General features: G+C 38.1%; 7 protein-coding genes across 25 annotated transcripts in view; 4 read left to right on the top strand and 3 right to left on the bottom strand.

Annotated features, from left to right (window-relative positions):
- The window catches only part of ppp1r13ba (protein phosphatase 1, regulatory subunit 13Ba), a 47,523-nt gene extending 3,749 nt beyond the window's left edge, over positions 1–43,774 (top strand). Inside the window, exons 1-18 of one of the 16 annotated variants that reach the window (XM_084096622.1) lie at positions 5,116–5,375; positions 13,201–13,348; positions 15,307–15,426; positions 17,724–17,794; positions 33,714–33,815; positions 35,505–35,679; positions 36,596–36,792; positions 37,342–37,482; positions 37,790–37,982; positions 38,671–38,802; positions 39,806–39,915; positions 40,009–40,441; positions 40,552–41,297; positions 41,587–41,724; positions 41,840–41,973; positions 42,104–42,270; positions 42,380–42,579; positions 42,744–43,774. In XM_084096622.1, coding sequence (XP_083952748.1) covers positions 5,244–5,375; positions 13,201–13,348; positions 15,307–15,426; positions 17,724–17,794; positions 33,714–33,815; positions 35,505–35,679; positions 36,596–36,792; positions 37,342–37,482; positions 37,790–37,982; positions 38,671–38,802; positions 39,806–39,915; positions 40,009–40,441; positions 40,552–41,297; positions 41,587–41,724; positions 41,840–41,973; positions 42,104–42,270; positions 42,380–42,579; positions 42,744–42,785 — 3,381 coding nt within the window. In that variant the 5' untranslated portion in view covers positions 5,116–5,243 and the 3' untranslated portion in view covers positions 42,786–43,774. Of the gene's footprint in view, positions 1–5,115; positions 5,528–13,200; positions 13,349–14,998; positions 15,155–15,306; positions 15,427–17,386; positions 17,538–17,723; positions 17,795–29,067; positions 29,583–33,713; positions 33,816–35,504; positions 35,680–36,595; positions 36,793–37,341; positions 37,483–37,789; positions 37,983–38,670; positions 38,803–39,805; positions 39,916–40,008; positions 40,442–40,551; positions 41,298–41,586; positions 41,725–41,839; positions 41,974–42,103; positions 42,271–42,379; positions 42,580–42,743 lie in introns of those variants that run through there. The other 15 variants (XM_084096632.1, XM_084096630.1, XM_084096631.1 and 12 more) reach the window with 15 other exon arrangements.
- A 393-nt stretch (positions 43,775–44,167) lies between these two features.
- sdsl (serine dehydratase-like) lies at positions 44,168–46,442 on the top strand. The gene is made up of 8 exons (XM_084097497.1): positions 44,168–44,305; positions 44,526–44,693; positions 44,940–44,982; positions 45,092–45,231; positions 45,352–45,440; positions 45,562–45,789; positions 45,879–46,003; positions 46,090–46,442. Exons 2-8 carry the CDS (start codon positions 44,532–44,534, stop codon positions 46,278–46,280), a joined length of 978 nt encoding a protein of 325 aa, XP_083953623.1. The 5' UTR covers positions 44,168–44,305; positions 44,526–44,531; the 3' UTR covers positions 46,281–46,442.
- Positions 46,443–55,263: 8,821 nt separating this feature from the next.
- Positions 55,264–108,820, top strand: daam1a (dishevelled associated activator of morphogenesis 1a). 4 transcript variants are annotated; one of them, XM_084097345.1, is made up of 26 exons: positions 55,264–55,370; positions 81,594–81,827; positions 84,430–84,519; positions 86,623–86,694; positions 87,036–87,130; positions 88,152–88,485; positions 88,728–88,838; positions 88,925–89,028; positions 89,119–89,185; positions 89,271–89,388; positions 90,183–90,321; positions 91,221–91,279; positions 91,456–91,643; positions 92,413–92,691; positions 92,864–92,971; positions 93,197–93,223; positions 94,771–94,868; positions 98,973–99,057; positions 99,915–100,021; positions 101,134–101,222; positions 101,862–102,030; positions 102,119–102,226; positions 103,701–103,761; positions 104,093–104,224; positions 106,324–106,494; positions 107,462–108,820. In XM_084097345.1, exons 2-26 carry the CDS (start codon positions 81,642–81,644, stop codon positions 107,669–107,671), a joined length of 3,207 nt encoding a protein of 1,068 aa, XP_083953471.1. In that variant the 5' UTR covers positions 55,264–55,370; positions 81,594–81,641; the 3' UTR covers positions 107,672–108,820. The 4 variants fall into 4 exon arrangements, with proteins under 4 accessions (XP_083953471.1, XP_083953473.1, XP_083953472.1 ...); XM_084097346.1 differs by lacking the exon at positions 55,264–55,370 and adding an exon at positions 65,400–65,739; XM_084097347.1 differs by lacking the exon at positions 93,197–93,223.
- Positions 108,821–109,691: 871 nt separating this feature from the next.
- gpr135 (G protein-coupled receptor 135) lies at positions 109,692–114,237 on the bottom strand. Its single transcript, XM_084097350.1, has one exon. The coding sequence runs from the start codon at positions 114,054–114,056 to the stop codon at positions 112,725–112,727; it is 1,332 nt and encodes a 443-aa protein (XP_083953476.1). The 5' UTR covers positions 114,057–114,237; the 3' UTR covers positions 109,692–112,724.
- Positions 114,238–116,747: 2,510 nt separating this feature from the next.
- jkamp (jnk1/mapk8 associated membrane protein) lies at positions 116,748–123,182 on the top strand. The gene is made up of 7 exons (XM_084097344.1): positions 116,748–116,881; positions 117,053–117,132; positions 118,512–118,666; positions 118,817–119,023; positions 121,578–121,759; positions 121,863–121,939; positions 122,044–123,182. Exons 1-7 carry the CDS (start codon positions 116,878–116,880, stop codon positions 122,260–122,262), a joined length of 924 nt encoding a protein of 307 aa, XP_083953470.1. The 5' UTR covers positions 116,748–116,877; the 3' UTR covers positions 122,263–123,182.
- A 389-nt stretch (positions 123,183–123,571) lies between these two features.
- LOC311071876 (uncharacterized protein) lies at positions 123,572–125,934 on the bottom strand. Its single transcript, XM_084096453.1, has 7 exons — positions 125,726–125,934; positions 125,456–125,594; positions 125,163–125,242; positions 124,445–124,597; positions 124,252–124,354; positions 124,117–124,160; positions 123,572–123,780 (listed from the first exon to the last, which is right to left on the bottom strand). The coding sequence occupies exons 1-7, from the start codon at positions 125,870–125,872 to the stop codon at positions 123,631–123,633; spliced, it is 816 nt and encodes a 271-aa protein (XP_083952579.1). The 5' UTR covers positions 125,873–125,934; the 3' UTR covers positions 123,572–123,630.
- Positions 125,935–126,869: 935 nt separating this feature from the next.
- On the bottom strand, positions 126,870–134,611 carry LOC311071758 (coiled-coil domain-containing protein 175-like; the record flags this gene model as incomplete). Its single annotated transcript, XM_084096297.1, has 10 exons — positions 126,870–127,052; positions 127,141–127,251; positions 127,341–127,477; positions 129,257–129,338; positions 129,423–129,532; positions 129,633–129,755; positions 129,834–130,062; positions 131,564–131,699; positions 131,827–131,938; positions 134,477–134,611. 10 exons carry the CDS (start codon positions 134,609–134,611, stop codon positions 126,971–126,973), a joined length of 1,257 nt encoding a protein of 418 aa, XP_083952423.1. The 3' UTR covers positions 126,870–126,970.
- Positions 134,612–144,179: the final 9,568 nt, after the last annotated feature.

The following is a 144,179-nucleotide window of genomic DNA, read 5'->3' as shown; positions in this document are numbered from 1 at the left end:
TTTTTGTTTACCTGTATGTCATGTGACCATTAACCGAACTTAATTGTATTATTATTATTATTATTTATGTAATTTTATTATTGACCTAACCCATCTTAAATTCTCAGGGGGCACTTCAAGTAAATACATTAGGTCAAAGAAAATCCCTTCACTGCATGTAAATAATTATGAAATGTCGTGAATCTGTAAATTTTAATGTGTTTGAAAAGCCTTTCAAAGACAGTAATACATGGTTAAATGACTCACCTGGTGATTATTCAATAATGAATGCATTCATCAGGAGCTGATTAGATGCAATCCTGAGAAAACACTTGTTAGAAGTGAAATGATTTCTGTAAATCTGCAGTGTTCAAATGCTGTGTGTGTGTCTCAGTTTTTCAGTGATAGGCATATGACTAGTGGCTGGTCTGTGTGTGCAATTCCACAAACCTTTAGTCTGATTACGAGTATTTTAAAACATAGTATAATCTTCTTATTACAAGTACTTCATTTTTGGGAATTTAATTACGTAATAACATGTAATCAGTTACTACCCCGCACTGAGAATATAGCATATAGTATTTATAAATATATAAGTATAAATTGGGTCCTTAAACATTAAAATATATAGCCTCCTTTTGAATTTTAGGATGGGGTCTGTCGCATGAGGATGATCATATTTGGGGGTCTGTGGCATCTAAAAGATTGAAAACCCCCTGCCCTAAGTGAATGCTAGCGAACACATCTCATCGTGTTTTGGCCTGTCCTTTGCACATTCAGGCTGTGAGATTACAACTTCATCTGCACTCAGAACAGAGAGTGTTGGCAGCTCAGGATCTTTAATACGCCCCACATCGCTGTTGTAGGAAGCTGAGCCAGAGTGTGCTTTAGTTATTAGAGTCCACGCTAGTGTCGCTCACATCTCCCCAGAGCCTCATTATTGAAATTGCGACCTCATGGCATTGCCACAGTATTGCTGAATCTCTAAGCCTGCTGAGGGAATCGACTCCTGCGCTTCACCTTTGCATTTATGGTTACTTTGAATATTTTGTGACTAGTTTTGTTCATTTAGTATATGGTGGTGCATTTATGATCTGAACATGTCTTATACGTCATAGCTGTTATATAGAGTACAACAGTTGGGTTCCAGAAGTAAAAACTCCATTCATTTTCTCCATAAGGAAACTGATTTTGAACCTTTAAAGATAGTTTTACTATGAGTTGTTAATCAATGGTATTTGCTTCAGCTGAAGCCGTCGGCCCGCATTCTGATTATTTTTTTAAATAATTGTGTTTAACAGTGTAATTCCTGGTGAAAAACTACATTACCCATGATGCTGTATACTAAAAAATTACACCAATCAGAGTCTTGAAAAAAGCAAAAAAGTTTTTGCTTCAAATCAAAGTTTGTAGTGTTGTGACCTCGTAGCTGATTGGCTTGGTTAATGGCTAATAACTCTTTAATGAAGACTATTTCAAAATCCCCAAGGAAAAAAAAAAAATAAAACAAAAAAAACAACAACTCCCGGAACCAGCGCTGCTGTGGGTCGGGCGCTAATGCACTCTATTGTGAATTTCAACATGGCTGAAACGCTGTATTGACCAATCAGAAGCCAGTACTGAAACTACATTTTATAATTGATATTATTAACAAACATTATTACATAATATAATTCTTGGCAGGACCATTAGTGAAATATTTATATGTCATATTTACAGTACAATTTAGCAAAAATATTATGAAATGTTAACTGTTTTCTATTTTAGTATACAGTATTTTAAAATGTATTACTCCAGTCTTCAGTGTCACATCGTGAATCATTCTAATATGCTGATTTGCTGCTCAAGAAACATTTCTTATTATTATCAATGTTGAAAACAGTTTTTAAACCATGATGCATTTTTTTCCAGGATTATTTGATGAATAGAAAGTTCAAAAGAACAGCAATTATTTGTAATACAAATCTTTTGCATCATTAATTATAAATGCTTTTTGTGCTACTTTTGATCAATTTAATGCATCTTTGCTGAATAAAAGTGTAAATGTCTTTCAAAAACACATTTGAACCATAGAGTAAATATAGAGTTATATAAAGTTATATGAATAAAATATTTTGTTCGTTGCCTCTTCCATTTTCACTCATTTCCAGCCTCCAAGTTCATAACCTCATAACGCCAACCAATGTTGTTTTCCAACATGAAAAAAAAAATAATATATATATATAAATAATATAATAAAACTGTTTATCGATTATGAGTAATAGGCTGGAGAGTGCTATGAACGCTCTCTGCAAACTTGGAGTTATTTATGAATTCTTTCTTGAATTTATGATGCTTTATTCTCATTTTTCCAGTTTCCTTTTAGTGCTTTTCCATGCCTTTAAATCTCAAACCGAAATGTAAAATCCGAACACACTCTCTCGTCTGTTTTTCAAGCTCACTGGGTCCAGGTGTCGGCTATGAGAGCGAGGAGCTGTCAGGGCCATTAAATGCTCAGAGATTGAGTGTGCTGTTTACTGCTGTTAACTGCACTTAACTATGCAAGTCTTCCAGCTGCAGTGTAGAGAGAGGAACTGACATGTTTCCGTGGATGCAGTCGTTGCTATGGACACCCTATTGATGGCACTGTACAGTAAATCAGGTGAGCGTTCACAGAGTCAACAATCCCACAATGCTTTAGTTTGGGCGCATGTCCCATCTGCATCAAATGAATAAAAAACGCTTATATGTTGAGAAATGTGGATATTTAGCTGATTGACAGTATATATTTAGCGTTTCACAAAAGTGTTTCGTTGTCTTTTTTTTTTTGGATTTTCCATACAGAAGCATCTTATTTAATGACATGTTGTTACAAACTAAAGCAAGCATTAACAGTTTTTACAGTGGAAACTGGGCAGCTATACCCAGTCAGAGCTCTATTTGTCAGGACCGCCCGACTCGAGACCCACAGTGACAAGGCCTGCCTGTGTCTTGAGATTTATTATTGGCAAAGCATTGAGTGCTGCGACTTCACCTCCTTCTTTGGAATCAGAAAACCTTCTTCCCTGACTTAGATACTGTACATTCGTCATGGAGAGAGATGAACAAGAATGCTCAGTGTTTCAGAGCAAGAGGTTGTTGGTTATTAGTGGTTATAATTATTACTCTCACATTTTTGGTTAGGATTTTTTTCCACAGCTTAGCTTTCTAAACTGGTAGATATTTGATTTTTTTTTTTAGAATATTCATCTAGCAGACAATAATAAAAAATCCCCTTTAAGGAGGGATTTAATTCATATCTAGAGACCGGAATATTATAGATATTTGGGGGTGAGCTCTTTTAATATGGGCTTGTCAGCAACCACATAGCAATGCCCTAGTAATCACCTAGAACATGCTAGCAAACACCTAGGCTGAATACGAAATCACCCTCTAAACCCTCATTCACTATTCCCTACGTTAGTCCACTAATACTGTTCACTTGAAGGAGTGAATGAAAACGAGTGAGCGAATTCGGACAGCTGTTGAGCGTGTACAATCTTTATTGCGGTGCATTGTGGGATTGAATGAGGGTACTCAATAACGTCCACTATGGTTTCGGACACCACTACAAATGGCTGTCCCCTCAAATAGCGCCCTATTTGAAGCTATAGGGGGCGATTTCGGATTTAGCCCTAGTCTCAGACTAGGCTAAATTTAGCCCATGGACCGCTAGCTGAACGTCTGATGCTTATGGTACACTTACCTAGAAACACTTCAGGAAACAAGTCGTCATCTGATTGGTTAAATTCTACAGGATGTCCGGGAGACGTGTGTGTCGTGTTCTTTAATGGTCCGCCTGGAAACAAAGATGCCGTGAAGCCAAACCCCCTCATGGAAGAAGAAAGCCGTCATGTTTACAACTGTGACAATGAGCGCTTATCCGGATCAACTAAATGCTGTTTTTTCAAAAGTATGTGAAGTATGTAAAATTCGAGGTATAGACTCTTTAAAAGACGTCCAAGGGTTTTACACACCGGTTTGTTATTGCAGGTAGTAACGCAACCACTTAGTAACACTCTGGCAACCATCCAGAACACCCTTAGCAATGCCAGAACACCCTTGGAACTATCTCTGATGAAAAACTACATTACCCATGATGCTCTACATAAAATTACACCAATCAGAGAGTCGCAAAAAGCTAAACACACCAAAATAGCTCTTTAGCACCGCCCACTCCCATGATGCACTGCGAATGACGTAATCAAGTCGATCTCTCTACGCTCTCAAAATACTGAAATGTTTGTATATATATGCATATTTTGCAGTAAACTTAAAATATATTGTTTTTATAAATGTAATCAACATTTGTAAATTAGTAGTTTTATGTTTCTCCATCGTTTTCAATTTGATTATGCTGTTCGCAATGCTTCATGGGATTGTAGTTTTTTCCCTCACTAAAACCGTTAAGTACACAGTTTTGTACCTTTGTCTTTTTGTCCCGATTTTCTAAAACTTTTTTGCTTCAAATCAAAGTTTGTAGTGTTGTGATATACCTCGTAGCTGATTGGCTTGGTTCATGGCTCTTTTTTTTTTTTTAATCCCTATGGGAAAAATGAATGTAAAAAATACTTCCGGAACCAGCGCCGCTGAAAAAGGGGCCGGGCGCTAATGCACTCTATTGAACACCCTAACAACTGCTTAGCAATGCTCTGGCAACCATCCAGAACATGCTAGAAACTGCTTCACAAAGCCCTAGTAACCACTTAGAACACCCTAGCAAAGATTTTCTACTAATCATTTAGGTTTGTCTATATTTTGAATGGATGATCAGCAAATTCTAAAGCTGATGTATACGCCAAGTTCACGCTGTCAGTCTGTTCCGCACGCTTCTTAGTTGGATAACGTAAGTGGCACAAGCATGACTTCCTATTGCGACCTCAGTTCATGGAAGTGTGTGTTTTACTCTGAGTGAGTTTGGTCCCCTCTATCAGTGACATGTCACAGGACAGTCTGTGTTTTGTCATCAGATACTTCTTATCTTCCCCTGGCACCTCTGCTTGTTCCAGGAGGGAATGCAATTTGGGAGAGAAAGCTTGCCCACCCTCCCCTTTTCCAAATGCCCCCAGAACCCCCCTCCCCTTCCTTGACCACTCTATAGTATCTACACTCACACACACTCAGTCAGACAGACAGTCAGGCACCCACAGAGAGAGAGAAAGAGAGAGAGAGAGAGAGAGAGACACAGTCCAGCTCCCCAGCGCCTGGGCTGCCCGGCTCCTCCAATCCATCAAGCTCAGGGCTTCATGAGGAGGTTCATCAGGATGGTTCTGCGCAGCCTGGTCAGCACCTCCAAGGGCAGGCCGTGGCTGCAGAAGAGAGCGCGGGCGCAGGAGAAGGAAGACCGGAAGCTGAAGGCCCCGCACGGGTTAACTAAGGTGAAGATCCGGAGGGCTTAAAGACGAGCAAGATATAGGGGAAGACAAGGAGACGCTGAGTATAGAAGTTCAGGCACTTGTGTACGGCTTAAAATAGCGAGACATGTCTGGGACATGGATTTCAGAAGACTGACATGTGTTCATGTGCATGTGTGAGTGAGTAGAGCTAAATGGAGTCTTGCTATAGTTGGAATGGATCGCGGATATGATAAATCAAAGGTTGCTATTTCACGCACATGATTGCGGCATGCTGGGATATGCTTGTTTGTTTATTGCACGCTAGCATTGGACAAGTTGTGGTAATTCTGTTGGTTATGACAGAATAATTATCTTCTCTCAGTTTGTAAAAACAAACAAGAAATATGTACGGAATGGAAGTCTAAGCATTTTGGGGTGCGTTGCCTCCTTCCATTGTAAGTACATATCTGTCAATGCTTTTTGTTTGTTTGTTTATACAAATTGAGGGATGAGTTGAAATTATTTTCTGTGTTAATAAAAATGCTATCATTGTATAGAATCTGGAACATTAATTTCTGTTACATGTGTTTCCCTACAAACACAATTTGTGAATATTAAACCTAACAATGAACTTAATGATTTTTACAGCATGTGTTAAACTTTGTTAATGTTAGTTGATAAAAAAAAAAAAATTATTTAATGTTTGTTCATGTTAGTTCGCAGTGCATTAACTAACTTTTGACTTTAAAAATGTATTGTTTAATGTTGAAATTAACATTAACTAAGACTTAGGCTGTAGAAGTATTGCTTTTAACTTTTTAACTTATGTTAACAAAAGAACCCTTAATGTAAAGTGTTACGTCAATCACCTTTTTTCATCATTTAAAGGGATAGTTCACCCCAAAATAAAAATTCTGTCACCATTCACTCACTGTCATGTCGTTCCAAACCTGTATGGCTTTTTTTTTATTCTGTGAAACACAAAAGAAGATATTTTGATAAGTGTGTTTTTTTATATTTTTGTCCATACAGTATAATCGAAGACATATTGATTTAGACTAAAAGTTCTTCGTTTGTGTTCCACAGAATAAAGAAAGTCATACAGGTTTTGATTGACATGAGGTCGACAAAATAATGAGAGAATTTACATTTTTGGAAAGGAACTTTACCTTCAATTCTGTTTGATTTACAATGTTTCCCTTTACTCATGGCTAGAGTCCAGTTATTGAATTGTTCATATGGAGTGTTAGCATGATTTGACTTTTTTTTTTTTTTTGGCCCTGGGCTATTTTAATATGAAACCATGTGACAATAAAATTCCAGGCAGCTGTCCAGGTCGGGATTATCCGCTGTCTTCACAGATCACAGCAGCATTTCCCTTTCTGGATTTGTTTGGCTTCAGCCAGCGAAACAGTTTCCTTAGCTCTCGGTAGCCACACGCTCGCATGTTTGCACCCCGTCCTAATCAGATTATTATAGCTCTGCCCTGTAATCCAACCCTCACAGAATTTCTCTTTCAATCTGGGTCTTGCTTGTTTGGAGGGATTGTGTTACACTTTAGAAGTAAAGCTTTCATTCCTGCCTGGGGTGGGAATTGAATTCAGAAGGATTTATAAGATGTACAGTATTTAAATGTTTGAGTGAAGTGAAGGGAAACTGGATGAAGGATGCATCAATGTGTTTACATTTTATTGGTGACCTGTGTAATAAAATACACACATTACCCAAAATGCCTGGTGTGCCTACAGAGGTTTATTTATTACAATCATTCTTACTGCACTGCAAAGTTTATCCAAAATATTTTACATATTAGATTTGTTTTAATTAATATTTTTATTTTATTTTAGGGGTGCTTTCTGTCTCTGTCTTTCTGTCTGTCTGTCTATCTATCTATCTAGTTATCTATCTATCTTTCTGTCTGTCCATCTAGCGTCTTTCTGTCTGTCTGTCTGTCTGTCTCTATCTCTATCTATCTATCTATCTATCTATCTATCTATCTATCTATCTATCTATCTATCTATCTATCTATCTATCTATCTATCTATCTCTCTCTCTCTCTCTCTCTCTCTCTGTCTGTCTGTCTGTCTGTCTGTCTATCTATCTATTTATCTATCTGTCTCTCTGTCTGTCCATCTATCGTCTGTCTATCTATCTATCTATCTATCTATCTATCTATCTATCTATCTATCTATCTATCTATCTATCTATCTATCTCTCTCTCTCTCTCTCTCTCTCTCTCTCTCTGTCTGTCTGTCTGTCTGTCTATCTATCTATCTATCTATCTATCTATCTATCTATCTATCTGTCTCTCTGTCTGTCCATCTATCGTCTGTCTGTCTGTCTGTGTCTATCTATCTCTCTCTCTCTCTCTCTCTCTCTCTCTCTCTCTATCTCTCTCTCTGTCTGTCTGTCTGTCTGTCTGTCTATCTATCTATTGTGGAAGAATCACGCGACAAGGAGAGCTCAAATTAATACCCCGGAGGGTGGATTTATTAACAAGTGGTTGGTGAAGAATGAAGAGTGAAGAGTGGCTTGCTGTGGTGGTGTGGTGCTCTCTGTGAGAGATTTCCTTGGTGCGGTGAGTCGGTGCTGTGCTCGTATCAGGTCTAGCTCGGTCACACACTGGTTTCTGGAAAGAACAAGAGACGACACGTTAGTTCTCAGCATTCAAGACGCCAGTCTTGCCATTATCCAGCCTCATGCTGCTTATATGGCCGTGGGGAAATTGGCGACAGGTGTGGCCGATCAAGCCATGATGAGCGAGTGCAGGTGTTTCGCGTCTTTCTCCAGGGCAACGCTGATGAGTGCTCGGGATGCTCGTCACACTCCCCCCCCCTAAGTGTTGTCCTGGTCCTGGTGGAAACATACGGAAGCAACAAGGGGGAAACTGGGGGTGGGTGGGGAGTGACCCCTGACAGACCTGCGAAGGCTGACCAGATCCGCGAGAGTCTGTCTGCATTGGCGTTGGAGGCTCCGGCTCGGTGGCGGACAATGAAGCAGAAGTCCTGGAGCGCGAGGAACCACCGCGTCACCCTGGCGTTGGTGTCCTTGGCCCTGGCCATCCATTGAAGGGGCGCGTGGTCCGTGAGGAGGGTGAACTTGCGGCCGAGCAGGTAATAACGCAGCTCCAGGACTGCCCACTTTATGGCCAGAGCCTCTTTCTCGACCGTGGCGTAGTTCCTCTCGGCTTTCGTCAGCTTCCTGCTAATAAACAAAACAGGATGTTCCTCACCCTCCGTGACTTGGGACAGGACGGCTCCCAACCCTGTCTCAGACGCATCCGTCTGCAGCAGAAAGGGGCAGCCGAAATCGGGGGCGTGCAGGACCGGTTCCTCCATAAGGGCACACTTGATTCGCTGGAATGCCTTTTCTGTCTCTGGACTCCAGGCGATGCGCTCAGGCTGCCCCTTTCTGGTTAGGTCTGTCAGGGGGACGGCTAAAGAGGAGAAGTTGGGGATGAAACAGCGATAATATCCCGCTAAGCCCAAGAAAGCCCGTACCCGAGTCTTCGTTCCGGGTCTTGGGGCGGCGCGGACGGCCTCCACCTTTTTCTCCTGCGGCTTAATGAGGCCCCGTCCAACCTGGAAGCCCAGGTACTTTGCCTCAAAGAGGGCCAGGTGACACTTGCGAGGGTTGGCGGTGAGTCCAGCCCTTCGAAGCTCTGTAAGCACCCTCCGCAGACGGTCTAGGTGGTCCTCCCAACGCTCCGAATGGATGACTACATCATCAATGTACACTGCTGCGTACTGTGCGGCCGAAGGATGATGTCCATAAGCCTCTGGAACGTGGCCGGTGCCCCGTGAAGGCCGAAGGGAAGGGTCCGATATTGCCAGTGGCCAGTTGGGGTCGAAAAGGCGGTCTTCGGTTTGGCACTTTCAGAGAGTGGTACCTGCCAATAGCCCTTCGTCAGGTCCAAAGTGGAAATATACCGGGCCCTTCCCAGGCGGTCTAGGAGTTCATCCACCGGGCTGGACCGGGCTGGACCATGGGCTGCATGATGGTTCGATCACCCCCAACTTCAGCATCTGCTGAATTTCCTCCTCGATAGCCTGCCGACGAGCCTCTGGAATACGGTAGGGCCATTGCTTTATGATGATCCGTGGTGGTGTTATAATGTCGTGTTGAACCAGACTGGTTTGCCCGGGGACTGTAGAGAACACATCCGAGAACTGACCAATCAGGTGTTGCAGCTCAGCCTTTTGTGCCGCCGACAGACCGGGGTTGGTATCCACCAGAACAGGCTCGACGGTGGCAAGGGCTACGGTCTGTTCTCTGGTCCCCACCCACCTCTTCAGCAGGTTTACGTGGTATAGCTGCTCAGGGCTCCGTCTCCCAGGTTGCCGTACTCGGTACGTTACAGGTCCCACTTTCTCTAACACTGTATACGGCCCCTGCCAAGTGGCCAGGAACTTACAGGCTGCGGTGGGGACTAACACCATAACCCGGTCGCCCGTTTGGAATTCTCGAGGCTGAGCTGTACGGTTATAGTGGCGCTGTTGAGCCTGCTGGGCTTTTGCCAGATGTTCCTGGACTAATGGCATGACGCGGTCGACCCGTTGTCTCATCTCTGCGACATGCTCGATTAGGGACCGATGTGGGGTGGGCTGCTGGTGTTCCCACGCCTCTTTCGCAACATCGAGCAGCCCTCGAGGATGTTGTCCGAAGAGGAGCTCGAAGGGCGTAAAGCCTGTGGACGCTTGGGGGACCTCCCGTATACCGAATAGGACGTAGGACAACATCTGGTCCGAGTCCCGTTTATCTTCGGCTGCCACCCGTCGCAGCATTTGCTTGAGGGTCTGGTTGAAACGTTCGACGAGTCCGTCCGTTTGAGGGTGGTACACAGTCGTCCGCAGTTGCTTTACCCGGAGTAGGCGGCAGAGATCAGCCATTAGCCGGGACATGAACGGTGTTCCCTGATCGGTCAAGATCTCCACCGGTATGCCGACTCGGCTGAACAGCAGAAAGAGCTCGTGGGTGATATTCTTCGCGGTGGCTTTCCGGAGAGGGATTGCTTCGGGGTAGCGAGTGGCGTAGTCGACCACGACGAGGATGTGTTCGTGTCCCCGGGCCGACTTTGGCAACGGCCCTACCAGATCCATCCCGATGCGCTCGAAGGGCACCTCTATGATGGGCAGCGGTATGAGTGGTGTGGGGGGAGGTGACTTGGGTGGTGTCTTCTGGCAGACCGGACAGGCTTGACAGAAGCGTTTCACTTCGGCCTCCAGGCCGGGCCAGTGGAACCGGTCTTGAATGTGCTGGGTGGTATTTGCTGCGCCGAGGTGTCCTGCCAATGGATGAGAGTGCACCAACTGCAGGATCATCTCCGTCTTCGAGCGCGGAACCACTAGAAGCTTTTTTTCCTCCCCCCTCCGCTGGGCGACACAATAGAGCAGGCCGTTCTCCACGACGAAGTGGGGGAAAGGATGGGGCTTTGGCCGTGTGTCTTTTCCGTTCATCACACAGACCTGTGTCCAGCAGTGTTTCAACCGCTCATCCTCCCGCTGAGCGCGGCCAAAGGAGCCCCCTCCCGAAACCTGTTGGTAGATATCATAGAAGAGATTAGTGGAATGGGAAGGGGACTCACCATCTCTCCCACTGTCGGAGGCCAGGAGAACGGGGCGGCGGCGGGACCTCTTCGCTGGGCGCCGCTCACGGCGACCCCCACGGGGTTTGACAGGTTGTGTGGCGTCGTTGAGCAGGGCGTCGTTGAGCAGGGCTTCGAAGCCCGGCCAGTCTCGGCCCAGCAAGACAGTTACGGGCAAATCTTTAATGAGCCCGACTTCCATGGGCCAGGATCCTGGAGCTGCGGAGATAGTGACGCGCCGAGCGGGCACCTGTCGTGTGTCCCCATGCACGCAGGTGATTGGCAGCACTGTCTTGGTCTCGCTGCGTGGGGGCAGAATCTCCGCCCTGACGAGGCTGACGGCGCTGCCCGAATCGAGGACCGCTTTGAATGGCCGGCCGTTGATCTTGATCTCGGCCTCTGGGGCTCCTCTGGGGAGTTCGTGGTGCACCGCACATCCTGCCAACCAAGGCCGAGCTTTGGGAGAAGAGGGCGCTGTTGGCATGGACTCATCTTGTGGCTCGGGGGGCGCCGTCCTGCTTATTGGCCGCGAGGTGCCCTCTGGCGCGCGCTGCTCTGGAGCCATCCTCCGGAGAAAAGGCGGTACTCGCTCCCCAGCCTCACGTCGGTGAGCCGCCTCCGCCAGCTCAATCGCCTCCACTAGCTCTGACGTGGTTGTGGGGTTTCGCATGCCGACGGCCTGGCGGTAGGAGCGGGGCAGGGCCCGAAGGAGGCGGTCAGTGACCGCGCGTTCCGTTACCTGGGCAGGTGTGGGTGCTCCATCCATCATCCAATGTTGCGCTATACGAGACAGTTCGGCCGCTTGAGTACTTGCGGGACGTCGGGGCTGATACGACCAGTCATAGAAGCACTGGGCCGCGCACACTGGAGATAGCCCCACTCCAGCAAAAATTTCCCTCGTTACATCCTCATACCTTTCTGCCATCGCTGTGGGGAGGCTGAAGAAGGCACGCTGGGCTTCGCCAGTGAGAAGAGGGGCGAGTGCGCGGGCCCAGTCATCCAGGTCCCACCCCTCCGTTGTAGCAGTATTCTTGAACATTTGTAAATATGCCTCGACGTCATCATGGGCAGTCATTTTGGGGAGTAGTTGGGCGGCCTGAACCCGTGGGTCAGGTAACGGAACGCGCTGGCGGGCGGCTGTGCGGAGGGCGGCGATTTCCTGGTCAGCCTGGCCCTGGCGTGTGGCAAAATGCTCCACGATCTGTTGCTGGCGCATGCTGACCTCCGTTAACTGCCGGAGAAGTTCTTCCATCCTGAGGGGAGGAGTACCGCCTATCTGGAAGAGAACAATGTGAGAATCCAGAGATCACTTGTCGACGGAAACTTCCTTTTAATCTGCCCGCATTCTCCACCACTGTGACGGGGTGGAAGAATCACGCGACAAGGAGAGCTCAAATTAATACCCCGGAGGGTGGATTTATTAACAAGTGGTTGGTGAAGAATGAAGAGTGAAGAGTGGCTTGCTGAGGTGGTGTGGTGCTCTCTGTGAGAGATTTCCTTGGTGCGGTGAGTCGGTGCTGTGCTCGTATCAGGTCTAGCTCGGTCACACACTGGTTTCTGGAAAGAACAAGAGACGACACGTTAGTTCTCAGCATTCAAGACGCCAGTCTTGCCATTATCCAGCCTCATGCTGCTTATATGGCCGTGGGGAAATTGGCGACAGGTGTGGCCGATCAAGCCATGATGAGCGAGTGCAGGTGTTTCGCGTCTTTCTCCAGGGCAACGCTGATGAGTGCTCGGGATGCTCGTCACACTATCTATCTATCTATCTATCTATCTATCTATCTATCTATCTATCTATCTATCTATCTATCTATCTATCTATCTATCTATCTGTCTCTCTGTCTGTCCATCTATCGTCTGTCTGTCTGTGTCTATCTGTCTATCTATCTATCTATCTATCTATCTATCTATCTATCTGTCTGTCTGTCTGTCTGTCTGTCTGTCTACTGGCTATGTTGTCCTTCCTGAAGGTTCTTTCAATATGTTTTGGTATGTGGGAGATAATAGAACTGGCATAATGATAATTGGCAGTGTATAGAATAAACATTCAATTCCCTTAATTTCAGCTCAAATTTTGAATGTCTTTTATTTAGCTCTCATCCGTCTTTGCAGCTGACACTCATTTGATGAGACGGTTGTGGTGCAGACCACTGGGAAAGTTAATGTAAACAGTTTGAGAATTATAGCAAGGCAAGGAAAGATTAAGGAGAAGCCCACACAGTCAAAAATGAGAGGCTACAAGTTTACTAAAAGACAGATGTTATTGTTTCCTCTTTACAGATGATTCTGACTGTATTTCTGAGTGATAATCAACAGTTGCTGACTGAGGTGCCCATTACTCCAGAGACGCTCTGTAAGGATGTGGTGGAGTTCTGTAAGGAGGCTGGGGAGAGCGGCTGCCACCTTGCCGAGGTCTGGAGAGGCAAAGGTACGAGTCTGCAGCACATAAACGCTTTTTAAATAAAGTTTTATTCAGCAAGGATGTATTAAATTGACCAAAAGTGACATAAGACATTTATAATGTTACAAAATATTTATATTTCAAATAAACACTGTTCTTTTGAATTTTCTATTCATCCAAGAATCCTGAGTGAAATAACGTATCACAGTTTCCACATTATTAATACAAATATTAAGCAGCACAGCTGTTTTCAATAATAAGAAATGTTCCTTGAGCAGCAAATCAGCATATTAGAATGATTTCTGAAGGATCATGTGACTGAAAACTGGAGTAATGATGCTGAAAATTCAGCTTTGATCACAGGAATTAAAATAGAAAACTGTTATTTTAAATTGTAAGAATATTTCACAGTTTACTGTATTTTTGATCAAATAAATGCAGCCTTGTTGAGCATAAGAGTTTTTCAAAAACAAAATCTTACTGACCCCAAAAGTTTGAACAGTAGGGTATTTTACCTCAAATACCAAGTTGAAATATAATTAGTCTATGTGGCTTTTGGTTGACTTTAGGCAATATAAAACAATTAGCATAAAGTCTGGTCCAATTTTCATCTTTTTCTGTCCAAGAACCACTTTATTAATGCAGAAAGAAGTCATCTGGACTAGTATATACTGTTTTGATTAGCTTGTAAGTGTTAGCATCTGGCTAAATGAATTACATTCAAATGCATTAATTCAATCCGAAAAGTCGAAAGAGAACCCCAACAAACTCCTCTTACAAAGCGCAATGCGTTGTGGCCTATATTAGCTGAAAGAGCATACATGAATGCATACTTCATTACTACAATGTAATGCTGTAAATTAAATATCAAGTGCCTAGTTCTTTATATTAATTGCTTATTTTTAGAAACATGGTTCAACTTTGTTTCCCTGATTTAAGAAGAATCTATGCACCCTGAATCCCATAAAAATGGCTGAAGACCATCCAATCAGATTGGAGCTTGCCATTTTGGACAACTATTTTTGTGTGAACTATGAACTAGTGTTATTTTAAATATTATTTATATGTAATTATAGTTTTGAATTAGCTTTCATTTTATATTTAGTTTTAGCAATTTTGTAATGTGTTCACTGTTATTAGTTTAAAAAAACTATTTAGCTTTAAATTGATTTTTATTTCAGTTAGTTGCCATGGCAACATTTATAACTTCTAAAAGTTTTTCGTCTTTATACTTTATTTACTTTTACTCTTCGTCTAATATTTGATTTAAGCTTTATTATCGTATAATGAGCGGTCTGTAGGCATGCCGTCTGAGACTAGTGTTGATTCAACATTACACAGTACTCTAAAATTATATAGTACTTTCTAGTCTAGTCTCATGAGTCACCACTCTTTTGAAAATCAAGGATTGTTCTTCAGTCAGTGGAAACAGACTCATGCCATATGTGCTGCGTAGGTTTTCTACATGCTCTGCTCAATATGGCTGACAGATACAGATGTATTGCTCAACTCTTTTACATCACTAAATAGCACTGAATGGAAACGTTCATGGACCAGATCCCACAGAGAAAGCAGCGCTGTCCATCACATAACAATGACACCCTTGTCAGAGTTTGTCCTAGACAGTGGGTGGTAGAATGTGGGACAGAACGTCTCAGGGTCTGGGCTGCAGCCTCTAGGTTTGTTTACATGGCTCTTGTGGGCCTGTTATTCCAGTGTCCTACAGATGGCACGCGGCCCGCACTGTCAAAGATAGGAAAGATAGCCTTCAGCAAGGATAGCCAGACCTTTTTCATCTGGACGCGACACCATGCTTTGCTATGGGGCTGTTGTGTAATTTTCCTTTTGAAGTTTTCATACCATGTGGACTAGATTAAAATGGAGGTGTATTGTAACAGTTTTGACATTGATGTCCTCTCTGCTAAGTGTAGTACAGGGTTTTACAGCCTGCCTGAGACAACGAGTGTCTGTGTTCTTATTCACAGAGAGAGCGATCCCTTTTGATCAGCTGATGTTCGAGCACCTCCACAAATGGGGTCAGAGGAGACAGGAAGTGAAGTTCTACCTGCGGCACGAGGAGTCTCTCATTGCAAACTTTTCTCAAGGTGCGTAAAAGTGACGCAAGCCTGGCCACGACCACGACAGGCTATTTTTGTTGAATGCATGGTTTCTATTACCATTCAAAACTTTGTGGTTCTTAACATGCTTTTATGGTTTCAAAATAAGTCTCTTATGCTCACTAAGGTTGCAATTATTTAATCAATATACAGTAATATTGTGAAATAATATTACGATTTAATATTATAGTTGTCTAAATGAATATATTCAGTGTCACATGATCCTTCAGAAATCATTCTAATATGCTGATTTGATGCTCAAGAAACATTTCTTATTATTATCAATCTTGAAAACAGTTGTGCTGCTTAATATTTTTGTGGAAATCGTGATGCATTTCTTTGAGGATTCTTTGATGAATAAAAGTTCAAAAGAACAGGATTTATTTGAAATAATAATCTTTTGTAATGTTATAAATATCATTACTGTCACTTTTAATTATTGTGTCATTGCAGAGTAAAATAATTAATTTGTTAAAAAAAATCTTACTGACCCAAAACTTTTAAACAGTAGTTTATACTAATATCAAACTATTATATCATATTATATCAAATATGGTCTAATTGGCTATGATTGTGTCAAGTTTCGCAGCATTATTGATTTCAGGACAGACAAGTTACATGTCGCCTGGCATAAATATCAGATTTAGCTTTAGAACCAGTTATCAGATACTTGTTCAATTATATTACTTATCTGTAGCTTAAGCAATTTATAAATGGGACTTGCTATGTGATCAGTGAATCATATATCAATCAAGTTTAGAGAGCATGTTTGCTTATTTCCTATTAAAGTTGCGATAGTCTTTTCTTCCCTATTGTGACGTATATTGGAGTGAAACGGCTTCTTGAACAAGAAAAAATGTAGGGTGGGACTTGATTTTGTCCATCGTGAATTGATTGGATGGTTGGTGGTTTGCTATTGGCTTATCTAATGTGAGCGACAGATTGTCCCGTCCTCACGCTAGTGAACACATCCTCAGAAAAGAGAAGAGAAGAGATGTTGTTGAAAGAGGGAGGGAAAGTTTTTTTGTTTAAAGATTATGAGATTACACATGAATAAAAAAAAAAGTATGTGCACGGGTAAATCATTTATAATAAATACTGCAATAAATACATTTACATTTTTAGTACATCATTGTTGTGTGAACGTACCCTCAAATACATGGCTAAATGAGGAACCAAACAGGACTCAATAATTGAACATATATTGAAATATTGAACATAATTAATTAACCATTGAGTAGCAATAGAAACCAACTAGCAACTGGAACAAAGGGAACAGGAACTAAACACTGGAACCAAAGAAAAAACAACATAAGAGTCCACACATAGAACATAACCTTTACAGTCTTTGCATCTGCATAGAAAACTGGAAAAACACTCAAAATGATAAAATGAAATTTAATCATTTTGAGTGCAAACCATCCTTAAAGACTGATTTTTTTTTGTTGAAAAAATTATTATGATTATAAATAAAATAAGAAATATATTGTAATAATGTTATTATACTGTAAAATAAAACGTTTAATAAAGTGTAATAAAATATTGTAATATTTTTTAGTACAACTGTAAAACTACAATACTAATATTTACATTCTAATTTCTTCATTCTCAAACCATCAAGCTTAATTATTTTTATTTTTTATAACAATGCATGAAAACCACACTTTAGCCACCTTGTAGTAATGCCCTGGCAACATTGTGGCAGCAAGTTTTGCATGGAAAGCAGCACTCGCATGTGAAAATTTATAAATCTAGTTCATCGTATCACGATATTCTAAATTAGTTTGTGAGAGCAGAGGGCGGTCAGTGGGATTGTGTACAGACCTATCAGAGGCGGCGCGGTCCAAGAAGGTCTAGGTATTTCCAGAGCCTCTGACAGGATTACACATAATAACACAGCCCTGGATTTAGAGAATTAAGCCCCTGCTTATTTATAGATGGCAGAGCTGAGAGTGCTGGTTAAACAAAGACTCACAAAAGAGAAATGGCTGGAGGTTGGTAAACGTTGTCAAACAACCTACAGTCTCGGCACAGAGTAATCAGGGTTAATATGCCAGCCAAAATCCCACTGCTGGATCACATGCTCATTAGATGGAAAGGTATCCTTTTCCTTCCTTTTTCAGCTATAGGGATGTTTTATTATTTTAATGTTTTGTTGATATAAAAATGCCCCCTGTCCAGTAGCACTGTATATGCTTGCTCACAGCTGGGAGTTTTTGCACTCTGTAACCGTTTCGACTTTGTTCAAGAGCACGGGTGATGATATAATCTTGTTTTATTCCCAGCAGGAAGTCAGACTTCAGATCAGGCCGAAAGGAAGAGCAGGGGGAACTCGGACAAGCCCTGCGAGAATGGGGTATGTTCACATTCACGCTGTGCTCAGTCACACGTCCCTTCTGCGCTGTTTAAGGCTCGAAATGAGGGCTCTACTCACTGATGCTTCCCATACTTACGGTGAAACTGTCTAGGCAAAACACAAGTTCGCCACTTAAGTGAGCAATGCTCTCAGAGGTCACTCTCTGTGCATAACATGTGTGTTTCTCTGTAGTGTTCATGTTTCAAGCCGTAAAAGCACTCTTTTGAGCTAATGGACCTTACGTCTGTTGCACTTTTTTGAGCAAATTATACACTAATTTGTGCATGTGCTTTCTTTGAACGTGTACAGTTGACAAGATAATGAATTTTGGATGCATTGTCTGTTGTCATATTGTCCTTGATGTTGAAAGCACAGGCATTTCACTGCATACTGTAATAGACTTTCACCCTTTACATAACATGGGCTCATTATAAAATGTAATTATGGAAAACTTTGAATACTAGTCTTTAATTTACATTTACTCAACACTAATACGACACTTTTCGATAAGTATGTGTGCGGCCACATCTCAAAGCTCTGGAGAAATACAGTTGTTTACAAGTTTTCTATCTCTTCAAATTTCATTTGCATATGTTGTTTGTACATATTTCAGTTGGACTGAAGACAAAATATTATTTAATCCAAATGGTCAAATTTGTCAAATGTACATTTACAAGTGCGAGTATAATAGCTAGAATAGTTAAAAAATAATTTTTAGTAAATGTTGGTCTTTTCCTCACATACAGATATGGCTTTAGAACAGTCTTATTTTAGTATTATTTATATACTATTATAGTTTTTATTAATATTTTGAATTAGCTTTTATTTTTCTATTTTCAGTTTTCATTTTAATTTTCTCAAATAAAATTGTATTCATGTTGTTATGGTCTTTGTCATTTTTATTAGTTTTTTTATATTTCTATATAGTTTTTTTGTGTAACTTTAGTACTTCAACCAGCCTATTTTATTTTATTTCTAATTTTCATTTAAGTTTTTTATTTAATATTTGTATCTAATATTTATATTTTAATGGTTCATAATCTGAAACATTTTCAATGGTTTTAGTTTTGGTTTCAGTTAAAGTCGTCATGAAATCAAAATTGACCCTATTTACTTTGTTAGCGCATATTACTAGTCTTAGTAGTAATGAGTATTCAAAGTATTAATCCGTGCAAGTTAATACACTGAAAAAAATTGTTTGTCGGGTTTAATCAAAATCCGAAAATTTGCTTCTGCTCTGAATGGCGGTCCCTCTTTGATGATGTCAGTTTGACGGCTTGGTTTGAATATCCTTAACCACTCCCCTCCAACCATCAGTATGAGCGAGGGATGGAGAGGAGGTGCGCTAAAATAAAACCCTGCCCTCTATTCAATATTCCGTTTCACTTGTAAATACATCACAACACTGAAATAAAGTCGGTTGCAACTTCCAGTTCATGAGGACTTTAACAATGCTTCAGTAGATTTGGAACATAGTGTATGAAATTGTAGGCTAAAGAAAGTTGTTCAGTTTTGGAACAGTTGAGTAAATGCTGACAGAATTTACATTTTTGGGTGAACCGTTCCTTTTAGGAATCAGTTCTGACTGTTGCCATTCAATTATGGTCCACATGAGAGGCTCCAGTTGGAAGTTAGAAGTTGAAAGCTTCGCAGCAGGGATCTTGTGTGCAATGTGCTGATAAGCTCCAGCCCCACACCGCAGTCATTTGCAGCGAAATGGTTCACATGGCGAACACAGGAAGTGTTAGAGAAACAGAATACATAGGTTTCCCTGTTTCCAAAAGATCACTCGACTACATAACGCTACCTAGTTTCCGTTTGCTTGCTATTCGACTCCATATATCTGTCTTTGATACTGATAATGCTTTTAAAAAAAGAGGTGTTCTTTTTTCCTGTGCTTAAAAACGCACATCTACATTCCTCTGTAAGTATCCATGTCAGTATTTTAAAGAGGCCGTATTATGCCCTTAAAGTCTTGATTTTGTTTTTTGGGTTTACTAGAATAGGTTTTCACACTTGAATGTTCAAAAAACACATTATTTTTCATACATTTTTTAAATTGTTGCAGCACCTCTCTTCCCCGTCTCTCTGTAACGCTTTGTTTAGTTCCTGCCTCTATGAAGCCCCACCTTCCAAAAAGTGCAATGTGCTCTGATTGGTCAGCTGGACCAGTGAGTTGTGATTGGTCAACTGCTTTGAGCGTGTTTTAGAAATGTCACGCCCCTTTCCATAACCATGACTTTCAGTTTCCCAGGTGTAAACACTAACACCTAAATATGCCGACAACACAACTTAACCATGCCTCAGTTTTTGTTTTCGTATGCCTTAAAGGGGAACTATGCAGTTTTTTTTATAGCTTAATTTACCTTAACTGAATAGCTTCGGAGTCATTGGAATGGTTATATGACTTTTTTCGGGTTGAATGGTGGCCGTCTCGCTTCCCCCTAGTGCCTTTGAGCAGAAAAACCATCCTTGCAACTTTGGGCCGGCGAGAGGAAGTATCGCGTGATATCAGGTCTCGCCATGTAACAAATTGCTTTACGGCACTCCACACATACATTTATATGCTAGTCTTCTGTGTATCATACATACCTTAGTGGACATGGCTCCGTGCGTTCGCTGGCTTCTTTGAAAACAAATGCACATGACCAGAAGGGGAAAATGGGAGGGGGGAGAGTCGCCAACGAGTTTTTACGACAGTGTTGTCAAATATATATTCCGAAGCTGTAGGGGGAGCTCTATAGAGAAACCTGCGAGCAAAAAGTGAGAAAACAGCGAAGAAATTGCCATTACATAGCGCCGCTTTAAGCGAATATTGTGATGTATATACGTTCAAGAATAAACGACTTCAATCGAAGCGTTTCCGGGAGTTCTGAAACAGTGCTTGTGCTTGTAACTTTGCAGACATATTTCATGCTCAAACTGCATCATTACACACTAAAGAAAATGCATGATAGTTCCTCTTTAAGAAAAATCATTATGGCTGTAATCATAAAACGCTTAAAGGCGCACAGCTATTAAACAGGTGGTCATTGGGAGCTTCCCAGCATCACCGGTTATGTTATAAATGAGTGACACACTCACTGCGGCATCCTGATATGCGGCCCTCCCCGCGTCCCATAATGCAGCTGTTATTAGAGATAATCTAGGCAGCGGGGCTTCTCTTTCAGGCAGTATCATATGATGATATTTTAATTACATCCGGCCAATAAACTTTAGGACTTCTGAACTCCTGCGCTGGCCTGATTGTATACTCTTACTCTAAAACTGTCAGCGTAATATGCAAGTCTGCAAGTGCGCTCCACTTTAAACCAGGTCAAAGGGCCAGAAGGCAAAATATATAGTTGCATGTTCAGCACACCAAAAATCTCTCCCTCCCCTTGATAATACAGGCGAGCAGCTGAGAATGACTGTGTACATTGTACATTTGACAGTCATGTACTATATTGATATAGTCTGATGCTGTTTTTTTCAGGGTCAGAATACATCAGACTTTATTCAGGATGTCTTAGATCATTATGCACATCAACAGCATGTAAACCACATATTTGGCATTGCTTGCATCTATTTGCAGAGAGCTAAGATGGATGTACACCACCGTTCAAATGTTTGGGATTGGTATGATTTATAAAGGGGTGGTTGAATATGATTTCACTTTTCTAACTTTAGTTAGTTTGTAATGTTGCTGTTTGAGCATAAACAACATCTGCAAAGTTACAACGCTCAAAGTTCAAAGCAAAGGGAGATGTTTTCTTTTAAAGAAATTGCTTTTTAAGGACTACAACAAACGGCTGGTAGGGACTACATGACATGCCTCCCCTAAAATTGACAAAAATTTATTCGTTTTATAGATTATCCAGACAGAATATGCTTATCAATGACTAGAAGATACATATAAGCTACATAAATTCACCAACTAACCATTCAGAAATGTTGTCACTTCTTCTTGAGTCTCTCCATCATTGTCTGACTTCGGTTTGAACATAAAAGGCTAAAAGTTTTTGAAATTTCCAGTGCATGTGTGTGTGAGGTAAAAGGACACAAACTGTTGAAGCTCCGCCCCCTGTGCCGGGAGCAGCAGCTCATTTGCATTTAAAAGAACACAAAACGGTGCGTTTTTGCTCACCCTCAAAAAGTGACAACTTTAACATGCTATATAAAAATATCTGTGGGGTATTTTGAGCTAAAACTTCACATACACACTCTGGGGACAACAAAGACTTATTTTACATCTTGTGAAAAGGGCATTATACCACCCCTTTAATGTTTTTTTTTTTTCAGGATTCTTTGATGAATATACATTTTTTATGCTTTTTAATTTTAGATAACTCATCCGCGAATGGCATCTAACAACAACATGAACTGTGGTTGGTCTCTTTTACATTTACTTGAAGTTAATCTCTGACTGACTAAGTGGGCGATTCTTGGCCAGAATAAGCTGCAATCTGGACAAGACTTTTATGCTGTTAGTTAAAAGTTTGGCAATGCAGGAATATAAAAATATCTTTCATCAGGCACATTGTTGGTTGTCAGGCTTGGTTTTAAGCTTTGTCTCTGAGCTCACAGACCTTGCCCCACTCTGATATCACTATCATTGACCTTCACTCTCTCCTTTTCCGCCTCTAGATGCTCCTGTAACGTTCCCTGTGATGATGCCATTTCGGTCGCGCTGTGCTTCCTGCACCCAGCAGATAAAACTTTATTAGATAATCAAAATTCACCGTAAAATGCGATTAGGAGTTCTGCGGGAATGCAAATGCTTCGTCCGTAGAGATGAATGCTTAGCCTTTGAAAGTTACCAAAGATCTGTGCATGTTGTCCCTAAGGGTGCTCTGCATAGTCTTGAAAGAGCAATGTGTTTCTGCCTAAATGCAGCAGAAAAAATAAACGAATGCTGTGAATCAAAGTGTCATTGCATTTGAAGACAGCATTAGGAACATGTTCTAAAGGTAGGGACACACCAAACCGACGCTAAAGAGCTAGTGCTGATGAAAGCCAACTGTGTTGTCGCCTCGCGTCGGGGCAAAAACACTGCACTTGAACGTCAACATGCGCCTTCTGCGCCTGCGTGTAAATGAGACCGTCAATTTCTGCATATACATTTGTAAAGAAAGCAGCGCGTGCTTACAGTTTTGAATATCAATCCTGCTGATCACTTTCTTTATTACACTCCGCTCATGTTAATATTAAAATGTTCACCAAGGAACACTCAGGTAAGATGACGTTAAATTAAAACAGCCTTCTATCTGTACCGTTTTGGTTTATTTGCTTGCTGTTTTGCTATTATTCTCGTGCACTGACTCATTCACTTAGCTGAACAGCCAATCAGAACAGTTCTCTGTTTCACTGACGGCCTGACACCAATTCTACAAGCTGAATCGGCCCAAAAAACCCTGATGGTGTCCGACTAGAGCCAATGGTGCGGAACACACCGGAAAAAAATACATCGACCAACGCTCAATAACGGCCCAACGGCCAATCGTGTGTTCCGGACTTAAGGGTGTGTTCAAACTTGGCAGGTTTGGTGTGATTGCTCTTTTAGTGCGATTCATTTGAATAAGTGTGAACGCTGCTATCCGAACACTGGTGTGCTCCAAACAAGTGGACCGAGACTCCAAAGTGAACCAGGATTAAGAGTGTGTTCACACTTGTAGTTCGATTCTCATGAGTCCTTTGGTCCGGACCAAAATAGATAAATTTAGTCCTGGTTATCTTAGTGTTCACAGCACACTGTCACTGACTGAACCTAAAGATACAAAACAAATTAGGCTTTTATGACGTATATTTTTAGGGTCGCATCTAGTGACATCATGTCCTGTTTTTGGTTCGTTTTGCGTTCTGCACCAGAGTTGGTTTGGAAGAGGACCGAGTCCTGTCTTTCAGGGTCTCAGTCCCCTTGTTTGATGTGCACCAGGGTTCGGATGGCAGCGTTCACACTTATTCAAATGAACCACACTAACAAAGCAACCACACTAACAGAGTTCGTTTTAATCGAACCAAACATGCCAAGTGTGAACACACCCTAAATGTAACATTTTTATTTTGGTTCATATAGAAAACCAAGAGAACCGTACTAAAAGTGTGAACACAACCTAAGTGTCATTTGGTGCTTGTCACGTAGTAAGTGCTGGTTTTCCTTTAGGACCTAGATTTTACATTGAGTTGTGACCCAAAACAGTTTGAACAAAAAGTCCTCAAATTTCAGTTGATTTATGTAATTATGCACAATTATATGCTTTGTTGCATTTTATGCTTGCATTCAAAATTACAGCTTTCCATGACCTATCAGAACAGACCCGCAACCCAATTTTTGTCATTACCCGCCAGATGATAACCACTTATTTAATGGACACTTTTATCTAGAACAAATCACAGTGCATCAACTGTAGGAACAGTCCCACTGCTGAAAGCTTCGATGCTTTGTCATCTTATGGATTGCACCTTATTTGTATGGTTGTTCTTTTTTCCGAACGTCTGTTTTGGCAGAAGAAAATCACTGCTCTAAAGAACGTGGTTCTCTGATGCATATTGTTCTGTGTGTATGCTGAAGTTGAGAGCACAGATTTTGGCCTGTGGCACTGGCTGTGTTTTTCAGCATATGGACATATGAAGGTCAGTCATGACGAGTGACTGTGGTCAGTACTAAGAGCTATTAAAATACTGAGGGAGCTAAATGACTAGCTCAGCGTTATTATAGCACTTATCGACTGTGCCCATTTCTGTCCAAGATACCTCATCCTACTGGCACAAAAACTGTCTTGTTAAATTGCTCATCGCTGTTGGAATACTAATATGGATTCGCCACATTGCCCACATCATCACATCTTGCCGAAAGACATGCATTTTAAAATTCTGCATTTTAACCCATTGTTGCTTTCTTATTGAGCTATTTCAGCATTATTTTAATGGAAATATATATAAAATATGCACCTTTATGATATGCATGACATTATATTGGATGTAGGGCCTATGGTATTTTTTTAAGTAAAAGTAGTACACCTCTTTTGAGGAGTGAAATGTAGCATGGTGTCAATGTAGGCTACTATGGCACTTTATTTAAGTTAAATTGACGTGTTTTCTTGTTAAATATCCATTTCATCAGCGTCCTCTTGTGCACTGTAATGCATGGCGTATTTTAAAGCACATGCATGCTGTAAAGTTGTGTCGCAAAGCTGCAAACATTATTGTCAGATTCTCTGGAGAGTCACGCATCTGGGAGCGAGTGAGTGCGGGGCAGCTGTGGCGCAGCACGGGCAGTCTGATAGCGGCGCTCCCGGGAGAGGAGGGGTCTCTCTCTCTGTGTGTGTGTGCGTGCGTGCGCGCGCTGACTGATGTCCGATTCGCGAACGAATCATTTTTTTGAACCGCCTGAATCGGATCATTTGAACCGAATCTCATTGCTCTGGTAAATTACCTGTAAAATAAATTATTGGCGGGGTAGAACATTGAAGTAGGCCTAGATGCCATGTTGAAATCATAAACTTAAATACAATGTATTTTTTTAAAGTTGCAGCGATTAGTTCAGAATTGAACTGAATCATTTAAGCAAAACGATTCACTGAAGTTTAATCAGAATTATTCTCCTTGTTTTTGCTTTTTGAACATGAACAACATCAGTTAATTTATTTTTTTTTTTTTATTTTTTTTTTTTTACAGTGACATGTTTTGGTTTTTACCTCTTACCCCAACTTAATCATCACCCCATACACCGCCAGCATAGTGCGGTACCGTATCTCTTAGTTTAAGTCTAGCCAATCTGCTTGGATCTGTTAAAATTAACATCCGTTGATGGTTCAAGACTATTTTTAAGAGTTGCATGGAGACAATGTCTTATTTGTAAGTAGGCTACACTGAAAAAAAAAAACAATAAGTAAAATTTACTTAATTTTTCTTTGGCAGGTTTTTGCACAAATTTTTTTTAAAGTAAATTTCACACGCATATTTTTTAAGTAAATTTCACATATGGAATAAGTAAACTCTACTTAACTAAGTTAAGTGAAAGTAACAAAGAAAATAAGTAATTTTTACTTGGCTAGTAAAAGATTGAGTAATATCTATTTAGTTGAAGTTTCCTTTGCAATATATTTCACTTAAACAATATAACATTGAATTAAACCACACTGTTAAAGTATATGATTTACTTAGAAATATCTAAGTAATTAATACAATATATATTGTGTGAGACAGACACCATGTCTACATATCAGGGCCCGTATTCATAAAGAATCTTAATTCAAAGAGTAGCTCCTAGTGACAAAATTCTAAGAAAATTCTAAGAAATGTGGGCGTTTACTCTTAAAATTAAAAAAAAAAACTTGGTAAAGAAAAAAGTAATTCAGAAAGCATCTTAACCCTTAAAAGAGGTCTTAAGGTCAAAATTGTTAGGAGCACGGATGAGGACTTTTAAGAGGCTTAAGAGTTTCTTTAGCAGAGGAGAAAATGGCAGAAAGACGAAGAGGGAGAAGAAATGTGTTGCAGACAATGGATGACAGTGAGTTAATAAGACGCTATAGATTAGATATTAATATAAGGCCCGAATTTTCCTTTAAGGAGAGTCTTCGGTCACTTCTGACCGAAAAAATTTCTGTTTTGAATTTTAAAAAATCACAGCTTCATCGGAAGGTTATCATACTTGGTGACTTTTATGGCATTAGGTATGTGTATGCAAAAAAAAATTGAGGTCATGATCCGAGCATGCTAAGTGGTCGTAAAAAAAATAGTCACACTCAGTGCCTTCGGTCAAAAATGACCGACCCATAGGAAATGAATGGGAAATTTACAAAAACACAAAAATTCTCTGAATTTTTGTCTGTACAATCTACAAATCGGCCACGATTCTAAAAAAAAGTACACCGCAGTAAAGGGGTGACACTCTACAACATCAAGAGTGCAAAAAATTCACACCCACCCACACACACACACATAGAAACACACTTTTATACACATACACACCAATAAATTCAGATTACAAAAAATCTGTTTTGAATTTTTAAAAATCACAGCTTCATTGGAATGTTACGAAACTTGGTGACTTTTCTTGCATTAGGTATGTGAACACAGAAAAAAATTGAGGTCATGATCCGAGCATGCTAAGTGGTCGTAAAAAAAATAGTCACACTCATGGTCTTCGGTCAAAAATGACCCCCATAGGAAATGAATGGGAAATTGACAAAAACACAAAAATTCGCTACAAATCGGCCACGATGCAGAAAAAAAGTGCTCAGCAATGAAGGGGTGAAACTCTAAAACATCAAGAGTGAAAAACATAACATAATTAATAATTATAATTAATATATATATATATATTATTAATATAATAATTATTAAAATTATTAAAATAATAATTAATAAAATGTTATAAACCTTGGCAAAAAGTATTATTTGAGAATTTCTAAAATAATACAATCAATCCACATCTTAAAAGTAAGTAATTTGGTCCAAAAACAACTAGAATTCACAAGCATCTCCATTTAGAGCTATACAGGCATCTAGTGGTAAACCCATGCAATAACATGATTTATTTAATTTTATGTTTAATAAATTGATTTATTTTTTTTATTTTTATTTTTTTTCTGAAAGCCTAGTCTCTATTTTAACCGAAAATACCGCATAGAAAAAAAATAATAAAAAAATAATAATTAAAAAAAAACAACATTATTTTCAATGGCAAAAAATGGACTATCAATATTGCATAAATATTAATAAGTTCAACCAAATTCTCTCAAAATACTAAATTAAAAAGAATAAATATTATAGAACAAAAATAAATTGCATTGGTTTTTACTGGGATGGAGGAAGTTTCATTTTTAGGTGTCCGGTCACTTCTGACCGGGAAGGCACTGAGTGTGACTGCTAAACGAAGACTCTCTGAGGGTTAAGAATGGCCTTGTGTTCATCCACTAACTGGGCTAACAGTAAACACTGTTCCTCTGTCCAGTTGGGCTTTCTCACCCTTCTTGGTTTTGATTCCATGTTTGATACATTAAAACCAACATTCAAACCACCACTTAAATAGACATGCCAGCAATCAGTGCAACTGGAAAGAGTGGAACAATTTTTATCATTATAAGCCAATCAAATACCTTATAGGAAATTAACAGCATGGTAAATAAAAAAAAAGGATTTATATACACATATATAATGTGTGTGTGTGTGTGAGAGAACAGTCAAATAGGAAAAATTACGCATTTAATTTCAAAGTGAAGGCTTAGAATAGACCCTATACTTAAAATCACTCTTTTTTTCCTTTTTGGACAACCAACCAATCACAGTCTTCAAAAGATAGTGTCATACATAGCAACGGGGTCAACCCCGCCTCCTCACTAAGATGAAAGTTTTTGTCTTTTCCTTACTCAGAGTTGCTCTCAGATCGGTCCCGAATCGCTCTTAAGCTAAGACTCCTATGTAAAAGTTTTTAAGCTAAATTAAGAGTTTTCTGAGAGGATTCTTAGAATCTTTATGAATAAAGTTTTGCCATGTGAACGCAGAGACCTCAATACTTGGTATACTTTTTCATTTAAATTAATTTATTTATTTTTTCCTGTAGTTACTTGACCACAAAATCATTTTATCAGTGTATTTCCAAAAGTAAGTGTTCGAATAGTTTAAGTTTGTTTCAAATAATTAAATGAGACCACATGTTCTCCCTCATAAAGGTTATCTAAGAACCATATTCCTTTATTAGCCCACTGTATCTAGCAGAAAGTCCTCTTATCTATTCGTAATTTAGTGTTGTGCCAAATTGAGGCTGTAGTTGTTAGTAATGGGGTTTGTTTTGAATGTTGGTGATATAATTTCCCTTGATAAATTGTTAAATTCAATTTAAAAATACAAAACAAGTAACCATAGAAAAAACATAGGCCTATACAATATATACTATATATATATATATATATATATATATATATATAGGCTATATATATATATATATATATATATATATATATATATATATATAGGCCTATATATATATATATATATATTGTTATAACAATGACATTATTAAAATAAGGTGATATTAAATAGACATGTATCAAGACAATATGAAGAAAAAAAAAACTAATATGTGATGGTCTTTGATTATATTGATCAAAGAAGTAGGCTAGTTTGTTTCTCAGCTGTAAACGTGATGTTTAGAATCGTTTAAATGAATCGCTTAGACCGGGTTTGTGAATTTGTTCAACCGATTCTTTGAAAAGATCCGACTCAAAAGAACGATTCATTCAGGAATCAGACATCACTACTGCAGTCTACTCCGGGCAGGAGAAACACGCACACACATTAAGAGCAAGAGAAGTGCTTGCACGTCAAAATTGAGCCTGAGGGGGGAAAAAACTTACGCAGTCTCCATCATCACAGATTCACGTTAACATTTTACAAAGGTCACGCCTTTCTTTCCAACATATTAGTGTTTAATGTACTGTAATTGCTCGTCAGAGTCACGAAATTAACTATGTATAGTAAGCAAAAACACGCAAAGTCAGTCGCGCGGAGTGGGGATGACAGCCTGACTCATCGCTAATGTGCTGGATGACTTCACTCCTGCTTTTTGGAGAGAGGATTGCGGCTGTGTTAGTGTGACTCTGGGGTCTCATAACGAGCACAACACCGCATACTACAGCTGCACTGCATCCGTCCACACAGTGCCTATATGCTTTTCTCGGAAACGCGCACCTGACTGCTAGAAATGGAGTGGAACCACGTCGAGACTGTGCAGGAATTCACTGCTGAAGGACAATGCAGCAAAATTAAGGTCCGATCATGCAGAATAACCTGGGACTCTCACCAGGTAATTTCCGCGCCCCCTTATTTTTAAGTGTATTCTTAAGCTTTGGTCTGTGTAGCGTTGATTTGGGAAGCACGGAACCGGTTTACTCAAATTTTCAGACTGTTAGTTTGTTGGAAGAAGGATTTACCAGTTGTGACAACTGTCAAAGTGTTGGATAATACTTTGTTGTAGTTATATGAGCTGATAGATCACATCAGCATGTAAAGGGAAGGGATGCTCTCACCTTCTTACCTGACGTAGGCTAATAATTGGGTATTATTTGACATGACATTTCATGACAGTGAGTGGCGAAAAGCTGTAGTTCATCAACAATTACTTTAAACGGCATTTTTCTATGTATAATTATTATAAGTGCATTTTTTGTGATTTCATATTAGTGGAGTGACTAAATTGAACGATTTCTGTAAGCTTCAAAAAGGTAAAAATGGCACAAAAAAGCAAAAAAAAAAAAAAAAAAAAAACTTAAAATATAGCCTACTCTTGGTCTTATACATATACATACATATATAAAGTACTAAAACTTGATGTTGGGAAAAAAGTTAATGTAGAGTAGTGCCACAGAAATGTGATAGAGATAAAACTTATATGGAAAATTATATTTTAGGATTTCTCTTATTACCTTATCAGGAAAAATATTTGAATATTGAATGTCATCGTTTTGCAATTGCAGCCATTTTGTAATATTTGTAATATCAAAGCTCATTATCACTATTTGTTGAAAAATCTTCACTTTTCCCTATAGTTACTATACTGGGGAAATGCTTCATATAATAATTTATGGTTTATAATTTGCATGGTTTTATATATCGGCAATGCACCAACATTGAATGTTAGATAAAATATAATATAATGTATATTTAGATAAAATATGTATTCTGAATAAATTTGCTTTGACAATAAATTCATATTAGAAATTTTTATTTGACATGACAAAATATGTTGCAAAACAAATAAATCTTTCTATATTTAACTTTTCTCTCGCATCTCTCAAGCATGCAGCTGATGATGGGCCCTTTGTGAATGTATGATTATGTGATAAAAATTGTGCTTAGTTTACAATCTGAAACTTATTAAATCACATGTTATTTGTCATCTATCCATTTACAGGTTTGCCATGATTCTCTCTCTGTAGTAATTGTGATGAACTAAGTGTGATGAATTGAAGCTTTTGGTACACACTGTCGTTTTCAGGAGTTGCCATGTCAGACCTCTAAAAGAGCATTTGTGAGAATGGTTCTTGTGACAGGAGGAACTAAAAGTACTCTAATTATGGCTCATTTGTCAGGCGAGATATGAATAGCCGTGGCTGCGGGCAGGCGATGACCTAATGGACTATGTCATATGTGAAAAAGGCTGAAAAGGAGAGGTAAAGAGAGAACAGATAATATTGTTGTAGATAAATGCAATTTAATATGCTTTAGTCACAAAATCACTCATTTTGCTGTAAGGTATTTTAAAACATTCCTCATGCTTCAGTTTATGCAGGGTGGTTTGATAATGTAATAGGTGAGTGTGTTTAATACTTTGTGAGCGATCTCATCCTAAAAAGAGGTCCTGTTCCATCAGAAGCACCAGGTGCTCACCAACACCAGAACGGCCCCAGGGGTGACCTCATTTTCTGTGGCTAGTACCACATTTCAGGCGAAATCCTTCCAAAGAGGGAAACATCCAAGATTCCAAAAACGTCACTCCCTGAAATAATTGCGCTTTTTCCATGAAAGAATGTTTCCCTGAGTGTTTAAATGGCAGAGAAAGCCTTTGTTTTTTTGATGGTAAATTATCTGTAATGTTGCCTGACTCTTTGCTAAGTGTTTCCCAGTATGTCCTTATAGGCTACATTTAATCAAGTAATTAATCACATGGTATTTACAGCTCAAGGTGATTGGCTTCAACTTGACTGCAGTACTGAGCGCCAATTTGCCAAAATGGCTAATTTCAAATCAGCTGCATTATTCAGTCAGTCAACGGCCATTGAGTTGAACGTGAATATTAACAGATAGCTTTTTCCTATTAGACACCAGTGCAGTTGACTATCAGAGTTGAGTATTTCTGCTTTATCTGACAACACAGAGACCTCTAAGAGGATATTTAGTGCCATTTCATGCCAGCCCTAATTTGATCATAGATTTGCCACATTGACTTTTCTTAAAAAAATCTCAGTGATGCCTCAGTGAGATCATTTACATAAATGAGGTTTTCGCAGTACTGCTCTGACTCACTGGGCTCTGTCAGATGTTTTAGTCATTATAAGTATAACATGTGTGCAGTGAGCCAGTTATGGGAATTGAGAGAAGCCAATGACTCAATTATTTTGAACGTGTGCAATACTGATATGTCAGACAGAAAGGAATATTTAGGAATATTTGAATAAATAGGCTCTTGTTAATTGTTCTTTTGAGTGTCCCTGTATACATTGTGTTTTGAGTGTGCCTATATTGTTAAGTATGAGTGAATGAATGTTTTGGTGTGTATATAGGTGAGTTTACACAATTGCAGGACGTGGCATAACTGTAAGCATCCTGTTCAGTCTCTAGACATTTCCTCATGGTTCTATGGTGATTATATTTTTGTTTGGTTGTACCTGTTGAGTTGTTGTCGTTTACTGCTGTTTACTGTTGTTTACTATATTTATTTTGCTCAATGCCACACAGCTGTCTACCCTGCTGAAATCAACAGCTTGGACCAGTTTCAATTCTAAACTTGTTTTAGATGGACAATGGTGGTCAGTTGCTGGTACAATCTAGTATGAAAAATGCAAAAAAACATATATGGTCATTTAAGGTCCCTACCAGCTGTACCTGCTCAGCTCGTCTGAGATGCTTTACACGACAACGATGTACTAAAAACAGGATTTTTTTGTGCGTTTTTTTGCATACAGAGAACAAAGTTGTCAAAACTATCCCTATTCACACGGATCCAGAAAATGAGTAAAAATGCTGTATTATGCATGCCAGGCCAGTAGTTGGCGATGTCACTTTGTAAAGAATCACTATGCGCCTACACTACTGAAAACTTAATACACATGCGCATAACATCACCGTTTCACAAATTAGCATTTTGTAGTTTACACAATACATTCATTTTCGAAAACTTGCACTTTGAAATCCGTTTCATAAGTTTGCATTCTCAGGCCGCCAAAATGCTGTCGTCTTTAAAGTCTGCGTGAACCGGAAGTTGCAAATTACTTTTCTCCAGTGTTGTGACGTATTTCCCAGTGAAAAGGAATATTGAACAGAGGGCAGGGTTTTACTCTAGCGCTCCTCTCCATCTCTCGCTCATTAGACTAACGATTTGAGGGGAGTGGTTAAGCGTTTGCCAAACCAAGCCGTCAAACCTACGTCATCAGAGAAGGAACGCCATTCCAGACCGGAAGTAACTTTTCAGACTTTGATTAAAGATTACGACGGCAAACAATTTTTTTCTGAGTATTAACTTGCACGAATTAATTGTTCACCACAAGACTAGTAATATGCGCTAACAAAGTAAATAGGGTCAATTTTGATTTCAGTTGGACTTTAAAAAGGACGACCACATTTTTTTTGTTTTTAGTTGAAAACGGTGTTGTGTAAACGGCCCCTAGGTCAGACATACAGAACAGCACCAGTATAACCAGTATAAAATGTATCTAAAAATAAATATAATTAAATTCTTCTTGTAACCCTTTGATTGAATTCATTTTAGATATTGCCTGTCTAGTTGACAATGAATACAAAATACCTAAGAAAAGATTGCATTTGATTTGAACTAGTTATAAACCAATATAATAATTAAGCAGACAATATTTGGCCTATTTAGATATTATTTTCTGTTTTCTTATATTTTTGAGGAAATCAAAGTAAATATTGGTTTATATTTTTATCTAATTTCACCTCATTTGTCACCATTAATTTGTATTACATATATTGTGAGATAAATATCAGCATTGGGTAATATAGTCTGTTGACTACTAATTTGAAACTAATTTGATTCTAAAGACGGCTGATCATTTTAATTTTATTGGAAAGATTTTATTAAAAAAACAAAATTTTGTTTTTGTTTTGTTTGAACAAGTGAAGTTCAGCCTGTTTGTTTGCAAAACTGATTTTACGTTACTTTGTGTGTGTGTGTGTGTGTGTGTATGTGTGTGTGTAGGTGGGGAATCCACGTGTGGAGTTAACACTGTCAGAGCTGCAGGAGATGGCAATGCGACAGCAACAGCAGATCGAAACACAGCAGCAGATGCTGATAGCTAAGGTAGGATCCACCATATGAAGCCTCTTATCTCTTTATTTATTCATACGTCTACGATCTTTTTCCTCTTCTTATGTCTGGACTGTTAAATTGAAAAGAAATGGCCTGTCCTATGCCAAAGTCCAGTTTTACTTAGGATAAGATATGCATCTTTTATTTTAGAGTCATTTTCAGATCTGCTAATGGTGCTCTGTTGGTCTGCTGACTTCTGCTTATTAAAACGAAGACCCCTGTGGTTCGCCATAAGCAGGTGTACACACATGCATAAGGGGCATATGTGAACACATGGTCTTATCATCTGGGGAGTGCATGAACTGTCATGTTTGATTAATTGTATTAGCCTGGTTCCATGCGGCCATGTCAGGAATTTTCTAAAAGCCTGAATGATTTGCATTTTAATTGTGCAGATAGTGCGCTTAAGCCTGATGTCATTCGGTTAATTCGGCTCTTTTGATATTGTGTTTTGAGAATTGTTTGTCTCTGTGATGGAGATATTGTCTTGAGGTCAGCGTGTGATGGTTGAATATCACACTTAGGTTAGCACTGGAGGGAATATGCGTGTTGCAAAGTTATTTTCCTTAAACAACAACAGGAAAGAGACTCCATTCACATAGGAAATGAGATCAGCATGGAACCGCAGCTGTCAGGAAGAGGGTGGACGTTAAGACCACTGGAGATTGAGTGTGGATGCCATGTACGTGTGCTCGTCAAAGTGTAGTCAGTTCCCGGGAAAAAAAAAACTACCAGAATGCTTGGGGCGCAGACAAGAGGGCTTAGCTATGATCTATGAAGTATATGGGACTGTGTATTTCATGAAAAAGTATCAAGATCAAGAAGCCATCAAGTTAACTCACCTGTTGTAAGGTAAACAAATGCATGTCTGTTTAAAACTTTTCAGGTAGAGGTGGTTGTTGAATTGCTCATTTATTTATTGCATTTTTATTGGTTTTATATTGCTAATACAAATTATTTGTGAATAGATAATGCAGATTTGAGGCAATTTTCATCATGTCATACAACTATAAACATTGTATAGAGATAAAAACAAAAATAAATGAAAGAATACAAAAAAAAGTGCATGAATATTTCAAACAAACATGTTGTATGTAACTAAAGGTATTAGCCCTGTGGTTAAAAACACGCTTTGTTTGTTTGTCCGTTCATTTAACACTGGATTGTGTTGAGTCAACACTCTGGGACTGTTAGGCCTGGCTTTGTATTTGTATTTCTGAAGCAGACCTGAAAGTGCTTGTCAGCACGAATGCCTGTGCTTCCCTCCACTTTCTATTTCAAGCTCATTCATCATACATTCACTTTTTGGGTGTGTTATGTTGTAATATCCCACATAACTGAATCTTTCATATTCAGTTGGAGTAATTACAGTATGATTCTCTTGCATTTTTTTTGTACGGTACATGTAATAGCTTCTCTGCTAACACTAAATCTGAAATGGCACTTAAGTTGATTAATTGTCTCTTTTCTCTCTCTATTTTACCATCTTACCTGGTCCTTCCTTACTGTTTCCATCCCATTCTCTCGCAGCTCTCCACTGTGCGTAGTGAGGTGTGAGAAAGGGCTTTTGTTGATCTGTTACGTGTCTGTATTAATGATATGTGGAGCATGTCCCCCCCCATTTTGAAATTGACCGTTACCCTCTCCTGTCCTTCCGTTTCCTCTCCTCTCCGCGTTTAGGAGCAACGATTGCGGTATCTGAAGCAACAGGACCCACGTCAGGGCCAGTCCGTGTCTGAGAGTGAGAAGCTCCAGAGGTTGAGGGAAAGGGTGGACAGTCAAGAAGCCAAACTCAAGAAGGTCCGTGCCATGAGGGGCCAAGTGGACTACAGCAAACTCATCAATGGCAACCTGTGTATGTACAGCCATGTTAACAGACTTGAAAACACTTTAGATTGCTCACTTTATAAACTGATTTTACTTATATATGTTCTCTGAAACATTAAAATGCTGTATGATGACCGACTATAATATTGAGTACAATATCTGTTTGTTATTGAAGTATCTGTCCTTTAGCCCAGGACTGTGTTTTTATGGTGATGTGGTACAGTGTTTAAAGTCAATATGAAATCAAAATTTACACGCTATCCAGTTTACATTGTTGAAATAAAACCTTTTACTTATGAATTGAAAAACCAGGAAAATCTCCAGGAAACCATTGGCCAATTAGACTTCTGGGTTTTGACGTCATCCCTGCACCACTCTATTGTGCCCTTGAGCAAGGCACTTAACCTCAGATTCCTCCAGGGTGATTGTCCCTGTAATACGTTCATATTGCCATTCTAAGGCAACTGTGCACAAAAAAAGTCTCTCTAAAGAAATCAAACTGCTAGGTCTGAAACTTACGCTTATTACTATTGTTAGAGCACACAGTGGAATTTCATCCCTTGCTCCAGTTGCTTTTGCCGTCCACTCCCTCTCTGTTCCTGGCAGTGGATCAGTCAATAACAGCATTTCTGAACTTTGAAACAGGGAGTTCTATTTGGGGTGTGGAAGAGCCTGGGGAAGATTTCACCCCCTCATGACATTCATGAGATAAAAACCAAGATCACAATACCATTCCTCTCTATTGAGAATTTGTCTTATGGCATGTGGACTTGGGGAGTGGACAACTGCACTGGACCTCACTCCCACACTTGTTCGAACACACCCACACTTAAAAAATCCACAGACACTAACTTATAGTATATGAAGCGTATCAACAATCGTGCATCCATTTGCACACTACGGTAGTGTATTTATAATTGGAATGCTTTGTGTGTGTCTTTCAGCTGCAGAAATTGAGCATGTTAGCAGCCTGTTCCAGGAAAAGCAGGCAGAGCTGCAGTCGGCCATGGTCAAGGTGGACCAGCTCACGCAGCAGCTAGACGATCTGCGACGGGGGCGTCTCAATGGACTGCAGCCTCTGGGGGGACCAGTGACCAGCAATGCTGCACTGGAACTCCGCAAACTCTACCAGGAACTGCAGGTAGGCTATATGATGTAGGCATTGTACTGTACAGAGACTACAGTATAGAACTTTTTTTTTTGTTAACTTTGATTGAATACACAAAGAAAGAGAGAAAGACTGAGACCATGTGTTGGTGGTTGTGATGCTGTTTGTTGTTTTTGTTCAAGTGCAGCAACTCATGACAACTCGAATGGCCATCGGCACCAAACTAGCCACCAAGTCAAACTGTTTATCTTAAATATATTGGACTCACTTGGGAAAAGTAATAGGAAATAGATTTTCTTTTAATCTGTTAATGCAGTTTGATCATCAAAAACTATTTTATTTGTGATTTAAAAAATATATATTTTAATGCGCTTTCCTGTTTTGCCACACTTGTTAATTCTTTCCTAAATCTTCTCTGAAGTGTTTTGTGGTACAGTTTGCGCCCCAGAGTGATATTGCATAAAATATTCAGATTATAGCGTGTGACATTTGATGAGATGGGGAAAATATTCAGATGCAGTAACATAATCATCAGTTCTGTATGCGTGTGTATGACGCATGTATGATTGTATTAACATTTAGATCCGGAACAAGCTAAATCAGGAACAGAACAGCAAGCTACAGCAACACAAGGATATGCTTAACAAGCGTAACATGGAGGTGACCATGATGGACAAGCGTATTGGGGACCTCAGAGAGCGTCTCTACAAGAAAAAAGCAGAGGCAAGTGATAAAGAACCAGCCTGCAACTGCAGAGCCACATGCAGATTAGTACACCAGATCTGTTATATATTACATTGAGCTGCATTGTAAATCATTACTTAATGGTTTTTAAAGAGACCCTTGAATTAGTTAAACCCAGCATTTTAAGCTCAAAGGATTTTGAAGCAAAGTGTTTGACCTCTCATATGCATACAAATTGCATTCAATGATGTTTGTTGATATAAACGCTGCATATTTTTAGGTGTAAACACTAGTACTGTATTGACTAGTAGTATGGGGTTCGATTAACCATTCTTCTTCTCTACAGCTTGGCCGAATGAGTGGTCCTCCCTCCCCTCAGCCCACCCCAGGCAGTTCTGGGCGGGTGGCAGCAGTCTGTCCCTACATCCAGATACCAGTACCCGGGCGACAGGAAGGAGGCTACACTTTACCTCCTGATCCCCTGAAGCCACAGTCTCTCGCCACTTCTGCTACAGTCAACCATGCTCGTTCCAAGTCAGGTCAGTCTTTCCTTTTATAACTTGACAGAATTTTGTAACCATAAACTGCTACAGGAATTCTGGAGATTTGTCCAGGGATTAATGCATCATTGAGAAAAGTCTCGGTGCTCTTACACAGAAATGTCCAAATAAAAGCTCCCTGTTGTAAAACGATGAGCATCATATGGGTATACATGGATCATGACCCCAATCAGCAAGATAGTACTACATAAATGATGATAGATATATCATCTCATTATGCTTGGCTCTTGAAGGCTGTGTGTATCAATCACTCAACAGCAGAACTCTGCTCACCGGCTTTCCTTGTGAAAATGAATCTTCTTTCTCACCACTACTGTAAAATCATTCATTCAGCTCAGTTCAGATTTCTTTCAATGCTTCACTTATTTTCCTGACATGTCACAGTAGCAAGTCTTTATCATTCTTGGCATCATTTTGCTAACAATACAGTTGGATGAAGAATTGCAGTATCTCTTTCCATCTAAAAGGGGAGCTCATAAGCACCAAAATTTCGAAATGTATCTTTATTCAGATATTCTCATCAATGTCATACTAAAACATCTTTATGTTTGTTTTTTCCAGCCTTTATTGCTAACATGCTTTTTCATTTTCTCATGTCTGTCACCTTTTATCTCCTCCCCTATTCGTTTGTCATGCTTGTGTGTCACATTTGGGGGCGGCGGGACAGAGGAAGAGAGGGTGAGGATGCCTGCAGGCCCATGGAAGGTCTCAGACTTAGACATCATAGTGGACCCTCTGGTGCAATCCTCAGAGCCTAGAGATGGGCCAGAGGCCCCCACAGACTCCGACTGTACTTCTAGTGAGTTTTTTGGGCATGATATCAAGAAGAAATCTTTGATAAGAGTGCATAAAACAGGATTGCACTTCTACTTACAAGACAGATATTTGCCTTTATAAGACATTTAAAAACCATGTTTGATTTTATGTTCTAGATAAATAATATATAAAGACATGGTGAATTGATTTGATTATAAATTATTCACACACACTGACATAATAAATATACAAAAAAACACTAGCTTGCACTTAGTTTGTCAGTACCCATGAGGCAAGTCCTTTGCATAATGTGTTACCTCGTGGGTACTGACAAACAAAGTTCATAAAATGGCAATGTAATCCCCAACCTTTATTGATCTTAAAAAGGACACTTAAAAGTACGCTTACTGTTCCATATCCCAGTAGTCACTAAAGTTAGATCCACATGACTCCTAAAACCCTGAACTGAACTAATGGAAAAAAAGTAGCTATTATGTAACAACTTTATTTTTGTAAGTAGTCATGAAGATGTCAGGCTGTCCTTAAGAATACATAACAAAGGATTGTATTCAACCTTTAGCATATTTAATTCCAGGAAGAATTTGACCTATTTCGAGAAAAGAAATCCCCATATGTGATAGAGTTTAGTCATTTGCTTCACTGCATTTCTCCTTTGTGGGACTTGGCAGTCGACTGCCAGTGAGGTTGATGGCGTATCTGTCAGACGGATGGGATAAACATGCGTCATCGCCCGTGGCTTTGACAAGCAGAGCAGTGGACTTGGACACATAGGCTTAGTAATCCATTTAACCCAAAGAGAGCTGGATCTGTGCAGAGGACAGGACAGAAATATACCCCACTCAAGCCACTGATTAGAAGTGTCCTGATGTCACAGGGGTCAGAGATGTGAGTGTAGTCCCATTTGAGACTCATCTCCTGCTTTAATGACCTGATGGTCAGTCTGTGTCATAATGAGGCTGACTGGAGAAAGAGCATACACGTCTTTGTCTGTTTCAGTCTAACTCATACTGCTGTGCTCCCTACAGCCAATGATGCAATCTGGCCCTCCTTCAGCAATAATAGGGTTCCTCTAAAACCTCCAGACTGGAAGGACACAAGTCAAGATCATAGCAGCAAGATGGGTACCTCAGACAAGGTGAGATTAAACAGTCCTCCGTAGAACTTAAGCACAAGTTCTACTGAAAGACATATTTTGAGTCTTGCTTAACTCGTGTTTTTTTTTTACTAGGAAGCCCCTAAGCTGTTAGGGACAGTAACAGCATTGTCTAAGCAGCCTCCACCCATCTATGGAACCTATCCCAGTGCAGGCCATCACTCCACAGTCTGTGCCACCAGCTCTTTGCCCCGCTCTGCTCCTGGCAACTTAGGCTGGCAGAGAACACCCCCTGCCTCTTGTTCCTCATCACAGCAGATCCAACAGCGGATAACAGTGCCTCCCAGTCCTACACCTCAGTCTGGATCAGCCCTCTTCCCTCAGGGTGAGAGGACAGAGCCTCCTCTTGCTGTGGCGGTGCGTCCCTTTATTCCAGACAGAGGGTCCCGGCCCCAGTCTCCAAGGAAGGGTCCTGCCACTATGAACTCCAGCTCAATATACAATATGTACCTGCAGCAGCCTACAGCCAAAAATTACTCCAGCAGCAGCAGAGCTGCTGTTAAAGCAGGTAAGAAGCAGTTGCATTGGTTCCACATACAGGTATGGAAATTAGCTTTCAATATTATAATTATGCATGTTCCCTTCTATTCAATATGCTTTCTTTTCATTTGCTTCCAGTATACGGAAAACCAGTTCTACCAGGCTCCACCTCTCCCTCTCCAGTTCCACTCTACCAGCAGTCCTTCACAGATGAGGTCGACAGAGAGGCCCAAGAGAGCACTCCCTTACCTCCACCCAATGTGGAGAACATCCCTCGCCCTCTCAGCCCTACCAAACTGACCCCTGTGGCCCACTCCCCTCTCCGTTACCAAAGTGATATTGACCTGGAGGTGCTGAGACGGAAATTATCCAATGCTCCCCGACCTTTGAAGAAGCGAAGCTCCATCACAGAACCAGAAGGACCCAGTGGGCCTAACATCCAGAAACTCTTATATCAGCGCTTCAACACCCTTGCAGGGGGCATTGAGAATGGAGTGGGTGGTACACCTTTCTACCAGCCTGACAGTCCTTTGAACTACATGGCCACAGCCCTGGGTGATGTGGACACTGCCAATGGGAACCTGATGGAGTCAAGCATGTTAGCTGAGCCTTCAGCAGAGCTGGCAATCTCAATTCCTCCTCCCACCTCTTCTGTGTCACCTACAGCTGATGACAATGAGAACCAGCTGACACATCTACGTAGTGACTCAGGGGGTGCCCAGGCGGATGGTGCCTCAGACCCTTCTCATAAGGACAACCATGAGGACAATCATAACAACAACCACACAAATGTGGACACACAATCTAGTCCAGTACCAGAAGCCCATTCCCCTGCAGAGCAGGACACCACAGCACAGTCAGGCACTCCTCCTGGTGCATCTATGGTGAGTTGGCTCTAGCTTGTTGGTTAGGGTCATGTCTAGATGCAGCCCTCATTCTGCAAAAAGTTTTGTGAGACTCACAAGCGACATTCATACATAGAGTCCTGCAGCAATCTTTTAACCCTAACCGTGGCAGCAGAATGAGTTTATCATACTGTTGGCTATATCAATTAGCATAGCTCTGATATATATTCATTTTGGTTGTTTTTTTTCTTCTGCAAAAGATGTGGGTCAAAAGACAAGATGTTAGTCTTTGAAATATGAAAACTAATAGATTTTTTTCACACTGCAGGTCAAGCGCACCAACTTGAAGAAGCCTGGCTCTGAGAGGACAGGTCATGGCTTGAGGGTCAAGTTCAATCCTCTTGCATTGCTTTTGGATGCATCTTTGGAGGGCGAGTTTGATTTGGTGCAAAGGATTATCTACGAGGTACTATCCAGTTGCCATACGCCCCTTACACCTATGTTGTATGCTTGAACTAGTCTCAGTAGTAGCTTGTCAACTGTTTCCTTCTCAAATTGTGTTTGTTTTACTACATCCTCAGGTGAACAATCCTAGCACTCCAAATGATGAGGGTATTACCCCTCTCCATAATGCGGTATGTGCAGGTCACCACCATATTGTAAAATTCCTGCTGGACTTTGGGGTCAATGTCAATGCAGCAGATAGTGATGGATGGTGAGGACTATCACTTTTGTCTGATATTGGAATATTGAACATCTGTTGTCATTTCATATTGTACAGATATGAAATTCTCACTCATAAAGTGATGTTAGCAGTTGCTAACTCTATCTCACTTTGTGATCAGGACGCCCCTGCACTGTGCAGCTTCATGCAACAATGTTCATCTTTGCAAGTTGCTGGTGGAGTCTGGAGCTGCCATTTTTGCCACTACTATCAGTGATGTGGAGACGGCAGCAGACAAGTGCGAAGAGATGGAGGAGGGTTATGTCCAATGCTCTCAGTTTCTATATGGTAATATCAGACACATTTTCTGGTGTTGTTATTTTTACTATTAAGTGAGTTTCTAGAGTAGGGGCTGTACATGATTTTGAAAGCAAATTCTTCTGTATATCCCTTCCAGGTGTACAGGAGAAGCTGGGCGTAATGAATAAAGGGATGGTTTATGCCCTGTGGGACTATGAAGCTCAGAGTGCAGATGAGGTTTCCTTCCACGAGGGCGATGCTCTTACCATCATGAGCCGTAGGGATGACAGCGAGACAGAGTGGTGGTGGGCCAGACTTAATGACAAGGAGGGTTACGTACCACGCAACTTGTTAGGGGTACGATATCTGTATAGGCATGCATTTATTTCTTAAATGGCACTGTTATGCATTACAGTATTTTGTTTCAATGTAAGGCATAGAATGAGAAAGAATCGACCCTGTAAATTTGTTTAAAAGGCAGATTCTCCATCAGTAATTGTTGTTCACTGTTGCCATTGTAGCTGTACCCAAGGATCAAACCCAGGCAACGTTCCTTGGCATAGGTGGCCAGAAGAGACAGCGCAAGCTCCTGTAACAGCAGTTGGCATGAAGCTGCGGGATGGCGCCCTGTCTTTGCCATCACCCCAACACAGAACTCGCAGATGATGGAGAACGTCTGATGCTGGACAAGAGGGAATAACCGAAGAGTGGGCAATTCAGTGGTCTTCCGTTTGCATCCCAGATTTTATTCGTCACTTTGATGTGTTGTTTTTGCAGTATCCCTCTTACCCATATATCTGTTGAGGAACATGTTAGCTTTTCTGACCTCTTCCACAGTGCAAACCTCCTGAGTATATGTGTGTGTGAGAGAGTTTAAGAATGGGATGTTACTGTCAGAACGGGACGTGGATGTGATGTTAAGAGTTGGTGACAGAGTATGCAGTCTTGGATTCCAGTGTTTTGTGCTCTGTGGTTATTATCAGGCGAAGAGGAAACTGAAGGGACTGATATTTCATTTCCCACGGTTAGGAAGTTGCTGATTCAGGGAAAAGGAAGGAAAGTGCTGGAAAGTGTTTAGATGAGACCTTGAGGCTGGTCAAGCTTCTGATGGATAATAAGGAAGTGGCCTGGTATGGAAACATGTATATTTTTATGTGTGGAGAATTATGTGGGCTGATGGAGGTGAAATTGTGTAGTCATCTATGAGGAACTGAGTTTTAAAAGGATGCTGAAAGAAAACGGATGCCATAAAAACTAATGCAGTGGCTGTTTTCCCATCAACCAGGGGATATTGACAACACATCACATAAAACCTATATTTCCATGCTTTATTTAAGTTGGGCTTGATTTTTTTATGCTACATGATCTTTCCCTTTTTAAAGGTTGTTTATTTAATTGAAATGGAAAAAAAACTCTTTAAACAGCTTGATATAGACTTTTATGGCTGTCAAAACAGGCAGGATCTGCCTTGTGTTTGTGCTGCCATACAAGATCCATTAATGCAATGTCATGTATATGTGCACAATAAAATTTCCACATTGGGACAAAGTCACATGTTGCATTGACTGGATTTTTTCACAGCCTGTATTCTATGCAGGAGTATGATGCTGTGTAGCCTACTCTTTGGGGTTTTGATCTTGAAATATCAACATAGATGCATTTGTTGTGAAGTTTGATATGTCTGAAGTTTTTTTTATATTTTTTTTTTACTTGCTTTATTTTACTTCATTACTTTTTTAGCTTTAAAATAAATGCTTATCGTATATTTAGAAAAATGGACCATTGGCAAGCAGTTGTGAAGTATCATACAATTTTTAATATAGGCTATTTAATACGTTTAGTTAAATATTGGATTTAGACATGTTTCTCAATTTCAGGAAATTATTGCAGGGTTCTCCCATGAATGAGTAACTTAGTTTAACCTGACATTACATAATTACGCAAGCTGTCATGGTTTATCTAGCGGTCTTGGACATTAGTTCATTAGTGCTCGATTACTTTATTGTCAGTAAACGAACTTTGAACTTCTAGACGTAGGCTAGCCTACTCATCTTCAAGAGAATACAACACCGCGACGCAATAGGTGAGTAGACCAGAGTGAAAATACTAAAATCTGTATATTGTATGTTTAAAACTTAACATAAGTGCAATGCATGACTTAAGAAAACCCAGGTTAACCTAGGCTACAACTGAAAACGCGGGAAATCTAAAATTTCTCAAAATGTTCGTCACAGTTTGTGCACTGAGGTAATTTACCCACCGTAACCGGTTGTCCACTTCCTCCCGTATTAACTGTATTTCAGAAAATTATGAGCAAAATGTCAAAGCAAAATGGATTTCATGTCGTCACCCCACTTCTCGAGAGCGCGGGCATGTCTAAGCGGATGGGGACTACCGTGTTTCTGAAGATGGAGAGCTCACAACCCACCGGTTCCTTCAAAATCCGTGGAATAGGACACATGTGTCAAAATGTGAGGAAATATATCGGTGCATTTCATAAAATCAAGCACCACAATATTTGTTTGACTAAACACATAAAGCTGTTAAATGTTAACGATGTTGCAATTACAAAATCATTCACTGAATCAAACGTTTACTTCCCGCACACGTAGTAGGCTATGCCTCTAGTGCACGTTCACACTGCCCTCTAGCGCTTATTAAAGGAACGATTGCATATAGCCTATTATTCTGATAAACATTTTTTATTCCTTTATAAGGTTGCAAGTTCAAACAAGTCGAGAGGTGTCATTTGTTCTTCTGGTGAGTGTAATGGTAAACATTGAATTGTATTTCCCAGTCATATGGGCACCATTAACATATAAAATCATGTAGGCCTATTCTATCTCTCTGTCTCTGTGCGTATATGTAGGTGGTAATGCTGGTATGGCCACAGCATATGCAGCAAGAAAACTCAACCTGCCAGCCACCATTGTTTTGCCCTCGTCGACACCCCAACTGGTAGCTCAAAAACTTAAGGACCAGGGAGCTACAGTCAAAGTTGTGGGCAAGGCAAGAGCAAAGTACCATCACAGTTATCTTAGATCCCTTTTATTCCCGATATGATGCAGTTACGTTAACTTATCCTATATTAAATCATTTACATGACAATATTTTTATGTGATGTTGTAGGTATGGGATGAAGCAAATGCTGAGGCCCTACGATTGGCGGAAAGTGAAGGTCTTACTGTAATACACCCGTTCAACCATCCTCTGGTCTGGTGAGTTTATATGTATAAATAAAATAAACTTAAGGAATCTGATCATGTACAGCCCTTCATTTATTTCATAGTTTAAGTTTTCACACAAATGAAAAGTTGTAAAAAACAACCTGTCTCTTAGGAAAGGTCATTCCAGCATTGTGCATGAACTCAAGGCCTCACTGCCATCCAAACCTGGAGCTATAGTGCTTTCCGTAGGGGGTGGTGGTCTGTTTTGCGGGGTGATGGAAGGGCTGGATGAGGTAGGCTGGAGCAATGTGCCTGTCCTATGCATGGAGACCGTGGGTGCCGATTGTCTAAATGTTGCTCTGAAAGCCAGAGATCTGGTTATGCTGCCTGACATTACAAGGTATAAATTAACAAATCATCTTCAATTCATGAACAATTTTTTTTTTTTTTTTGCATAACTGAATCTTTCTGTAATTGACTGCTTGCAAGTGAAGCAACGTGTTTGGGAGCAAAAATGGCATGCCAGCAGGCGTTTGAGTACAGCAAACGTCCCAATGTCATTTCAGAGGTGGTGACAGATCTACAGGCCCTGGAGGCAGTGGAACTGTTCCTGGGTAAGTTCATTGCTATGATTAAGGCCATCAAACAGCTCAATAACAACAAGCTTGCTTTGCTATCGATTACTGTATACTGTATGCAGATGAGGAGCGTGTGTTGGTTGAGTTAGCCTGCGGAGCATCATTGGCTGCTGTATACAGCGGACTCATTCAGAGGCTACAGGAAGAGGGACGCCTTCCTAAACTGCTCGACCCGCTAGTGATGATTGTGTGTGGGGGTAGCAGTGTGAACCTCCCTCAGCTTCGGCATCTACAGGCAGTTATACGGAAATGACCACCACATCTTTACATTCTCACACTGAGTAGCACTGACATGTTGTATTGCATAAATCAAAAGATAAGGATAATTTGCTGTATTTCAAACCAATATTCTTTGGATTTTCTGTAACCTTGCTTTTTGTGAAATGCTATTTGTGTGATAAAATCATTTAAAGGAGTTGAATGTTGTCATTTACCACCTGTAACCAGCAGGTGGTGCTAAAGTGTCGTTTTGATATGTGTTGCTTTAAGGCAAGACACTTAAGGCAAAAACTTTTTTTTTTAATGCTCTGATCAATTTTGAGATATTGGGCTATTGATAGAATGTTGTTTCAGACTAGTGGAAAGAAAACATCCAAAATATACATTTTAGTGTTTATTTTATAGCACTTTATCTATTTGCATGCACTTTCCAAAAATTGGGATTTTTTTTTTTTTCTGGCTGTTGACAGTATTTTATGATTTATGGAGTGATAAAAAAAGATATCCAAAATCTCCCTTGTAAAATCTTGGAATCTAAAATGTGAGCAAAATAAGTATTTCGAACCTGCCTTTATTCAGTAATCAGATTTCTGTTCTGCAAATGTATGCAAATGAGTGCAAATTAAATTATATAATGACTCATTTGCATATTTAAACAATATTTTAGAAAAGTTGTAATACAATTTTTTTTTTAGCAATTAATCAATCAACTGGGGATATATGTGGTTTTTAAATCATATTAACCTGTCTTGCCTTTGTTTTTCCCAGACAATTACCAGTGTTTTTTTGTTTGTTTTGGACAGTGTAAATGCAAATCTACAAATATGATAATGATAATAATAGAAGAGAAGAGAAGAGAAGCATTCTTAAGGTTTTAACAGTTTTCTTAATGTAAATTCTTTTAAATAGCCACTGTCTGTTTTCAGCTTAGTGATTTCAGAGATGAAAATCACTACTAAAGAAAAAAAAGAAGAATATCGTTTTATACACACTCACCAGCCACTTCATTACATTTTTACATTTATTTATTTATTCATTTAGCAGACGCTTTTATCCAAAGCGACTTACAAATGAGAACAACAGAAACAGTTAAACTAACAATAGGACAACAATATCCAGTACCCTTCCCAATTTAATGTAACGCAGTTCGTGTAGCCTACTTTTATTTTATTTTTTAAATTATAAAGATAATAGATATAGAATAGAAGACAAAATGTTAGTATTAATGGATCAAGTGTTGCCGAAAAATATGCGTCTTCAGCCATTTCTTGAAAATGGCCGCGGACTCAGAGCTCGGGTTGAGTTAGGCAGATAATTTCACCAGCAGGGAACAGACCAGAAAAAGGTCAGAGAAAGAGATTTTGTGCCTCTTTGAGATGGCGGTCACTTGCAGAGCGCAAGTTTCTGGATGGCACGTAAGTCTGAAGTAATGAGTTTAGGTAGGAGGGAGCAGAGCCAGTGGTGTTCTGTAGGCAAAAGTAAGTGACTTGAATTTGATGCCAGCGGCAACTGGCAACCAGTGCAATTTTGTGAGGAGAGGAGTGATGTGTGCTCTCTTCAGACCACTCTAGCTGCAGCATGTTGGATCAGTTGCAGAGGTTTGACAGTGCAAGCTGGAAGACCTGCTAGGAGAGCATTACAATAGTCCATTACAATAGTTATTACTGATGTAATCGAAATTATTCAACCCCCATTGCAAATCAGGTTTATTGGCCAAATATACAGAATTTCAGCTGTTTGCAATGAACAAATCAAACTAAAGTAACTGAATAACTCAACACAATAAATGATTCAAGTGGTTTCCCCAAATTCAACTGAAAATGCAACTTTTAGTGACTTCCGCAGTCTCAAAACTATTCAACCCCCTGAATAAAATCCCTCACAACAGCACAAATCTGCAAAACAGGTGTTGTCTCAAACACACCTGATGCAACTAATCAAGGGCTTTATTAGTTGCACTAGGTGTGCTTGAGCTAGAACATGTGAAATATATGCTAAGTTTGTCAAAAGAATGGTCCAAAAAGTTAAGAGAATATACTATCATCACCCTTCACAAACATGGAACAGACTACAAAAAGATAGCGGAGGCACAAAATCATATAAATAAGCCACAGAAGTTTCGGGATTCTGTTCTGTGGAGCGATTAAACTTTTTCTGCCCTATGGATCAGCGGTATGTCTAGAGGAAGAAGAATGAAGCACATGCTGAAAAGAACACATACAGTTAAGCATGGTGGTGGCTCGGAAACCTGCAGTGTGTGGAAGGCAAGATGGATTCATTGAAGTATCAGGAAATCCTAGGAGAAAACCAAGAATTTTACTGAACTGGAGGCCATTGCTCATGAGGAATGGGCTAAGATTCCTCAGAAACGCTGCCAGAAGCTGGTGTCTGGTTATACATCTTGTTTACAGCTGGTCATAACAGCAAAAGGGTGTTCTACAAAGTACTAAAGATGCTTGCCACGAAGGGGTTGAATAATTTTGAGACTGCAGAAGTCATTAAAAATAGCATTTTCAGTTGAATTTGGGGAAACCACTTGAAACATTAGTTGTGTTGAGCTATTTTAATTATTTTCGTTTGATTGGTTTATCGCAATAATCTCCAGTTCCACCTGTTGGAAACTTCAGAAGCGAAGACCAGGAGATTTTGTTGAATCTTCAGCAGGATTCTTTATTGAGAACATGAGCTGTTGATAGCTGCAGTCATCAAGTCTCACTAGTGTACATTAAAGTTTAGATTTTAGGGGCAGTGCTTAGAAATGGAGATAAAGTACCTGGCTGACGACCTTAACAAATCATGCAAATGAAGTATACAGTAATAGCAACCCACCCCCGACTCTAGAGTGTTGCAAGTCCTAATTCTATCAGCATAACTAATTCAAAGATTGGGACAGGGGCTCCAAGAGCCAATAAAGACAAGAGGTGAGACTCTCAGGAATCTGGCTCATTTGACTTTCAATAGAGAACAGGACTGGCAGGAATCTCTTGCAGGAAACTTTGCTTAGCAGAATCATTCTTCTGATGTCATCATCTTTACCTTAAAATGCTAAATACAATGTACTCCACCTTAGTTTTAGTTATGTTATGTAAGGATTAGATTAGCAGATCTTAAACAGATTCTTAAATTTGTAATCCCACCCACCAGATCTCAGAGATGCTCTATGAGATCTGGTGACTTTGGAGGCCATTTGAGTATTGTCAACTCATTGTCATGTTCAAGACTCATCAGACCAGGCAATGTTTTTCTGTTGTCTAATTTTGGTGAGCACACATTGTAGCCTCAGTTTCCTGAGGCACCAGGTATGTCTTCTACTGCTGTAGCCCATCTGATTCAAGTTTCGACGTGTTGTGTGTTCAGAGATGCTCTTCTGCAGACCTTGGTTGTAACAAGTGTTATTTGAGTTACTGTTGTCTTTCAATCAGCTCTAACCAGTCTGGTCATTTTCCTCTGACCCCTGGCAACAACAAGGCATTTTCACTCACAGAACTGCAGCTCACTGGATATTTCCTCCTTTTCAGACAATTATCAGTAAACCCTAGAGATGATTGTGCGTGAAAATCCCAGTAGATCAGCAGTTTCTGAAATACTCAGACCAGCCCGTCTGGCACCAACAACCACGCCATGTTCAAAGTCACTTAAATCACCTTTCTTCCCCATTCTGATGCTCAGTTTGAACGTCAGCAGATTGTCTGGACCATGTCCACATGCCTAAATGCATTGAGTTGCTGCCATGTGATTGGCTGAGATATTTGCATTAACAAGCAGTTGTATAGGTGTAATAAAGTGGCTGGTGAGTTTATATTTTCTCATTATATATATTTTCTTGTGCACACACAAAGTCTTCTGGTATTGGAACTAGGCCTACAGAAAAAAAAAAGTGAGAGTATAATGTAAACCACTTGGCTGTAACTCAGGAGCTGATTTGTTTCCTAAGGCTGTAATAAGTGGACTTCATGATCCATGTAAATAACGATGAAATTACCAAGTGCTTTGTCATGTGATTGGGAAAAGGCAGTTAATTGTGTTAGAACAGAGACTGTGGTTGTAGAACATTACAGGCTTTATGCTGCACTGAATGCCAGGCAGCATACAAGATACTTCACTGTGGTTAAGATATTGTCCTGCTTCTGACATGAGAAACGTTCTTTTTGCATTGATTGATGATTGTTTGAAATGACTGATACATGAGAATGTTTATCTAGTTATAAATTATTGAATAGCTTGAATAAGAGAACTTTTTAGGGAACCAGCTCTTTGTTGGTATTAAAGTTTCTGCCAAGATTGAAAAGACCTAAATGGCTTTACGATGAGAGTGCATTTAAGCTTCTCACAGTTTTCAGTCCTAAGGGTTAAATGCAGATCAAAGCCGAGAGATTGATTTTGAGCCCCACAGATAATCTACTCTACTTCTGGCCACTTTTATCTGTACTCTGGAGGTTGTTAAATACACAAGGCAATGATATGCAGGAAGTTAATAATAGTAAATAATATGTGTGCTATCTGATAGCGTTAAAGGAACAGCTACCCCAAAACTGAATGTCCTTCCAAAACCATATGACTTTATTTATTCTGTGGAAAAGCAGAAAGTCCTGATGGCTCATTTCCATAAGAAAGTGAACAGGGATAGAACCCCAGGTTTGATATCATCATGTCTCATTGATGACGTCAAACCTGGTTTAACTTGTCTTGATGTGCCTTTGTTCAATGTGGAAGGGCAAGCTGCAGAGGGGACGTTTTTGAGGAAATAATGCGTTTTTGTTTTACGCAAACCTATTGAATGGCTTCAGAAGACATGAAATATAACAATAAATGTATATTTCATTTAAATATTTTATTGTGCTTATTGTCATTTTTGGAGCTCAACAGTCCCCTTTCACTTTTATTCTATGGAAATTAACAGCTTGAACATTCTGCTAAATATTGCAAGGGTTTGAAACAACTCAAAAGTGAGTAATGTCAACTATTGCCTTAACTATCTAGTATCTTGATAGAAAAGTTTTATAATAGGTACTTTTAGAAAATGTTTCATATACCAAAATATTGAGGCTGCAAAGATAAAAACGAAGAAATGAATACTTTAATTTATCAAGGGCACATTAAATTAAGCAAAAGTGGCAGTAATAACCTTTAAAATGTTACAAAAGATTTCCATTTAAAATAAATGCTGTATTTAAAATTTTATATTCATTAAAGAACCCTGATAAAATATTAAGCCGTTTTCAACACTGATAATAATAAGAAAGGTTTCTTGAGTAACAAATCAGCATGATTTCTGAAGGATCATGTGACACTGAAGATTGGAGTAATAATGTTGAAAAATCAGCTTTACATCACAATAATAAATTACATTTTAAAATATATTAATATATCAAACAGTTATTTTAAATTGTAACAAATTTCACAATATTAGAGTTTTACTGCATTTGTATTCTGATCAAATAAATGTAGCCTTGGTGAGCATAAGAGAACATCTTCCAAAAACATTACTGATGCCAAATTTTTTGAACAATAGTGTATGTCATATATGCTGTATTTGCACTGACTTATGTCTCAGTGTAATTTGTTGTAATATACGGGATTTCCTAACGAATTATGCTCAGAATCAGTAATTACTGTGTTATTTTAAGGGTCGAGCAGGCGTTATGGATAAATCATGTAATCCAGATAGAATCCTTCTGGTTTAAGCAGTTTTAAAGAGCTGTTTTTTTAGCCGCTTATAGAGAGCACAGCCTCATTCCTATTAGTTCCTGTATAACAATATGCAGACCTGTTTAAATATTTACACACCTCTAAAACTCTCGGCCCAAGTCCTTAGAAGCCCTCTATACATTAAACAGACTTTCCTTCCAACCATGACGTCTCTAGTCTGGCATACTGACTCTGAGGATACAGCTTTGGCTTCTGAAAAGACATTTACAGACTGCCAAGACAATGAGGCATGTTGAAAGCCAAGTTGTCCTTAGTGAGTTTTCGGACTAAAGATCTGTTGCCAAAATAGCCGAAGGAGAGATGGTGATCATGTACAGTTGTAGCGGGGAGTGGAGACAGAAATAGTGAACTTTAAAAAAAAAAAAAATATATAAGTAAAAGATGTGGAAAGTGCATAGGAGAGTGATAACAGAGGGCAAAGTCGTCATAGTCATGCATGGCAGTAGCGGTGATGACACCGCAAAAGCGGTTCCTCTGAAAGGTTTCATAACCCTGGGTAAAAAGCGGTGCTAACCCTACTTAAATTACACGTGTGAAAAGTTCCTCAATTGGGTTTAAAACTGGGGTTAAAAATCACAATAATCTGGGGTTAACGGCCCACTGAAGTGCCTTGGAACAAAATACGCAGCTTTGTATGATGTGTTGCCGTATTTTCCACTGAAACAGGAAGCTAAGATTCTAGAGAGCATTTCATTGGATAGAAGATGTGATGAGAAGCTGAAGTCCGTGATGATGTCATAAAAATCTGTGATCTATTTTAGTGGAAGTGAGAGACTGTAAGTTTTGAATGCTTATATCTCCTAAATGCGAATTTTGTCATTGTTTTTGAACACAGCAGCTTATTCATAACCGTAAGGCTAACATATACATACTAAAAGCTAAAAAACTACAATTTTTGATTTCAGGGGGCCTTTAAACTCAGTGTGAAAAACCCTATATTGCAGTATTTGCCACAAAACACTAAAAATATATTATATAAAAAAATAACATAATAATATATAATAACATATGCACACACTGTGTGTTATATCAGTTACAGAGGTCAATAATAATAATAATAATAATAATAATAATAATAATAATAATAATAGCCTGTTCAAAATTCAAAATTCGGATTCATGTTCAGAGAGTCAGGAACTCTAGTGAGTCCAAATTTTTGGACTAACATTAATTTCTGGAAATAAATTAGAGCAGGCAGTATGCAGTTTTGGGAATTAAAATTCGATCATGGGTTAGTGTAGCCCCATGGCCCAATCTCCATCACCAGCTGCTGCCATGCCTGTAATTCCACCAGACAGCCCACCATGTACAATCATTCCCATAATCCCGTGTAAGTCTGTCTGTGGCCTGCTTTTGCCTTAATAAATCGTATGGATGTCTTCCTTGAGTGCTACGTTAAACATCACATGACTTACTGTATACAGAAGTATTTTGGGAAAGGCTGTTAATGGGACATCAATGTTCAATTGGTATTTCATATTAGTTCACAAAAAAAGGAAAATAAGTATTTTTCATCTTTTATGTGTTATGAACTTTACATATTGACTCATTGCACTGCCATGCTTCTGATAATTGCATCTGACTTTACATCTTACTGTAAAAATACTTTTAATAGCTGTCTAATAATAAGTCTTGTACAATAAAAAATAACTCAACTGTAATGAATAAATAAATAACTAATAAAATGCAGTTGGAGTGGGATATTTATCCAGCCCTGGCAAATTTGTCTAAAATTTCAGATTTGCTTTTCTAATTAGTGCCCATTTTATGTTAATTATCCCGTAAGCTAATTTGGTGTTTTTCTACTCAAATCAATCCTTAAAATTTGGCAAGAATTCCACCAATGAAGGGTTTTCATCTATTATAACAGAAATGATTGTAGTGATTCAGTGTTACAGAATGGAAAAGAAAGCTTTGTGACCACATTATTACTTTTTACACTTACATTTCTAAAAATAAGCACAGAAGGATTATGTTATTATTTCATTGATATTTGATTTAACATTTCAAATAGCAAAATAAGATATACTAATACTGTCTTTGAGAAGTGCTTTACATTTTTGTTAGTAAAATTAACAAATTATAGTTCATGTACAATAAAACATTTGTCTTAGTGTAATATTTAATTAATTATATTAACATGTATTAATAGGCCAGTAATAATTTACAGACTTGCAACCATCTATTTTTACCTGTTTATGAGCAATGCATGTCGTTAATTAATTTAAATTTTTAAGTGCGGTTTAAATGTCCACTGTTTTGGCACTTTTCCTATAGCACTCGTTTCTTAAAGGGATAGTTCACCTAAAAATGTCATAATTTACACATCCTTAAGTTGTTCCAAACCTTTATGAGTTTCTTTCTTCTGCTGAACACAAAAGAACACATTTTGAAGAATGTCGGTGACCAAACAGTTTCTGCTCCCCATTGACTTCCATAGTATTTCGTTCCCATACTACGGAAGTCAACTGTCTGGTTACTATGGAAGCTTGTTTCCGCCACTGAATAATAAATAAATAATAATAATTGCGACTTTTTATCTCACAATTGCGAGTTTACATCTCGCAATTCTGACTTTATTTCTCAGAATTGCGAGATATAAAGTCAGAATTGCGTGAAATAAAGTCGCAATTGCGTGTTATAAAGTCAGAATTGTGAGATATAAACTTTTTTTTTTACCTCAGAATAGTTTATATCTCACAATTCTGACTTTATAACACGCAATTGCGACTTTATATCATGCAATTCTGACTTTATATCTCCCAATTGCGACTTTATTTCTCAGAATTGCGACTTCATATCTCGCAATTGCGACTTTATTTATCAGAATTGTGACTTTATATCTCGCAATTGCAACTTTATTTCTCAGAATTGCGACTTTATTTCTCAGAATTGCGACTTTATTTCTCACAATTCTGACTTCATATCTCGCAATTCTGAGAAAAAAGTCACAATTCTGAGTTGATATCTCGCAATTCTGAGAAAAAAAGTCAGAATTGTGAGATAAAAAGTCGCAATTATTATTATTTATTTATTATTCGGTGGCGGAAACAAGCTTCCATAGGTTACCGATATTCTTCAAAAATATCTTATTTTGTGTTCAGCAGAAGAAAGAAACTCATACAGGTTTGTAACAACTTGAGGGTGAGTAAGTGATGACACGTTTTTTTCCCATCATTTTTGAGTGAACTTTCACTTTAAGACATAGCCTACTTAAGAAAATGAAGTATGCCTACTACATTTCCCGCATAAACATGCGCCCCTAACGGTTGCGCATGCGCACTAATTGTCAATCACAAAGCCAAAAGGGATGACGTCACCTGCCTGTCGGGTCGTTCTGTATTGTTGCACAGGGGAATGAGAGCGCAGCGCACGAGCTCAGAGCGTTCGCAGGGAGGATGGGACTGTTTACAAGGTAACGTTAAGTTCTCAATCTCAGACGTCAAACTGACAGCTACATGAGACGTTCAGAAAAAACAAATAGTGTAAATACAACCGACTTTGGACTTCTTTTTAAAGTGATTTGTCTTTAAAGGGTGGGACATAGAGATACATGCGAAATCGGCGGTTCAATGGACGAGTGATTCTCGTCAGATTTATAAATCAAATGAAACGCGTTTGTTTCCAGTTTCAATACATTTGTTTGCATTCAAACGCTACCTGTTTGTAATTATTTTACTTCTTTGATCTAGTTCACTTTAGAAACTGCACTTTATACAGTGTTTATCTCACTAACTCATGACAGTTTGATATATGTTGCCATTTAAAACTCCTTTACACGCAAGATTTACTTGAGAGTTTAATTCAGACAGTAGTTGTCACTGTTTTGCCAGCTGTTTTTTGCTACTTTTCTTGAAGGACAAAGGAAAGTTAATGATTAATCAAATGGAAATCTACTTTCACTGCAGTAGAGATGTTGGTATCAGAAAGTTTCTTTTGATGCGAGTTGTGTTTTGATAATGAAATGTTTTACGAAGTAAGTTACGATGAAATGTTTTACGATGAAATGTTTTACGAAGTACGAAGTAAAACCCCACAGATAAAATATTTACACTAAAAAAATGTTGCTGCCTTAAATTTTTAAGTACAGTCAACTTGGATGTTTAAGTCATTTCAACTTAGGCTATACTTTAAACTGATTTAAAAATTAGACGAATCTTGCATAACTTATAAAAAAGGTGTAAATTGCTTAACTTATTTTGATGAGTTAAAGCAATGTAAAAACGTTGTCATAACTTATTGATCATATAATATTTGAGAAAGATATTGTTAATTCACAACACAGCAGAATTGTTACTACACTAACTTATTAACTTACATTAACTTATGGTCTGGACAGAGTAGGCTATGCATTGGTTTTTACAGCACATTTGTTGTAGTTTTTCCTGTATAAGCTTTGATATGTTGTTGTGCCAGTAGCTTACTACATCCCTTCAATATGTCCTTCACAAACTGGCAAAGACTGCTTGTCAGGGGTCTTTCGCATTACATGCAGTAGCTTTACCAAAAAGATCTTGATAGGCTGCTGTGTGTGTGTGGTCTGTTTTCTTATTGTTTGGATGAATGAAATAATGCGCCTGGAACTATTATTTTCTCCTTTGTTGTTACTTTGACACAAAGTGGAATGATTATGTCTGCACGCGATCCACCTCATCATTTTGAATTATTGCAATAGCAAGCAGATATAGCGTTCTTCTGTGATCAAGCTCACAAGCACAGACTTGCAGTGACAATGTAAGCATTAAAGCAAAGAGTCTGATGCGACCGAAATTGCTGCTCGCTCATGGATGTAATGCAGGTTCGTTCACATCGAAAATCATTGCCACATTCCTTTACATCCGCGACTGCTCATCCAGGGCCGTCTGACCTTATTAATTTGTTGCACCGTGCAGTGTTCAGCGTCTCTCGTTTAGTCACATCTCTAGTACTTAACATGCTGGGCGATAAGCCAAATCCCTCCAGCAGGGCCCAGAATTCCTGCCTGCAGTCCCGGCACTTCGTCTTTTTTTTTTTTTTGGGAGAGGGTTGATGGTTTATGTGAAGGGTGTGTGTGCTTGTTCATGGTTGTGCACAGCAACAAGGGTTTGTTTTGGCCTAATTGGGGAGGTTGGTAGAGATGCTGACATTAGACGTGTGGGAGATGTCTTTAATTACAGAGGTGGGGTCACATTGAGACATCTTCACTATCTCAGGGCTAGAGAATGTCAAAATAATGCCAAGATACGACACCGGGACTTCTTTCAGAGTGCAACCGATACCAGACGAAAGACTCCACCCTCATGTGGGCTCTTCCTATGAGCTAATCTGGTTAAGTAGTTTTTTTTAGGTTTTAAGTGTTATGTGTAGTTTCTGTGTCTCTTGAATGCGTAATGTATGATGCAATATGTTGCAAATAGAAAGATGTGTAATATGTGTGCTTTTGTGGGATTTGGAGCTGGTTTACTTTTGCTGTGCAAGTGTGCATACTGAATTGAAAGTAAGAGAAGGACAAGTTGGTTTGGATATTCATGTCTCGTAATCACATTCTCGTGTTTCTTTGATAAGATAGGGAAATTGTAATCTAGTTTCAAGTTTAAAGACCTTCTGCTGTATCCATGGCCACAGAGATGTCTTTAAAGCACTGTGAGGGATGACATTCTTGACATTTGACATTCTTAGTTCACATCTACAGTAGATAACTTTAAAAGATAGAAAGATAAATCTGTCGAAAACATGCCGTCGGGTCATATTTCACCTCAAAATCAAAGGAAAAAGGTATTTTATTTAAAGAAAATATATCTTATTTTTAGGACCACTGTTTGCATTGTGACCTGCAAAACCTTGCAAAAAATATTTTTCTTAAAAATATAATATAATATATATGTATATTATAATTGAATATATCCATGATGTTCAATTTTCTAATTACAATTTTTACAATACAATGATTACAATATATTAATTAATTGATTAATTAAATTAATAAAGAAATTGGGCTTAATTTTCAATGTCACAATGGAAAAAAAGCAATGGTATCATTTTCTTTATACAACAAATAATGTATTATAGTTAGTTATAGTACAAAAGATAATGAAAATAATAATAGTAATAATAATACAAGAAAATAAAATAAAAATTATGCAATAGTTAAATAATGACAATGTAAAAAAATTATAATAAGGCAAAGAGTAGTTGGGATACCACAATCAAACGGTATAAAAAAAGTGTCACTTCCCTGTAATGAACAATAAACACATTTTGACATATGTAATGGTACCTAAGGATCAAACAAAACAAGATTAGCATAGAGAGGTGTGTGAAAAAGAACAAGTAACAGTAACAATGTAAATCCCATTACTCCACAGGACGTATTTATGCAAGAGAAATACGGTTTACTGGACATAAGACAATTTGCGAGAACCTCTAATTGAATATTTAATATTTTCCAAGTGTAGGTATAACATCAAATCCTAAAGCCAATGCAATGCTTTAGGCGGGTTTCTAGATTTCCAATCTAATAAAACCAAAAATTGAGCCAATAAGGATGTAGAGCCAATAATGTTTAGTTGTCTTTGAGTCAGACTCGATTCATCACCCAGGGAACCAAATATAGCAAACATAGCAAATTCAGTTTTTGTACTTAACACACTTTAGAAAGTGTATTGAATATGGTTGACCAGTAAACAGTAAGTGTGGCATCTTATACAGGTCTTTTCAAAAATAGGATTAAAAGAAGAAGCAGTCCGTTTTCTGCTTGGGTGCATACGGTGCAACCTTGAACTGTATTAAACTCAATAAGGAGTGAGAGGTACTACCATTCAGTTTCTCTTTTGATCTGTTTTTTTTTTTTTTTCAATGGTGTGATGCTTTGATGGTGCCAGCCTCTTCTTCATCAGGTTGTATTTGAATTGTACTGCACTGCACAAGCCTGCAGAAGGAGTCGTGTGAGTATGAGTATGAGTGCGAGTGTGTGTGTGTATGTGTGTGTGTGTTGATGTGCCTCAGGGTTTGTGTGCCTCAGATAAAGGAGGTGTTCTGGGAGGCCTATCCCAGCTCTGTCCAGTGTAGTGGAACAAAAGCCCAGTGTAGCTGTTTAAATTTGCCATTCTCTCCTGGATAAAGCTCGGACAATGCTCTGATCTCATGTTATTCATATTACGGTCTTGCTTGGCACCCCAGTGATCCAAAAAGCACTGTACCTCTAACCACCCAAATGTAGGAGGCTCTTAGCATGGGCAGGGGACACAAAAACCATTGAGCTAATCTGTCCTTCTACAGGTTCCTGTAGTATCCATCATTGCCACAGCCCATGGCATCCTGTTGCAACATACAACTGACACAAGAGCCCAAGTGGCATTCCTTAAGGGAGATCAACTAAAGGTTTGCTTCTTTGACTCCTCTTAAGGTGATGATACACAGGGCAACTTTTTGAGCAATGTTGCTGGGCAATCTTGCCGAGCGATTGTTTCTCGGGCACTTTCCCATTGAAAATGGGCAATACATTTCTATCTGGATAATTTAGATTGGTCGTGGGCCTTGTGTCTCATCTGGTTGCCCGTTGATGGCAACATTGCTCAAAAATTTGCCCTGTGTATCATCACCTTTAGTTTAACACCATTCTACTTTGACAGTGCAATTGTGTTTGACTGGTATTCATGAACGCTTCTTGCTGTATAAGTATTCCCAGATACAGTATCTAGATTTTACGCTTGACAGTGGGTGGAAACGTGCCAGTTTAGATAAACAAAATCCAAAGCCATTTCCAAATGAGGTAAAAATTGCAAGAGTTGATCTAATGTTTACGCGGGACAGGTGTGGAACATATGCTGTATGTGTTTTCAAGGCATGTAATATCTCATTATTTTATACAATCCAAGCCAAGCCATGAGAACATTCAAAGCATTTAGCCTTTGCAACCAATTAGTAGTCATTTAAAATTGATTTTTATCCTAAGCCAGGGGGTTTTCAAACTTGTTGATGCCACAAACCCTCAAATATGATGATCCCCTTCGGACGGACCCCCTAAAATATAGCCTACAGCTTTATATTTTATGTATAAAGGCCCATTGAGACCATTTATTTGATTTGATTTTTGATTATTTGATTTTTATTTTTAATCTTCTGTGGAAGCAGCTGAAAGTGAGAGATATTTTTCTTTTCTTTTTCTCTTCCTTTTCTTTTGTAAACCGTTTTGATAAGCCGAGTTTTTTTATTATTTTATTTTTAGTTTTTTCTCCAGCTTGAAACCCCCTATCCTCAGTGACACATGGTGTCACATGGCGTGACAGTGCTTCTACATGGATTGGGTTTTAAATGATGGATTCACCAGATGGAGAAGGTGGTGGCCAGCAGCCATTGTCCATTGAATCCACATCAGAGGCTCATATAATTTACAGAGGCGGCAGAAACGGCGTAGCCTTGAACTCTACTTGCACCAGGAAGACAGGCCGACAATTAATGCGCTTGGGGATTGAAACAAAGATGTTTTGGAGGTCATTGTATTCAAGAGCTGAGGGCACTAGCTAGCATTGCAGAACGGAATGCCTGCGACCTGCCAGCGTTAACTAAACATTTCAGTGGGCCATGAAATGTGTGCAAATGTGGGTTTAACTTAAGTGGAAATGCAAGTTCCCAACAAGACCGCTGAGGCTGAAAATGCAATCAAGTCTGAAGGTCTCTAATTGGCTCTGAATTGTTGCCGGCACATGCGGTAGGGTGTTTCCAAACAGTAGCCAGTGGCAATGTGATTCTCGGGGGGAATTTTATTGCCCTTTTTGTTACCAGGGTGAACCAGTATGCTTCTGGTTTGGCAACGACTAGAAGCCCTTCGGGCGCACATTAGTGCAATAATGGTGGGGAAAACTGACTACATTTATCCTGCGGCGTGGAAGAAAGGCCACAGAGCTCTCAGCTTCATCCCCTAGACTACGGGCAAAAGCAAGACTGTTTGTGCCACCAGTCTTGCCAGAACTATTTCTGAAAAAACGAACTATTTATTCACTTTCTGCTATATTTAATGAGGCCGATGATAGTTGCGGTCGGGTTAGGGAATGCAAGGTCATGTCTCGGACTTAATTATTTCCATGTTAGCTACCACTAGCTGTCAGACTTGATGGTTAATTGGTGCTTGTCGACACTGGCTGTCATATGCAGCTATATGTTTAAGTGCAGTTCAATCAGAGGTTGTTTCTTAAGGGCGAGTCTCTGAGTCGTCACACCTTGAATTCATCCGCCTGTGTATGACACACCTTTAATGGGGAAAAACATTCTTTCATGGACCCAAAACATTGACCGTTTTTTTCCGTTAAACATTAGACATAGACTTTTAATGTAAAGAAGGGCGGGATTTATTCGAACAGAAAGCTAAGATTGTTTTGAACTGTTGTGGATTAGATTTGGTTCCTATCAAATAAAGAGGAAAGGAGGACACTGTTCCCCGATTTGGACTGACTGCTGTGTTTTCAAGATCTTTCTGGCACATTTTACTATTACAATTTTGCTTTGTTTGGACAGTGACTTGAAGAAACAGGATTTCCCCTCTTTTATGGCCACAAAAGAGGCTTTTTTGCTGTGTAACGAGTGGGTGTGTTGCTGTGTTGATACGACTCTTGTGTAAATGAAATGAGTGATTTCTGCTGGCCTTTTGTAACCCCATACTTTTTCTATGCATCCAGTTCTGATTTATTAGAGCCAGGTTTTTGTCCATTCCATCGTAAGAGGATTTTGGCCAAAGGGAAAGTCTCAGTTTCTTCACTTTGTTATGGTATTTTGAAAAGAGCAGATTGTTCTGGGATAATCCGGGTGAAGGTCAGTGCTGGGTGGTGGAATAGCCCTCCGCAGATAGTGTGTGGTCATGCTATAAACACTTCCCCATAGGCCCATGGGTCTACATGATGCACATCCTGTCATCAGTTACACCCACTTCCCACACCCGTCTCTTTACCTGACAGTCTAAGGGTGTGAGAAATCCCTCAGAGAGGATTCGGCTGTATGTTCTGAATATATCTGTTTACTCGAGACACACCTTACAACCTGAAGAATCAGATCACGTTATTTCTCCCGTACTTGCGTTTGTATCTGATTAAATGATTTGCGTTTTTTGCTGTACTGATTGAAGAAACAAAGTGAAAATTTTGAAATCGTTTCACAGACGGGTGTTCAGATATTTTGAGGCGTAATTAAAAGCTGGTGCTGTAATGGACTAGGCTGTAAGCGATGGAAGTTCCCTGCTGTTTGCCTTTGATAAAAAAGACTTGGTTGACATCTTTCTTCCAATATAACTGCTCATCAGTGATTTTAATTTAGTCATAAGTAACTGAAAGTGCAAAAGTAATGTATTTTCTGTGGAATTAGCATCATTAAACAAGAATGTATTTCTACACTTTATGGGAGCAGTCAATGTTTTATTTTATTAAAATTGTATTTTATTATTTGGCCATGCATAAAGATTTGATGCAGATATGGCAATAAAAATATAGTGAAATTACAGCACTCGCAAGGCGAGCATGCAAACATCTTTAGAAAACCTAGCAATTTAAAAATCTCATGTAAGTGTTTTTGTTTTTTTGTATTTTTGCATTGCAAAAATCAACTAATTTTACATCTGTAATGAGATTTTTTTTGTTAAACTGGATTGATTAAATTGTGGAAAGTAGCCTAAGCGTTCAATACCAGAATGGAGCCAGACCTGGATGAGAATTTGCTGTCGATATTTGTTGCTGACATTGTCTAACACTGACTAGTTGGTTAACATTGACCAGCTGAAAAGGAAAGTTGTTTCAGAGACTGAACAAGTTACAACGTATTTATGTTGACTTAAAGAGTTGTCTGACACTCAGGGTACATTTACACGATAACGATATACTTAAAACGGAGAAGTGTTTCCTTTGAGTTTTCCGCGTACAGACGACATCATTGTCAAAACGATCCCCTTTCACACGGATCTGCAAAAACAACTGAAAACCTTGCATTCTGGTGCCAGGCCATTAGATGGCGATGAAACACTATAGACTGAACACGTAATATGCATGTGCGTGACGTCATTGTCTTCAGAGATTTGCGTTTTTGTTGTTTACACGGAGACAGGCACCCAAAACGCTGTTGTCGTGTAAATGAACGGCCAAAACGCATAAAAAGTTTTACGTTTTTAGTTGAAAACGGTGTCGTGTAAACAGCCCCTCAGACAGAAGACATCTGATCATATTATACCATTATATAACACTGATTCATCATTCAGTTTGCATCAGACCATATCACTCAAGCGACTGATTAATCACTTATTCACGTCACTCCATTGATCTTCAACAACCAATCAGATAATGATTTTTGTACATGTAAAAATCATTTATTTAAATTTTTTTAATCAAAATGTTACACACAACAATGATGTCATTGTAATATTGCTTTCTGTATTGCAATGGGTCTCTCTTACATTTATTTGTATACTAAATGTCATTTACACTGCGAAGGCACAAAACAATAATGTGTTGATTCACAACTGATTCACAAATTTCAACCAAAGCTAAAATCTGAACTTACCCAAAAAACTTTAACAGCTTTTTTTTTTTTGCTGCCTTGCAAGCAAGCTGTTTCCATCAGGAAATGTAATTGTGGTTGGGAGAAATATTCCAATATATAACCAAGATATGGAAGTTAGATATTCTATTCTATTCTAAAAAGTTCATCATGTTAACAAAATTGGCATATCTCGGACCTCAGATGGTAGCTGTTGTTGTGCTGATGCAGTGAAGTGAATGTATTTGTTCACTCCACTGATGCAAAGGAGCAAAGTTCATGATCAATAATTGCTGTTAACAGACATACATCCCCATTAGCAGTACCCACACTTCCTGACGATGACCCTAACCTGACCTCTGTGACCCGTGCTCAGCACAGGAGAGGAAAGAGCCAGATGCACTCTGGTTCGTGTCCTTTAAACAGAGGAAATTTGATCTGCGCTTGGAAACCAAGACTTTCATTATTGCTTCCAAGTGGTATTCTGGGAAAATAGTGGCATTTCATATCTGAAGCAGATTGCTCAAGTAAGGCAACCAGACACTGTGTACGTGTTTTTGTGTCTGTGTACAAGAGCACAGCTGATTGGTTGATGGAGATCAATGGAGTGACGTGAATTAGTGATTAATCAGTCGCTTGAGTGATATGGTCTGATGCAAACTGAATGATCAATCAGTGTTTATAATGCGATCAGATGTCTGCTGTCTGAGTGTCAGACAACTCTTTAAGTCAACATAAATATGTTGTAACTTGTTCGGTCTTTGAAACAACTTTCCTTTTCAGCTGGTCAATGTTAACCAACTGGTCAGTGTTAGACAATGTCAACAACCAATATCGACAGCAAATTCTCATCCAGGTCTGGCTCCATTGGTATTAAAGTAAAAACGTTTTAAGATTTATTCATAGACTATGTAACTATGCAAACAGTATTTCCAGAAGTATGTATTCCATCAGATAGGATTTGCATGAAGTGCCTGAAAGCTGGGTAGTGCTTTGCTACAGAACCAAAAAAATGGAAATGATCTCTAACATTGCAGTAAAGATGTTCTGTGACAGCTGTTCGGCTTTTTAATCATCCTCTCCAGCTGTGTTTCTAAGCTAAAATTTTGTAAACTGGAGTTAATAGACAGAAGGCATTCACAATTCTGTGCATAATCTGCTTTAACTTGTTTACTATCTTCACTGAACCCACTTTAACAAAAGCAGGCTTTATTTGTAGGCATGAAGGGAACGCTAGTAACGAAAACATCTTTATTTGTGAGGATGAGTATATTGTTGGCAGTGTAAACCAGTTTAATATGTTTATAAAGGGTTTAAACCGTTCTTGATTTTTTTGTTTTCCAAAGAAAACGTGCGGTGCTTGTTCACGCTAAAACTTGCCGACACAATGTTAGTGTGTTGCTGTGTGGTTTCTAAGGTGGTTGTCTATTAGCCCGAGTCTTAAAGAGCCCCCTAGTCTTTAAGATATTCATGTTAATGGTATTGTTTTGCTCATTTTATGGCCGCTAATTGAAAATCCTAAGTCTTGCTTAGAAAATAATAGCACAACTCCCCAGTAAACCTCATGATTTGAGGTATTATTCATGTCCGTCACATTAACAGTTCAGTAATCGTGACAGTTGCCTTAGCTACAGTGTAATTTTAGTATTATATATATAGTACTTTTTATTTATATTTTGAATTAGCTTTTATTTTTTTATATTTTAATTTATGTGCTTTTGTCATTTTTTTAAATTATCTGTCATTTATTTTTATTTTAGTTTTAGTAAATTTAGTACTTCAACATAATTTTTGATTTTTGATCGTTTATTTTAAGTTAAAAAATTAATCTAGTATTTATATTGTATTTAATTTCAATTTTTAAACCGTTTTTACACTTGTCAGCTCTCCCACGGGGCAGTGCAGAAAGGAGGTGTGGAATATAGCCTACAGGAAGAGGGCGGTCTCAGTTAGACCGGGAACATCTGTCTGACTGTGTGGACGGAGCACTTATTCAGACTCTGAGCTCAAGCTTACAGTTGTAGTCAGATATTATAATATTCAGACTGCTTATACTGTAAATCCAGTGGAGGCTGTGCTGTTTCGAAGAGTGCTTTTTTGTGTTGATCTTGTGGAGTAGAGGGAGTTTCATCAGCTATTTCAGGACCAGTTCTCTGATTTAATGGTGAGAGATGTATGAGCCTCTGCGGTCTGCATGCTTCCCACACCGCAGCATTCAGGGCTGAGATCAACACAGCTCTCGCTGCCTGGAGTTCACGCGACAATGTTCTCTTGATGTGCCTTTCTGTGAGGTGAGCATGCTGCCTTTGATTTAGAGAAATCACTTGTGAAGTCACTTTAACATTGAGGTTTTAGGGTGTTTGTTTCTGTATTTCTCAGCTAGTCTAGCTCAGTTAGAGTTTGTTGTGTGGGTTGCCATGTGACGATACATGGATCACTGTAGATAGATAAGCTTTATGCATACTTACCCTTTGGCCCCAGGCTAGGGTTGCACCATCCATTTGTAATTTCTTACTTAAATTGGAACATAAAAGTCCACACTATAGGGTTAGTACTAGCTAGATTGTAACTTACTCAGTACTTTGATCCAGTAGCAGCCTTCAAATACGTGAGCAGAAGTTGTTTAAATGCTGCAGTTTATCCTTCATTCTAACTTCTTTTGGCTCACGTTACTAACAGTAAAAATAAGTTTCTGTCATGACAACTCTTGGAGAGATTGGCATGGTAATGGATGTGGTAATGTTAATGTATTTGGTCTGCCAGTACATTCACAGACATTACTGTGAGCTTGTAAGACTTGCTGCTGCTGCATTAGTAACATGCACGAATTAACCACTGTAGCAGATCTATACAAGTGGAGCTGGGGAAGGTGGAGGGTTTCTGAAAGCATGCTGCAGACTGCTAACAACAACACTACCAGCACTTGAATGTTGAGCTGCAGCTCATTGGCTGCTCATGCAACAGCAGCCAATCAGCTGCGCTATGTAGATAACGACCTATCAGCCTGCGCCATCTAGAGTTTCATGCCAGAACATGGTGTTAATTATGATACTACTTAATCATGATAATAATCTGTATTTTTATATGTAACATAAATAACATTCAGAAACTGTAATTGAAATGAATAAGTATCAGTAAATAAATACTGATACAAAAAAAGAAATTACATTTATCATGATTTTATTTAACATGCACAACACGGACCGATGCACACACCGTTTAGGACGGGTTTGTATTGATGGTATTAATGCAAAAATACTTGTACTTGTTGTAACTTGGTTTCCATTTACGTCAAAATTAGGCTAAGTTGTAACTTACACACAGTGCAACCTGCCCCAGATGAATTGGTGTGTGTCGTTTTTGTCCCGTGCTCATAGATAAGTGACTCAGGTGAAGCAGGCGTGTAGTTTTGACCTCACCTGAGGAACTATTTTGAATGGAATGAGACTGGTGTGCATTTTTCCTGTGGGTGTGCCACGTGACATAATGCTTAATCAGCTATACATAAACAGCCTGCCTGTTGATGATTTATTTATCTAAAATGTTACTGTCCTTTTTGATTTATGTTTGTCCATTGTGTACTGATCTGTTTTTGTTGGAGGGAGGGTCCGAATTTGGACATCTGTGTGTTTGTGTATGTACATGTTCACTACACTACACTCTTAAAAATAAAAGTTCATTATTGGCACAAAAAGGTTCTTAATAGTGGAAGAGGATTATTTTTTTAAAGAATTATAAAAATGGCTAAGAAAGAAATGGTTCTTATTAGAACTGTTCACTGAAATGGTCCTTATATGGCATCAATGTGAAAACAAATGGAACCTAGGCTATATTTTTAAGACTTGTAGCATTTTACATTGTGATTTTCACCATGGTGACATTTGGACTGTGCTTTTGTTGATGACCCTCTAATATTAATGAATAACCAGTATCAGGAGCATGTGCTATTTGGTATTTGCTTGTCCAATCACAGTTGAGCTTGAGGAAACTCACTCAGTTTGACCGCAATCCCCAGTATTGAAGCCACGGGATTAGCACATATAATACAGCCTGTCGAATCACAAACACGCCTGGCAAAAACAGACAGTGTGCGTGTGCCGGATAATACTGGCTCTCTGGACTCTGGAGGATTCTGACCCTGGGGAATCAGGCTTAAATGTGGCTGTGGAATGAAGTTAATGTGGGTCAGGGGTCTGTATTTTGAAAACTATTTGGCTCGTCGTCTGCCTGATGGACAGCATTTTTGCATCTTTCCTCTCTAGTTGCCTTTCTTGTTTTGTCTAAGTGCTCAGGTCCCTGAGGGGTGGTGCCTATGACTCCTGTGGGACGCCTCTGCTACTGTCCTGATGTTATTGATTACACATAGTCCCATTGAGATTAAATGTGGCCATAAGGTGTCCGGTACACTCAACAACCTTACTATCTCTGACTTAACAGGGACATAGATAATGTTCATGTGTGCGTGCTTGACATGACTTGTTTTTGGACATTTATCTTACATGAATGTATACATAAAGAGATAAGATAAGGTCTTAATATTTTTTTCTGTTAAAACTTGAATAAAATCTAGAAAATTTTAAACCTAATGTACAAAATGTATACATTTGAAGAGCTAGCATTGATTTAATATCTTTTTTAGGCTATTTGTTTCAAAGTCCATGCAATATGATTATCTAAAATAAATATCTAAATAACTACTGTATCTAAATCTAAATAAATAACTACACAATAAACAATTACTTAAAGGGGTCATATAATGGTACATGCACTTTTACAAGTCGATTGTACTGAAATGTGTGTTGGCAGTGCCTGTACACAACCATCATAAAATGATAAAAATCCATCCAGTGTTTTTTTTTTAAATCTTCTTATATGTTTCCTCCTGTCTCAAATCAAGCTGTTCGATATTGTGACGTCACAATATCGACGCCCCTCCCACGATGGCTGATTGACAGCAGCGTTTCAAACACAGACCCGCCCTCGTGAGCGAGCTGTCAATCATAGCACGCGCCGATCGGCGCGTTCATTGTTGATAGCTGGAGTGCTGAGCAGAATGGCATCTAACGATTGTGGTGTTCTGTTCTTGGGTGTAATAACGAACACAGCAGTCATATTGATGATGTTTCTAAATCCGTACAGCTGAAGACGCAGTGGCTGAGTTTGTTTTCGAAGGAAATATTCCCCACGATCAACGTCAATGCTGTTTGCGCGAATCATTTCACCAGACTGCTTTACAAACGAGGGTCAGTATAAAGCTGTTTTTGCTAAGAAGCTGCTCCAGAAAAAAGGATCAGTACCAACTATTCGTGTTCCTGCTGAACCTCCAGAAGAAGAAGTGAGTGTAACGTTTTATTGACCTTTATATTAATCTTTATATTAATCTTTGCAAATAGCTTGCACGCTTCACGATGAATGTGGCTATTTTTACACTCAGGGTACATTATGGCATGTTTTCTATGTACGACGTTCTCAATATAATTCATAATCCCACGTTTATAATGAACAACGCATTATGGTTTTTGTATTATTATTTTAAACGGTGTACGCACAGAACAGAGGGGCGGGGTGAGCAAAGCTCATTATCATTTAAAGACGTATGCACTGAAACGGCGTGCTGAAAACAGAGCTGTTTTTGACCAGGTAAAATGAGTGTTTTCTTACAATACTAATGAGAATTTTTAATTAAAGTATATTACAAACTTTTAATTTAGACCCTAAAGAATCATATTAGCTTGTACAAAAATTACATTATATGACCCCTTTAAGTCTTAATTGTTTTATTTTATTTATTTAATTAATTTAAATTAATTTACAAAAAATGTAAGTAAATTTATGAATGTATTACATTGGCCATTTATACTTATTTTAAATTAAGTTTATTATATATTTATATATATATTTATATATAATACAGATAAAAATATAACACGCACTCACATGAATGTGGATATACATGAATGTATACATTTTAGAAACATTTTTTTTTTTTTTTTACATTTGTGTATTTGTATCTTCATTTTCTGTTTGCTTTCTTGCTTTCCATGTTTTATTTCATTTATGTTTAATATTATTCATTTCATTGTTACATATAATTTGAACAAAAACCTTTCATTTGTTTTTTGTTTTTTTCCACCTTGTTTTTTCGCACGACAACAGCGGATAAATCTCATGGTTGCATATGCCAATAACAGACTTAACATTGCTTTGATTAGTTCAGTAGGGATCAATACTGTAACTTGCCATTAGGAAAATTGGCTTGTGACTGCTGGATGAGAGACCAAAGGCCAGGGTTTGTTTTCTAGTCGATCATAGACTGGCCCGAGAGCTGCACTGGCTGACCTCCATTATGTAAACTCTAAAATGGAAACCCATCCGCTCTTCTGCAGTCCCACTGATCAAGGCTTCTAGAGTAATGGATTAGCTTTTAATGAGAGAGGCAGAAAAATTACAGACAATCTCGCAAGCCTGCGGAGCTGTTGGTTTAGTGTTAGTTTCATGACTGCATTTGATATCAGAGCACTGATGATGATGGATTTTTTTCCATGCAGATGACATGGGCACTAAATAAATGGTGCAGGGAGAGAAAATGTCACAGAGCAAATAAGGAAAGACAGACTAACAGCCGCACATTCATTAGATTATTCAGTGAGGTCTGGTGTTGATGTGCTGTTGTCTTTCCCAGGGTAAAAGCTTTTTAGGTCATATCCTGGAAGAGATATGACTGCTGACTACATCATGGGACCTCAAAATCCTGCCTCATCTGTTCATACAATTGCTGTGCAATTATGCTGTTATGAAGCGCCAGGGCTTGAGTGATGTTTGCTCTGGGATGTATGCATTAGTGTTGGTTTGGTTTAAAGGCACAGTATCTTAAGACTATCCATGGAGGTCTTTGCTGTGCTCTTTGTAATCAACCTGCATTGGAACACTACTGTTCAAAATTAATTTATGAAGTATTATTTCAATTAATTTCTTTTTCTATTCTAATATATTTTAAAATGTAATTTATTCCTGTGATGCAAAGCTGAATTTTCAGCATCATTACTCCAGTCTTCAGTGTCACATGATCCTTCAGAAATTTGTATGCTGAGTGATTTGATTCTCAAGAAACTATTGAAAATGTTGTAAACAGTTGTGCTGCTTGATATTTTTGTGGAAACTGATAATTTTGTATTTTTTTTAGGATTTTTTGACAAATAGAAAGTTTAAAAGAACAGCATTTATGCATTATTGATATATTATATTATAATATTAATATAATAAAAAAGACTTTTATATTTTTTTTATAGTAATGTAAAAGTATTTACTGTCTTAGTCAATCATATTTGTACGAAAATTGTTAAAATGCTGCGTAAAGTCAAATTTTTTGGTAGCCTTTGATAGCAGAATAGGACACATGACTGTTACATATGCGTGACATGCATTGCATAATGTTTAAAACAGTTATTGCAACAAAAAAAGCCGCATAAAAAAACTCAATGTGGTACTTGCACACACAGAAAGCCGCCTCTTGGACAGATGGTGTGTATGTATGTATGTATATTTAAAGTACTATAACTGGTACTGTTGTTTAATACATTTGAACATTTTTACACTTTTAAGCCAAGCTAAAATATTTCTTAGTAAAATAAGATATAATAAAATACAAAATAAATGTATTTCCAATTATTGGCATAATTTAAATGATTTAAAATTAAGACTACTTATCCAAATATCTTGTTCCTGTCACAACCGTTGCAACAGCAAAGAAAGAAAATGCAAATAGCACATAAGCAGTACATTTCCCATGACATCACTTGAGTTGTGTGCCTCTTTGAGAACTCTCTCCTTTATAAATGAAACTGCCCAAACTCTTTAGACGGTGCCTAAATGTGGTCAGACTTTTAATGAAACTGATTACAACTGTTTAGTTTAAGTACACAAAGCTGAAACAGGCACACTTGTCTTCCCATGGATTTGACTCTGTAGGCATTATTGTCCGACCCCTGGTCGAAATGAACACCGTTACTGAGAGTTTCTGATATTATCATCATTCCGTGAGATGAAATTATCATGAAACTGAGCAGGAGCTCATGAAGCTCCGCCCCCTGTGCCGTGCAGCAACAGCTTATTTGCATTTAAAGGGCACACACTAAAACAGTGCGTTTTTCTGAGCACCAAAAAGTGACAATTTAAACATGCTGTAAAAAATGATCTGTTGGGTATTTTGAGTTAAAACTTCACATACACACTTACACATACACATCAGAGACTTATTTTACATCTTGTGAAAAGGGGCATAGTAGGTCCCCTTTAAGTGAATGCAAAAGTTGAGTAAGAAAACGCATGTGAATCAATATATTGGATCCATGCATTTGGTCTTAAAGTGACAGCAGCCTAATAAACCTGTTGCCATCTGTGTCATAAAGTAAGGAAGGATTGACAACATAGATAGAATGTTGAACTATTAGAAAATAATGCACAACCGAGGTGGTAATGTGGCCACAACATGAAGCTCTTGTGTGTAGGACTAATTTCTTGCATATCTCATCCCACGCCTGTGTTGCTAATTCCAAAACATAATTTTAGGTTTTACAATAACGATGCTGTAAAAGCGGACTGAGTTTACCTTTTTGGTGTGATGATGTTTACTATCCTCGACAGCCTCTGTAGTCCCGTTTAGCCATCCGGATGATGGAACTGGAAGTGCTGAAATGCTAACTCTCTTGGCGTTTTGGCCTACAAAGTGATGTCATACCCTCACCGTTCTATGCAGATATTAGAGAGAGAGAGAGAGATTAAGCGTGAGCGAATTTGTGCGTCTCTACTAATAGTGAAACTGTTTATCTGCTTCGCCATTATTACCCCTCTAGTGAGAAATGTCATGCAACTTTGTAAGTTGCTAAACTGTTTTACGAATACAATCATCAGAGTAACGCTGACAACGTTTCTGTGCGAGTGTGAGTCTATACTGTATGTGTGTGTGTTTGAGTGGAAGAGTGAGCAGGAGAAAGAAAAGAGTTTGTGCTTTTCCTACAGAAATAAACGTAATTTTGTTGCAAAACGTGTAAATAATATGTGATGTTTATCCTATTGTTTACTATATTAATTTGCTTGGTCAGTGTCGTTGTGGGTTTTGGTTCTTTTGCTGTTGTAGTCTGTAAGGACCTTTTGAAATAACTGAAATCATTTGGCGAAGTGATATGCGGTCAAGACCTGCCTGGAACTACTTGCACACCTTAGAACAAGCATTGAACAGCCCCGTAATATAATGATAATCAAACAACAGAAGAGAGAAAGTCTCCCATTGCTCTTGACTGAATCACTTTTCTAACTTTATTAAGAATAAATGTAGATTTAATTTACACAGTGAAGACTAAGAAGTATTTTTTTAGACATTTGATTACTTTTATACGCTTTATTTCTGGTGCTTGAAGCTTTTTTAGGTAGGTCTACTTCATTTGTGTCTTTATTCTTTTGTAATTTGTTTTCCTATGTGCTTGTAATTAGTTTTGTTGTTCTTAGTTTATCACTGTTTACTTGCCTTCAGTAAGCTGGAGAGTTTTTTTATACTTTTTTTATACTTTAGTTTTTAGAATTAGTTTTTGGTGACAAGAATTATGAAATTTCAATGGTCTAAAATTTTTTGATATCATAACCTTATTTAAAGCAAAAATATCTAGGTGGTGATAGTTATCGTGAAATAAAATGACTCATATCGTGATATAAGATTTAGCTCTCAACGCCCACCCCTACTGCATTTGTTCAAGTTCTAGTCACCAGATGTCCTCAACTGAATGACTGTTTGTGCGCAGCATGCAGCTCTACAGATGCTCTCAACACGCCAGAATGCTTTTCAGAGAATAGATCAAATGTACAGATCACTGTACACTGAAGTCACGTTGAAAATGTCTGAATGTCATTGCATCAGAAAACCAAGTGGTTGTATGAAGTCATCAATATAAATATGGACATTTGACCAGCAGAATGTGTCCAAATTATCTTATTTTTGGAATAGTTTATCTATTGTTTTTTTAACATAATTTCACAAAAATCTTCTTGCTAAATGTTTTGCTTAAATATTATTTCTCTTTAAAACAAATGCTATAATAATGCATTATTTGATGCTGAATAGTGGCACTACTGTTTTCTGCAGAGGTGCTTTATAGCCAATTTGACTTTATTTCATAATTGACGATTATTGCAACATCGACAGTTCATAAAGTGAACTGAATTGAATTAACATTGAACTGACTGCAGCAGAATTTGAAATTTGTCTCATTTTTGATGAAGTTTGCATAATTGAACTTTGCTTACATAAATGAGGCCTGGTGAATCAGATCAGAGAGGTGGTGTAAACGTGTGGAGTGAACGTTAACACACACCCTGCTGAAGTGCGGTCACCAGGGTGGGGCATGGAGATACACGGGCTGGGCTGTCATGGATTAGCTCCACGTGTGTGTGTGTGTGTGTGTGTGTGTGTGTGTGTGTGTGTGTGTGTGTGTGTGTGTGTGTGTGTGTGTGTGTGTGTGTGTGTGTGTGTGTGTGTGTGTGTGTGTGTGTGTGTGTGTGTGTGTGTGTGTGAGAGAGAGAGAGAGAGAGAGAGAGAGAGAGAGAGAGAGAGAGAGAGAGAGAGAGAGAGAGAGAGAGAGAGAGAGAGAGAGAGAGAGAGAGAGAGAGAGAGAGAGAGAGAGAGAGAGAGAGAGAGAGAGAGAGAGAGAGAGAGAGAGAGAGAGAGAGAGAGAATTTCACAAGACAAGAGTGTTATGGAAGCATTTTCATGCCAATTGCTGCACAGACGCACATCACTTGAGATTTACCTTCCTTGGTGTTCCCTCCCAATTCTTTTGTGCTTGTTTTCAGTATTCCCTTTTATACTCATACACTTTTATAACTGTTGTGTGCATGTTTTTTTAGTGAAGTATCAGTCTTGTCTTGGATAGGCCTTGTTTTTTTTTTTTTTTTTTTTTTTTTGAGTCTGACCTTTAATAGATACCAAACAAACTCATGTTGTCTGGAGTTTTTTGTCTACTGAAACTTTTGCAGTGTTCCATCAGCAGAACAATCCAAAAATACATGAAATAACAGTACAACCCACTGAAGAGAGGTATGTATCCCTCACAGCCTAGCTTTCATTCCAGTTAAAAAACAAAGATGATGCGGCTGTGAATAAGGTCTATATACCAGATGCTCAGGAATACAACAAACGTTGCAATTTTGTTATGTGCTTTTGTGATTTGTAGTAGCATTCATTCATTTTATTTAACTTATTTCAATCATTTGCCAGGGTAACATTTCTGTTTTTTTTTTTTTTTCATCTAATATTTATATTTTATTTAAACTTTTAATTTCTTTTTAAAACATTTTTAAAACAAGTTTAGTAAACAATAACAAGACTTTCAATGATGCATGTCAATTAAAATAGACTTGTGACCAAACTTTTTTTCAGTTAACAGTCGTCCATTCAGAAAAGACAAGCTTATATATAAACTGGTTGTTTTATGTGTTTTACAAGCACAGCGAGACTCTTATTTCATTTGGGATTTGGCAAAGACTTCATTTTTTATTAGGGATAAAATGTTATGCTCCGTTCATCATAGCACATGTTTGCTTTCATTTAGGCTAGCTGCTGATTCTTTTACTATTTTAGTTGTAAATATTTTAGTCACCTGTCTCTGTACAGACTGCGGTATCCCATAAGCCTGTGAGCTGAAAGATGAGGAGCAGACGATCTTTTTTTTTTTTTTTTTTTTACATTCACACATTTGTAGGTTTTGTAATAATAACTTTCCTGTTCCAGCATAGTCTTTTTAAGATGTTTACATTTTAGGGGTTTCCCAGGATGTAAAGGTTATTTTTCTCCCAGGCGATCCCAATGCTTTGTTTGGACAAGATGTGGAGATTTGGATTAGCCGTTTTTATTTTGACTTTTGTCAGATAAGCTCATGCATTGTATTGTGTTTGAATTACAAAAGAAGAGAATATTTGCTTTGCGGTGTTTGCTTGTGGGTCATAGTTTGGATCAGACCTTGCGAACAAGGACATCCAGCAGTGGCATGTGGGATTAAAACCTGTCGCTTGTGAATGATTTACAGTGGCATAACTGTAAATCATTTATGCCACTTGTGGAACCCTTGTGGAAGGGTCCTTCGAGAAGGGATTCAGTTTTTCACTTTCGTTTGGAACACCCCTATAAATGGTGTCCCCTTCCCGAAGTGCCCTTCAAGGGTACAAAAATGCCATTTGGAATTTGCCCCTGGTCTTCATTTGTTTCCATGGTTACTGATTTAGTTGCGCACCTGTTTCTAGTCTGCTTAGTTAACCTATGTATTATGTAGCCTTTAGTTTTAGTAGTTCTTTGTCTGTTCTCATCGATATCACAGTGGTTTGCTTTATCCTTGTTGTTCACCTGTTTTTCTTGCATGTTATTTATTTTGGTTCTTTTGTAAATAAATGTAACTGCTGCAACTAGATCCTGCATCTCTCCCTCGCTGCAACCCACACAGTGACAGTAATGAGAAATGAGAATTATCAGTACAGTGGGAATTACAAAATAAATCTCAAAATCAAATTCACTAAACGCATTACAGTAATGAGAGTTTGGGGGGAAATGTGCTTATATGTGATTTTTTTTATTTTTATGTCATCATGCAAAACAAATGGCCCTATAAATAGGCTTCATTATACAAAATGTGTTCTTGATGGTTCCGTGAGATTTACCCATCTTCTAAATGAATAAATGTAATGTTGTTAAGAAATTGAATAAGCTGCTCTGAAAAAGTGGAATCCATTTTTATCGTGTGAAGTGTGTGGTCTTTGCCCACTGATCATTTGACCTGCTAGCCAGGCCGGAGCTATTTTCACACCATGAAGTAAACCCAGTGGTGAGAAAATTCCCAGCCTCGCTCAGCGGAACAGCTGTGTCTGCTCTGCTGGGTTATCGCTGCTAAATGGTTACAGTGTGAGAATCGAGATACTCTTCCTTGTTGGGAAATTACTCAAGGCCGTGTTAGTGTGAACATCCAGGTTGTTGACATGGCAGACTGAATCATTCGTTTCAAGGCTCAGAAAACACAGGAGAGTTTCCTTTGCAATTCTGCTTTGTCTTTGCCTCTCTGCATCCTTTTTTATCTTTCTCATCTGGATGTGACTTTTTAGGTCCTGCAGTGCATAGGCCTATTATGAGTTTACAGACAAAAGCCTACTGTAGTTCTACATTTCTATGTCTGTACTGTATTTTGAACCTAATTCTATGAGAGATGCTGCTTACTTGATTCATGGTTTGAAATCCTGGTCTTCACTGAAACAATAAGTATTCAGACAAGGGGTTTCCTTCCTTTTGAGTTGAGGATTAACTAAACTCAGGCCCGCCCACAGAAATGACTGGGCCCCTGAAAAGGTCCAGTGAATGGGCCCTCCCCAAATCTGCTATAGGCTACTCATATCATGCGTGTGCTCTCTCTCTCTCTCTCCTACATTAACACATACATTTAACTGAGAGAGACTCAGGGACCCCCGTAAGAAAATGTTGTGCTTTTTAATGTTAAATTCTTCAATCTGGTGCACTTTGAGAGTTCAAAATGAAAAACTCCAACCCATATTCAGTGTGCAAATTAAAAATTAAAACCTCTTTTAGTTGCAGTGTCTGTCTACATTACACTACTACATGATAATAGTTATAATATTAATCCCATGATATAATAGCCATATATTGTAAAACAAATGCACTGAAAAATAAAGGAAACTTTCATAATTAGTTTTGTACTAATTTCTATACTTGAAAGAGTATATTTCTATACTTCACATTAAAGATGTGATTGGGCCAGCCCAGTGACCATCAAGAAAAGAACCGGTACTATACGGTTATCTGGACCATACGATGGCCTACCCCTAAGCCCGCCCCTAAACCTACCCGTCACTGGTCCGGATAACCGTATAGTTCCAAAGAACCAATGGGCCGCTGATCTACTTGTTTCATGGGCCGGTGTTTCAGAAAAAAAACTAACGCTGACTTTTTTTGACCAATGCATTACACCGGCACTAACCCAGCGCCGCCGATTAAGCAAAACAAAACAAAACGAATGTACAGTTTTATGGGCCGTTAAGACAAAAAAAGAAAAAAAGTATGGGATGCATCGGCCCAAAAAGCACGTCGGCCCACTGGGAATCTCCCGGTAGTCCCGATGGCCAGATGGATCTACATGCCTGGACGTCACACTTTAAATCCTACCTGTTGCCTTTCATCCACTTATTTAGCTGCTGTCTCATCAATTGACATGCCATCTCCTTTTCCATCTTTCTTTATCTATTTTTAGCCCCCGCCAGCTTTTTTGCTTTATCCATCCTTTTCGACGACAACTCACTACTCGTACCTGCTGCTCGCTCAGCGCTCACGGCGCCCGCGCCCGCTCGTGATATTAAGTACAACAAAAAATAGCTTACTCAGACCATTTTCAGGAAAGGGGTGTTTCATTATGACACAGGCTACATTTTACTCAAGCAACATTAAATAAAATGCATTTTTTTCTCACTTTCAACAATTAATGGTGCTATTTTGGTTCAAAATGAAATATGGTAACTTTTGCTTATATTTAGGATGAACATAATTATAGCTGGACTGCATGGGCCCCCTCTAGCGGCTGGGCCCCAGAAAACGTTCCCCTTTATCCCCCCTTATGGACAGCCCTGACTAAACTGAAAGTTTCATCCGTAGTAATTTAACATTTTTCAGTAGCATGCCAGTCTTTTAGATATTTTCTACTGTAGCTTTGTTAGCATCATTCTGTTTTCAGAAGTTGTCTAGCATAACAAAATGCTCACAAATGACACATACATTTTAATGCCATGTTGTACTGTGCATGTAGCCTAATAACCAAATAAGCAAAGGCAATATTCAAACACACTCACAATAGCCGTTCTCAATTTCAAGAAGCATTTGGAAGTCCTATTGATTTTAGCGAATCATTCTGAAGAGTCATGTTAAAGAACCAGTTGAAAGAAATGATTCACAGATTCATTTTAATAATCTCAATGGGGTTACACAGATGTCCCTACATGAAATAACTTTTTTTTTTGTAAATAAGCATTCAGTTAGGCTAAATACTGTTTTCAATTCAGTTCGATAAATTGTGTTTTTTTTTAGTTGTAGTAGTTGTCTTTAATATAATTTAGCTATTTGTTCACCCAGAGTTTGAGACTGGCTTGGGTCATTTCTTGGTTCATCCCTTCTTTTTCCTGTCAATTCTCCACCATCTTCTAAATAAAAATGACAAAAGCCTCCAAAAATTGCTTTTATATTCTGATTTTGATGGTTGATGGTCTGATAATTTAAACTGTGATTTTCAGCAGTATCTTTTCTCAGATAAGCTGCAGACAAACATTCAGAGGTCAAACTGGATAGCGGATAATGTTTGGCATCACCATTTAAGTCTGTGTTTGGGTATGATGGCACTATAAACCTATTCTGCAGGATCAAGTACACTGAGCAGATTTTACACAAACACACGTACTATAAACTCCAGTCTAATCCTGAAGCCATTTAAGCATTTATGTCCCTGTTCTTCTAAAGGGAAACATCTGGTCACTTTGAGCTTCTGGGTCTGATCATAAATTCAGAGTGAAGTTTATGTTTGACGGCTTCTGGGTCATGATGGCTTTAGCGCTGGAGCTCAGGCCGGTGTACTCATTAAAGCAGGACTGGTTGAAGATAAAGTTGGGCATGGTAACTTTCTCTGTAATTCCTTATATGGAGAAAGGGAAGATGAACAAAGTTTAGTCTATTGAGAGGTGAGGGCTAATTTCATTGTGTGAGGTCTGGGGATATAGACTACAGACAGGCAAAACTTTGTGTATGTGTATCTTTTGTGTTTTATGAAATCTGGGACATCAAACAAGGGGACATCTAGGGACATCTAGACCAAGGTGATGATGTTTTGGTTAAGTAGTAAGTAGTCATTTGGCAGACACTTTTATCATGAAGAGACCCAAAGGGAGTAACCAGGGGCCTCATGTATTAAACTTTCTGCAGATTTCATCCTAAAGTTGTGTGTACTCACAAAAGCTAGATTTTGCATACACACAAAAATTACGCCAGAACCTGTGCAAAATTCCCTTTATAATACCCAGTCTGCGGATGATTGTGCGTATGCATCTCCAACCCGTCTCCTCCACGAAATAACCATATATGGAGCTTACAACGCCTAGTTTTGCTATTCATATCCTCATCTGCATATCATGCATATTCCCATCCACGTGATACAGGGTATCATGTTTAACGATGCAAGACATTAGGAAAATATAAGATACGGACTATGTGCATTACATTGCTAAGAATCATTCAGTATCCTTGCCTTGTTTAGAGTAAATAAATCAGAATTGTATACATTTCAGATAAAGTTTTCAGAGAAGAGTTATTCTCAATATTTTCCACTGGCCAAAAAGTATTTTTAATTGCTTTAAACAAATCTATGCAATTTTTTTCCTATAAGGTAAACATATATTGTATGATGTTTATATAGTATATGTGACCCTGGATCACAAAACCAGTCACAAGGGTCAATTTTCTGAAACTAAGATTTATACATCATCTGAGAGCTGAATAAATAAGCTTTCCATTGATGTATGGTTTGTTAGGATAGGACATTATTTGGCCCGAGATACAACTATTTGAAGATCTGGAATCTGAGGGTGCAAAAAAATCTAAACATTGAGAAAATCACCTTTAAAGTTGTCCGTTTATGTTCGCGCTTTTGCTGCATCCACTCACAAAAATATATTTTTTAGATATTTACGGTAGGAAATTTACAAAATATCTTCATGGAACTTGATCTTTACTTAATATTCAAATGATTTTTGGCATAAAAGAAAAATTGAAAATTTTGACCCATACAATATATTTTTTGCTATTGCCACAAATATACCTGTGCGACATGTGACTGATTTTGTGGTCCAGGGTCACATATACAATGCCCATTTTGTGCATATGCAACGTTTATACATCAGGCCCCTGATGTTAAAGGTATTCAAAGAAAGTTTATCCAATTTTTTTATTTCAGTCATCATTTACTCGCCCTCATGACGTTCCAAATCTGTTTAAAAAGAATAAGGTTTGAAGAAAGTTCATTCAGCCCAAAAAAAGGATATAAAAAGCACCCTAAAGTTGGTCTATGCACTATATTTCAAGTCTTCTGACGTCATACGACAGCTTTGTGTGAAGAACAGACCAAAACCTTATCTTGATGCACAGAAGATCAAATTTTACACTATGGTTTGTTCCTTACACAAAGCTATCATATGGTTTCAGAAGACCTGCAGAAGAAATACACCAAATAGTGTAATGTGAGAGCTTATTGCTTTTATGGCTATATTTTATCTGTCTACATGACAATCTGCGTGTCGAATCATGTCACTGTGTGTTTCTGGAGTTTATGAGGCTTATGTGATTGTTGTAATGGGAAGTAAGATCATACAGAGCTGCATATTATGAGTATCACTGCACAGAGACACAAACAGTCAATCCCATTTGTCATTTTTTGTACATAACTACCGTTCATGATCCTTCAGAAATCATTCTAATAGGCTGATTTGCTGCTCAAGAAACATTTCTTATTATCATTATCAATGTTGAAAACAGTTCTTTGATGAATAGACAGTTTAAAAGAACAGAATTTTTATGAAATTCTTCATAGAAATTTGTCACTTTAAAACAATGTAATGATCAATGAGTAATCAATGAGTGCTGCATATATGGTATTCATTTCTTAAAAAAAAAAAAAAAAAATCGTATTGGCTCCAAACTCTGTACCTTTGCAAAATATAATGAAGTATAATCAAAGCCTTGATTTTGTTTCAGGGCAGTAAGATTTTATCCACCAATACTGATATTTTCCGTATTGCTACTGGTCTACAGTGGGAGGTCCAATGTAACCTGTTAGTCAAGAGTGTATACTCAATACATTTTAGTTTCAGTATATCACACTTCTCATGGCTGCAAATAGCCCTGGGTGAGGGTATGATTTTCAACCTTGTTGTTCTGTTTTGCATTTAGCTGCGTCCTAGCACAGCCATGCACATTTTCAATGAACTAAAAAATTATTCCCAGTATCCTTTTTTTGCAGCTTTGATATCACCCCCTCCTCATTTTCTCTCTTTGTTTTCTCTTGGACAGGGTGTCGTAGCTGAAGCGAGACACATTTGACTGGCTGGGCCTCTGGCCATGATGGCCTCACGTAAGCGAGGAGGACGGGGCCTGTCATTCCTCTGCTGCTGTCTAAAGGGACGGGACCAGCCTGAGATCACCTACCGCCTCCGCCATGACAGCAACTTCACATTGCAAACCATGGAGCCCACCCTGCCCATGCCCCCCACCGAAGAACTGGATGCCATGTTCACTGAACTGGTGGTATGTGCTGTACCATGACCACACACTCTTTCTTTTGTTTCCTTTCTTATATTTTATTTATTTCCCATACTCTCAATTAGATGGATGGATACATGGATGGATAGAGTGGATAGATAGAGTGGATGGATTGATGGATAGGTGGGATCTTTGGAAACAGACCACTTTGAAAGTCAAATCTGGTCTTTGGTTTTGTCAAACATTATATTGGCAGGCATGTAAAGGATAACTTATTAAAACAGAGAGGAACGTTTCTTTGTATCCCATGATGAATTTTCAGATGGATGGATGGATGGGTGGGTAGACGAGTGGTGAATGGATGGATGGATGGGTGGGTAAATGGGTGGATGTAAGGATATATGCTAGATGGATCGATGGCTAGATGGAGCACTCATTGTAGTCAAATTTTCTTTTAGTTTGCTATACGTTTTATTCAACTTTCTATTTAGGGCCTCATACTTTAGATCTTTGGAAACAGACCACTTTGAAAGTCAAATCTGGTCTTTGGTTTTGTCAAACATTTATTGGCAGGCATGAAAAGGGTAACTTATTTAAACAGATAAGAACGTTTCTTTGTATCCCATGATGAATTTTCAGATGTATGGAAGGATGAGTGAATAGATGCTTGATGGATCGATGGGTGGGTAAATGGATGGATAGATGGAACACTCATTTTAATAAATGTTTTATTAAACTTTTGGACACAGGCCACTTTGAAAGTCAGATCTGGTCTTTGGTTTTGTCAAATATTATTCTGACAGGCATGTAAAGGATAACTTATTAAAACAGAAGGAACTTGTCTTTGCATCCCATGATGAATTTTCACCATTACATTTTTTGCTAAGACAGAACATGCAAAGTTTGTAAGCTTGCATGCCCACATGGCCAAAAATCACAAACAGAGCCTGTTAACTGGGTTCATTCTAAAAAATCCCACCAGAATAGTTAGAAAAAGCTTATTCTTTATTAAAGCACTGCTTTGCTCTACCATTCCTCCATTTGTGGAGTGAATCAGTGCTTGTCTTGGATTCCATAATATGGAGAATCCAAGCATTCCCTGCTAATGGTCCAGTAAAGAGTATGTTAGACAATGCACGTCCCCTCATTAGCTCTGCAGACTCCATTGAGTAGAGTTACGTCTGTATGTCTCATGCCCACCAGTGCATGACCAGCAGGCATTTGGCACAGATGGGCTCATGGATGACTTGCATGCGCCAGACTCCCCCTGTCCCCTGCTGAGCCTTTGAGCTCTCACAGAGAGACACAACTGAGATGTCAATCAGTGTCATGTTAAGTTGATTTAACAGGAAAATACTTCTCGCAGACTTTTGATTCTGCATCGATTTGAGTTGAGAAAGCTGTCCTCCTCATGAAGGAATACTGAATTTTATCTTTGAACATTTTTTTTTAGTCGAGTTTGCTTTCACTGCAACTCAAACAGAAAACTGGTCTCATAATTTAACACTGTCACAACCAGACGCTATGCTAGAATTTTTTTAGATGTCGCAAGTACACTGCTGTCACTGCTTGAAAGCATCCAGTTATCACTTGTTGCTGCTTCTATCTAAATGACTTTCAGTGAACAAAGTCTCAGGTTCAGTTTTTTTCCGTAGAGAAATAAAGAGGGAATAGTATGAGAGAACGATCTGGAGAAGATCAGATTCTGACCTGCCTGCCTCTACAATAGATGTGGTGTCTGGATGTGATGTTCTCTCTCTGGAATCTCTGCTCAAATATACACGAGTACTTACGAGTTGGATTATACGATTTCCCTGTATTTTTCATCCTTTTTATCCTCATTATTTCCTTATGCAGCCTGTTAAAGTGGTCTCTGGACCTGCTTGTTGTATGTGTCTCTCACATGATGTTAATTAACTTGTGCCCAAACATCTGGACTGAATATGATCAACTTAGTCCAGAACTGCATCATGGGAATGCACAGAGGTCACAGGAGCGTGCAGGCATTAATTGATGGTTTACATGACTAAATTATTTCTTTGCTGTGAGGAAACAAGAAGTCTCTCTCTCACACAGAATTGTGGGAAATTAACTCCCGCTTCAGGGTCATTGATATCCAGATACTGACGTCAGACTTTAAGTCTCGTGGCCGACTTGATAGGATGCCTGTGTGTGTCACTGCCAAGTACATTTGACATTCATTATGTGCTCAAAATGTTTTTTCCTCTTTTGGCCAATCATTTTAGTTTGTTTACATTTTACATTTCATAGTTTCAATAAATATTCATGAATATAAATATGCTAAATATAATATATATTTTTGTGCAATCCTTGTCATTTGTAAGGTATTTATTTATTTATTGTCAACTTTAAATATAGTTACCAAAATATATATATAAAAAAATTGTGCAGCCATTGCTTGTAAGATATTTATTTACTTATTTGCATAAATATTATAAATATTCAGTACCACTGTATTATATTATAATATTATATTATATTATATTATATTGAAATCAAAGGGACCTAAAGTCTTAATTTTAAGTATTTAACCTTATGAGAATGTGACCAATTCAACATCATTTATTGGGCTTGAAATTTTAGAGAATACATTTGAAACCTCTCATCGTGTCTTCTTCTTCTACAGGATGAGCTGGATCTCTCGGAGAAACATAGAGAGGCCATGTTTGGCCTTCCTGCTGAGAAGAAATGGCAAATCTACTGTAGCAAGAAGAAGGTAAGACATTGCCACTTGATGGGACTGGGCAAGGACCTTTTCCATTTTTTTTAAAAAGACCCATGTCAAAGTGTTTTGTCTGGCTTTGAACATCCATAGCAGTTTCCTAAAAACAATTTAATCTGACTTGACGGTAGAGTTTGAAACTAAGCAGCTAAATGTGTGAACACATCACAGTCTTACTGTACATCCAAAAAAGGACGTAATGTAAACGGTGCTAGCACAGGCTTGGCTTCGGGACAGAGAAGTGGTGTTGAGTGCGAGGGTTTATTTTCACAGTATGTGTGATTTGGGTCTGAGGAGTGAGAGGTAACAGAACCCAGGCTGTCCTGACACACTCTGTAAACCCTCATTTATAAGAGGCATTTACACCGGTGGAACTAAAGAGCAAACCACACAGCGGTGGCCTGGGGATTGTCTACGGCTGCTGGAGTTCATGACCAGTTACCTGGTCACGACCCACCAGGGATCGATCTTCAGCTGCTGACCTATTGTCCTCCAAAAACACTTAAAAAAAGAACACTGTCAATCATCATGGTGTTAGAAATGAAGTTTATTCTCATTCATATATTAAAGCAAACATTTATGTTGGTGTTCTCTATGATGGATCAAAGCTTTGCAAGCTTATACACTAGTAGAGATGGAATTTCAGTTGGAAATCTTTATAGCTTATGCCTGTCAGCTCTCAACTTGAAGGGATAGTTTATCCAAAAATGAAAATTCTGCCAATTACTCACCGTCATGTCGTTCCAAACTCGTTTGACTTTTTCTTATATAAAACAAAAAAGATGATGTTTTCAGTATTTTTAGTATTATCTTTTTTGGCCATACAGAAAAAGTCAGTAGGGTCCCACAAATGTTGTCTTCCTCCCCATATTTTCTTTTGTTTTCCCCAGAGGAAATACAGGCAGAAAATAAATATTGTTTATTTTCATGTACTCCATTTTTTTATTCAGTAAAAAAATATATTTAATTTTATTTTAGAACTACAGATTTGAAGAAATTTGCAGAAATGCTTCAACCAAAACTGTCTTAGAAAAATGTGTATGCTGTGTAATCCCAGCTCAATAAAACACTGAGTGCAGTGTTTCAGCCAACTACACCTGCAAGGCCTGGATCAAATCTCCTCCCAGTGGAGTTTTGGGGTCTGAGCAACATGTGGAACCAACACCGTGCAATATAATGAGTGCTAAAACTACTGTCAAGATGTTGAGGCAAAGGAACTTGTGAATGTCTGGTATGAAGTGTTTGTGTTCATAATAACTATAATGAGAACTTTCTCACCCTTCTTTTTGGTTTCAAGCTATCTTTTTATTAATCTCTAAGCCCCTATGGTCCAAAATAGTTTAGTTAAATTGTATAATTGCAGAATGTAGTAATAAAACAATGGGTGGACTTGTTTAATAAGATTCCTGGAAGCTTATCGGCTCATGTGGTGCGCGAAACCCCCCAACAACAACCCCAATTCCCAATTCCAAACTTACCCTGGCCAGCAAAAGTCAATCTCAGTCTGAAAGAGCAAGCAGCTGCTATATTATAGACACTTGAGCATAGCACAAAACACTGTGGTATTGTTTCCAAACCCCAGGCTTTGTATTGAAAGCTTTAAAGAATAAGTTACTATGGGAAAAGGCATGTTTTGGACTGAATCGTAGCCTTTTAGCACTCTGCCAGAGCGTTTAACTCAAAATTGGGAGTGGAGAGTAGTGCTGAAGTGCAGAGTCTGTGTCTGTTTTCAGGTAACAAGAAGCATCTCAAACAAGGTGTCAGCTGTGGACACTCACACACACATAACATATCCGTTCACAAGAACTTTTGGATTGCTGGATGCGATTTTCTGGGAATTGCAATGGTTAGATAAGCCATGTTCTCACACATCGTAGCTGTTGAAGTACATGAGAATGTGGCAGAACAAAACGATCTCTGTTGGTGTGGAGGACAGTACGTTGACATTTTTGTGTCAGATGTTTGCAGTTTAAAATCAGAATTAACTTTTTTCTGTCTGTCTGTCTAATTCTATCTGTCTGTCTGTTTGTCTGTCTGCCGGTCGAATGTGTGTTTATTTGATTCCAGTATGCAGGCTAATCTTTAGTTTTTCCATAGGAACAGGAAGAGAATAAGGGGGCGACCAGCTGGCCTGAATTCTACATTGATCAGATAAATTCAATGGCTGCTGTAAGTATGACTTGCAAGCTAGACAGCAAACACTGAACATTTCCCTGACCATGCTAATTTCCATCTTTTCCCTGAGGACATGAAAGTTTTAGTCAAGAGGGAGTCATTAAACTCACATATATATGCTGCCCTTGAGGAAGTTGTTGGGGATGTAAGACTGGTAAACAACAGTAAATATTTCATAGGGCAATGAGCGCTCATACTCATCAAAACTGAGATAATTGTTGAAGCTATAAATTCCATCACACATTTTTTTAATTAAGTACTTTAACAAAACTTTGACCTGACAAACTTGGGTCAGTCCATTAATTATTTGCCTTTACGTTCAATATCACCACCAGAGGAAGTCCCTGCTGGCCCTGGACAAGGAGGATGAGGAGGAGAGGAATAAGACCATAGAGAGCTTGAAAACAGCTCTCCGCACACAGCCCATGAGGTACTGCCTTTAGAACACACTCACTATGGGTCATTTCATGACTGTATCATTCTTTTCATTTCTCTTGATTAAGCACATTACCTTACAATTGAGTCTCCCTCCCCCTTTACTAAGTGCTTCAACAGTAGTTTGTCTTGCAGAGTATTATATCTTCTCCTGAAATCTTAATTTTTAATATATATATAATATACATACATACACTGATACATTTCTTCACTGATACCGATTATTCAGAATGATATCTGCCGCTCAGAGGTCGCGTTAGATTTACGCATTGTCATTTTGATGGACAGGGTCGTAATCTATTATTACCCCTCATTTTAATTCTCATATTTTAATGATAATAAGCCATTTAATAGGCACTGTTTTTGTTCACATTTTCATTTTTATTCTTAAACCTACAGGACAATCATATAGGCTAGATTATGCATTTATTTATTTTTGAAGAGAAAGTTGAACAGAGATTGGGTCACTTTTCAGGCTTCATCTTGAATGTTTGTCCAATAAATCGCAATTAACTTTGAGCTTTGTTACTTTTGATATGAAACAAAGTCTCAGCTTTCAAATTCTGTCCATTTTATCACAAAATTCAAACAATAAATACCGTTTTGACGCTCTTTAATGTGGCGCGAGAGATCACTGTGGCGCCTCAGTTCAAGCGGAGCGCGAGTGAAGGCGATAATTCCTTCCTTTTTACTACGTTACAGAACGAAATAAACATGAATGAACATCAGAAAATATGTTGAAAGATACAGTCCAACTTACAGAAGTCCGTATCATGTCTTCCATGTGATTGCTCAGTGTTTCATCCGCAAAAAGACGGTAATTTTTATAAAAATGCAAAAATTATTAGGAATTTGTATTGCTGTCCCCCAGAAACAGGGCCAAGCAACCGTCTCTAAGCTACAACAGGAAATGCACTTAAAAATCAGGACATTAAGTTTTCCATGTGTTAATCTCCTACCTATGAGTTGAAATGTCTTTTCATGCGCTTGGCCTGACCTTTGTCTTGCTCCTCAAGGTTTGTGACGCGCTTCATAGACCTCGATGGACTGACGTGCGTCTTGAACTTCCTGAAAACAATGGACTACGAGACCACCGAATCTCAGATCCACACCTCACTGATTGGCTGCATTAAAGCCCTGATGAACAACTCTCAGGGACGTGCCCATGTGCTCGCACATTCAGAAAGCATCAACATCATCGCGCAGAGCTTGGCCACCGAGAACATCAAGACCAAAGTGGCCGTTCTGGAGATCATGGGTGCTGTTTGCTTGGTGCCCGGAGGACACAAGAAAATCCTGGAAGCCATGTTGCACTATCAGAAGTTCGCCTGTGAACGGACGCGATTTCAGGTGGGCAGGAAAATTCAAGGCTTTACTCTCATAGCCACATTGGGCCTTATTATTCAAACACAAATCATTCATAAAAACCAGTTGTGCATAAATTGTCCCTTTGAATCGAATGCAACAATTAACACAGAGAGATTCGTTCTGCTTGTGTTTCATGACTGTTGAGACTTATGAATGAAATATTAAGAGGTCTTTCTCCTTTGTTGTTCTCATTCTTTCTCCCCATCTTCTCGGTTTACACATAGACCCTTCTAAATGACTTGGACAAGAGTACGGGCCGCTACAGAGACGAGGTGAACCTCAAGACGGCAATCATGTCCTTCATCAACGCGGTCCTCAGTCAAGGAGCAGGGGAGGTAAGCGCTACTTTCTCCACATCTGCATCTCATTAGATTCAAATCATCCAAGAGTTTCTCCCTGACTTCCAACGTTTCATTTACAGACCAGTTTGGAGTTCAGAATTCATTTGCGGTATGAATTTCTAATGCTGGGAATCCAACCAGTGATTGATAAATTACGGTCCCATGAAAACTCCACGTTAGATCGGTAAGTGCTGTATTTTGAGACGCGCTGTCCTCAAGTACTTGGCCGAGTTCTGTTGAGCTTAACGTGCAGTCGTCTTTTATTACTCTTCAGGCATTTGGACTTCTTTGAGATGCTACGAAATGATGATGAATTAGCCCTCGCTAAGCGGTTTGAGAATGTACGCTCTCTGTCTTAATTTGTTTTTGAATATAGCCACTTTGTTTCAGTAGTAATTTCAAGATTGTCTCTTTGTTTGGTCTCAGGTTCATATAGACACTAAAAGTGCCACTCAGGTGTTTGATCTCATCCGGAAGAGGATAAACCACACGGATGCCTTCCCGCACTTTATGTCTGTCTTACAGCACTGTCTTCATATGCCTTGTGAGTGATGTCACTTCCCTTCAATAACAGTGTAAACAAATAAAGCCCATAATATTACCTCATCATAAATAATGCCACTTACAAAAGAATACCATGGTATATAGTTTTGGACATGCCACTACGGTAATACCATGATTAATGGACATGAACAATTTTTTTTTTTATCATGTACACTCCCTTCTAAAAGTTTGGGGTCAGTAAAAAAAAAAAAAAAAAAAAAAAAAAAATTAATTACATTATTCAGCCATGATACATTAAATTGATCATAGGTGACAGTAAAACATTTACACCAAAGATTTCTGTTTCAAATAAATGCTGTTCTTTAAACTTTCTATTCATCAGAGATGTACAAACTGTTTTCAACATTGATAATAAAAAGAAATGTTTCTTGAGCAGAAAATCAGCATATTAGAATGATTACTGGACGATCATGTAACTGGAGTAATGATGCTGAAAATTCAGCTTTGCCATCGCAGGAAAAAATTTCATTATGACATTTAAAAAAAAGTTATTTTATACTGTAAATAATATTTCACAATATTATGGTTTTCACTGTATTTTTGATCAAATAAATGCAGCCTGGGTGAGCATAAGAGACTCTCAAAACCATGAAAAACTCTAACAGACCCCAAACTTTTGAACAGTAGTGTATATATTTGCATTGTATTGGCCACTGACCACTTTGCTCTCTGCATATCGGCATCAGCCCTTAAAAACATATCAGTTGATCACTGTAGTGAACGTTGTGTAGTTTGCTTGGAAGTGTTGATATCATCTTTGCTCTTTGCTCACAGACAAAAGAACTGGGACCACTGTGCAGTACTGGCTCCTTCTTGATCGAATTGTCCAGCAGATTGTCCTACAGAACGACAAGGGTCATGACCCCGATGTGGCTCCCCTTGAGAACTTCGACGTGAAGAACGTGGTGCGAATGTAAGTGAGGGACAGTCCAAATTTTTGTGTATCCAAAGAAGTAGTTGTACCTTTGTGTCCTCAATTCCTCTCATTTATTAATGTCCTGAGCTTTTAATGCCCTCTAAAACTGCCAGCAATTTGGTACATTTTGCAATTTCAATTATTTAGCTCTGAAAATTATAATCCCAAATACGTAATCCAGTCTCAAAGTCAATTTGTTGCAAGCCAGCCATCCACCTGAATCTGATCACATTTTAGGAAAGCGCCAGGCTATAGATTTTTCAAGATATGACTGAACGTGATAATCTTAGAACTGTTCAAATAAACACATCTTTGTGTCATCTTTCTGCATGGGATTAATTAGAAGTGAGACACAACTTAACTTCACTCTAGTTCAAACAAGTCGGAGGCTGAGAGACGGTCTGGGACAGTTTCAGTCAAATAAAAACAAATATGCAGAATGCATATGGAAAACATTTGGTGGTTTGATCAAATGTTACAGAGCTGAAATTTGACTCTCGTTTTAAGGCAACAGGGGCTTCTCTGATTTCTTAACATTTCGCACCGATGTTCCTTGGTTTCCTGCTGGTCCTACCCGACTAATAGGAAGCCATCGTTGTGCTTTTTAAAGAATTATGAATGCCAAGTTTTGTGGTTTAGGGTCACATGGTGATACTTAAAACTATAGTTCACCCAAAAATGAAAATTGTGATCGTTTACTCTCCCTCATGTCTTTCCAAAACTATATGACTTTCTTTCTTGAGTGGAACACAACATTCTCCATTCCTTTTATGTTCTGTAGTAGAAACAAAATGATATGGGTTTATAATGATATGAAGGTGAGTAAATAATGAGAGGATTTTGTGTGAACTATTCATTTAGCCATTCATAAGTGCCCAACACTGCTCTCTTTACAGGTTGGTCAACGAGAACGAGGTGAAACAATGGAAAGAACAAGCAGAAAAAATGAGAAAAGGTACATGACTTCTCTATGAGGCTAAGTGAGTGTTTAGCCTCAGGAGGCCTTGAATGTGTTTACATGTACCTTCATCTGCATGGGAATCAGCGATGACATTGCTGATGTTGTCAAATAATGAAGCATTTGTGCATTTTGATTTCAGTTTTTGTTTTGTTTTTTGGCTTGAATCATAGAGCATAATGAACTTCAGCAGAAGCTGGAAAAGAAAGAAAGAGAGTGTGATGCAAAAGCCCAAGAGAAGGATGAAATGATGCAAACGCTCAATAAGATGAAAGAGAAGCTGGAGAAGGAAAGCAGTGAACATAAGCTTGTTAAGCAGCAAGTGGCTGACCTTTCTGCCCGGCTACATGAGATGAGTAATGTATGTTACATACGCACATAAGCACAAAGTACCTCTTCCAAAACCTAGTTTTCTCTCTGTTGGCAGCTACATTTTAAGGCAACAACCTAACTGAAACGAAACCTTATATGTGACTGAATTGGAACAAGCTCTAAGTTCCTTGCCAAAAAAAAAAAAAAAAAAAAAGTATGATGGTTTGCTGGCCTGTTTTGGCTGTGAGTTGGACTGATCTGTTGTCAAAAGAGACCAGATAATCCAGCTAGACCATCTTAAACAAACTAAGACCAGCAAACCATCTTAGGATGTGTATATATATATATATATATATATATATATATATATATATATATATATATATATATATATATATATGAAAATAAAATACTAATATTCTAACCCTTGGCTCTCTTCTTGGAAGAAAAAAAATCCCTGAGTTTGTCACTTTTGCCCAGAATGAGGTTCCCCTTACTGAAAGTACTGTAGTTGTAGAATGGTATTGAATGATTACCATATTCATGTACTTTGGTATTTCCAAAATAAACTAAGTTACTTCAGAGAATACTATGGTAATGTCATGTCTAAAATAATCATGGCAGTTCCAGTGGTGCTTGTTTGTTTGTGTATAAGCCAGCATAACTGAAACAGCCTGGAGCCTTTGTTGCCTAAAAATGCAGTGTCAACAGCTCACTGGGGTTTGGAACAGACCATAATGTTTTGATTCATAATTATAACAGATTCAAAGCCTCACAACACTTTTGCTTCATGTTCCTACTGTATCTTGTTTTTTTAGAGGACAAATATCCCAGGTGGCCCCCCTCTCGTCACGTTGGCCTCTGGTAGCAACCCACCTCCACCACCAGGTCTAGCTGGTTTTCCTCCTCCACCACCACCTCCAGGTGGAGCACCCCCACCCCCTCCCCCTCCTCCTGGCGGACCGCCACCTCCACCAGGCCTGCCTGGCTTTGGTCCTCCTCCCCTGGGAGGTCTTCTGGGCTCCACGCTGACGAAGAAGAACATCCCTCAGCCGTCCAATCCGCTTAAGTCTTTCAACTGGACCAAACTCGGTGAAGTGAGTTAATAAACGTTTGCAATTATATAACTGTTAGTCTTTAGAAATGTTCCTCTTTTTACATTTTTTTAATAATTAATTTATTTTTAATCTATTTCATTTTTATTTATTGTTTAACTAAGTACTTTGATGTGTATTCATAGTTTATTCATTATTCATCTCTGTCTCACAGAATAAACTGGAAGGGACATTGTGGCTGGAATTGGATGAAATCCGAGTTTACAAACAATTGGACTTGGAGGATATTGAAAAAACATTCTCCGCTTACCAGAGACAGCAGGTATAAGAATTCTTTGAGAATTTGTACCCGTCTGCTCCTGTATTGTAAATTATCGTGCACATTGTTCCAAATGCTTTCTATGAATAATACTGCAGTGTCAAACTAAAATTAAAAACCCACTCCTTGAATTTCTGTACCTCCCTCTGTATTCTCTAATTTTCTACCTGGCCTTTTATATATTTTCTGATCTAACTGACACTTTCCTGCTCCCTGCTTGCCATAAAGGACTTTCTGTTCAATAACTTTAGACAGGTAAGTGGTCTCTGGTCCTGTCTCTTGAGTTTGGTGATAATACCATGGTACTGACAATTATAATTTTTTTGGACATGTTATAGTTTGATGGTACTCTCTGAAGTACTTTGGAGTACCATATGAATGGTTAAATCTCACAAATAAATGCCCTGGTTACATTCCACCCCCAAAATCAACAGAAAAGTAATTATATTTGGCATAAAGATAATGTTTTAGATCAAGTAATTTTCACAACTCACAACTTTCAAAACTGCTTAATGGAGTTGTTGTCTACTGATTTATTTTTCAGAAAGACGTTTCGTCAGCTGAACAATGTTGTTAAACAAAAGTGCAGTCCATTGAAAGGACTGTATTCTATTACTCACAGCCTCATTTTCATTCTTGTCAAAAATTAAATATGGCGCTTCCCTGACTAAGGTCTACACCTTAAAATTCAAATAATATATGAAATAATTAGAAAATGATGTTAACAAAATGAAAAATTAGAGCGTTTTTGCATTAAAATGTTTTATGTAAAATGTAAACGTAAAAACATTTATTAATCTTAATTGTCCTAAAATACATTTTATTTTGTAAGAACAGAACAGAAAATCTATTTTATAAATGGCTTATTTTGATTTTGGAATTAAATATGACATTTTCTTAAAAGGTTTTCACTAGATTCACCCAAATACCATAATTAACCATATACCATAAAAATATTAATTAATAAGTACCTTGATGTATATCAAAGTACCGTCTGATACTATCACAGTACCACGGTACCACCATAGTACTTTTTATGTAATTTTCACCGCATTCTTTATGTAGATAATCATCAAATTGTTGTCTTTTGTAGCATTGCTTAAAAAACGCGATGAACCAATTGACCTACTTCAGTTTATTAGTGAGCATTTCAAGATGTCTCTGTTCGTAATTAGCCAAGTTGGATATGAGGCATGCAGTTGGTTTTGCATGCATCTGGAGTTTATGCAACAGTGAATGAGACAGATTTCCACCAACTAAAAAACAAATCCCCCCCCCCCCCCCCTTTCACCCTCTCCCTCTCTCAAATAAAACCTGGCGTGCCATCATCTAAACACGCAGTTTCTTGCTGTCTGCTCCCCAGCTGACACTAAAGTGGAGGAGATGACTGTTTTCAGCCTCTGTTGTTGTGGATGTCTGGTGTGTTCGGTCATGGATATGTCATTATCTTGAAAAATGACTTTGTTTGGATTTTACTTTAGAGACAATTGAAGACAACAGGTGTCTTGTCGGTTTCACATTCGGGTGTATTTGCTTGAGTCCAAATCTGCATTTGATTGTTTCTAATGACTGTGGTTTTGCTTTTAAACTATGTTATGATGTTCAGAGCCACACTGCAAAATACTTTAGTCTCTAAATATCATCCCATACATGACAAGTACACCAACTTAGAGGACAATCAAACACTGATTTGCACAAAAGACTCATGTGAAATCAACTTTAACCTGCTCTCTCGTAGTTTTTTCCCCCTTCATTTTAATGTGATATTGATGCTGACCTTAGCTCCATTTGTCTTTCTGCAGAAAGAGACAGAGGATGACGCGGTCACTTCTAAAAAGGTCAGAGAATTGTCTGTCATCGATGGTCGGCGTGCACAAAACTGCAACATCCTTCTCACCAAGTGAGTCTGTAGTTTAGAAACCCATAGACACCATCTTTGACCATTTAAGATTCGTTCACAGTAATAAACATTCCTGCATGACTCACTGTCGAACAATTCTCTGTTTACTTAAGCCATTTTGAATGATCCTAGCATCACAAGTCACCATAGCAGTGGTGATAAACATATCTCCCATAAGCTCACTTAATGTTTTTGATTTAATTATATAGCTGTGAACGAAGCCTGGAATTCAGTTATTTTAAACATTTACTGCATCAGCTTTTTTTTTTTTATTGAGGTCCTGTTTACACCTGGTATTAAGATGCGTTTTGATCGACCGGATCATCGACCGAGGGAGACGCATTTCCGTTTACACCTGGTGTTTTAATCTGTCTCTTTTGTCCACTTTCAACCACTTCTGTCCTGATTTCTTCTAGGGGAGGGTTTATTGATGGGTAAATGTTTGGGTTTTTTCAGATCTTTCGATCTAATGGACAAAATAAGCTCACGCAATTTACATTTGAACGCGCCCGGAGATGACGAAAAAACATACGGAATCAGGAAATCAGTAATGTTGAGGGAACATTGTGTTTGGTACAAATTTAATCTTCAAACCAAACTTGGGTCTCCAGCCGACAAAGTTTAAATCCCGTCTGGCTAGTGCGCGTCCCATTATGTTTACTAGGGGTGGGAATCCCTAGGCACCTCACGATTCGATTCGATTACGATTCAGAGGGTAACGATTATCGATGCATCTTTTTTTTTGTGTGTGTGACTACTTGGTACTTTTAAAGCAAAGTATTTATGATGACCCATAAAGAATTTACTTCCAATACTTCCTATATTCATTTTATTAATAAAACAAATGGAAGTGATTTGGCAAGTCAACTGTAAGGTTACATTTGCCAGCATATGTCCCAAAATTGCAAAGAACCAACAGGAAAATAAATGTGTGCCTGTAATAGCAGCATACTTGTAGTAAATGAATACAAGCTTCAGCATATTCTGAATCTCTAGCATTTAATAATAGACTTCTAACCAACATCCTCTTGTTATTTCCAAGCGGCAACATTCTAATCTGAAAAATGAAGCCTACCCGGAAGTGGCGAAAAACTGCAATACATCGAAAATCCGCTAGAGGAAGGTCCCAAAAGGGAGCAAATGTCCATAGACCCTATGTTAAAATGTCCGTTTTCACAGCATAAATTCATGTTTTTACAGGTTGGTCCCATGGACTTTTATTGTATTTTTCGATAGGTTCCGAGTGCCTGACAACTGTGAGGGGGGTGAATTTTTTTCTAACTCGTTAGTTTAGATCGTATTTAGATATAAAATGTATGACGAATAAGGGCGTGGTTAACTTTGATTGACAGCTTGATTGACAGCTGATAAGGCAGCGCCAAGGAGAATGACAACATAAGAAGCGCCATTTTTTTACACAGTTGAAATATAATACTACTGTTTTTGAATCATGAAATGTAGTTTTAAGAGTTTTTCAGGCGAGAATGTAGTTGTTTAAAGCTCAAATCTGTGGTTTATTTATAAAGATTTATGAAAATTTTATCCAGGTTGTGAGATCCAGCGATGACCGGGCGCTCGGCGCTCATGTACCCCGCCTGGAACAGCCTTTCCTCGGCTAGTCGTTCTGACGTTTGCCGCTGACTCTGCGTCTCTGTAGTGGTTAAATATGAGATATAATTCGTCTTGTGTATATCTAACGGGTGATTTTTGGTTTCGTGAATCTATAATTTGTTCCCTGGCCAATCGTTTTGGCTGAGGGGAAGTTTCATAACTTTATAAGCTATTTAACTTTACCGTTGTTTGGTTAGACTAGAGCGCTGACTTTGTATGTTTGACTGAATTGTTTGCTTTATTTGTATATCTTCTTGTACCTTTTACTTATACTTTTATAATAGCTAATATTGATAAAACTGAAATTTAACAAAAAGAGACTGGGTTGAGTTTTGTCATTTTAAATTTTAATACAACGAAGATGATCTGTAATGTTGTTTACTGCAACATCTGTTGTTTAGTACAAATGCACATATTGCCTGGACCATATTAAAATGTTTAATATTTTTATATTATATTTAAAACGAAAAGAGGCAGGTTTGTGTTTTATATTTCGTTTTGTTATAAATAGGCAAACGTTATGTGCAGTGAATATAATCAATACGCGTTGCCTGAACCACATTTGTGTGGCTATAATGTTTAAGATTTCTTTAAATGAAAACGAAAAGAGTTAGTATGGTGTTTTATAACATATTTCGTTGCCTAAAATATACAGAGATAACCGGAGTAGCAGAGCGAGCTGAGTGACGCGCGCTGCGTCCTTTACCCATATATGGATTGGCCAGAAGGTGGGCGGGGTTAGGATTTCCCAAGATTTTCCAAGATGGCGCCGCCCATACCCCCCATAAACGGCTTCAAAAACGTTCTTCAGAAAGTCTATGGGTGACGTCACAGACGCTTTGTCCATATTTTTTACAGTCTATGGTTATTTCCAATGAGCAATAATCCTTCAGACAAAAAAACATTTTGCTGTAGCAAAATCACAAACAGTTTTCGTTCAAAAATATAGAATTATGTGCCAGCAGTTCTCATACAAACATATTTTTCTGAATAATTAGTAACATACAAAGCCGCTCTTATACACAACTAAATAATAAAGAGTTATGACTTGAAATATTTGCTGTATACCACAATCAAAAACAGCTTACAGAAAAAAAGTGAATGAACATCTGCAGAGAACACAGTCAAAATGTGACTTTCTGTGACTGGCATTGCACTGATACATAGGCTACTGTGACTGTGGAGGGCAGTATGACGTACGTATAACAGATCGGTTTACAGCATATTGATGTGAAAACTAAAGAATACAGAAAGCAGCTCTCATACAAAAAAATACTAAATAGGTCACAATGAAATTACCAATTTTCCATACGTTAGCTTTTAATGAAGAGGGTGCTGTTCGAATTTGCCACTCAGCCATCATGCGTCTCTGTTATGTGCGCGCCACAGACTATCCGCACACTGCATGTCCGCTTTAGAGTTACGCCTTTTGCGTTCCGTCAATATTACGTTATTAGAAAAAAAAAATCGATTCAGAATCGTCCACGTCCGCATCACGAGGCATCTAAGAATCGATTTTTTCCCCCCACCCCTAATGTTTACGCGTTAGGTCAGTAGGCGGAGAGTAGGCGGTTTTTGTGGCTGTTCAAACACATTCGACCACTTGAGCATCTACAATACGAAAGCAATCTGGTTGAACGCAGTTTCGACTTTTGACCACCTCTGGAAGTGGTCAAAAGTGGACTAGCTCAAAACGTTTTAGACCCCGTTTACACCTGTATTTAGCGTCATCCACTTGTGATCCGATTGACCAAAAAGCATATTAAAGGCCCACTGAAGTGCCTTGGAACGCACAGCTTTGTATGATGTGTTGCCGTAATTTCCACTGAAACAGGAAGCTAAGGTGGGACATATTGAATGGCTCCTCCCCCTTTTCAAATAGCCAATAGCATTTAGTTTACCTCACAGACTAGAAGTCGCACTTGACAGCACCATGGAAGCAAATCTGAGCGCTGATGAAACGTTGGATTCAATAGTAGAGGTGTGAATAAATTCTAGCCATTTCATTCTTAACCAACGTACAGTTGGAAAACAAAATAAAACTCGAGCGTTTGAGCAACCGAACACACATCTCCAACCCATATTGCTCCGTGATGTGTCAACGGCTGCTTTGGCCAGGTGGTATTTATAGCATGGGGGGGTGGGACGCTTTAGATTCTAGAGAGCATTTGATTGGACAGAAGATGTGATGAGAAGCTGAAGTCCGCGGTGATGTCATAAAAATCCATGATCCATTTTAGCGGAAGTGAGAGACTAAGTTTTGAATGCTTATATCTCCTAAATGTAAATGTTGTCATTGTTTTGGAACACACCAGCTTATTCATTACCGTAAGGCTAACATATTCATACTAACATTTTGATTTCAGGGGGCCTTTAATGCAGGTGTTAACAGGGCCTCAGAGATTATTTTTTTTTTGTGATATAGAAATATGACTGATATTACTTCAATCAAGAAGGTCACACCAGTGATTTACTTAAATCTTTTTCTTGCAGGTTAAAACTCTCCAACGAGGAGATCAAGAGAGCCATACTGACCATGGATGAGCAGGAAGACCTACCTAAGGATATGTTGGAGCAGGTGAGATGCATCGCCACATACTCCATCAATTAGCTCACACTTTACCTCGTAATTCCACATGGCTTCTGTCCAAAACAAACCTGTTTTACTGCAGTGGATTGACGTCAAACATTTCAGAACTGTGATTAGCTGATACAGCGTCTGCACAGGCGGGGAGTTTAATTACATAACCCCGGCAGTCCAAGCCAGCATGTAATTATTGTTTTGCCTCATTTTTTTTTTTGGCAAGACACCATATCGTCCGTGCATTTTTGTCATTCTGAATGACGGGGAAATTTGTTGTAGTTGGTAAAAATATAAACCATACTGAAGCCTTTCCACATGCCTGAATTCAATCTGTTGTGTATATCCTGCTAGTGGAGGCTCAAATCAAGCACATTTATAGTTCAATTAAAACCCGTTCAAGCCATGTAGCCATTTTGGTAATAAAATGCAGCTTTGTATACAGTACCTAACCCTGTTTAACCTTTAAATCAAATCACCAAATAAGAGCAGCAAGTAAATAGTTGTAACATTTTCCAAATGGACTTGAAAAGCAATATAATGGCAATCAGGTTTTATAAGTCCTCTGATTGCTTGTTGTTTTAATCTGAACAGTAATCAAACAGTTATTGTAGTGTGACGGGAATGCATGTTCACATAATGTATATGTGTTTGATAGGGCCACATTGCATTAAAGCACTTAAAAAGACTATAATATACTAAATTGTAATTTTTTTTAATGCTTTATCTTTACATTTTATTTCATGAATAAACAGGCTTTTTTGCTACTGTATCTTTAAGACTTCTCTTTCAAAACGACCTCTGATTGGTTGGCCCAATTTAGTCATTATAATTCTTTCCCTCCTTCCCTGCAGCTGTTGAAGTTTGTGCCAGAAAAGAGTGACGTGGACCTTCTGGAGGAACACAAACATGAGTTGGAGCGGATGGCGAAAGCAGACCGCTTCCTCTATGAGATGAGCAGGTAACGGTCAATTTAGGTCACTTAGTTTAGGGTATAATAAATAATGTTCATCAGACTGGACAGAGTTGTCAAAACACAATATCTCTTAAATGGTGCTGCCGCACAACAGCTACAGGTGATGTAGAGGTCAGTATGTGGAAAATAAACTCTTTTACAGGATGACGTTCTTATCTTGGTCTGTCTAGTCTCTCGCTATAATGATCTTTGACTTCAGTTACCAAATGCAGTTTCCCTCAATTTGGCAGTCCGAAATTGTCTGGAAACATGTCGTCATTTTTATGACATTGTGCGGTTCTTAATATAATTAATTTCTGTGGAATGTCAGCCAACAAAGATATAAATATAAAAGCAATGAAGAATGGGCGGCTCCATCAATTAATAAAATATAAACAAGTTGCAGGTGTTACTTTTTGGACATTTTTTTTATTATTATTTTAATATGGGAAACCGAACCCGTGTCTCACGAACAGGCGTGCTTCAGCAGAACAATGAAAAACCACAGAAGAATATTTGGCTGTTAATGTTACAGACGTTTTGTAGCAATGCATTATGGGTACACCTCTTGTAAAAAAAAAAAAGTTTTTTTTTTACAGTCAGTTTTTAAGATCTATTATTCTATTCTAGTATGCATTTATTTTTATATGTCATATACACTACCAATCAAAAAGTTTGTACACATTTATTCTTTGACTATTTTCCACATTTAGAATAACATTAAAGTCATCCAAACTGTTAAACAAGTGTTACACACAAATGTTAAACAAATCAAAACTTATATTTTATCAGTTTAGCAGTAGAAATTCAAACATAGACTAACTAATGTTGACATAAGCATCAAGAGGTTTTCGTTGGACACGTGTTCTTTAAAATAAGTAATAAAAAATGGGAAATAATGCCAATGTTAATGTTAAATCAATGAATCAAAACTTATATTTGATGAATTTAGATTTAAACAAGTGTGTCTACATTTAAAAGTAGACAATTTATAATTGTCACCAAAACTAATTTCAAGCATTAAACCCCTCATTTTTTTAAGAGGATAAAATCTGGTAGTGTAAATGAGATATCAAATATTTATGTTGTTTTGTTTCAATTCTTCTTTTAAACTGCAGAATCAACCACTACCAGCAAAGACTGCAGTCTCTTTACTTCAAAAAGAAGTTTACAGAAAGAATAGCAGAAATCAAGCCGAAAGTGGAAGGTAAATTCTGATACCTCTATCAATCATATGTGTTCTATGGTTATGTTCTATACTAGACTTATCAATCATATGTGTTCTATGGTTATGTTCTATACTAGACTTATCAATCATATGTGTTCTATGGTTATGTTCTATACTAGACTTATCAATTATATGTGTTCTATGGTTATGTTCTATACTAGACTTATCAATCATATGTGTTCTATGGTTATGTTCTATACTAGACTTATCAATCATATGTGTTCTATGGTTATGTTCTATACTAGACTTATCAATCATATGTGTTCTATGGTTATGTTCTATACTAGACTTATCAATTATATGTGTTCTATGGTTATGTTCTATACTAGACTTATCAATCATATGTGTTCAGTGGTTATGTTCTATATTAGACTTATCAATCATATGTGTTCTATGGTTATGTTCTATACTAGACTTATCAATTATATGTGTTCTATGGTTATGTTCTATACTAGACTTATCAATCATATGTGTTCAGTGGTTATGTTCTATACTAGACTGATCAATCATATGTGTTCTATGGTTATGTTTTATACTAGACTTGTGTGAAATAAAGCATACAAACACCTTGTAGGTTATGTAAGGTGTATTGTTAAAAATGCTATTTGCCTCCCACAGCTCTCAATAAAGCATCTAAGGAGATTCTTCAGAGCAGGAATCTTCGACAGCTTCTGGAGGTGGTGCTGGCCTTCGGGAACTACATGAACAAAGGCCAGAGGGGCAATGCCTATGGCTTCAAAGTGTCCTCTCTCAATAAGATCGCTGACACCAAGTCCAGCATCGACAAGTAAGACAGCGCTTCGGTTTGTGCAAGTACTGCATATTAAACTCCAACCAGCCATGCACTTACACAAGCTGTGTGCGTTTCTCAATAGAAACATCAGTCTTCTGCACTACCTGATTACCATTCTTGAGCAGAAGTACCCTAAAGTCAGCCTGATTCATGAGGATCTGCACAACGTTCCAGAAGCGGCCAAAGTCCAGTAAGCACTAAAACAATCAAGTCTCACTATTGCACCCACTTAAGTGGTTTTAAAGAGTTTATGTAATGAAATGGGAATGTAGGAAGATGCTTAGGATACGGCTAAGTAGGATCAACGCCATTGTTAGTCCAGGAACAACATTTTAAAAATATATTCCGGGTTTATTACAAGTTAAGCTTAATCGCCAGCACTTTGTGGCACAACGTTGATTACCACAAAAAATATTTTCCACTTGTCCTTTATTTTCATTACACAAAGAAAAATTCTGGCTTACAGTGAGACACTTAAAATGGAAGTGAATGCAATCTGTAAATGTTAAAATACTCTATGCCTCAATAGTACAGCAATAATTCATAATCAATATGCATATTAAAATGATTTTAGTTTGAAAAATTTAATTACTGACCTTTTATGTGAAAAGTTATATCAAATTTATTACTGTGACAATGCAATGCCATAAACCCTAAAATTATTTAAGCAGCTTCAAAGCTCAAATAATAAGTTTTTTAAAAGAATAATTAATGTAAGTGCTTTTAAATCCTCTAAAAAATAATTGCCTCTCTGTTACATCAATTTAATTTATTTTAAAGAAAATGAGGGATAGGTTGAAATTATTTTTAAGGTAATCAACATTATGCCACAAATGCTTTTAACTGTTTGGGGTCAGTAAGATATTTTAAGTTTTTTGTTTTTTTTCCTAAAAATTCCTTCAGCCAGGATGCATTAAATTGATCAAAGTGACAGTTAAGACATGTATAATGTTACAAAATATTTCTATTTCAAAGAAATGCTGTTCTTTTGAACTTTCTATTCATCATGAAAAACAACATCACAATTGATTTCATCATTGATAATAATAATAATTAATATTTCTTGAGCAGCAAATCAGCATATCAGAATTTCTGAAGGATCATGTGATCTGAAGACTGGAGTAATGCTGCAGAAAATTCAGCTTTGCCATCACAGGAATAAATTCCATTTTAAAATATTATAATTAGTTATTTTTAATTATTACAGTATTTCACAATATTACTGTTTTTACTGTATTTTTGTTCAAATAAATGTGGCCTTGCTAAACACAAAAGACTTTGAAAACATTTAAAAAATCCTACCAACCCTTGAAACGACTTAGTTCTACTTACTGAATAGTAGTGTGTATTAAACCCCAAATATTGCTTTAACAACCAATCAGATGTTAGGGATAAGGCATGAACAGTATCAGCCTATCATTGCACTCTGATTTTGGGGTAGATTATAGTTCGGGATAGGGTTAGCACTTTGTTAGACCAACAAAAGTTGTTGATCCAGGAACATTTCCTATTTGGCAAAACCATAGTCACTGTGTGAAAATAATGTTTGATGTGATTCATTCCTCAGCCGTTCGAAATGAGATTAAAGGGTCTGCAAATTGTCCAGTGAAACATTATCTCTCATTATCTCCCTCTCCAACTTATTTTTCTTCCTTTTTTCCCAGCATGACTGAACTGGAGAAAGACATTAACAATATGCGCACTGGCTTAAAAAGCGTGGAGACGGTGAGCGACATTCTCTCGTTTTGTCTACAATTACAGTAAGCTCTAGAGCATATGAGGTCATCCAGTGTAGCAAATGTATCTATTTATACACAGCCGTGCGATACAATTGGCTAAAACATTATTTATGGTTTAAACACTTGAAACTAGAACTTTGGAGGTTTGAAGGCCCTTGCTAGATTGCTAAGGTGTTTTGAGTGATCACTAATGGCTGTGTATTTGGGATGAATTGGCATTTTGCTCTAAATTTAATGTACTTTTTCTATTCTTTAAGTCATGGCCTTACTTGTGTCCATTCCTTCATCTTGATAGCAATCTCTCTCTTTCTCAACAGGAGCTGGAGTACCAGAGGGGTCAGCCTCAGATCCACGGCGACAAGTTTGTGTCTGTTGTGAGTCAGTTCATCACTGTTGCTGGTTTCAGTTTCTCTGAAGTGGAAGACTCTCTTCAGGATGCCAAGGAATTGGTAAGATCGAAAGCACACCACAGTTCACTGAACCTAAGGAGATAATAGATGTTAAAGGTTTATGAGGTTTGAACACAGCAAGGCCTGTCACTCTATCCGGCCGCTTAAATGTGAAAGCTCATAAAGTCGCTCCGCTGCAGCTTTGAAGTCGATGTTAAATGTCTGAAATGACAGATTTTTCTGGCACACATAACTCAGACTTGTAGAAGTTAAATCACTGTTTTCATTGGAGTTTATCGGGCTTCTGACCGTCTGTGTGGACATTGGAACCGCTGGAAACATGGGCCGTAATCTTTAACTGCTATAGGCTGAAGATCAGTTTCAAAGGCGGGTTGGTTCAGTCTGATCGTGCTCATGAAGCTGCACATGGATTTGATGCTATTGCAGCTGTCCACTGCTTTTCTAAAGGGTTGGCAAAGGGACACATGAAGGTTTGATCTTAGCGAGAAGTTGAGGATCTACTTCCTCCATATCTGGATACCTGTCTCAAATTTCATTACATTCATATACTACTATTCAAAAGTTAGTTGTTTTTTTTTAAAGAAAAGTAATACTTTTATTCAACAAGGATGCATTAAATTGATCAAAAATGACAGTAAAGACACTATATAAAGAATTTTATTTCTTTCTATCATCAAAGAATTACATAAAAAAAATGTTTTTATCACAATTCCCACAAGAATTTAAAGCAGCACAGCTGTTTTCAACATTTATAATAATAAATGTTTCTTGAGCATCATATCAGAATGATTTCTGAAGGATCATGTGACACTAAAGACTGGAGGTAATGATGCTGAAAATTCAGCTTTGCCATCACAGGGATAATTAACATTTTAAAATATATAAAAATTATAAGGTGTTTGAAAAATATTTCAAATTGTAATAATATTTCACAATATTACTGTTTTTAAACAAATAAATGCAACATGAACATAGGAGACATCGTTCGTTCAAAAACATTAAAAAACCTTAGGCCATGTGTCCACCAAAGCGTTTTTTCACGCGGCTGGTGTGTTTTTTCAATTGTTTTCAATGGGAGCGCCGCGTTTTTAAAACGCCGTGAGCGTCGCTCGGCGTTTTTTACAGGTCGCCGAGAGTTGAAGAATGTTCAACTTTGGGTAAAACGCAGCGCTCATCACTGTCACTTTTTACCCAACCATCCAATCACAGTGGAGGAGGGGCGGGACTAATACCACACCGACCAACCGCCACATTCTGCTTGTACAACGTCAACAGATGACAACAACAAGCATAATAACGGAACAAAATAATTTAAAACAAGAGCCAGAAAAAATACATTACATTGTATCGACATTGTTATGCAGAATCAACACAGAAACAAAATATGTGTGAAATGAGATACTAGTAACAATCTCACGGATATTCCGTATCATAACAAGCAAAGTGTCTCAACTGAAAAAAAACCGCAACGCTGCCAAAACGCTCTCAAGCGCCCATAGACAGGCGTTTTCAGCAGAGCGCATAGCGGTGGACCTTTGGTGGACACACGGCTTTATCGACCCCTTTTGAACGTGTGTATGTTTTTGAAAGAAGGCTACTCAAGCCTGCATTTATTTGAACAAAAACAGTAATATTGTACAATATTATTACAATTTAAAATAATAGTTTTCTATTTTAATATACTTTAGTATACTAATATACTTAATTTAATTTAATTTAATTTAATTTAATTTAATTTAATTTAATTTAATTTAATTTAATTTAATTTAATATTTTCAGCATCATTACTCCTGTCTTCAGTGTCACATGATCCTTCAGAAATAAAAAAAATAAAAAATTCAAATAGCAAAAAGTTATTTTAAATTGTAATGAACACAATATTACAGTTTTTAGTGTATATTTGATCAAATAAATGCAACATGAACATAAAAGACTGTTCAAAAATATTTAAAATCTTACCGACCCCAAACTTTTAAACAGTAGTGTATATGGGAAGGAGATCACTAGTTCATTCTAGCGGCCTGGACCTGATCGATTTATTTTTTATTAGTTCAAGTGCCAAAGAATCCCGTGAATATAATGATTATATGACATGAAGAATCACCCTCCTTAATGTCCTTGTCTTTCATTCTACACAGTTTGAGAAGGCCGTGAAGCACTTTGGGGAGGACGTCACACGCATGCAGCCCGATGAGTTCTTTGGCATCTTCGATCAGTTCTTACAGGCCTTCAGTGAAGCTAAACAGGACAATGAGAACATGCAACGACGCAAGGAGGAAGAGGAGCGCAGAGCACGCATGGAGGCGCAGGTAACGTGTCCCTCTCAGACACATGTACACGCATCCCCTTTGCAAGGCCCTCTTAAAAGTGTTGGACTAACACTCACATCATTTTATACACAAATAAACAAATTGTTTCCCCTTTCTAAGTAAAAAAATAAACAATTATGAGTATGTTCAGAATGGCATACTACCCTTACAAAAGTTTGGAAACATTACTATTTTTAATGTTTTTGAAAAAAGTCTCTTATGCACAGCTAGCCTGCATTTATTTGATCAAAAATACAGAAAATACAGTAATATTGTGAAATATTATTACAATTTAAAATAATGGTTTTCTATTTGAAAATACTTTAAAATATAATTTATTTCTGTGATGCAAAGCTGAATTTTCAGCATCATTACTCCAGTCTTCAGTGTCACATGATCCTTCAGAAATCATAATAATATGATGATTTGCTACTCAAGAAACATTATCATCAATGCATTATAAATGTCTTCACTGTCACTTTAGTGCAAAAGTATTTAAAAAAAATTAACAGAAGTTTACTTTAGTCAGGATGCACCAGCTTACTTGATTTTTGGGGAACTAATGATTTCACTTGTAGCCACAATCAATACTTGTCATTACTTGTCTGTGTAAGACGGTCGTTTTTAGTCATTGTGTCAGGTTCGAAATAGAGTTTATCTCCAAAAATAAAATGCATCTCAAGAGCTTTTTTAAGAACAAGAACATGTCATATGTAATGTAAATCCTAAAACCAGCAAACTGAGAATTAATCAAAATAAAGACATGGGACAGACAGAGGGAAGGGGGTTATGAAGAATATGTCCCTAATTAACTAAAAAATAGTATGCTGCCTATAGTATACCCTGTGTAGTATACTATTCTATTAAGCACTATTTCATTAAGCAAACTAACCACCTCCACGATGACAGATATTAAGACAAAAGGAAAACTTTCAGTCGTGATTAATGGAAATATGTCTGTGAACAGCTCAAGGAACAGCGTGAGAAGGAAAGAAAATCCAGAAAGGCCAAAGAGAACTGCGAGGAGGATGGAGAATTCGACGACCTGGTGTCTGCACTCCGATCCGGGGAGGTGTTCGACAAAGACCTATCAAAGATGAAGCACAACCGTAAACGTCCCGTCAAACAGAGCGCAGAGAGCAGCAGAGAGAGGCCCATCACCAAACTCAACTTCTGAGGAGCGCTGCCTCCTGCTGGTAGAGCTGAGACATTACACCCGTGTGCACAACGCTCTACCACTGTTTATTATCCAGGCCCCATTCGTGCCGACTGCCAAAATACTTCTGGAAGATTTATAGAGGCTTTTCTAAACATGTAAATCAGTTGACAGTGTTTGTGTTGAAGATGACTGGAGTTGTGCACCATAGTTCTCCCCAGGGAAAGAACGAACAGAAAGGGCTACATGCTTTTTAAACCATCACAAAAAAAAAATGTACACCCATTTTCATAGTTTTGATTCCCTGACAACCAGAAACCCTGTTTATTTCTGTCAGCTCAGATGCTGCATATGTTTTTGTTGAATTTTTTGGTAGTGTTCAACCAGGACTATCAAAAAACAGGCCTTGTTTTGCAATACGTGGTGTGGTAAACACTAAAAGTCAGTGTTTTTGGAAGCAAAAGTGATTTTTGCCAAATCAAGGGATTTGAATGATAAAACCAGTGATACTTGTATGATGTGATTGGCCTGTTTTAATAAGTATTTTCATTAACTCAAGCACAAGTGATTGTTTGGTAAAAAACTAAAAACTGTCCATTCCAGACCTGTTAAAGCACAATGCACAACTTTAGAGAAAACGACCTCTTGTATAAAATTTCATTGAAATTAAAGTGTTTATTATAATCTACCGATGCCATGTATTACATGTACTGACAGGAATTATAGTGGAAATATGCTGAGGTCAAACTTTGATTGCAAATATATTGTATAGAGAAAACGACATGCACAATATACTTTTTTTTTTGCGGTTACCAAAAAGAACATTCATTTAAAAGAGCTGTGGATGCAAAACCTGCCTCTTAAGCAAACCAAACTGTCTGCCGTGCATGTATATTCTTGTAATTTCTTGTTTGTGTTTAAGGTTGTATATATGTACATATACCCATTGTTAACTCTTCTGACCAAGGCTTTTTCTTAGTCCTTGACACAATTTTGTGCTAATAATTTTTCCTGTTGATCAGATGCCATTAAATCTTTTTCACTAATATTTCTTTGTAATACTTTGTAATAGTTTCCTTTGTTGGCAGGATTGTTTCATTTTCTTTATTTATAGAATCCATTTGGATGTAAGATATGTAATCAATAAACAAAACCCTGAGGGTCATTCCATCGGTGTATGACTGTTGATTTGCAATCTGAATTCATTCTTGAACTGCAACAAGATTTAAGTGAAAATGAATTAAATAAATAAGCGTCAAAGAGTGATCTATAAAGAGTAATCAAACACAGTCATTACTTCAAGGAAGAAAGAATGGATAAAACTAATTCAAACTTTATTTCAGGCAGACTGCTTTCAAAGATATATGGCAATGTTTAATAGCTAAAGCGTCTATGATATTTAAAAAAATAATAAATTGAGTATTTAAAATGATAATGCATCTCTTTGCTGTTAATTTAATATGATGATTTATGACTGCTAACACCATCTCAAAAATACATCCATTTCAAGGAAGGTTTTACATATAAAAGACCCTGCAGTGCTTTTGTAAGATTGGATTCTCAACACAATATACCTCTCTAAATCTCTAAGACGGGTCTTACATTGACATAAATCCTGATAAATGTTTGAAGAAAAAGTCAGATTTTCATAAAGTAAAAAAAGATTTAGAAGCACTGATATATAGAAACATGAATGCTGGTTTAACCCCTCACATCAAACTAATAAATGGCAGTCTGATGCTATAGTCATATATAATACATTTGTAAAATTCATAATTTGATAAACTCATGCTCCAACGTGACAGACTGAAACAATGGAAATTGTTTCAAATATTTAAGAACTGATATTAATGCATTCTGTGTTCTGTAAACCATGCTACATTCAACATTTAAGGCAGTTTTTTGTTTATACAGGTTTGATGTTGATCTTCCAAAATGGCATACTTCAGAAAAGATTTAATCTACTTTTTCTGTCAAAAAATACTGATTTTTTGACAGTAATATATGCTTTTTTTTTTTCTTTTTTTTTTTTTTACAGAAGGAAATTATATCCCATCCCATTTTATTTGTCTATAAATGCAGTGTGATTTAGACTACATTTTTACTACATTATATAAGGTACAGTCATGGTTCTGGATGTCACAGCATGTTTTGGAAATGTATGTGTAAAAGGTGTGTATAAACAAGCAAAGAAATATATTTCACAATGATGAAATGAAAATGTTATAGCCCTATTTCTTAAAGACCATGTCAATATGACTGATCGGTTAGTTAGTTACAAAACTCTCAACTCTTTTAAGGCTGTTGAAGGGGCTATATAAGAATTTTCACGTGTTAATCGTTTATTATTGCCAATGTGTGAACAGCTTATAACGAAATGTAAAAAACGAGACGTTCTCCTACTTCCTAGATTGTCTATGAAAGCCTGTGTGGACTGATTTTTACGTGAATGACTCGGGACGTTTTTGCCGGCAAATCAAAAGAATGTGACGTTTCACGTGTTCGTTCAGATATGACGTCGCATTGTGGGCCAAACGGCCGTTAGCTGGTTCCCTCGACAAAAACCCAATAGGATTTTCCCATAGGCTTGGATTATCGCTAAAAACAAGCTCTGTGATCAACAAAAGTTTATGATACTTGCATGTTTTGTCCATCAAGATAATTATCACAGATGAACACAACAACTATGAATTTTGAAGCCTAAATGCAGTCGCCAGAAGTAAAAAGCTAAAGGTAGGCTATAAACGAACTACACCACGGTCCCACAAATTCAACGTCACCTTCATTAAGCTTCCGACAACTCTTTCAGTTTTTATCTAAAAAACTATTTCCCAGAAAGGTTGAGTCAGGTAAACTCGGACTGAGTTTACCTGTTCGGCGTGATGACGTTAAAAATGCAGAAAAAGCGTGTGTGTCATACAAAGAAAATGGATTTATTCAGACTATGGTCTCACATCGCCAGATCTGAATTGTCTCCATAATTTATAATCAAAGTACCATCCATAACAGTGTCATTTTAATTACCTCATCTGTCGACATGATGTCGGTGAATTGCAGAGCTTGTGCAAACCACATCGCTACGATCGGATGCTTTCTTAACTGTCATTACTTTTGCAGCACATATTTACATATTAATCTAAATATCGGGGCTTCATGTCTCTTGTAATACGTGTGCAGGAGAGCGAGGACGAGCAGTAAGATTCTGGCTGCAGTTCACTTAATGGCCACTGGTGTCGCTAATAACAAGGGTTTCTTAATTCTACATATAGCCCCTTTAATATTCCAGGTCAGCATTAACACCTCAGAGCAGATGATGAAGATGTGGTTTTAGGCTATGAGAGATTTCTGTAACCATTCGGCATTCGGTTCTTTCACAGTGTTGTAAAGCATTTGCATTAGGCTCAAGAGGGACTTTCATCTTGGCACTTCACACACACATACTACACACTATATCTGCTGATTCATTACAATAATTCAGTTATACTTGGAGAGTTTGGTTTCAAATATAGGTTGGTGGTAGCAAAAGTGTTAAAAAACACAGCGACACTTTATAATGACTTATAAGTAAATCATAAACATTATTAGAGTATATAATGCATAACAGATCTTAAATTCATGTACATTGAAATAGTCATGAAATTTATTTTTACTTATAGGCCTATTTATATTTAAAGCTGAAGAATGTAACTTTTTTTTACCACTGTGTCGCAATAAAAATTGTCCTGTTTATTTTGAGCCATCCAGTCTATACAGTGGCTGCATCTGAAATCGCATACTTTCCTAGTATATAGTAGGCGAAAAACAGTATGTGACAAAAGAAGTATGTCTGAATTCGCAGTACTCATAAAAGAGTAGGCAAAAAACACTCAGTTGACCTACTACTTCCGGTGAGATTCTGAAGTGTGCATACGATGGACACTTTACTATCCCATGAGGCCACGGGAGAAGATTTATGAATGGCAGTGAAGCGACGTAACCCTATGGACGTAACTGACACTGGTAGGTCACATGATAATGACAACATGGTAAATGTAGTGTGTCCAGATTACATTCACACTACACACATTCATACTATATAGAACATACTTTTTAGTGGTTGTGAAATAATTTAAAACAAGTACCTACTCAAGAGAGTATGCGATTTCGAACGCAGCCACCGACTCGACCAATGGCGTGAGTTGGGTGCGGGTAAGCTCCACTTTTACATTTCCACTAGGTGGCGCTAGTGACATTGAAACGACATACTTCAGCTTTTAAAAAAATAATAATAATAATTTCTGAAATCTGAAGGGAGGTAGGCTACAGGTGATATTTTCCTTGCAGCAAAATGAAATGTTGTACACATTAAAATAAATATGTACACATTTGCATAGCCAATTGCAAAATGATATACACCCTACAGAAAATATCACAAATTAAATTTTTATTTGAAGTGATTTGAATAGTGATTGTCAGCTCCTTTTGTCAAAATCTTAATTGTTTAACAAAATAGCCTATTTAGTAATACACTTTTCATGTAATAAACATGTTTTTAAGCTCTTTTAAGATAGAATGACCCATAGGAAAGAAAGACATTGACAGCATAAATATAATTCAAGGATACAATCTGATATTAAGGGTTTCTAGCTAAAATATCAAGAAACGGCCTCTGGTATATGCAAACAATGTGAATGTGATATGCAATATACAAAAAAAAAAGTTGTCTATAATGTTGCATGTTTCCACTAGTTAAAGTAAAGTTATTGCAAAAATGTATTTGTTGAATCCTTCCAAAATCCATTTCTTACAGCATAAAAATGTAGGTAATAATGTCATTGCATTAGAAAAGAAAATCAAACCAAGTGGAATCTGAGACTCCACTAATGTACAAATCCAAACTAGTTTGTGCTATATGTTTGGTTAAAATAAATTCCACATGACTTGATATTGTTATCCAATGCAATAAATGTAATTTTAGAATTTTAAGTGTGACCCAAGTAAATTTTTGGGCCCACCTGTAGCACCTCCCTTCGTTAAAGTGACAAAGTTACTTTATTTATATAAAATTACAAAGTCATCATAAAGTGTGAGCGCATTACAAACTGGTGTCAGCAGTCTCAACTTTGGGCACCGCGGGTTCAGTGATTGTATCCGGATGCGCGTCTCTGCAGAAGAACACCGCCGGGTTTTTACAGGCCCACATGGCCACATCTCCCCCATTGGCCGGGCTGGAGGAAGACAGGCGGCTGTTTGCCCCGTGCCGGCTCACGTACCGGTCCCGAATCCGGTCGGCCCGAGTCCGGACCGTATCCCTGCGCTGCGTCTGCGTGGACAGGTACGCAGCGATGTTTCTAGTCCTGTATCCCTCCTCTCTGCTCCGGCCCAACAGCATGGATATATTCGGGTTCCTTATGGCATAAATCAACGGGTTGATGGCACCGTTAGCCCACGCCATCCAAATGGCCAAAGTATCCATAGCGGGGTTGAAAGAGTATCTCCCGAGCGCGGTGATGATGCCCATCAGACAGTAAGGGCCCCAGCAGAAGATGCTGAACACGATCATGATGAGCACGGTGGTGGCGGTGCGCATCTCGCTGTAGAAGCGCAACAGGTGCGCGTAAGTGGTCACCGGCCGCACCCTGATCTCCGACAGCCGGACGGTTTTACAGATGTTATAGTGGCAGAAGCACATGAGGGCGAAGGGAAGCAGGTAACACACTACTATTAAAGCGATACTGTAGGTGGTGCCCATCCTGGAGGTGCCCGAGTGGAACACATACATGCAATGGTAAAAGCCCTGTTTGTGCACCACCAAGCGCCCGGAAGTCTCCATAAGCAGGTACCAAGGAAACGAGAAGAGCACAGCGGAGAACCAAACGGCCACCAGGAGCTGGATCGCTCTCCTCCGGCCGATTTTGGCTTGCGGCTGCCTGACGATAGCGTAATACCTGTCGAATGAGATGAGAGTCATGGTCAAGGTAGAGATAATGCCGAAGCAGGTGTTAAAGAACCCGTTGGCGATGCAGAAGGGCTCCCCAAACATCCAACTGCCATCCTTGCTGAAGAGCATCATGAAGGAGAAGGGTAAACAAAGAACGGCCGTGAGAAAATCAGAGAGGGAGAGGGACATGATGAAAGCGTTAGTGACCGTTCTCAACTGCCTGTGTTTGATTATAACCACCACGACCGCTGAATTACCCAGACTGGACAGTAAGAAGATGGCCAGGAGGAGCAGCGCCTGCGCGGCCACCGCGATGCCCTGGAGAACCGAGTTCCCTTCCGAACTCCACACTGGGGGGTTGCGGGTCATCTCGCCCCCGGCTGTATAGTTGCTGTTTACAACGGGTTTGATGCTCACAATCTCTAAAATGAAGCCCGAACCTGACATGCTGTCCACGGTCGTGTTGCTGATGCCGGGGAGATCCATTGGACACGGTTAGGGCGCATCCACAGGGTGGAAGAGAATTCATCCCTTGTCAGTATCTCCCGTGTCCGTATCACAGTAAAATGAGTATGCGTTACGATATCACGGATGGTCCCTATGTAGTTCTTTGATGCCATACACTGTGCTTGGAGTAAATAATGCTACCCCGTGCCCTCCCCTGTTACAGACTGAGCTGACAATACCGCTCTCTTGCTGTTAATGCGAGACGAAACGCCGTTATTCCGCTAGGGGGCGCTGGGAGGCCCAGAAAGCCAATTCACCATTGAGACGCATTCAGATTTTACGACAGTTTGTGTTTCACTGGAAACATGTTTGCTCTAAAGTTTATCATCTTTTTTAAGCAATTTGATTCAATGGATTGATATCGGAAATGGACACGGTTATCGCTAGTATCAATGTCTATGAAATTAATTTTAAAATACTTAACCGAATGTCCACCAGCATCTGTGATTGGTCAATTCTGACAAGCGCTGAGAAAAGTAACAGACACCGCTGATAAAGCATCGTTTGCTCTACATGTCAACTTGATTGAATTTGTCAGTTGAATCAAAATACTCATTGTCAGACGAATTAGGATTAATTTACTTGCATACCAGTCTACGACTACTGATTATGTCTTATAAACAAAAACAGCAGTACGCGTCCTAGAACATATTCAGTAAATTGTGACACGGTGAAACTTGAATAACCAACGAATAAAAAAGGTGTTTTATTTTTTTCTGTCTCGTTGTACCTGACAAACGCCAGCCCATTTTTAGACGCCGTTTCATTGTAATCGCCGCTCTACATGCTTGTTTTATTTCTAGTATACAGATGCAGGGCCCTGCACCTCCCCGTGACGTTTGAAGCCGTTGCTATGACACCGGACCAGACTTTTTTTTCCAGCTGAATTACGCACTTTCTGCCTGTCTGTCTGTCCGTCTTGCATTTGGGGTGTGTTTATAAACAGCCATTGAAGATGGTTGAACCCTTTCAATATTAAAATTCTATAATTAAATAAGTGAAAGACACAATCATTCCACTTAAAAAATACTGTTGCTCATGGTGATTAAATAATGGGAATGATGCATACAGTCAAACCGAAATTTAATCAGACACCTTCAACATTTCAAACATTATCACAGTTTATTCACTATAGTTTAGAAAATGGTAATAAAATATGTCAATAATTTAGAGTTATCGAATCAGTTGATATTTCACTGGTTTTGGCCATCCTTCTGTTAGACTGTCTCACAAATAAATGATGTTGAATAGCTGTCAGCTGTTACATTTAAGTACACAATTAAATAATAGCAATAGCAATTAAAGAAAATACACAAGCAAAATATGGTCAGGTCAAAGTGTCTGAATAATTTTTGGTCACAAATTTTTATACATTTTACTACGGAAGAGGATATAGGGCCAAGCAATAATAAAAAAATAAAACCATCTCGAGATTAAAGTCATTATAATGCGAGATTAAACTCGTTAAATTTCGAGAAAAAAAAGTCGAAATACAATCTTGAGAATAAACTCATTAAATATCGAGAATAAAGTCATTATAATGCGAGATTAAACTCGTTAAATTTCGAGAAAAAAGTCGAAATACAATCTTGAGAATAAACTCATTAAATATCGAGAATAAAGTCATTATAATGCGAGATTAAACTCGTTAAATTTCGAGAAAAAAAAGTCGAAATACAATCTTGAGAATAAACTCATTACATTTCGAGAATAAAGTCGTTGTGTTTCGAGAAAAAACTCGTTAAATTTCGAGAAAAAAGTCGAAATAATCGTGAGAATTTGGGCCAGCGCAAGTGTATTGGCGTCTTCTCAAGCGTCTCCTTCGTCGAAATTCCACACCTTGAGGATCAACACGTTTAATAATGCGTCTTATGGTATCCTGGGAATCCACGAAACCTCGATGAATCGCGCGTAGGTGAAGCCAGCGATAACCTTGAATTTGTCCACTGGTTGTCATTTCATGTTGGACAAAAGCGAGTACATCGTGCAAATTGGACTGATTTTTTCTTCTAAAAAGACCTAGCCGCTTGCAAATTCTCTTTAAAGTTCGTATGCTAATTATTATCCTGTCATAATTAGCTAAAGTTGATAGTATTTCTTTGTTGCTGAAAGAAAATCTAAAATATAGCTTGACTAAGTAAGTGATCCAACTCTGCCATGTATCGGCTATGCAATGAACACTGATCGAATGCGTTATTCTCTACATTTCATTTCGACTTTTTTTCTCGAAACACAACGACTTTATTCTCGATATTTAATGAGTTTATTCTCAAGACTGTATTTCGACTTTTTTTTCTCGAAATTGAACGAGTTTAATTTCGCATTATAATGACTTTAATCTCGAGATGGTTTTATTTTTTTTATTATTGCTTGGCCCTAATCCTCTTCCGTATTTTACTGGTCCACTGTATAAAGAATTTTGGGGTATATGTCACAGTTTACTTTATTTTGCTATCCTCACTTACATGAATGAACTATAGTGTTCTGCACCCACTAGTAAAAAAAATACCAAACATTATATCTGGTGTCTGAATAATTTTTGGTTTGTATATATCATGGATATGAATGACTGTCAAAAGCATATACACAAACACACTATCTACACATACACATTGAGCACATCTGACCAGTGAGTGGCGCTGTCAAACAATTCACCTTTTAGCACCACGTCCCACATTCACTTGAAGAAGAAGAGTGTGTTTATTCTTCCGGTTTCTGTTGCGTCGTTTAGATTGTTGCGGTTTAAAATCACTAACCAACAAACTGGGCCTATCAATAGTTTTGTAATGCTGCATATGACATGGGTATGTTAAAACGAAAAATATTTATTGCAAACAACTAATGACAATATCTTATTGGTTTTCTGTTGTTGATAGAATCGCTAGTTTACTGCCATAACAACACACTGCAAATTACATGTCTATATTTTGAATTAAAGGGTGTTTTTTAATGATGTTTCTCTGGATGTAATGCAGCTGTATCAATGAGCTCCACTTGTCCTGGGCTGTACTGTGGAAGGACCATCATAAATGAATCTATTGAAGGAGAATGTGGGGTAAGTGCATCATATTCATGTAATCGGTCTGAATAAAACACACAGATTGCCTAACTGCCTGATTACAATGGGTACTCATGCAAGAGGTCATATTGACACCACAGTTGTGTATATATGCACCCTGATGTGCATTTTACTAGTTCACACTTGTGTATTTCTGTAACACTGTATTAAGGTTTCATTTATTAACATTACTTAAAGACTCCCTTTGGTTAAAAATCAAGCTTTTAATGTTGTTTATAGGTCTATGTGGTGTTTTTAATATGCTTTAAGACAAACCATGTACAAATTCAAGTCAACACCATTGCAGAGTATTTTCTCCTTAAAACTACAGTGAACCAAAGACAGTCTCTAAAACGGTTTGAAATCGCTGGTGTTTCTGACGTCACAAACTACCTTGTAACCAATCACGTCAACGAGTGAATCTCTGAGCTGGTGTGAGTGAGTGGAGGCGGGACTAATTAGCATATTCATAGAACCGCATACTAAACGAGGCAAGGGCGTAGAGTTATATTCAAGCTATTTTAAAGCATGAAGAATTTTTTGTCCAGGAAAAAACATTTAAATATGTAATTTTGGTGATCAAAGATGGGTTTTAAGGGATAAAATGACTACTTAAGGGGACTTTAACTAAATGAGTTAACGTGCACTAACAATGAACAATACTTCTACAGTTTTTATTAAGCTTAATGTTAATTTCAACATTTACTAATACGTTACGAAATCAAAACAAAAGTTGTATCTGTAAATATTAGTTGATGCACTGTGAACCAACACAAACAAACAATAAATAATTGTATTTCTATTAACTAGTCTAGCATTAATTAACCAATATTTATAAATGCTTCAAAATATATTGCTCATTGTTACTTTGCTAGATCAGGTTTTTTAAACTGGGGTCACAAGGGAGTGACAGGGGGTCCATTGAAAAGTCTAGAGAAAAACTGTTATAAATAAATAAATAATAAAATAAAAATAAATGACTATTAGATTAAAAATAAATAATACATTAACAGTACATTCTTAATAGTGAGTAGAAAATTGTATGATAATGTATAACTTCTAACTTAATAAAAGCTATTTTTAGATGTATAATATAATTTTTTTAGTATAGAAATTGGGTGTTTATTAAAGATATTTGCCTTTTTTTACACAAGGATGATCATATCTATTGGTCCATGGGACCTAAAATATTGAAAACCTGTGTTAGATAATGCATTAGCTAATGTTAACAAATGAGACCTTTTTGGAAAGTGAAAGTGTCACCTGGTCATTCAAGAACATTTCTGCTTGTACTGATATATATGATTGCACAGTTAGTGGTGTTTTGCGGACTGTATATATTGTGTTCATAACCTTTACCGTTCTGATTTATAAAGGTGTGTCCTCGTGGCCAAAGGACAAACCTAGAGAAGATCTGCATGAGATGCACTGGCTCTCCTGAGCTGTATGACTGGCTGTACCTGGGCTTCATGGCGATGCTGCCTCTGGTCCTGCACTGGTTCTTCATTGAGTGGTATTCTGGGAAGAAAAGGTAGTTGGCAAAATTTCTTGTGCTAAACAATAGTAAGATGTATGAGGCAATATTATTGTGTGGATCTGTTTTTGTTTTGCAAAGCTATGCCTTAAACTTTGATAATGCATCTTTCCAAACTAACCGATGCTCTCCTAATGTCATCTCCAGTTCTAGTGCCCTTTTCCAGCATATCACGGCCCTGTTCGAGTGCACGGCAGCTGCCGTAGTGACTCTGCTGCTCAACGACCCCGTCGGCCAGCTGTCTATTCGTTCCTGTGAGGTTAAGATGCTTTCTGACTGGTACACCATGTTGTATAACCCCAGTCCCGACTACGTCACCACGCTGCACTGCACGCAGGAGGCTGTGTTCCCTCTGTGAGTGCCCTTTACATTTGATTTGATTTGAGGCTCCAGTTATTTCTGTTGGTTTCCAGGGGTGTAACTAGAGCTGCGTGATTCTGGATAGATTGAGAATCACAGTTTTTTTGTTTGTTTGTTTAAGACAAATTCACGATTCTGAATAGACAACTAAACAATAACATAATTTACTTGAGGTTCTGACGAAATTGCTGCAGTCTATTTAATTTTTTTTAAATTAATTTGAATTATTATTATTATTTTTAAATCAGTCTGAATTAATGATCCATTTGCAGACTTCATTTGCTTCATTACTGGATCAATCAGTGTTTTTGAACAAATCTCTTGAATGAGTGATTCAATTAAATACGCCACCTACTGGTGTATCGGTGTAATTGATACAATCTTTATTCGAAACATCAAGTTACTTTTAAGGCTGATTTATTCTATTTTGATACACTACCGTAGACATCAGTGTTTATTTCCGAAGTATTAATATTTAATATTTATTATTAAGTACTTCTGTGTAAATGTGAATTATTGTCACACAGAAATAATGATACTCTACGGCTGTTTGTGAAGCTGTTTCATTCCTATACATGACCACTGCACTCTCTGACTCCGAGGCATCGCCGTACTTGTGAACGGTTCAATAGACATGGACAAATTGTTGTCATTTAGGAATAAGATTGTGTGGGTGTTTGAATTGAGATCGCGATCTTTTAACGATTAATCGTGCAGCTCTAGGTGTAACGGTACACTCATGTCAAGATTTGGTTTGATACAATACTGATCTCATGGTACTCTCATGATACAGAGCCAAAATAGTTCAAATGTTTTTTTTCAAAGGCATGATAAACGGTTAAGAAAAAGTACAGTTCATTATGTTCGACACATATTGTTACATGTCCCTGACTGCATATATTTAAAAAGTTGTAAATATTGATTATTAAGTAATGTATTTAATTTTTTATTTATTAATAATAATTTATACATACACTCACCTAAAGGATTATTAGGAACACCTGTTCAATTTCTCATTAATGCAATTATCTAATCAACCAATCACATGGCAGTTGCTTCAATGCATTTAGGGGTGTGGTCCTGGCCAAGACAATCTCCTGAACTCCAAACTGAATGTCAGAATGGGAAAGAAAGGTGATTTAAGCAATTTTGAGCGTGGCATGGTTGTTGGTGCCAGATGGGCCGAGTATTTCACAATCTGCTCAGTTACTGGGATTTTCACGCACAACCATTTCTAGGGTTTACAAAGAATGGTGTGAAAAGGGAAAAACATCCAGTATGCGGCAGTCCTGTGGGCGAAAATGCCTTGTTGATGCTAGAGGTCAGAGGAGAATGGGCCGACTGATTCAAGCTGATAGAAGAGCAACTTTGACTGAAATAACCACTCGTTACAACCGAGGTATGCAGCAAAGCATTTGTGAAGCCACAACACGCACAACCTTGAGGCGGATGGGCTTCAACAGCAGAAGACCCCACCGGGTACCACTCATCTCCACTACAAATAGGAAAAAGGGGCTACAATTTGCACGAGCTCACCAAAATTGGACAGTTGAAGATTGGAAAAATGTTGCCTGGTCTGATGAGTCTCGATTTCTGTTGAGACATTCAGATGGTAGAGTCAGAATTTGGCGTAAACAGAATGAGAACATGGATCCATCATGCCTTGTTACCACTGTGCAGGCTGGTGGTGGTGGTGTAATGGTGTGGGGGATGTTTAAAGGGATGGCACACTTTAGGCCCCTTAGTGCCCATTGGGCATCGTTTAAATGCCACGGCCTACCTGAGCATTGTTTCTGACCATGTCCACCCCTTTATGACCACCATGTACCCATCCTCTGATGGCTACTTCCAGCAGGATAATGCACCATGTCACAAAGCTCGATTCATTTTAAATTGGTTTCTTGAACATGACAATGAGTTCACTGTACTAAAATGGCCCCCACAGTCACCAGATCTCAACCCAATAGAGCATCTTTGGGATGTGGTGGAACGGGAGCTTCATGCCCTTGATGTGCATCCCACAAATCTCCATCAACTGCAAGATGCTATCCTATCAATATGGGCCAACATTTCTAAAGAATGCTTTCAGCACCTTGTTGAATCAATGCCACGTAGAATTAAGGCAGTTCTGAAGGTGAAAGGGGGTCAAACACAGTATTAGTATGGTGTTCCTAATAATCCTTTAGGTGAGTGTAAGTAAGCACAAATGAGTGACCTTCTGTGTTTACCATATTTAGCCCCCCCCCCCTTAAAAAAATAAATAAATATATATATAATATATTCAGTCTTGATGGATATATTGGAACACAAGTGATCACAGGAGATGCATTTGATACGTGTGTTAGTACCTGGTGTAAACGGTAATGCGTCTTGCCTGACCACTTGTGATCGGATCACCGAAAATGCATGTTAATACCAGGTGGAAACGGCTTCTCCCACACTCGCTCGATTTCCGGGATATTGAATGTAATTTGAGGGCATCAGGCAGAAGCTAAAAATTATTACAACCCTATTTCTTTCTGATTCCCTGTTTTTTTTTTTTTTTCAGGTACACCATTGTGTTGATCTACTACGCCTTCTGTCTGGTTTTCATGATGCTTCTGCGGCCACTTCTGGTTAAGAAGATTGCATGTGGCTTAGGCAAGACGGATCGTTTCAAGAGCATCTACGCAGCGCTGTACTTCTTCCCCATCCTCACTGTCCTGCAGGCGGTTGGAGGAGGACTTCTTTGTGAGTGTGTTTTTGTTCTTTTTTTAATGAACATTTGAAAATGTACCTAGTTGACATTTGTGATTTTATATCTCCCTTTTATTCCTTTATATTATGTTCTCAGACTATGCATTTCCATATATTATTTTGGTGTTATCGTTGGTCACGTTGGCAGTTTACATGTCAGCTTCAGAGATACAGGTAAATATATTTATGCACTATATGTTTTTTATTTGTGTCGCAGTGCTTTTTAGTTCATGTTCTTAGACAAATATGTTAAAATATTTGTGGCTTCTCTCCTGCAGTCTTTCAAAAACCTTGTGGCTAAGAAGAAACGCCTCGTGGTTCTCTTCAGCCATTGGCTCCTCCATGCATACGGTATCATTTCCATATCCCGACTGGATAAACTGGGGCAGGATTTGCCTTTGTTGGCTCTGGTGCCCGGACCCGCTCTCTTCTACCTGCTAACGGCCAGGTTCACAGAGCCGAACAGAATTCTGTCAGAGGGTGGGAATGGACACTGATGTCACTTCCTTTGTAGGAGAATCACCTTCCCCACAAACCTGCATGTTAGAGCTGCATGCCGTGGAACAACTTTTAATTTAGTAACACCTTTGGCATGGACACCGAAAAGCCATAAACAAAACATTTAGTTATTACTCATGATATCTTGCCATAACGTTTTCTGTTACGTCTGTGAATATGCTTTTTTTGGGGGGGTTGCTAGATTGAGCGGAGATTAAATTAAATGCTTTGTAAAGAATGTTCTTTTTCTTTACTGTTTTCCTTTGAATCCTGAAAGCAAGTTTTGGAAAGTAGTCAATGTTTTTGTAAATTGATTGTAACCTAAGTATATATTATTCATTATTTGCATCTATTGTCAAGAATAGTTACAAATCAACAATATTCAGCAATGTATTTTTTGTGTGATTATATATATGAAACAGCTGGTCTGTGAATTTCTTGAGTGCCCTGAAGTAATGTTAACCATTTTCGTATGACAAACTTTCTTGTGCCAAATATAATTATATGTATTTCCGGTTTCTTTTCATGTGCGGTTAAATCATAGCTTAACACTATAAAAGGAATATCTTGACAAATCATATTTGCATGTTATGAATGTTTTGCTGCTGAATATGTAAATCTGCACACACATTGTATTGTGAGAATAATTCTATGTGGTTTTCAATGTTCTCAGACACTCATCCTCACCACTTGACTAAAGATTTTTTAAACGTATATTTATAAGTTCTACAGGTATGTGTGGAATATAACAAACTGATTAGAGACATTAATGTTTTAAACAGTTTTATTGAACATGTAATTTAATATGTAATAATGTGTTACATGTTGGTGGTGACTTACTACGTTCATGGCCATCAGATCTATGAAAATGAACATTTGTCAACCGTGTTTGACTTGTTGAATAAATTATTGTGACAGATTTTTGCATAGATGTGGTATTTTTTTAACAGTACTAACAAAGCAAGTGTTCATTTTTTCAGCTTTCAGAGTCATGGAAATTAATAACATGTAACACTAGTTAACATGAACTAACAATAAACAATACAGTTTTTTTTCATCTTAGTTGATGTCACGCATTTAACAGTACATTTTTTAAATCAAAAGTTGTATTTGTTAACATAAGTCAATGCATTGTGATCTAAAATGAACACAATGAACGATGATATTTTATTAACTATCATTATCAAGGATTAATACAAACTGTACAAACTATTTGTACCATTTTTACTAATGATCAATATAAATGTTTCTAGTAAGACATTTCAAATCAGCTAGAAGTTGCTTGTAAAGATTGAAATCTTGGTTGGAAATAGTGGAAATGCTGTTCCATATTAATATAAAGTGTAAATGTTTATTTCCTGGCTTTTCTAGTTTGGCTTCTCTAACATGGAACTCATCCCCACTAACTCCTTCTCCAGCCTGTTGTTGACGTCACTGATGTGATGTTTTCTTTCTTGAATCCTTACTATGAGACTGTATATGCTCTCCACAATCTTCTGGTCTTGATCTGCAGATTCCTAATATAAAAGACTCGTGATTAGTTCATTTATTGTAAAGTAAAGTTCATCAAAACATCAAGGTCAGAAAAGACTTTTCAATAGCCACAACATAAAACATGCAAGTTCGTCAGTTAAAGGAACATTCCAGCATCTGTCGCCGTCCGTCAGTTTAAAGGAGAGCTTAAATGTAGGAATGTGCAACTCTTCCATTAGACTTTCACTGTAAGTACATTACTTTAAACACAATTTTGTATTTTTATAACAAATGGAGGGAGAAGTCAAGTAATAATCGACAGCATACCAACAGTGCTGCTGATTGAGCTTAATTTGTATATTTTGCTTGTTTTCTTGTACCTCAGTAAGCAGCATATCTGTAGTCCAGGTGTCTATTAGACTCTCTAGGGATGGAAAAGACACATGATTGGTCCTGGATCATTAAACTAAGAGCACTATACTTTAAAATGGCTAAGTGATTGTCAAAAGACTCACTAAAGAGGGACTGCTTTCCCTCCGTCATCCACTTGGCCTCCTGCATATACTTTTCCTTGTCTTTCTCTGCATCCAATATTTCCTCCATCATTTGTTCAATGCACTGCAAGTACAGAGCTGTTAGAAAGCACTGTTGCAAAAACATCTCAAGCGATGTGCTGATGTGTCTGTGCTGATTAGCGCAAGTTTTCACCATATGCAGACGACTGTTTTCCATCTGAACTTGCTCAAGCATGACCCTGTTCTCATAGATGCTTTTTTCCACTGCACTGATCTCTGCAGCGTTAGAAGTTAACGTCTCCATATGCTTGGCCCTCAAAGTCATCAATTGTTTCTTCAGATCATCCTACATGGCAGCAAACATACAAATAGATTCTAAGGCAAATAGACTCTACATACACTAATCCGGATACATTTGAAAACGCATATTTTTCTCTACGTTTTAGCCTTGCGTACACTAAGATGTTGTTTTTGTCCTGCAAAAACTTTTTGAAAATGCTTTCCCAAGTGGATACATTTGAAAACGGCAATGTAGTGTGAAAAAAGACGTATTTGAAAACAATTATGTGTTTAGTCATGTGATGCACTCTGTTTATACCAGTATGTGCCTGCTTTCCCAGACAGCAACATAGTATCGGCCCAGATTTGTCCCACATCTGGTACATGTGGAACCCACAAAACATACTGTTTTTCGCCTACTATATAGTATGGAAGGCATAGTAGTCATATTCGAACACAGCGTCAGTGTGGACGAGAACATTTTGAAAAACACATGAAAATGCTAGAGTCGTTGAAGAGAGTTTTTGAAGCGAAACCGGCGTTTTCAAATCTATCCGGATTAATGTAGACGTAGCATAAAACCATCAATTTAGCACACAATTTGGAAATGTGAATGCTGAGTAAATATTAACCTTTGGTTGTAGGAGAGCCGCAGTCTGCTTTGTGACCTTCTGAATAGAGAGCTCAAGATTTTTCTTTTGGTTTTCCAACTCTGGTAAAGGGAAAAACAAAATCCTTACAAAAACATCTGAGTTAAGTGCCATTCAATTTGACCAAACATCAATTTACTGTGCTATGCTAATCTCTATTCTTTCTCATTTCAATCTTTTGCAATTATAAACCCAGACAGCAACATATTGTCAGCCTAGATGTGGGCCACATCTGGTACATGTGGATTCAACGCCTACCAGATATGGGCTTGTACCTGTTATGAGGTTCTTTAAAGTCTGATGTTTGAGATGGTCAATGTCTAACTGAGACTTCACTGCCTCTAAAACCGACTCCTTGACCTTGAGCTCCTGCTCTTTCTCCATATGAGCTTGAGCGATCGGTTCTGCATCCCTCTTTTGAATCACAACAAGACATACATTTTTAGTTTGCAGATGCAGTTATGCACACTTAGCTAAACCACATCCATCTTAAAATGTTTTATTGAGCTTATAATAAGTATACAAATATGGATTTTCTCTTGTACAGTGAGCTGTAGAATTTCATGCTGGTAGTTCATTTCCAGTTGTTTTCCCTCTTCCTCAGTGTTGGACAGCTCTTCAGTCAGATCCTCTATCGCTGAATTCAATAATATATGGTCTTGGAGTTTCTTTTCCTGCAAAAACAACAGCATGTTTAGATACAACTATGTCTGTTTGTATTGCCACCACTACTGATAAGTGACTCTGTCAGACCTCCTCGAGAAGCTCTCCAAATCTCTTCTCTGTTTGTTCGATGGATGCATTCATCTTCCTTACATACTCCTTGTGTTCCTCTTTTAGAGTTTTGCGAGACTGACTTATTTTCTCTCTTTCAGCTTCAATTACTGCCCTGGGTACAAATATGTTAATGTCATAATAATGACCATGTTAAGTATTTCCCCGCCATTGATGGAATTTCCAGCAATACATGCTTTCACTGTTATATGGTAGGGGGCGCTATTAGACATCTTCTGAAAGAGTACAGAATCTCCGGATCAAAACACAGACGAAGAAGAAGCATGTGTTGTAGTCTTTGACAAAAACGCGATATTCTCAGTTTGTTTGTTTTTTTCAAAATGTTGCGTTTTTATGGAAATTATGGAACTTTTTCTTGTTTAGAAGCAGAGACTCTGTTCTTTCTATTTATTCATACAACACAATTTTCTGGGGGCCATGAAAGTTTTGTGAAAATGATCAAAAACGCTGGCTGACAACTGAAAAAAAGAAAGAAAAGGCGGGGGAAAGGTAATGATTTGAGGAAATATAACATAATTTATTGATTTCTCATGGTCAGCTGTCTAATGATATTTAACTAAATTTGCAGATCATATTAAACATGTTTAAAAAAATGTAAATTTATTTGAAATGGTATTTTTAATTACTTGTTAACTGAACTTTCTCCTACATTGCAATAGTATTGTTGTCTTTTATTCGTCCCAGATAAAATACCTAAATATCCTTAAGATCAACTGACGTGAGAAGCAAAATAAGAATGCAGAAATTAATTTATAAACCCCAGATAAATGGAGAAAAAAAACCCACTGCCAATTGCATAATAAAGAGAAGCTTTACTCAAGATAAACTGCTTCTTCTATTCAGAGAGTATATCAAGTTTCTCTTTATTATGCAATTAACAAATTTACCTGGGTTTTCTCAAGTATGTTTTTCAGGTTAGTCTTCCATAGAAGATAGATATCATCAAGTATATAAGAAGTATAATATATCATCATAAGTAATATTAAAATAACATGTTAGACAGACCTGATCATGTTCTGTTTGGCCAATTGAACTTCCTGTTCCTCAAGAGTTTTTCTGAACATATCTGCACTGATTCTGAGAGACAACCATTCAAATAAAGGTATGAAACAATTTAGTTGTAATGTAGTAAGACAAAACCATAAAACAAAAGACAGGGCCATACATGTTAGCGTCATGAAGCTGTCTCGTCTCTTCTTTCATGTTTTTCATTTCAAATCTACATTTGGCAATGGATATAATGTCTTCATCATGTCTCAGTTTATTCTCCTCTAACCTGGAACAAAACAATCATTTTAAATATACATTTCAAGTTAGTCATCAGGATGAAGCAAAGAAGAAAGAGGACTAAAGAGACAAATGTACCGTTTGGACAGACTGTGTTTTTCAGCAATCATGTCATCTTCCTTTTTCCTCTGAGTGCTGAAGATGTCTGACAGTTTAGCGTGCTGCTCTGATAGAGCAATTTTCACTTCTTGTTCCTCCTTGATCTCATTTTCAATCTGAGGAGAAATCACAGATCCTTACTCTGTCTCAGACTTCACCCTGCTCTTTACAGATGGCTTAGATGGGCAATCCAAGTCACCTCAAAATCAAGCATTTGAAGATCTATTATATTAAATATTAAAAGTAATATTATATACATGAAAAACATTATGTATTAAAATAATATATCATTAAAAAATAAACAATATTTATATCATATTTTTGCATAAAATAAAAAAATATCAGTTTTATTACTGTAAAATTCAGTATACACCTTATTGATGATGTATACAATAAATAGACGAGCAGATGAGCCCATAAAATGAACGCAACGGTTAAATGGCTACGCGTTTTCTTTATAATGGTTTTCCATGGAAAAATGCTTAACTTGAAACTGTGTTGCAGTTATCTGCTTGCCTATATATGCTTCATCAATAAGGTGTATATTGAAATTGGTCTTTTATCACTGTCTTACTACATTATACTACATTAAAAATGACTGGCAGGCAATGAAGGAAAGCTTTGTTTTGCCCTCCAGGTGGGCGTTCCTATAAAAGGGTGACGTCATGTGAAAACTAGGAATACGTTTATTAAATAAGGCTATTAAAGGAACAGTTTTTATTAAGCACGTTTCATTTATAATGTTTGCACCTTTTACCAAATTTGACCTTTTTCGCACAGGTAAAAGTTTTGTTTTAGGGCCGGATTTACTAACATCTTGCGCCAGCGCAATCCCTCTTTTGGTGTTAAAAAACTACTGTCAGGATTTACTAAAGACGCGCAGTGAAAAATTTGCGCTGAAAACACAGTTATTTTTTGTGGCTGACCTTATTGCATATGCATTTGTAGGAGTTTCCCTTTCAGACACCACATTTATGTGAGGACAGTATTTATTAATCACGCAACTCGATTTAATAAGGTTTGCGCTACTGGTATTTGCACCATTATTTGCCACCCAAAAAAAGCATGTCTTAAACCAGACGCTAATTCGCGCTGCTCTTGGTAGATTGTGTTGGTCATTATGGAAATGATCTGACTGAGTCTGTTCTTTAATTTGCATGTCGTCAGTAGATCACGCGGAGAACGTTCCACTCCCATCGACGCTTTTATGCTCACACGGTAATTTGCCATGTTTAGTAAATCTGGCCCTTAGTGTTGTTTATATACTATTTATTCATATTTTTTATTTGCTTGCTTTTTATGTTTTCAATTTTAATTTTAAAGTTTTAGTAATTTTGTTACATGCTTTTGTCTTCTGTAGGTTTTTCTTAATTTTTATTTAGCTCTCTTTTAATTTTTGTAATTTTAATACATTTCAAATTTTAATTTGTTCTTTTTCACCTAATATTTATATTTTATTCAAGCTTTATTTCAATTAACGAAAGTTTTAGTTTTAGTTAAAAACAGTACACCGACAGCCTCTTGCATAACCAGTGTCACCATATACCGTTGCAAGGTAGGAAGGTAGATAGATAGATGGATAGACAGTTCAAATATCCAGACCAGGCGCACACATATTGACTGCTTGAACTATATAACATCTAAGGGCAGTCCAGCACTCAGCTGTATTAAAGGTCATCTATGCACATTGTGTCTTTGAAGAAAAGCATTATAAAAAGCTCAATGTGATGGCTGCTCAGCGGGACCTGCCAGAGGCAGGAAATCAATGCTTCAGATCTGACATCTAAAGACTGAGATTTGAGGGTTTTGATCCCTTTACGAAAAGAGTGCATTAAACACGAAGCAGCCATTCGTTTATTGTCAGGAGTTTTACAAAGATGTCTGCCTCCACTTACCTCTAACATCTGCTCCTGAATGGCCTGAACTTTCTGTTCAAATGCTTCTGTCAATTCAAGCAGTTCTCGCTCATGAAACTCCCTGTCGATTATTAATAACAAAGCTGATTTCTGTTGACCAGAGGTGAAGAAAACAGAAAAAGACAACTGTTTAGCAGTAAGTTACTTTTGTCGATCAAGTTCTTCTATCTTACTGCTCTCCTCATGAAGCCATTCTTCGCACTTTATTTTAGATGTATTCAGTCCAGCAATGTTCTTCTCCATCTGGGCGATATGCTGAAACCAGATAAATGAATAAAGCCTGCCATACAAATCATCCCATACCAACATTATTGTATTATTGTTTTGGCATTTTACATCATGTGTAGATTCTTACGTTTTCGCACTGCGTGACTGTCTCCTCCTTGTCTTGGAGTTCTGATGTAATGATAACCAGTTCACTGCGTGTTTCTGCATTGATTTTTCTTTGTCCTTTAATCTTAAGAACAGTTTCCTCTATCTAAACAAGGAACATATGAATTAAATCCCAGCTTTTGAGTGAAATCTATCCTGTTTGAAAAAAATATGCTCAGTCTACCTCCTTTCCTACAGTTCGTTTGCTTTCAGCAAATGTTTTCCTCTTCTGAATCATGTTTTCTTTTAGATCCCGTTGGGCTGTTTCCACCTGGACAATTTTGTCCTTCATTGACTGGATCTCATTCTGTTTTTCCGTTAGCAGTATCTTTGTACCAGCTTTTTTTGACAGCTGCTGATTCATCTGATCAACAGCATCTCCATAGTTTCCTTTAATGTTTTCTATCTCCCGACTGAAATATAATGACAAGAGAAAAGTGACATGTGAAGGCCAAGTATGGTAACCCATACTCGGAATTTGTCCTCTGCATTTAACCCGTTCAAGTTAGTAAACATGCATTTTATCACTTGTTTGTGAGTTATTAATGCTAAAGTGTGTCATTTCTATAGCACCAGAATTGCTAAAATAATGACTGTTTTCAAACAGGTTTCCTTAATGCTCATTATTGGTCAGACAAAAAAGACAGCCCTTGAAACGCCCTTAGGTGTGTTCGACTTGATATGATGTCTTATTAACAAAGTTCGGGAGAAGAACGTTCAGATAATTAATCTAATCGTTATGGGAGGAGCTCATCCAGTCATCTCAATTAACATCAAGAGGTATATATACAGCAGTTTTTACCGCTGTTCTACGAGAGTTTTCCACCACCCCATCTCCTCACTTAGTCCTATCCCAAACCTGGGATGGGGGAGTACTCTGGGTTCAGGCCATATTCCGAGCTCGGAGCCCTGTCCCAGACAGCACGCCAAATACGCATAAATTACTACATCTGATTTCATGTACGTGTGAACTCGTGAACTAATTATATGTAAGTGTGAACTCGTGAAGTGTCACTTCGCAGACCAATTCGACTTTCTAGAAATTTAAAGGGACTTAAAGGGATAGTTCACCCAAAATTGTCTGTCATCATTTACTCATACTTAAGTTGTTTCAAACCTGTATGAATTCTTCTGCTGAACACAAAAGAAGATATTTTGAAGAATGTCGGTAACCAAACAGTTGATGGGCCCAGTAAATGGGGCCCATCAACTGTTTGGTTACCCATATTGAATACCCATTTTAAATTTTTGGTGAACTATTCCTTTAAGATGGTGCAGACGCCATGTGACTATGACATATATGTCATCAAAGTAACGCAAGAGCGTTTCGAGAGCAATTCTGCGCAGATTCTCCAGAGCGGCTGCACAAGCTCTGAAGATGACACAGCTGTTTCATGATTGGCCGGATTCACAACGATCACGTGTGTTTTGTGTTTATTCTGATACATTCAGGTCAGGTGATGCTCACACATTTGTGTTTTCCTAACAGTAAAAACTTTTTTCATGTAACCATAATGTTTTATTGTGTCTTGTCTATCAAAATAAAACCAATACAAATATATAGACCCACTTTATTGGTATTTTAATAGTATAGGCTTATGTTGAACTTTATTCTTGTATATGGCGCTTTTTGAATGAACACTGTTTCTGCTTCATGAAAACACCCGAACGCAAACACTGCGCAGGCACCACTTTCCGGCTGTCCGACTTTATGTCTCCGTTTTCAACTCCTCCCCGACTGCAAGCGATTGGTTACATGCAGCCACAGCTGACGTCGAACACACCTATTGCTTTTACAAGAAAGTTAATGTTGAAAGAAATGTGGACATGCATTTCAGCTTTAAAAATGGTACAAATAATAATGGAAACTACATTTCCCATGATCCCCATGGGTCAACATGTTTGAAGACTCACAGCAGAACAGCATTTTCTAGTTCAAAGATTTGTTGCTTCTCCTCCATGGATTGTATGCCATCTACTACAGATTTCAGCTCAGATTGAAGTTGATTCAACACTGCAGCATTGTCTTCTCTGGCTGCAGCTACACAAGCTTCAAAAACATCAACAAACATCTTTAGGAAGTTACAGTTTCCCATTAACCATGAGTTGTTACCACAGTATTTAGACTTTTATTTCATGGATTCAACAGGTTTCCAAAGATTTGTGGATGAACTCACCTGATATTTCATTCTTGATTTCATCCTGTAGGTTAATGTTTCGATGTCGAAGCTTGCTCGTCTCAATGGTTTCAACCTCAAGTTTCTCACGTGCTGTTTTTCTTGATGATTCCTAAATAAGATTGCCACAGTGATATGAACACATACTACATTGATCATTCCTGTAATGCAGTATCTGAATTTGGTAATGTGTAACTTTAACAGGATGGAAAATTATATTGAGGTTCGATTGATTACTAAGTAAAATTATTTGTTTTGTTTGAAGCATTTTGATTGGAGAAAGGAAAATAAGAAGAAACACACCGATTTTTCATGTTAGACAGTATGATGCCACTTAAAATTGACATCACTCAAACTAGTCATGAAATTATTTGAATTCTCCCCTATGTTGACTAAATTTTGACAAAAGAAAAAATATGTTATTAATTCCATCTCTAAAAATTGTGAATTTGATCATTTATACAATCTTAAGAAAATTATTACAGGGCATTAAAATGTAACGTTAGGCTACTGCAAAACAGAACATTTGACACATCGGATATGAGCCGAATAAGTTACATATTGACCCTTTTTTTGAAAACCACAGTAAAGAATGGACCAGTTTAAAGAGTCAGTTAAATACATGTAAATACTAGTAAATACCAGCTTTTTAATGGCTTCAGCTGTCTCTCTCAGGTGGTGACTTGCTTCTTGACTAAAAGAAACCCCTTCTTCCCTCAGTCGTTTATCTGTAAGGTGTAAATTAATCTACATTATTTCACTGAACAATTAAAACTCGATTCTTAATATGTATTATATAAAGACAGGGCATATTGAAATTGGTGTGACTGAAGCGATCCTAGTATTTACAGTAACACTAACGTTAGTTGGCTTATGAATTTGAGCGCGTAAAAAAGAGTTTTTCCCCCTTACAAAGACAATTTCTTACCTAACTCGCCCAAATGTTCTAAGGCAATTCTTACAGCTGGGAAATCCGGTACCAAACAAGCCGCCATATTATTAAATATTATTTTATTTTTAAACGGGAAAAGGACGACAAGCGATTGGCAGAAGAGTTGAAAACAGCAGTTCGACTCGCACGCAGTTCATCTGTGTAACTTAGTGTGTGTAGTGTGTCCTGCACACGTTGGCATGACGACCGTCACTCACAGCATGTACACAGACCCCCTGTGTGATCTGCATTTTCCTTATAAAATTGCAGCTTTGGAGTATGTAGAAAGATTATGAAGTAAGCAGATCTCAAAGTCTTACCCTGAGGGGTTTGTTCTACATGAAATCCCTTTACTAAGTTATTCCTTATTTATTTATTTTAAGGAATATGTTCAGTTTACTATTTCAAGAAAGATTTCTTGACTAAGTGGCTATTTCTGTGGCTAATGTTACTTTTTTTATTTAGTTATTTATTGTAAAGTATCCTGTTTTAATAAGTATTTATTTCTTATTTTCTTTAAAAAGAATAAATAAATATGTTTTTCTGTGGATTTAAAGTCTTACAGAACGTACAGTTCACACAGAACGTGTTTTTACCGCTATTTTGCCATTGTCCTTCAATGTAAACACACACTAGACAGACATCTTTAACCGTTGCACTTGTTCTGCAGCGTCTTGCACATGAGAGGACATTCTAAAAACGTGGCGCTCAGGTAAAAAAAAAAAAAAAATCAACTTTTAAAGCCCCCATGGAATTAAAATTGAAGTTTTTTGGCTTTTAGTATGAATACAGCCTTACTGTTATCTATGAGGTAGTGTTTCAAAACAATGACAAAAAGTGTACCGCTAAGCGTATAAATATGGCACATAGTGCTCTATATAGGGGATTGGGAACGATTCAGACTGTAAATATGCTTTCCATTGGGGTGAATGAAGTCTGGTTTCACGTTAGTGTCACGCGAACACACAGTCTGCTCTGGTCCAGAGACATGATAGCACAGAGTGGATCATGTACTCAAGCTGGTGCAGACCACAAAACGTATCAGACCCATTTGAATTCTGCACAGAATGCTGTTTTTTAAAGCGATATGGAGGAGATAAGGAGGAGAAACGGTTAGAGATTAGGAGGAAACTGCGGCTTTACCAAGCTCAACAGCTCTGGCCAAGCTGTGATATAAACAAAATGCTATTGGCTATTTTAAAAAAAGGGGAGGAGCTGATCAATATGTCAAGTCACCTTTATTTATATAGTGCTTTTTACAATACAGATTGTTTCAAAGTAGCTTTCCAGTTTGTAAGTTTGTTTCTGCTGTACAGCAGATCTAGAAGAAAAGTTCAGTGATGGTTAATTTTAGTTGTAAAAAGGTTATTCATTTACTTAATTTATATAGCTGCTCTGGAGAAAACAGTGATGTCATCGTCCAGCTCAGTTTAGTTCTCATATAATGGAGTCAATATAATGTATTGTGAACCTGGCACACAGAACTAAAAAAAAAGAAAGTATTGTGGCGACCATAGTTTCCACCAAAATAGCCTACTATTGTTGCTATTGTAAAATCCATCTACTGTCTACAATAAATAGACTATATAAGTTTGGCTAAAATATGGTTATGGTACATTTTTGTATAAAAAAAAAAAAAAAATCTTATGTGGAAGCTGGTCAGGATATCAGTCAAAGCATCGTCATTGATATGATTGCTAATCCTTTGTATTACAGCACTGTAGACAGGATGTGCTTTGATGGATCACAGAAGTAGCTGAAGCAGTGCTTCTTTTGAGGGCCTGTCTGAACCTGATACCCTTTTGTAATCTTCTGAGACAGTGAAAGGAAAGGAGGTAGTTTGATGTGGTTCATCAACTCTTTGAGAGTCTGTCCTTTTTAAAATGTCCATTAGAGAGCACTGTTGGTCCTTGTAAAACAGTAGACAGTGAGCCCAACGTCCCTGACTTGAAATGCAATTAGAATGGGCTGGAACTGCAGTGTTGCTATTGATTTCCTTACCACAGCATCTAGAAAATATTGTGTGTATTTTTTTATTTCTTTTCACAATGTATGGAGTTTCTGTCTCGGTCCAAGGCTGTGGATTTGAGTCTATGAGTTAATACGCTTAGGCCAGAATACCATCAGCAAAAGTCTATTAACCATACACCTATAATTGATTTTCACAAGATAATATTTGTATTAGTGCTGAGATGGCAATCCACAAGTTGCTACCACAGTCTTTGTACACTGTAAAAAAAAAAGTTGCTGCCTTAAATTTTTAAGTATAATTTCAACTTAAATTACATTAAACTGCCTTAAAAATGAGTTGAATCTTGTATAAATTGCTTACATTTTTATGAGAAATGTAAAATCAAATGTTGTCATAACTTATTGATCATATAATTTTGTTTTACAGTGTACCAACAAAGGACGATATTCAAAAACATATTCAAAAACATACTCTGAATCGTGCAAATAATTTGTTTCTGAAAGACGAGTGCTTTGTAATGATCTTCACCTTTCAAATCTAAAAAAAAGTAGAAACATCAATAATGCTAGTCTGGCTGAATGAGATTGCACTCGTTTTCATCTTTCCCAGTCTGAAAGTTAGAGCTCCCTGCCAATGCAGTTGAACTGGGAAACGGTCCAAGCAGAGTGATTTTAATTGGACAGAGTTCCAACATACTAGCTGATGTGGGCAGCAGAGTCAAGGGAAGAGCCGAGGCCCATAGTTTAGCTTGTGATGGGACCTGCTAACCGTCTGCTGCCTCTTCACAGCAATAGTAGCCTTTTTGGAGGACTTTAAAAGGGATCATTGAGGTCTTGAGTAAAGCTCTGACTCGTAATAAAGCCTATCTGATGGAACATATAAAATCTTATCCCCCAGGGTCCACAAAAAGCCTCTAAAAGGCCCCAACCTGTAATTTCTGACAGCTGCAGCAGTGGCAAAATGGACCAGGCCTGCTTCTAGCTTGCTTTTTTTTTGTTGGTTCAAGCACATCTCTCAAATTACAGTCATCCCTCCACATACTTGTTCAGGTAGGCCTTTGCCACGCTGTTAGGATCGTGTGTGTCCTTCCCTTTTGTCCTTGTATACATCTCTGGGGTGCCACATCCAGTCCAAAGAGTGTTCGGTGTCACACGTGGCTGTCTGTTGTTTGCAGACAGGCCCAGGCTTGATTGTGCATAATGGAACAGGTAGCCTATAGTGCTGTTACGCTGTTAAAAATTACTTGGCTTTGCTTCAGACCAGGGTCGGGTTACGATTCACGTGCATAATTTATCTACGATTCAAGGTCAAAAGCCACTGCAATGGTATGACATCTAACATACCTTACGTGAAGTGGGTTTAATGCTTCTCATTCCGGATATGAGCGCAGACGATACTTTTCCAAAATTGCTGGTCTTAATATTGTTTTGTGAAAAAGAGGAAATAGGGAAAAATAGATTACGGTGTAATTGTTGCGTGTAATGGGGCTTAATTCTCTGCCTGATAATGTAGCAGGAGGATTAACTCGATGGTACAGTAGGCTGTATTAAAACACATGACTCATATTGCATAATCCACTTATTCAGTATTGCACATTCTGTTTTTATAAAAGCATTTAGATTTTCTTGAATCAGCATGCAAACAGTCACACAAACTAGGGCTCTGTCAGGACCACTATCGTCAAATACGATTAACAATTAGCATACAGATTGGCGGTATGGTTCTGTTCTGGGCAAGAACTCCCTGCGTATCCATGCAGCCTGGCATGGATAAGAGCAGGGAGAGCAGCAATAACCCCTTTAGGGTAAACAGAACAGAACCAACATGAATGTATTGCTGATATCATTAATTCATTTTAAAGTACAACATTAGAGAATTTTAGTCTGATTCAGGGGGAATCAGAATGCCAAATCCTGACTGACGAGAGGAGCTGGGGATAGAGGAGGGTAATTCGCTCCTGAAAAATGCTATAGCTGTTGATAATACTGACGAGCTTATATATGTATACAGTGATAGGCGTTGCATTCCTACTGGTTGACGTGTGTCAGCTGAGAGTCAGCTGATGCGAGTTGACTAACGTGACCTGCCAGAACTGACGCTACGCTTAATGTTTCTTTCATTTCTGAATAGAATGATTTTTGCAGTTGACAGAATGCAAAAGTACATTTTCAAGTTTATTGTTTTTGTCAGCATTAATATCAACATTCTTTAAATACAAAATTTTATTGGTAGATATTTGAAGGAAGGCTCTCAGGCTGCATTTATTTGGTCAAAAAGACAGTAAAAATTGTAATATTGTGAAATATTATTACAATTTTGAACAACCGTTTTCCATGTTAATGTATTTTATAATGTAATTCATTTCTGTGCTGGAAAGCTGAATTTTCAGCAGCATCAGTAATCCAGTCTTTAGTGTCACTGTCACTCATGGTAGAAATAAAGATGAAAAAAGAGCACGATCTTGTAGATTTGTTCAATTCAAACTCAAAACAAAACATGAACAAAACAACCTTATACTGTAAAGAGAAAGGACAATGAACTGAAAGAAACACAGAGCAAGGCAAACCAATCAACAAAATAGAGAACAGGTGCAAAACTTAATCAGTCAATGAGAAATCATAGAAACCAACTGAAACTGAACAATACGTTTATACGACAATGATGTACTAAAAACGGAGAAGGTTTTTCCTTTGCATTTTTCGTGTACAGACAACACCATTGTCAAAATGATCCCCTTTCACAAGGATCCGTGAAAGCGATTAAAACGCTGTAATAGGCATGCCAGGCCATTAGTTGGCGATGTCACTTTGTAAAGAAACACTATGAGCCTAGACTTAAACATGTAATACACGTGCATGACATCTCTGTTTTCACAAATTCACGTTTTAGTACCTTACACTCGATAACGGTATAGGTTTCAAAAACTAGCACTTTGAATCCCATTTTCAAAAGTTTTTTCAGGACCCTAAAATGCCGTTGTTGTGTAAATGTGACCCTGGACCACAAAACCAGTCTTATGGGTATTTTAAATTGAGATTCATACATCTTCTGAAAGCTGAATACATAATCTTTCCATTGATGTATGGTTTGTTAGGATAGGACAATATTTGGCCGAGATATTTTGAAAATCTGGAATCTGAGGGTGCAGAAAAATCTAAATATTGAGAAAATCGCCTTTAAAGTTGTCCATTTCTATTGACGATTGTGCTGCATCCACTCACAAAAATAAATGTTTTATATATTTAAGGTGGGAAATTTACAAAATATCTTCATGGAACATGATCTTTACTTAATATCCTAATGATTTTTGGCATAAAAGAAAAATCTATAATTTTGACCCATACAATGTTTTGTTGGCTATTGCCACAAATATACCTGTGCGCCTTAAGACTGGTTTTGTGATCCAGGGTCACAAATATACTACCAAAACGCATAAAAAGTTTTACGTTTTTAGTTGAAAATGGTGTCGTGTAAACGGCCCCTCAAGCATGTGTCAAAACAGAAACAGGCACAGATTACCTACTGTAAAACAGTCACATGATCCTTCAGAAATCATTAATTTGCTTGTTAGGTGCTCAGGCATTTCTTATTATTAATGCTTAAAAACAGCTTTGTGGAAACTGTCATGCATTTTTTTTTTAGGATCTTTGATAAATCCAAAGTTCAAATGAACAGCCTTTATTTGAAATGTAGATCTTTTGTAACATTATAAATGGCTTTACTGTCATTTTTGATTGATTCATGTCATTCCAATTCAACATCCAGTGGGGCATTCAATTCTAAGGTATACTCATGGTTCGAAAGAAAGAAAATTCTTAAATTCTGAATTTCGCCCAGTCCTATCATGCCCAATGTGCATTGCAGCTGACATTCTATTATTTGTGACTGATGTGAATAAAATATTACAACAAGACAACGTCTCTGATGCAGACAGTATAGAGAGCTGAGACTTGATCTTGATCTTAGATCTTGAACTGTCATCGTCTCCCATCTGCTGTGCCACGGTGCTGCAGGCAAATTAGAAAACCCTTCCCTCTCCGTATTGACTTTCAATACAGCTATACAAATGAGATACTTAATGAGATTGTAGGGAAGGGTGGTTGTTGAAATCAGATTCTGGGTGAAAGGATGTGTGGAGAGGTTATGTATACTAATTATGAAATCATTACGATAGGAATAATTACACAGAACTATAGGATGTTTAACACACATGGCACACGAAGATGTTTTGGGAACACAGAAGTGTTTGCCAGTAACCTTTTTGCTTTAGTAATTTCTATTGCTCCACAGATGGCATCAAACAATTAGCATAAATGTCAGTGCAGCAGGTGAACCGGTGCTTTCGTCACTGTGCTGTTTGTTCTTTACAGCTCTCAGTGTGTGTTGTTGTTTTCACATTATAGGCACTTTAAAGGCTTCCTGTATCAAGAACACACAGAACACATGGATGCAGATTGATGCAGCATGCATGTGTACCTGCCTTTTGTATAGGCCTGCTGAACTTTTTATAGAAATGTCAAGTTCCTTAATTAATTGTGCAGCTTTATCAATTAGTATTTTATCAACAAACCTAAAAAGGTTCAGTAATATAGCTTTTTTTTGAAGTGGTGCTTTCCATCTCTTGGGTAGGCAGTTATGAGGATGTTGTCAGTCTGTTGCATTGCGGTTGCTAGGGTGTTTTGGGCAGTCACCAGGGTGTAGCTAAGTGGTTGCTAAGGTTTTTAGGGTTGTTGACACTATATAAATGACTGGATTTCTCATTGTGTTCTAACTTGCCAGCAGGCGGCTCCCACCGAGAGAGGGTATTGACTTACAGCCAAAACAGTGAGGTAGAACCACCAGATTTGCTGTGTATTAGTCACACATGAATAGTTTTTAAGATACATGTATGTACATTAATTGATACTTCAAACGCTATCTGTAATGTTTATGGTCTTTTTGGGCAGGATAAGCGATGTATAGAAATCATTGATGAGTGTGTCTACTGCACACTGCCAATACAGGTAACTGAACTAACACAAAATAGATTTCTTTATGTACGTAATTATGCAGGAAATATTAAGCATGAACTTAAATCTGGGATTATTAACAGAAATGTATTTGAATATACATTAAATATTACAATAGGCTACTTACAATCCCCTATTACTAAATTGCACTGTCTTAGGCTAAATTAAAAAGGCGCCATTTTGCTCGGAGTGACAGTATAAATGCTTGGAAATAAAGCTTCATTCCTTTAAATCCATACGCAGTCAGCATCATTTCTCTGAATAAGTTGTCAAGCGTGTATATTATTTTCCAATTTCTTTTTGTTGACCAACATCCTCTTGGAGATCTTGGAAATTAATCGTTAAAAAGCCACAGGTCAGCTCAAATTCAATGGCTTTTTACTAGCATGACAGTTTGCATATGAATTAAGTGTTATTTTTTATATATTGTTGAGGTAATAATTCATGTAATCAACATTTAAGTCATTATCTTTACTGCTTAAAAATACATGCTGTTAACGAAAACACTGTTGAATCATTTACAGTTACTGTAATAAAAACAGTATTATATTTACACAACATAAATACATAACCACAGTGAATAACTGTATGTGATGAATTAAGTTGTGCATGCCTTATAAAGCATAAATTCAGATTTCAGAAGAATCATTGTGACATTTGTAATACAAATGCTGAGGTGTCTCGTCCGTCAGCTGATCTGATATTCGCCATTGTAATGAAGATGAACGTTTTAATAAGCAGGGGAAATTCCCGACTTTAAACAAATGATTATTTAAATGTTTAGGACGTTTACATTGCAAGAATATACAGGGAGACTTCAGATATAAAAACACATTACTTAAAAGACTCAAAAATCAGATGATTTCCCATTAATGCAATAGAATTTGAGGGAATACTAGGGAATACCAATATGGCGGTGTGGCGGCTTTACTTTTTATGACGCAGTTAGCAATCCAGTCAATTATATCGATCAGTGGTTGTTGCAATGGCATAGCTAAGGGGCGTTATAGTGTGTTTTGGATACGAGTAGTTGCTTACTAGTCCAAAGTCAATATTCTATTTATATGAAACGACTTCTTTTGGTGACTTATGCCGTACTTCTCCAATCATTTCGTCCACAAAGACAAATAACAGTCCCCTCCTACATTTTTTCTTTTTAGATAATACGTTTCACTAGGTTGTATGTCACACATCTTTTGTTTCATTGTGATTAATTATGAACAATAGTAATAATGTCACTTGCAGCCATAGTAAAGAAAAAGAGTCTCAGAATCCAGTGTGTGGCATGCATCAGCTAGCATGTCAAATTGCTAATTTGTTTTTCATGAATGAACTACTTCATGTGAAACCATTGCACAGTTTGCTTGAGGCTTCTATCAGGAGAGAGAAGTAACCCTTGTAGACTTGTTTATCTGCTTCTGTTTCCAATGCATGCCATGTGCAAATGTGGTTCTGGGAAAGTTAGACATACACAAGGCTGTCTTTATGACATCAGACACTACAATAATCACTGGTTCCGCTTTCCGCAGTCACCGGGAATGGCTATGTGGGCTTTGCCATTTGCTACCAGATATGCTGTTCACTTGATACATTATTGAGCCTCTTTCTAAAAATGGGGCCTGCATAATGCATGATGTAGTAATAAATACCACACTTCACATAAACTGCAGATTCCTTGCTGAAGAGACACTCTAGTCCATGGGGAATGGCGAGTCATTTTGTGATCTGTTTGGTGAAAGGGAACGAGAGGCGACGACCGGGGAAAGAGTGATTGCGAACGATGGAGTGAGACGACACGTGAATGAGTGGACAGATTGGGGAGTGAGGGATTGACACAAAGCTTTGTGTGCGTTTCGAAATGGCAGAAGCTTGAATGGAAAAAAAACCCTGCTGGCAAGAGACGCTCCCGAATTGTAATTGTTGCTGGAGGGGGTGTTGGAAGTCTCTGTGTGCCTGTTGCCAGTCTAACCCAAGCACCAGAGGTAATACATCATTATGTCTCTCGCTCGGGTAGCAGAGCTTATGCGTGTAAAAGCCTTTCGTCCGATGTCCCGTCTGATCAGAACTGGATTCGTCCCTTCGGCCAAGTCCTACTTCACCTTCGCGGAGAAGATCACTGGACTTCGACATATACCACAAAATCACAACTCAATTTAGTCCTTAACGAGTTTGTTTGACACGCTTTTCTTCACGGTGCATGGTCGAGATTTATGAAACGTCTTGTATAAGTGAGGAAGTACTTGCTGACAGTGAGGTTTTGCCTACTCGTGTTAGTACAGCAGCTAAATCAGACATGTTTTAGGACTTTTTCTGTCAGGAAACCCTGTCACCCAGAGGCACAATAAATGACCCGGTCTGGGAAGGAAAGAACAAAGTTGTTTTCCCCTTTGAACACACTTTGTGCGCTCACCTTACCTTGACCACATTCTTCGCCGGTCTTATTTGCTGATGCTTGCTCTTCGGTGGCCCAAAAAACACATTTATCACGTTGCAGATGGTCCCCCTTGCCAGATCGAAAAACCAACTGTTCTGTTGTCCTTAGAATTTCCATGCTAGAGAACTCCTCAAATCAAGGGAGTCTTTACCTCGGACTTGTGTTCATCTGGGTTTTTTTTGTTTTTTTTTTAGCATTTTGATGGACAGCAAAGTACACCAAACTCCAAGCGGCATGTTAATGTCATCTTGTGGGTAACGCAAAATCAGCACCAATTGATTTTCCGTCCTTCTGAGAGTAGACCTTGAATACACCTGGTTGTCAGAGCTGGCCGAATGACTGGAGAGACAGCACATAGGCCATAATCGATGTCTTACACTTCTGTGTCTGCGCAACTGAAAGCCTGTTACAAGCAAACAATGGCGCTGTGAGGGAAAAGCTTGGGCCGTCAAAAGTGAACTGTCAAGCTAGTTGTCCTCAGGAGCGTAGCCATAACAGTTCTGCCAAGTCTAATCCTGTTTGTGTTTACCTGTTATACAGCCAAGTGTGCAGCTGCTGTCTGATTGCGCTAATAGCCTCACAGAACAACTGCACAGCCTGAGAGACTGAAAGGGAATGAGAGAGCGATTGTGTTCGAGAGAGAGGGAGAGGTTTTAAAGGGTGGTAGAGAAAGCAGATCAAATCCTGTTCGTTTAAAGCCTCTGTACACGTTCTTACCTTCGGTCCACCGTGTGCTGTTAAAAATCGATCGTCTACCTGATTCCAGCCCTACAAATCCACCTAAAACGAATTCCTTTTGTCATTCTCAGAGTTGCCATTTTGTGTTGAAAGGAGATGAAGAAAATAATTGTTCACATAAAGGGGTTTCATGTGGGAGTTTTGACCGTGATGTGCGTGAAACCAAAGGTTTATTAGAAACTAATGACCTCGATATGCCTCCCCATCGTTTAATTATGTTTGGCGCCACAGTACATGAAAAGTAACTGTATGGAACCATTTTCAAAGGAACAAGCATTATTTACCCTCACGTGGCTGGGTTGGTTAGGTGAGAAGATATTGGCTTGAACCATTTTCACTGTATTTTGTTGAGGAGTCTAAAATGTGTCATGCTTGTAAGACTTTTTATATATCATCTTAATCATTGTTTGTGAAAATATGTATTTCAGCCATCACATGATGTATAATATAATATTTTATTGCACTTATATACTATCATTCAAAAGTATGGGGTCAGTAAAATATGTACTTTTATTCAGCAAGTGACAGTATAAGACATTTATAATGTTAAAAAACATTTCAGTCATACTTTAGATTAGGGTACAATTCTCACTATTAACTAACTGTTAACTACGACTTTTGCCTCAATAAACTCCTAATTACTGCTTATTAATAGTTAGTAAGGTTGTTATGTTTAGGTATAGTGTAGAATTAGGGATATAGAATATGGTCATGCAGAATGAGGCATTAATAGGTGCTTTATAAGTATTAATAAACAGCTAATAGTAATATGCATGCTAATAAGCATGTTAATAGTGAAAATTGGACCCTAAAGTGTTACCAAGATTTCTATTCCAAATAAATGTTGTTCTATACTCATCAAAGAATCCTTTAAATATGTATCATGGTTTCCACAAAAATATTAAGCACAACAGCGTTCAACATTGATCATAATAGGAAATTTTACTAAGCACCAAATCAGCATATTCAACACGCTGTCTGTTACACAATCCAGCTGTTTGATCAGATGGTTGCTTGTAAAATATCTACAGTTGCCCACCAGCTAAAATTGCCTGAGTAAATGGAGATAAATGTCCCTCTCCTAAGATTAATTATCCATCTTTCTATTTAACAGCTGATCCAATGTGAAAAAATGAAAAATAAAATCAGAACTGCAGGTACGCATCAGTACAAATGCAGAGTGCCGCATGACTTTACCATGAACAGTTTTTGTAGACCTCTGCTTTGCTGTTTCCAACTGCATTTTACGATTTACATAATGATAATCTG

This window comes from Abramis brama (assembly GCF_963993115.1).
Source record: "Abramis brama genome assembly, chromosome: 21".
Taxonomy (NCBI): Eukaryota; Metazoa; Chordata; class Actinopteri; order Cypriniformes; family Leuciscidae; genus Abramis; species Abramis brama.
This window is presented reverse-complemented; position numbering and strand designations above follow the sequence as displayed.

Bases quoted from the DNA above. Each gene is read 5' to 3' on its own strand.
- LOC311071876 (XM_084096453.1), bottom strand. From the start codon at position 125,872: ATGCTGTTGTTTTTGCAGGAAAAGAAACTCCAAGACCATATATTATTG. The intron at 124,161-124,251 runs GTGAGTCTTTTG...TTCCATCCCTAG, and splicing joins GGGAAAGCAGTCCCTCTTTA to AGAGTCTAATAGACACCTGG. The intron at 123,781-124,116 runs GTACAAGAAAAC...CTTTTATATTAG, and splicing joins CAGATATGCTGCTTACTGAG to GAATCTGCAGATCAAGACCA.
- jkamp (XM_084097344.1), top strand. The intron at 117,133-118,511 runs GTAAGTGCATCA...TGATTTATAAAG, and splicing joins CTATTGAAGGAGAATGTGGG to GTGTGTCCTCGTGGCCAAAG. The intron at 119,024-121,577 runs GTGAGTGCCCTT...TTTTTTTTTCAG, and splicing joins CAGGAGGCTGTGTTCCCTCT to GTACACCATTGTGTTGATCT.
- sdsl (XM_084097497.1), top strand. From the start codon at position 44,532: ATGAGCAAAATGTCAAAGCAAAATGGATTTCATGTCGTCACCCCACTT. The intron at 44,983-45,091 runs GTGAGTGTAATG...GCGTATATGTAG, and splicing joins AGGTGTCATTTGTTCTTCTG to GTGGTAATGCTGGTATGGCC. The intron at 45,232-45,351 runs GCAAGAGCAAAG...GTGATGTTGTAG, and splicing joins CAGTCAAAGTTGTGGGCAAG to GTATGGGATGAAGCAAATGC.
- gpr135 (XM_084097350.1), bottom strand. From the start codon at position 114,056: ATGGATCTCCCCGGCATCAGCAACACGACCGTGGACAGCATGTCAGGT.
- daam1a (XM_084097345.1), top strand. From the start codon at position 81,642: ATGATGGCCTCACGTAAGCGAGGAGGACGGGGCCTGTCATTCCTCTGC. The intron at 84,520-86,622 runs GTAAGACATTGC...GTTTTTCCATAG, and splicing joins TCTACTGTAGCAAGAAGAAG to GAACAGGAAGAGAATAAGGG. The intron at 91,644-92,412 runs GTATGTTACATA...TTGTTTTTTTAG, and splicing joins GGCTACATGAGATGAGTAAT to AGGACAAATATCCCAGGTGG.